The 118,955-nt window shown below is 36.8% G+C and overlaps 3 protein-coding genes and 1 pseudogene across 13 annotated transcripts; 1 reads left to right on the top strand and 3 right to left on the bottom strand.

Annotated features, from left to right (window-relative positions):
- Positions 1–31,180: 31,180 nt before the first annotated feature.
- On the bottom strand, positions 31,181–31,706 carry LOC124994233 (rho-related GTP-binding protein RhoG-like; annotated as a pseudogene).
- A 12,821-nt stretch (positions 31,707–44,527) lies between these two features.
- On the bottom strand, positions 44,528–93,194 carry Helq (helicase, POLQ like). Of its 8 annotated transcripts, XM_047567335.1 has the most exons (18): positions 92,830–93,194; positions 90,631–91,345; positions 87,651–87,829; positions 86,908–87,108; positions 86,400–86,472; positions 82,843–82,940; positions 81,234–81,332; positions 78,878–79,023; positions 77,615–77,854; positions 72,161–72,302; positions 71,695–71,799; positions 66,205–66,427; positions 63,631–63,788; positions 61,884–61,982; positions 58,119–58,292; positions 56,088–56,201; positions 54,800–54,934; positions 44,528–47,063 (listed from the first exon to the last, which is right to left on the bottom strand). In XM_047567335.1, exons 1-18 carry the CDS (start codon positions 93,013–93,015, stop codon positions 46,926–46,928), a joined length of 3,225 nt encoding a protein of 1,074 aa, XP_047423291.1. In that variant the 5' UTR covers positions 93,016–93,194; the 3' UTR covers positions 44,528–46,925. The 8 variants fall into 8 exon arrangements, with proteins under 8 accessions (XP_047423291.1, XP_047423294.1, XP_047423292.1 ...); XM_047567338.1 differs by lacking the exon at positions 58,119–58,292; XM_047567336.1 differs by lacking the exon at positions 81,234–81,332.
- A 178-nt stretch (positions 93,195–93,372) lies between these two features.
- Mrps18c (mitochondrial ribosomal protein S18C) lies at positions 93,373–98,455 on the top strand. Its single transcript, XM_047566923.1, has 6 exons — positions 93,373–93,516; positions 94,737–94,792; positions 96,137–96,220; positions 97,415–97,472; positions 98,026–98,085; positions 98,167–98,455. The coding sequence occupies exons 1-6, from the start codon at positions 93,411–93,413 to the stop codon at positions 98,241–98,243; spliced, it is 441 nt and encodes a 146-aa protein (XP_047422879.1). The 5' UTR covers positions 93,373–93,410; the 3' UTR covers positions 98,244–98,455.
- An 834-nt stretch (positions 98,456–99,289) lies between these two features.
- Abraxas1 (abraxas 1, BRCA1 A complex subunit) lies at positions 99,290–115,162 on the bottom strand. 4 transcript variants are annotated; one of them, XM_047566919.1, is made up of 9 exons: positions 115,025–115,156; positions 112,819–112,909; positions 109,827–109,863; positions 107,528–107,594; positions 105,677–105,870; positions 104,106–104,225; positions 103,802–103,886; positions 100,778–100,892; positions 99,325–100,395 (listed from the first exon to the last, which is right to left on the bottom strand). In XM_047566919.1, the coding sequence occupies exons 1-9, from the start codon at positions 115,109–115,111 to the stop codon at positions 99,944–99,946; spliced, it is 1,248 nt and encodes a 415-aa protein (XP_047422875.1). In that variant the 5' UTR covers positions 115,112–115,156; the 3' UTR covers positions 99,325–99,943. The 4 variants fall into 4 exon arrangements, with proteins under 4 accessions (XP_047422877.1, XP_047422875.1, XP_047422876.1 ...); XM_047566922.1 differs by lacking the exon at positions 107,528–107,594 and having other exon boundaries at positions 99,332–100,395; positions 115,025–115,039; XM_047566921.1 differs by lacking the exons at positions 105,677–105,870; positions 107,528–107,594 and having other exon boundaries at positions 99,290–100,395.
- Positions 115,163–118,955: the final 3,793 nt, after the last annotated feature.

Genomic DNA, 118,955 nt, shown 5'->3' with positions numbered 1-118,955 from the left:
CATTTATCTTTGGTTTTTATCCAAACTTTTCTTTAGTTTTCCTTTAATGTTTAGGCCGATGTATAATTATAACAAGCACCAAGCACTTAGTGCCTACTGTATGTCTGATTCTGGAGAGGTACTTTACCTGTGTTACCTCTCATTTTCACAACCTTGCTAAATACACATTTTCCACAAGGCCCCAAGCTCTGAGGCAGCAACTTGTCCAAATGTCAGAATTGAAATGTGAATGTAGTTAAACAATCTGGACAGACAGCAGCCTTGAAGCTCTCCTTGACCTCCAGGCTGCTGAAGTCCCCCATGACATATTCTCATAGCATCCTGAGTTTGTGAGAACTTAACCACATTTGTTAGTACTGGATGTTGCTCAGCATTGACCTCATCTACTGAAATGTAAACTTCTCGAAGGCAGAGTTAAGGTTTGTTTTGTCCACTGTGCTAGCCACAGCCTGCTTGGCACTTTGTAGGCATCCAATAAATATCTGTTGGAAAAAACCCTGAGCTTTTTCCTGCTTATATTAGCAATAAATAAAAATAGGCTGTTTTTTGAAGTGTACATCAAATTTTCATCAATCTATTAAGTAATTTTAAAGTTAAATGCATAATTTTGCAATTGGAATCAGGTTGACATCCTAGAATGACAGTATACATATGAAAAAAATTCATATATGATCACCACGCTGCTCAGAGAGTACAATCCTATGCCAGCAGATATGAAGTTAAAAAAGCAGTCTAGGTTCTTTTTCTACCTTTGTCATGATATTAATCATACATTCCACCCAATGTCCCTGTCTCATGGAGCACAAATCTTACCAATTTCCTTGGAATATTTGGGTGATTTGAAAAGTGGATCATTGCAAGTTTTCTAAGTTTTCAGTATTCACTTGTGACATTCTGAGATGTGGGTCATGATCCACATGCAAGTTACTGATTTGGTAACTGGGAATACATAAATGAGGAAGCAAAGAGAGGTAACATGTTCACGTGAAGATTCACTGGCTGAGATGAGAAGTTTCTGGCTCTTGACTCTGGGTTGTTGGCTTGATCCACTATGCTGGGAGGTAGGAGGGAAGAATATATGGAAATATTAATAGAAAATTGTCATTTCAGAGATACTTTATAATAAGACACCTGTTATGGTTTAGATATTTGGTGTCCTCTAAAAGTTCATATGTGAGACAATGCAAAAAGGTTTGGAGGAGAAATGATTGGGTTATAGCCTTAAACTAATCAGTGAATTAATCCCTGATGGATTAACTAAGCGGTGATTGGAGGCAGGTGGGGTGTGGCTGGAGGAAGTGGTTCATTGGGGGTGTGGCTTTGGGATACATACTTTGTATCCAAAGAGTGGAGTCTCTCTCTCTGTTTTCTGATCATCATGTGAGCTGCTTCCCTCAGCCATACTCTTCTGCCATGATGTTCCGCCTCACCCCAAGGAATGGAGCTGGCCTTCTATAGACTAAGACCTCTGAAACTGTGAGCCCTCAAATAAACTTTTTCTCCTCTACAATTGTTCTGGTCAAATCTTTTAGTCACAGCAGCGAGAAAGCTGACTAAAACAACACCTTATATTTTTTTGGCAAGTTATAGGTTACTAGCAGCCTAGCTAAAACCCTTTGACATGTGCTTTAGTCCTGGGTAAGGTATGGGGTCTTGGACCAGTTTTTCAACTTCCAAGGGCTTCACTTTCCTCATCTGTTAAATGGTAGTAATAATACATATTTCATGCTGGGCTCTGTGGCACCACACCAGGTGCTCAAAGTCTTTTATTAAAAATTAATTGACTTCCTACATGTAAAACACCTAGGTTCATATGCAGTATGAAGTATAAGTTCAATAGATGAGAGAATTTTTAAAAATATTATCAATTTTTTTTTCAAAATAAACTTGTAAACTAAATTTAGACCCAGCTTTCTGATTCCAAGCCCGGCTTTTCCACTATATCATCCAGATTTAGTGACTCACAAATTAAGTGATGATGATGATTTAGAAATAAAAATCTTCAAATAAACTAGGACAGTGCATATGAATCACTTAATAATTATAATATGGTATTATAATAGGGACTTAGACTCTTGACCTTTTTTTTTTTTTTTTTTTTTGGTACTGGGGATTGAACCCAGCGTCATTTTATCATTGAGTTACATCTCTATCCCTTTTTATTTTTTATTTTGAGATAGGGTCTTGCTAAGTTGCTGAGGGGCTCACTACATTGCTGAGGCTGGCCTTGAACTTGTGATCCTCCTGCCTCAGCCTCCTGAGTTGCTGGGATTATAGGCATGTGCCACTGCCCCTTCCCTTTTGCCTGCAAATACCTGATGGGTGACTGAAAGCAGGATTAAAACGTTATTCAACCTTCATTCTGCTTCTTTCTCCTTTGCTCTGAGTCACCTTGGACTTCAGGAACAAGGTCTGATACACATCTTGTGATAAGTGGAAGCTACTCCCCAGACAACATTAACTTTCTTTTGCTGACAAGGCTCTTCTGACCAGTCCTGAGATAATGATGAAGCAGACTACACCTGGTCCAGGTCACCTGCTTTGGCATCTGTGAAAAGCCTCCAGGTATGCAAATCCCCCAACCCTCACCCTCATTCTCCGTTATAAAATCTCAAAGTCATTGTGGGCCCTCCAAGGCAGAGCTAAGGACATGAGTCCCCTGGTCTTCCAGGTGTAGCTACATGGATCAAAGTTCTTTTCATGCTTTTCACTACCTTCTCTGTTTGGTTTTTGGGGCAAGTAGCTAGACCTGATTTGTTGGATCCCTAGAATCAGGCCTCTGTCCTAGGAGTCTGGTAACAATATCCTTTCCATGTGAACTTTGGGTTGATTTTCAGTAGTGTCATTTAGGGTTTTGGTTTGGGGATTTACCTGGTATACATATAAACACTTATAAGACAACAAATTGATTTCAGGGTGTTTCTAGAAAATAGCAATCTTTTCACTTGTCTGTCTAGAAAATTAAGGTTTTCTTAATGTAGAAATCTCTTTGTCGGCCAAACTTGTTTAGGCATTTGTGGTTACCTCCAAGTTCTGTAAATAGTTACATACTCTGAGTTATTGGTTTATGACTTACTGAAGTTAACTTTAAGTTTTAATTATTTGGTGATCAAACTATACTCTAAAACAAACTAAAAGAAAATCTTTGCTAGATACTGAAAGAAAGAAATTTAACAACTATTGAGTCCACCTTGTTCTTCAAAGTGCTTTCACATATTAATTTCTTTATCAGTTCATTCAAATATTTATTGGGTGTCTACCATGTACCAAGCACTGAGCTTGGTAAGCATCAGTAAGCACAAACAGGAATGCTTCCTGTGCTCTGGAAGGCTCAGACTTCCCCTTCTACTAGGGAAGTGGAAGGTATCTTTTAAAAAATCATACAAAAGTAAAATTTAAAGTGCAGTAGGTTCTCCAAAGATGGCGGTACTTTACATATGTGTGATGGAGGATTTGCATCTGGGTGGGGAAAGGGGTCCTGAGGAGGTAACACTTGAGTTGAGATCTGAAAGGTGAGTAGACAACTAGTCCAAGATGGGGGAACTCATTCAAGGCTAAGGAGAGGGCAAAGGTTCTGGAGTGTGAAGGAGCATGTAGAGTAAAGGGGACTGAGAGGGCTGGGGCATCTGGATTGGAGAGAGCAAGGGGTTGACTGGGGACACAGGGACAAACACCACAGAAACTTGCAGTGACCCTGGTGCAATGGGAAGCCATTGAAAGGTCTTCAAGCCTGGGGTAGGGGATGTCGTATGATTGGTTTACTATGTTTAAAAGGTAAACTATAGAGCCGGAGGTGTAACTCAGTGATTGAGTACTTGCCTAGCACATGTGAAACCCTAGGTTCCACCCCTAGGACTGCAAAAAAAAAAAAAAAGACAAACTGTAAATGTAAATGGTCTGTTTCTTCTTTTGGGTTGATGATTATTTATGGTACATGGATGTGCATTTTTCTATAGATACAGATAGATTTCTAGTTTGTAATATGAGTATATATATGAGTATATATATATGTATGTATATATATAATGTATGAGATCACTATAAATATGTATACCATGCTATGCAATATGAAATATGTGTTTCTGTGTCTGTAGCCAGCTAGGCACTGGCACTGTGAGCCAGCAGATGTCAGGAAAAGCAGGAAGTGTTCTTAGAATCATAAGAAGAAATAAGCTCCAGTGATCCTACGTGATAACCTGGTAGATAATTTACTGTAGTTTGGGAGTTTACTCAAAAGGCCCCTGAGAAAAGCTGGCTGCCTAAATTTGGTCACATGTCTCTGAAATGATAAAGGCCTTGGAGACCCCACTGATTATACTCATTCCAAAAGCATAATAAAGTAAATTGAGTGGTACATTAAGTGTCATTACCTTCATCAATAAACAGTAAACTGTAAACAGTATAAACAATGTAAATGCAAACAGTTCAAACAGTTCAAACATGGGGCGGAGAATGAAGGAGTCTAGCAAATGCTTTGGAAATAAGGAAGTGGTTGGGATGGGAGAAATTATCTGTTGTGGTAAAATAAGGACATAAGAAAATAGTTTTGGGCTGGGGATATAATTCCGTTTCTGGAGTGCTTGCCTAGCATGGACAAGGCCCTGGATTCAATTCCCAGCACCACCAAAAGAAACAAACAGAAAAAAAAAGAAAAGAAAATAGTTTACTAAGAGCCAAATATGAGTGAATCATGGCCCAGGAACATGAATTCAAGTTATCCTGAATATATTCTACCCTTGAAAAGATTACATGAACTTTTAAAAAAATTTGTTCTATTCAGTTATATATGACATGAACTTTTATAGTCACAGCAGAGAAGGAAGTCATAAAGCAATACATTTACCAGCGATATTGTTGTGAGCATCAGGTAGGCAGCTACAGCAAGGCAGGGAGGTCCCTTCTATAGGTTTCAGATGTTACAGCATTCTTAGTTTTAGGGTTGGTGGAGCCTAGACGTCTGCTAAGCTGAGTGATACCTTCTAAGAAGCTTATCTGTTAGTTATGAGAATGTTAGGTCAGATACAAAAGATAGACCAAGATAAACTTGGCTCTAGACCTACAACATTCCATCTCTCCACAAGTGCAATGTTCTAGTCATCAAGGTTCAGCAGTCTGTAGGATTTTAATACAGATGCTTCTTTTTCAGGGAACTTCATGTAGCCTATCCTAATAGTATATGTAGGCTAGACTCTCTACAGTGCACTTGATTTTGGGCCAGTGTCAGCATTATGGTTTGGATCTGGAATAGCTCCTAAAGGCTCACGTATGGGTCCCCAGGTGGTGGTGCTATTGAGGTGGTGGAAACTTTTGGAGGAAGTTAAGTCACTGGGGCATGACTTTGAAGGGTATATTGGGACCCTGGCCCCTTCCTTTCTCTCACTCTGTCTCTCTCTTTGCTTCCCAGCCACTTTAGGTGAGCAGTTTTGCAGTTCCACCGTGATATTCTGCCCTACCATGGGCCCAAAGCAATAGAGCCAATGGCCGTGGACTGAAACCTTGGGACAAAATACATCTTTCCTCTTTTCAAGTTGTTCATCATAGGTATCTTGTCACAGCATTAGGAAGCTGACTAATACAGTCAGTTAGTTTTATACTCTCTCAAGAATAAGTGGGGCTAAGTGGTATATGCGTGCCTACCATGTGTGAGACCCTATGTTCAATTCCCAGAAGTACAAAAAAAGAAAAGGAAAGAAAGCGTCTTGAAGATGGGCCAAAATTATTTCCTTCTTTGTTGACTCCAAATGAGGAGTTAAGAATGGAGGTGGCCTGTGTAGGAAACAGCTCTTACTATAGAACTAACACTACTGGAGACTGACGCCTTGTAATAGCTGTTGTTTACATCCAAATTTTTGGCGAAAGTGCATCCTGTAGCAGTCAACAAGCTGGTATGTAATTGCTTCTACAACTTTTATTGACTAGTTGGTTCAGTCATTGCTGTGATTTGAATGTGTACCCCCAAAAGCATATGTTGGAATTTAATTGCCTTTGTTAACAGTACTAAGAGGTGATTAATATCATTATTGGGGGAGAGTTCAATATTATGGGAATGGATTCCCTGTAAAAGGGTAAGTTCACCCTTCTCTTGTTTTCTCTCTTTCCCTCTCCTTCCACCTCTCACCATGGGATGACACAGTAAGAAGGCTTTCTCCATTTGCTGGACCTTCAATTTTTGCTTCCAGAATGGTGAGAAAGAAGTTTCTGTTCAGTATAAATTGTCCATTGATGGGTATTCTTATGGTATTATGAAACAGAATAATATAGACATGATTGTGCAATTATTTGAATTTTGTATTAAACTTTGTCATTATTGCATAAAATTAATAGAAAATGGAAAATGTTATTGATAAGGAACATCATTAGCTTACTTCATTTGTAGCCAGGTGCAAAATCATTAGTTATACTGAGAGAGACAAGTTTTTTTCTTAAATTGACACACATTAGTCAGCTTTCTGTAGCTGTGATAAATATCTGAGACAAATCAACTTAAAAAAAGGAAAACCTTATTTTGGCTCACAGTTTTGGAGGATTAAGTCCATGACTGATTTGTTCTGTTACTTTGGGCCTGTGGTGGCACAGTACATCATGATGGGAGCACATAAGGGTGGAGGCCTGTTCACCTCGTGGCCTGGTGTGAAAAAGAAGGTGGAAGAGACTGGGCTCCCACAATCCTCTTCTGAAATGCACCAGGTCACACCTCTTAAAGTTTCTACCACCTCAACAGCCTCATGAACTGGCAATCAAGCCTTGGAGACACGGGCCTTTGGAGGACATTTCATATCTAAACTATAACAACACATTAACATTGTATGTATTTACGGGGTAGAATGTGATGCTTCATACATGTGTACCTTGTGTAATGTTCAACTAAGGGAAAGCCTGTCTGAGATCATATTTGTCTGTGTGAGACAAGTATCTTCAATCTGATGCTCTTCAGATTTAAGTAAATCAAACATGCATTTACTTCTGAAGAAAAACTCACATTAAATAATCTATTTAAGAATGCTTATCTCAATCCCAACAAATAAACTTTATCAAAAAACATTTATTAGACCGGGTGTGGTGGTGTATGCCTGTAATCCCAGCAGCTTGGGAGGGTAAGGCAGGAGGATCATGAATCCAAAGCCAGCCTCAGCAAAAGCGAGGCACTAAGCAACTCAGTGAGACCCTGTTTCTAAATAAAATACAAAATAGGGCTGGGGATGTGGCTTAGTGGTCAAGTGCCCCTGAATCCAATCCCCAGTATCCCCCCCAAAAAGTAAAATTAAATTAAACATTTATGAGGCAATCAGGGAAACATGGACTAGATCTTGAATGATATCAAACAAATTAATATTAATGTTTTTAAGGGTTGATGTTGATTATGACTATTTTTCAAGGATCCTTATTTTTTAGAGATACCTGCTGAAGTGTTTATAGGTAAACTTATATGATGTTTAGGATTTAATTCAAAATAATCTAAGAGGAAAAATGGAGGTAGATAAGGGATAAATGAAACAAGATAGACCACGAGCAAATACTTATTGAAGCTAAGTAATTGACATATGATATCTGTGGCAGTCTTTGTTTTCTAAATGTAATAATATTTGTTTTCAACCAACAATTGTCCTATAATGTTCTGTCCTACCATAGAAAGGTGGGATTCTGCCAGGCATGGAGTTGCACAACTGTAATCCTAGCAACTTGGGAGACTGAGGCAGGAGGATCACCAATTTGAGGCCAGGAATTGAGCAAGACCCTAAGAAATTTAGTGTCTCAAATAAAAGGGCAGGGGGTGCTAGGGATGTGTCAGTGGGAAAGTGCCCCTGGGTTCAATCAACAGTAACAACAACAAGGTGGAGGTCTGTGCCCCTTCCTGTTGGGAATTAGTCAGGCTTAAACTACTTCAATCAAAGGCCAGGTCATAAAAGCCTACCTGGTTCTCTTGGTCTGCTTGCTCTTCAGGTGCTTCCCTCAGGATGGTCCCTCTGGGAACCCAACTGCCAGAGACTAGGTCACTGAAGCCTACTTGCTGAGTCAAAGGTCTGTGGCATTCACCTATCTTCTTTTTATCATCTTTTGCTTTTCATTTTAAAGTGAGTTCTTTGATATATGTTAATAGAATAATCTTAAAGTTTGAACCATTGGCCATTATTTTTTTCATCAGTTTATTATAAAAATTGCAAACATACAGAAAAATGGAAAGAATTGTACAATGGACACTTGTGATTGTTTTATTATATGTCTCTCCATCCAACCACCCCACTATCCATTCATCAATCCACCTTGTTTTTTTAATTGAGATGAAATTCTCATATCATAAATCTGCACTTTAAAAATGTACAATTCAGTAGTTCTTTTACTTATTCACAAGGTCATGCTATCATCACTACTATCGAAGATTAAAACGTCTTCATTGCCCTAAAAAAAAAAACTTGCTTCAGTTAATTAGTCATTCTCCATTGTCATCTACTTTCTGTCTCTATGGATTTGACTATTCTGGACATTTCATACAAAAGGAATCATAGACTGTGTGACTTTTTGTGCCTCATTTCTTTCACTTAGCACAATATTTGCAAGGTTCATCTGTTTGGTAGCATGAATAAGTACTTTATTCCTTTTTATGGCTGAATAATATTCCTTTATGGATGAAGCACTTGTATTTGTCCATTAATAAGTTGATGAACATTTGTGTTGTTTCCATTTAGCAACTATTATGTCTAATATTCCTATGAATATTTATATAAAAACTTTTATGTAGACATATATTTTCCAGTTTGGGGGTATATATCTAGGAGTGGAATTGGTGAGTCATATGATAACTCTATGTTTAACATTTTGAGGAAATGCCAAACTGTTTTCTGCAGTGACTGTACCACATTGCATTTTTCACCAGCTTTATGAGGGTTCTAGTTTCTCCACATCTTCACCAATATTTGTTAGTGTGTGTGTGTGTGTGTGTGTGTGTGTGTTTTGTCCAGAATTGGGCATTGAACCCAGGGCCTCATACATGGTAGGCAAGCACTCTACTACTGAGCTACATATCTAATCTTTAATTTTTTTTTTTTTTTAATTTTGAGACAGGGTATCACTAAATTGCCCAGACTGGCCTCAAACTTGTGATTCTCCTACCTCAGCCTCTTAGGAACTGGGATTATAGGCATATGCCACCACGTCGGCCTGTGTCTGTTTGATTATAGTCATTGTAAGGGAAGAAAAATTTCCCCCTACCCTGTTAGGCTCTGGGGCTGGGCCTAAGAATTAAACTGATATAAAACAGATCAATAGGAAAATCATACAAATTTATTCAATATTTTTACAAGTACATGGGAGCCTTCAGAAGAAAAATGAAGACCCAGAGGAGCCATTAGGCCTTAAAGCTTATGTACCCTTTTATACAAAGAATGACATGCTTGTGGGGCTGGGACAAGGCGAAGGGCAATGGCTGGGACACCCAGGCCCTAGAAATAAGCATGCTCTTCTCTTCCTGGTGCAGATAGGGCACACTTCTAAGGGAAAATTTTGTGACCTGCTTTTAGGTAGAAAGGGGACAGGCAGAGAGCCCTTCCTGCATCTGCTGCTTCTCAAGTGCCTTCAGCTCAAAATATTCAAAATGCAAAAGGGACATATTTGGGGGATGGTATGTCCTGAATCCTTCTGCTCTTCTAATCTGCGTGAAGTGACATCTCATTGTGGTTTTGTTTTGCATTTCTCTGTTGATAAATGCTGCTGAACATTTTTCTAGTGCTTACTGGCCATTTGCATATCTTCTGTGGAGAAATGTCTATTTAAATCCTTTGCTCATTATCTTATTATAAAAAATTTTCTAAAAAAATTTTTGGGGTTATTGGGGATTGAACTCAGGGGCACTTACCACTGAGCCACATCCCCAGTCCTATTTTGTATTTTTATTTAGAGTCAGGATCTCATAAGTTTCTTAGTGCTTCTCTAATTTGCTGGGGCAGGGTCTGAACTTGAGATACTCTTGCCTCAGCCTCTGGAGCCACTGGGATTACAGGCCTGTGCCACTGCACGTGGCTCATTATCTTACTTTTTGATACATTTCAATACAAGCTGCAGACAGTAATATACTTTACTCTTAAAAATTTCAACATTCATGTTACTAACAAGAGTTCAACTTTTTTTTTTGAGTCACTTAGCCCCTGAAGTGGAGCACTTAACCGCTGAACCACATCTCCAGCCCTTTTTATTTTTTTATTTTTGAGACAGGGTCTTGCTAAGTTGCTGAGGTTGGCTTTGAATTTGCAATCCTTCTGCCTCAGCCTCCCAAATTGCTGAGATTACAGGTATGCACCACCGTGTCCAGCTGTATTGGACAAGTTTTGACAAAGGCATAAAACCAAACCTCTATCACTCCAGAAATTTCCTTCAAGTCCTTTCCTAGTAAATCCCTTTCCCTGCCACAGAGGCAATAATTATTTTGACTTTATTCATTGTAAGTTAGTTCAACCTTGCTCTAGAACTTAAAAAAAAAAAAAGAACCACATGATACATAGTCTTTTATGTAAGACTCCTTTAACTCAGTTTAAAGTCTTTGAAATTAATTCAGGTTGTTGTATGTATCAGAGTTCATTCTTTTATTTTTCTAAGTAGTTTCTATTGTATGGCTATAAAATAGTCTGTTGATTCATTTTCCTATTACAGGGCATTTGAGGTTTGTTACAGTTTTCATATGAAGAATCTTTGAAAGCCTTGTGAGTCGAAGTCTTGGTCCCTATGCAATAATGCTCAGAGGTGGGGATTTTAGGAAGTGATTGGATCACAGGGCCCTTATCCATGGATTGATCCATTGAGGGATTCATAGCAGAATAGATTATTGGGAGGTTAGGGAAAATGTGGGAAGTGGAATCTACTTGAAGGGAGTGGGTTCTTTGGGGCATGCCCTCAGGGGCTAAATCTTGTCCCTAGCCCTTTTTTCTCTCTGTTTCCTGGTCTCTATGAGGTGAACAGCTTCGCTCCGTCACACCCTCCTGCCATGGTATTCTGCCTTGCCAAAGGCCCAGAAGCAATAGAATCAGCCAACCACGAACTCATACCTCTGAAACTGCGAGCCAAAATAAATCTTTCTTCCTTTTTAGTTGTTTATGTTAGGAATTTTGCCACTGTGATGAAAAGCTGAATAATACGTGGTTGCTGCCAATTTTTGAATAAAGTTGCTAAGGACATTTCTAATTCATTTCTCTAGGGTAAATAAAAAAGAATTGTTTGATCCTAGGGTTGATGTGAAACCACCAAAACATTTTCCAAAGTAGTTGTACCATTTTTAGTGTTGTCAGTTTAAGAATTTTAGCTGTTCTGGTGGGTATATAATCCTAGCTTGTTGTGGTTTTAGTTTTCATTTCTCTGATGACTAATGATGGTTTTTATGTGCTTACTTACCATTTGAATAGGTTGCTTTATAAAATGACTGTTCAAGTTTTTGCTCATTGGATAGTATTTTTATGTGTATAAGGGGTATATGTCCATTAAGATAGTAAAAAGAAAAGAATGGGGAATTCCATGAATTCAGATATGTAAAAATATAAAGAACTAAATAAATACAAAATACATTGACATAATTTGTCAGATGGGGCACCATCTGTAAGTTAACTTAAAAATTAGGCTCTGACAGGACTCACCCAGGAATATGGGCTAAGGTAACTAAGACCACATTGTAGCTTTTGGGGAAAAGTGTTAGGAATTATCTTACCAGTGTTTTGGTATATAAGTTAATATAATTGAAGCTGAATTTGATAGTATATGATCATTATTATTACATTAATTTTTTCTTCTGATTTTAGAAGAAATGAAAACATATTTATGGGCATCTAAAAGTATTGTGGGCTCTAGGCACTGAACCACTCTGCCTAAAGGTGAGAACCCTGAAGTGGCCATGCCATCCTTAAGTTATAGCATAAAGAGCTATTGTAATTGTAAAAGAAAGTCGAACCTGAGTCAAGATTGTGACAAAAACTGTCTTGGAGGTGTGTAGTCCAGGACTAATGCCCTGACTAAAATCTCTGGTTGTATTTAATGCAATTCTTATTGAAGTTCCAATGATGTTCTTCATAGAAATAGAAAAGGCAGTCATGAAATTCCTTTGGAAAAATAAGAGGCCCAGATTAGCCAAAGCAATCCTTAGCAAGAAAAGTGAAGCAGAACACATCACAATACCAGACCTTAAATTATACTACAGAGTTGTAGTAACAAAAACAGCATGGTATTGGCACCAAAACAGACATGAAGACCAACCGAACAGAATAGATGACACAGAGACTAACCCACATATTTACAATTATCTCATACTAGACAAAGGTGCCATAAACACATGTTGGAGAAAAGATAGCATCTTTCCACAAATGGTGCTGGGAAAACTGGAAATCCATGTGTAGTAGAATGAAATTTAACCCCTGTCTCCCACCCTGCATAAAACCCAAAGTGGATCAAGGAACTAGGCATTAGACCAGAGACCCTGAGCCTACTAGAAGAAATTGTAGGCCAAACTCTCCATCATGTCAGCTTAGGAACCAAATTCCTCAACAAGGCTCCTAAAGCTCAAGAAGTAAAATCAAGAATCAATAAATGGGATGGTATAAAACTAAAAAGCTTCTTCTCAGCAAAGGAAACAATCAAGAATGTGAACAGAGAGCCTACAGTGTGGAAGAAAATCTTTGCCACCTGCACCTCAGATAGAGCATTAATCTCCAGGATATACAAAGAACTCAAAAAATTTAACACCAAAAAACCAAATAACCCAATCAATAACTGGGCCAAGGAACTGAACAGGTACTTCACAGAATGGTCAACAAATATATAAAAAAATGTTTAACATCTCTAGCAATTAGAGAAATGCAAATTAATTCACTCCATCTCACTCCACTCAGAATGGCAGTTATAAATAATACAAGTAACCATAAGGTGAGGATGTTGGGGAAAAGATACATTCATACACTGCTGGTATGACTGCAAATTGATGCAACCACTCTGGAAGCAGTGTGGAGATTCCTCAAAAAAATTAAAATGGAACCACCATTTGACCCAGTTATCCCATTCCTTGACATATGCCCAAGGGACTTGAAATCAGCATACTACAGTGACACAGCCACATTCATGTTTATAGCAGCTCAATTCACAATAGTAAAGCTATGGAACCAACCTAGGTGCCCTTCAACAGATGAATGGATAAAGAAAATGTGGTACATATACACAATGGAATATTACTCAGTCATAAAGAAGAATGAAATTATGGCATTCACTGGTAAATGGATGGAACTGGAGACTCTCATACTAAGTAAGTCAGTCCCAAGAAAACAAAAGTGTGAATGTTCTCTCTGATATATTGGTGCTAACTCACATTTAGGGGGTGAGAGGAATAATAGAAGTTGATTGGATTAAACAAAGGGGAATGAAGGGAAGGGAGGGGGAATGGGAATAGGAAAGACAGTAGAATGAATTGGACAGAACTTTCCTATGTTCATATAAGAATACATGACGAGTGTAATTCCACAGCATGTTCAACCATAAGACTAGGATTCTAATTAGAATCGGTTATACTCCATGCATGTATAATGTGTCAAAATGGGCTCTGCTGTCGTGTATATCTAAAAAGAACACACACACAATATAAATACTTCTGGTTGCTGTGCAAACTACTCACATCTGAAAGGGCAATCCCCAGAGTGTGGGATGATGTCATCTTTTCCTTGGTAGGTCAGAGCCTCTTAGCCTACTGAAAGCATAAAGTATAGGAGAATCGTACTTTTACAGGAATATTTTGGGGCTAAAGGAACTGTACATATCTGATAAGGAAGCATTTAAAAGAATTTGGCCTATTAGAGTAATATATTAGTTTTATAATTCTGAAGTAAGTATGCAATTGAGCAATTGTCTTAGTTCAAGTTGAAAAATACATTTATTAGATTACAACTTGCTAAGAACATGTGAAGGTTTTGTTTGTTTAAGCAGTACTTGAAAATCAAATATGTTAAATGTATTACTATAGTTAGAACTATTTAAGGGAATTAATTAAATTAAAAATCTTTCTTTAAAGCAGGTGTGAAAATTGTCTCGATTTTTAAAGCAAGTTATATGTTTTTAGAACCGTGTCTTACTTCCTATAATGCTTACAGAATAATTAGATTTTGAATAATCTGAATGATAATTTTGAAAATGAAAATAACATTCTGTGCACAAAACCCACCCAGGAAGATATGGAAAAGCACCTGGCACTGACATATGTGCCACACTGGGGGAAATCTGCTTTGGATACGTGGTGGGGAGGGCAGGTGGTATAAAACGGGGTGCCAGGGAAGTAAGAGGAAAAACCTGCACCTTTTGATGAAATCTCATTTGTGTCATGTTTTGGTCTCAGTCTCAAGAGCAAACTCAGCTTGAGCTATGAATGAACCTGTGAATTCACATGGCAGGTGCGCCCTGGGCACTGATACCCCAATGTCAAAGCCCTCTATCAGTTCGCTATTATCAGCTTTCTGTAAAACACACTTTGAAATTTAGCATCAGTACCTGATCTCTCAAATATGGATTCCACCTTGGCCTAAACTCATTGCTTTTGCATTATTTATCTGGATATTTATTCCACTCAGATTTTTTTTTTTTTTTTGTACTCCCTAGGTGAAAATTAGAGCTTTCAGAAGCAGCTTCAAGTTTTTTAGTCACTAGGGTCCTATTTACCCTCATTTACCAGAACAAGAATTCGTTAAATCGTGCCCTAGTGGCCCGAATAAATGGATGCCCCTTTCAAATTGCCTAATTTGCATCCTGACCATGATTTAGCCACCCAGCAACATCTAGAATTTTTTTTTTATTTTTTTCTTATTAATTAACTTTCTAGCTGCTTTGATAACTGTTCTCACAGTACCCATATCATATTGCGTAGATGAGGGAAAGGAATACCACTGAGGGAATGGGAGCCAGTTCAAGTTACTATATAAGAATACATATTCATATGCAAAGAGTATCATTTTTTAAATGTGAAGAACATGATATTCCCACAGAGTTTAACAGTTGCATTAATTTCTCATGAAAGTTACAAAGTCTTTGTTGCCTGGGATATTGTCACCCTTATTCTACAATGTATTTGCCTTCTTCACCCACCTTCTAGAACTACACCTCCCACCTGTCCAGAGTTGATTCTTTGCAGGAAATTTGTACTACATGGTAGTCACTATTTCCTGGTCATCATTGATTGACCAAGATGGAAATCTAATTTAAGCTTGGCCATTCCTTTCTGGAAATTGTGACTTTAGAGAGTGGGAAAGTACCTGATAGTACACAAATGCCAGGCCCTATGATGGAGATTCTGCGGCTACTGTGCATTCCTGTACCAAATATTCTAAATATTAGTCATGGAATTTAAATCTTTAAAAAAACCACCCTTAATTTAAGAGAAAAATAATGCAATCTTAAATGAAAGAAAAATCATGGTCCACACAGATTTTTAGGTTCTGCAGTATTAGGGTTTCCATTCCCAGCTTACGGCAAATAACAGTATGTAGGAACTTCAATCTGAAAGACCAAACTGGTCAGGCACAGTGGCATTCTCCTGTAATCCCAGTGACTTGGGAGGCTGAGGCAGGAGAATCACAAGTTTGAGACCAGCCTCAGCAAATTAGCCAGTTCCTAAGCAACTTAGCAAGACCCTGTTTCAAAATGAAAAATGAAAAAAGGGCTGGGGATGTGGCTCAGTGGTAAAGTGTCCCTGGGTTCAATGCTCGGCACCCTCCCACCAAACCAAACCTATCTTTCTTTCTTTTTTTTTTTGAAGTGAAGTCATGTTTCAATCAGTTTTTTTTACTGCTGTGACTAAAAGATCTGACCAGAACAACTGTAGAGGAGGAAAGGTTTATTTAGGGGCTCACAGTTTCAGAGGTCTTAGTCTATAGAAGGCTCACTGTATTCCTTGGGGCTTGAGGTGAGGCAGGTCATCATGGTGGAAGAGTGTGGCAGAGGGAAGCAGCTCGCATGATGATTGGGAGGCAGAGAGATTCCACTCTCCAGGTACAAAATATATACCCCAAAGGCACGCCCCACAATGAACCACTTCTTCTAGCCACACCCCAACTGCCTCTAGTTACCACTCAGTTAATCCCATCAGGGATCAATTTAGTGATTATGTTAAGGCTATAACCCAATCATTTCTCCTCCAAACCTTCTTGCACTGCCTCACATGTGAACTTTTGGTGGACACCACATCTTAACCATAACAAGTTAGTCCTCAGTAAAAATGCACAACATGACTTTACTTGTTTGTTTTCTGTACTCAGGATTGAACTCAGGGCTTTGCACATGCTAGACAAGCACTCGACCACTGAGATACATCCTCAGTCCACAGAATTTTTACTTTCTTTAAAAAAAAAATTTTTTTGTAGTTGTAGATGGACAGCATGCCTTTATTTTGTTTGTTTTATGTGGTGCTAAGGATCGAACTCAATGTGTCACCACATGCTAGGCAAATGTTCTGCCACTGAACTATAGCCCCAGCCCTGAAAATATTTACTGTTCAGTGGAGTTTTTTTTTTTAGTACAAGGAATTAAAAACCCAGAGGTGCTTTACCACTGAGCCACATCCCAGGCCTTTTTATTTTGAGACAGGGTCTCACTAAGTTTCTTAGGGCCTCTGTAAGTTGCTGAGGTTGGTCTTGAACTTGCTCCAGCCTCCCAAGTTACTAGGATTACAGGCATGAGCCAGTGCTCCCAGTATCTAGTACAGACTTTTAAATTCTATATTATATACACACTGATCAACAGCTTAATTCAGATTTTTTCGTGGGGGTATCGGGATTGAACTCAGGGGCACTTGACCACTGAGCCACATCCCCAGCCCTATTTTGTATTTTTTTTTAGAGACAGGGTCTCACTGATTTGCTCAAGCACCTCACTTTTACTGAGGCTGGCTTTGAACTTGTGATCCTCCTGCCTTAGTCTCTCAAGCTGCTGGACTACAGGCATGCGCCACCATGCCCAGCTAATTCAGATTTTTAACAGATATTAAGTGAGTCTATAATTGATTGTGCCAATATTATTGGGGATACAAAATGATTAGGAGTGGTCTCTGACTTCTAAAGGTTGTGCCCAATAACAAATTGAGAAAGTCAATGCTATAGACTGAATGTCTGTGTCCCTCCAAAATTCATGTACTGAAGCCCTAATGCCCAAAGTGATTGATGGTTTTAGAAGGTGGCGCCTTTGCAGGTGATTAGGTCATGGGGGGGCAGGCCCTCATTAATTAGTGATCCTTATAAAAGGGACCTCTGAGAGCTTTCTCATTCCTTCCACCACATGAGAACAAAGAGAGAAGTCACCATCTGTGAACCAGGAAATGAGCCCCCACCAGATACTGAACCTGTGGGCACTTAGAGCCCAGATCCAGAGCCTTGATAAACAGTTGTTGTATATGAGCTGCCCAGTCTGTGGTACTTCATTATCACATCCTGAATGACCAAGAGAGTAAAAAAAATAAATATAAATTCCTTTCCTCCCATTTCTCTGCTGATGGGGTTCTATGGGGAGATGGAAGTAATTCCAGGACCAACTAGTAACAGCTAGTCCTGACAGGCCTTCCTTGAGTGTGATGGGCTGACAGAACTGGCTCCATGAGAATGTTACAGACCAGACTCTAAGGGAAATGACTAAACAGACTCCATTTTGCTCTGAGACTCCATGTTATGTAGGAAATAAGCTTTTCCCATGGGAACATCCCGCCTCTGTGCCCATCATCAGTTACTTGGTGTGACATGTTTAATAATATACAATGGCAACTCCTATGTAGTAAAGAATTGTTCTCTTTTGATTCCTATTGCTCCTAAACAATGTACCATGTGAATGGTGATTGTGTGGATGTTAGTAACCATTCTTTAGTTTGTATCTAGGTAGGGGACATTTTGACCCACTTCCCCCTCTGTCGATGATCTCATGATGTTAATATGTAATTTCGAATCATAGCAACAGACACTTATGATTAATGTGATTTTTGGTATAAGAACCCCTACAACCCTGTGGTCGGGGCTGTTCTCCCAATAGCCATTTTTTGGGGCATTGTGTGAGACAGTCAGCTGGCCGGCTTAATAAAGACTCTCAAATTTGGACTTCTCAGTGGTGATCGGTCTGTTCTTAAGTTGCGCCCCATAACACGAGCTGATGGAAGAGCCCTGAATAGGAGAATGGAGACCTGGGTTCCAGGCTGGGCTTTGCCAGCACTAACAGAGCTCTGTGGTTCCTGTATCTTGCTTGCAGAAACATCTCCCTACACTTGTTTTCCTGTTCTTTTTCACGACTGGAAATGGAGCACAGGGAAACTGAGAAAGGGGCTCACATTGATAGATCACTCAGGATTCACTTGTTGGAAAGGGACACTGCTCCACGTTTTAAGAAAAGGAATTTTTTAATGAAGGTATTTAGGCTAAAATAATTCTGAAAGAAAAAACTCCAGGTTGGGCCTCTGGGATGATTCTCAAGAACATATGGCAGAATTAGTTCCCCAGGGAATCAGAGACTGAAATAGGAGCAGGACGTATTGACCTCCATAACTCTGATCCAGGACTGATTACCTCTGGACACTGTGAAGCTAATAATGGACCCGAACCCTGCTGTAGAAAACTTCAGTGGATCCAGGGCAGCATTTGCCAGAGGAAGACAGCATAACAGGAAAGATGGCCTCCTCACATCTACTTCAGAACAGCAATTGTAACAACAATGATGACTATGCTAAAGCTACCACTTATTGACACCAATTTATATTATTACCAAAGCAATTTATATAATTAACCCACTCTCTTATAAAATGTCTATGAGAGAGATGCTGTTATCTTCATTTTAAAAACAAGGAAATGGAGATAATGAGAGATTAAGCATAAATTCACGCAGACGGAAAGTAGCAGTGGAGATGTGCGTGCATCTCCTTGATGTAAACTCTTTCATGTCTAGAATCTAGCTGCAAGGAATTCTGGGAAGCAAAGTGTGGTTCTGGTTTTTTCAAGTCTGCAACTCTTGAGGTCACTGGAAGGGAGATAGAGTGGCAACTCTGTGGTTGTCCTCCATATCTATCCGTGCGGGGCAGCTGCAGAGTCAGTGCTCATCACGGCAAAGAAGTCACAACAGCAGTCAGCTGTCATTCAAATCATCCAATCTGATCATCTGTTGCCCTAAGATTAGCCCACCACAAAACCCTATCAAAGCAATACAGATGGCGTCTAGATTACAGCTGACACACATTCCTGGTGAATGAAGCACAAATTAGTTTGTTGCCTGTGTTTATTTTATGAATTCAAAATTATAAACTTAATTTTAAGTTTGGTATTTCAAATGTATATATTTTGACAAATTTTGAAGGGTTTTCTTTAAAAACAAGCAAACCAACCCTGAATCATAATTAAAACCTCAATGAATAGAAATAGTTTTCCTTCATGTTTCAGGCCCAAACTCAACTGTCACCTGTTTTGTAAAGATTTTTCCCTCTTTCATTAAATACTTTATTGTGTTCTCTTCTGTAAAATATTCATGTCTATATTAATTTGCTAGAATGCCATAACTGGGTAGTTTAAATAACATAAAATTCTCAGTTCTAGAGTTTAGAAATTCATGGTCCAGTGTCAATAGAGTTGATTTCTTCTGAGGCCTGTCACCTTGGCTAGTGGATGACTGTCTTCTTCCTGCATCCGCACATGGTCTCACCTCTGTCAGTATCTGTGTCCTCCCCATCCTCCTTTTCCTCTTCTTCCTTTTTGGTACTTGGGTATTGAACCCAGGCATGCTTTCCTATAGAGCCACATCCCCAGCCCTTTTTATTTTTTTTTTTGAAACAGGGCCTCCATAAGTTGCTGAAGCTGGCCTTGAACTTTTGATGCTCCTGCCTCAGCCTCCCAAATTGCTGGGATTATAGGCATGTGCTACTGTGCCTCACCCAAACTCCTTTTCTGATAAAGACACCAGTCATATTGGTTTAGGTCCACTCTTTATTTTTTAATTTTTAGTTGAAGATGAACACAACACTTTTATTTATTTTTATGTGGTGCTAAGAATCCAACCCAGGGTCTCACACGTGCTAGGCAAGTGCTCTACCTCTGAGCTACAACTCCAGCCCTAGGGTCCACTCTCAGGACTTCACTTTAACTTATTTTTTAAAGACCTCCATCTCCAGTGTAGTCACAACTTTCTTAGGTACTGAAGGTTAGAACTTCAATATGAAGTTTTCTTTATTTGGGGGAGGGGGAGGGGATACCATTCAACTCACAACAGTGGTCCTTTGCCAACTAGACTTTCATACTCTTTTTTTGTCAATTTTTTTGTCTTTTTTTGTCAATTTTTTGTCTTTTTTTGGCAATTTTCTTACCAGTTTACAGAAGCAAATGGGGTAGGTGGGGCGTGCCTGTTATGTTGCCAAGAGTGATCTTGAACTCCTGAGCTCAACTGATCCCCCTTAACTTCCTGAATTCTGGGGCTGAAGATCCATGCCTCCATGCCCAGCTTACACAAGCAATTTTGATAAAAATACACTAACCCTATGACTGTCAAACTTGCTGCTGAGAGTGTAGAACATGCCATTCCAAAATATGCTGCTCTGGCACATTGACTATTTTGAGTTAAAGCTACATGAAACAGCAGCAGACACAAGATCACTCTGATCTTCATGCCGTTTCTTAAAAGCAGGAAATGGAATTCCCAAGTGAAACATACCAACCCTTTATCAGAAGGAAAACAGCATGCTTATCATCAAGAATGGAAAGCTGAGGACAATGACCTTGTCTTCTAGTCACTTTTTCATCCAATTAACTGAGGCCACGTTCCTTTGACTTGGCTCTTTTCATAATTTACTATTCTTTGTTCAAGTCAGCATACGTGTCCAACTCTAACCACATATTTGGTCTCATTTCCTTACCAGAGCTACACGAGAAGTTTTAATATTTAAACTCATATGCTTTTCTCCCATTAATTCATCTTAATGTCAGTTTAACTCTCAAACCCAGTCAAAAAACCCTAAGGGGGGAAGGTAAAGTTTAGCCTCCCCTCCACTGCAATTTTTAAAAAATCTAATTACGTATTTTACATATAGGTGTTAAAATCATTTTACATAGTTAAATATTCCCACCTTTCCTTTCATTTATACTTCTTAATCTTTGTAACTCTGGTTTCTTATTTTTTTGTTTGATTTATCTATTTTATCTATCTATCCTTAAAGTATCTTGAGCTTATGGATATTATTCAGGTAAGCATCTAATCAGTTTTTATTTTTCTCAGTTTTAATGATTTCAGCATCACCTTCTGAATGTACCTTGTTTACCTTCACCTGATGTGATGCCATGTTCTTTATAAAATGGTGTTATTATACAACTCTGTTGCTTTGTGCTCAAGATGAGGTGATAAAAAGATTAGCCTTGAGGCTGGGGTTGTGGCTCAGTGGTAGAGCACTTGCCTAGCATGTGTGAGGCACTGAGTGATTCTCTGCACCATATATAAATAAGTAAATAAAATAAAGGTCCATCAACAACTAATGAAAATATTTTTTTTTTTTAAAGATTAACCTTGGACATGAGAGAAACTCTCCATTGTCTGAGGAGGGAAGAAAGAAAAGGGAGGGTGTGTGTGTGTGTGTGAGTGTGTGTGTGTGTGTGTGTGTGTGTGTGTGTGCATGGGTGCATGTACATGCCTGTGTGTTAAGGAAGGACATGTGCAGAAACCGGAAGAGCCCCTGTCTGGCATGTCAAAGTGTCCTCCTATTGTGGAAGAAGAATTGGGAAGATACCTGTCTCCTATCCACTTATGGTCAAGGCCAGGTTGTATATTGCAGGCTCTGCACATCTGATACTCACTCATGATTTTTAATCTGGAAGAAATGACACAGTGATGCTCTATTGAGATGATAGCAGTGTCTGCTGTCACAGTGTCCTTCCCAACTGTCATAGCTAAAGGACCATATGTACTTCTTCCTCCTTTGTTCTCAGCAGTTGCCTTTGTTCTGGTTCATTTTCCAAGTGTGGCCGTCAGACCTCAGGCCAGTACTGCAAACCTCCACTCTCCTTCTGTTATAATGATCAGAGTTTCTGGCACCTGCATCCAAGAACCTTGACTGACACTTAGGGGTGAGGGGAGATTTGGAATTAACTACAGGTTTTTATCTCAGCCTTTTTATTAGCTTTTTGGCCTTGAACAAAATGCTTAAACATTCTAAACCCCAATTTTCTCATTTTATAAAATAATAATATATACCTTACAGGGGTGTTGTTAGAATTAATTAAAATAATAAGTGTAAAATAACTTCAATAATACCTGCATTTTGGCCAGATTTTGATAAAGAAGTTATTCTTTAACAAAATGTTTTCCTGCATATAATCATGAATCAGTATAGGGCATCGGTCCCTATTTTACAGATTTGGAGTGAACACACAAGGAGTGGACAAATCTGGGGTTTAGATCCACATTTTCTGATTCATGGTCCCATTCCTCTAGGGCCCTTGTTGAAAGAGTATAGATGGATATGAGTTTCATTGGGTGTTCACGGAAACCCCTAGGGAAAGGTTATTTGGGGGAAGGATTAGAAATCTATGACCAGATAGATGTCTTTTTGAATCCTATGATTGTAGTGAACAGGAGGAGAGGGTACACCTGGTATATGCCTGGGTCAGAAGGGAAAGAAGAAGAGAATAATTGGCTTTTTTTTTTTTTTTTGTACCAGTGATTGGACTCAGGGGCACTCAATCACTAAACCACATCCCCAGTCCTATTTTGTATTTTATTTAGATACAGGGTCTCACTGAATTGCTTAGGGCCTCGCTTTTGCTGAAGCTGGCTTTGAACTCACAATCCTCCTGCCTCAGCCTCCCAAGTCACTGGGATTACAGGCATGCACCACTGCACACAGCTAGAATAATTGACTTTTAAGCACCTGAAAATGAAGAAGAGTATGGGGTTGACTGACAGAATTAGGCATTTCAAAGAGATCATAGACAATAAGGGCTAAGGCTAAGCTGTTGGATGGAACTATGGAGATATTACCTATATTTAAAGATACCACACTGGTACCCAGTCTAGTTACTCAGACTTATCTCTATCATCAAATTGATGATGATTTTAAAGCACTTGCTTCATTCACAAAATTCAATGTAAATAAATAGAATACATTAATAATATATTTCATTAATATGCTGTATAATACTTTTCACTAATTGCTGTTAATTTTCTAAATGGTAATATTCCCAGAAATGGAAGACCATAATAATAACAATTTCTGAAATCACCCCATAAAGATAAAGGCAGTTCCTGATTTTTAGAACATTTTTCTATTGATCACTGAAAAAAATGAATAGCTTTTCTGACACATGTAAGTGCACAATTAAAGCAGTTAAAAAACCTAGCAATACAAGTAATGTAAAGCTATTTCCTACTGTATAAGAATAAGAAGCATATCTGAAGTGGTTCAGATTTTTTTTATTTCCAAGTTCAGAAGTATAAATGAGCTCTGCGCCTCATGGGTTCACTTAGCTCCAAAGTCACAAGTTAATGCTGCTGAGCACATTATTTGAAATTAACTTTGGAGGTCAATCAATGAAGACAAGGCCACAGGAGAAAAACTTCTGTGATGCTTTGCACAGTCTCTTCTGTATCTTCTTGGAATAATATGATGAAAATGAAAAAGAATTATTTGGAAAATATGTGATTTTTTTTCCTTTTGCTAATTTTTTGAAATTTTATTTTCCACATATTTTAATGAAAATTCATTAATACTGTGCCTGCATCATCAAAACATTATGATTTGATTTTCTTTTCTTCTTTTGTGTAAGGCCAAAAGAAAATTGACTACTTTGACAACCTTACATTGGACTCCAGGAACGTCAGCAATAACATGACCTTTGTGACCAAATTCGGTCACAAGAACTTCATCATTTCCTCAGTAAAGTCTGAGCAGCTGTCATTGCTTGATTGTGAAGTATGGCAGAATTTGGCTGTTTGACTTTTTCTAGCACAAAGGAAAAGTGCACAGGAAGTGCCTCCAAAAGAACTGGCCTTAAGGACTGTGCCCTGATGTGTTTTCTTGTACCATTTATCATGCCACCTCTGGACCCATTGGTGGCTAAAGAACTTGGTCCAAATCGTACAAAGTCCTCAATACTGTTTGACCTGTCAGCACTGCAGGCCTGTGCAAAAAGGCAAATCAGGACAAAGGGAGGTTTGATGTCTAAACATGATCTTAGTGAAGGTAGCAGCTGTCAATTTTTGTCACTTAACTCAACTTTACCCTTCAATGTCTGTTCTGTGAAAATGGGCAGGACCCTGTCAGCTTTTCTACTTTGCAGGTAGCACTTGATTAGGTTTTGCACTGGCAAGACACTGCATGAAGATCTCCTAGTCCGATTCTTCCGATCATCTGCCCACTCAAGCTGAAGCAGTGCTGGACTGTATGACAGTCCCTTGAGGTGGAGGTAAGAGGTCTCTGGGGACCACAACTTCTTTGCCAGTGGATGTATCCACCACAGCTGCTGGGTGTGGGCCGATGACGACCCTCCCAGTTGCCCCTTTGCTAAAGAATTGCCTTTGGTCACACAGGAGCTGCTGTGACCTGCCTGGTAGGCTCTGCCACATTCTCACTACCTGCCCTTGGGTCTTCCGATGACTGGCTCAGGGGGCAGGGACAAAAAAAGGCTGGTCCTGTCTCCTCAAGAGAACCGATTCTACTGTGATTTGTGCTCCAGAATATCTCCATGGGGTTAGCCTGAAGGTAGGTATTATGGTTTAGATGTGGTGTCTCCCAAAAACTCATGTGTAAAATAATGCAAGAGTGTTTAGAAGTGAAGTGACTGAGTTATGAGAGCCTTATCCTAATCAGTGTCTTAATCCCTGAGAGGGATTTACTGGGTGGAAACTGTAGGCAGGTAGGGTGTGGTTGGAGGAGGTGGGTCATTGAGGGCATACCTTTGGGGTATATTTTGTCCCTGGTGACCAAGCTCAGTTTTGCTCTGCTTTTTGGTTGTCATTTCCTGAGCCTCTTTTCTCCTCTACACCTTTCCACCATGATGGTCTGCCTTACCTCAGGCCCAAGGCAATGGAGTAGGTCATGTTTGGACTGAGACCTCTGAAACTGTGAGCCCCAGATAAACTTTTCCTCCTCTAATTGTTCTTGTCAGGTCTTTTCATCACAGCAGTGAAAAAGCTAAGATACCAGGCCTCAGCTGAGTCCTTTCTTGCTGAGCTTGATTGCCGACTCATTCTGCTTTCCTCACTTTGCTTCTCCTGTGAGCACTCCTCCAGCAAAGCTCAACAAGAATTTAACAAAGTTTAACAAGAAATCTCATCTCGTAGTGTGTGCCAGACCTGGGTTCCATCCCCAGCGGCCCTCCCTGCACCAAAAAGAATTCTCATCTCAGATTCTGCTTTCTTTGGGAACTTGATAATATGGATAGCATGTCAGAACCGACATAAGAGAAGCCCTCTGAAGGCAGGAGCACCCCAAGGAGGAAAGTGGGAGAAGACAGAACTGGAATGTGACCGTTGTTCCTGCTCCCAAACTCAGCAATCACAATCTACTCTTCCTTCACATACGCTAAGTACTCTACCCCTGAGCTACAGTCCCAAGTTCCACATTATATTACTATAAAAACATCAGAAGTGTTGGATTAGCAGCTCACCCTGTTCCAGTTTGAATCTTAACTAATTGCATCTGAAACTATTTCCAAATAAAGTTACATTCAGAGGTCCTGGGGGTGAGGACTCTAAGGTACCTTTTGGAGGACACAATTCAACCTATAACAACTCTATCAAACACGATGTCGCAGGTCCCCTTCCTGGAGAAAGCTATCACAGCTGGTGCAGTTGCTCCTCCTCTGCATTTCTACAGCACCTAACTCTGCGAGGACACCAGTCTCTATCCCAGCATCTGCCAGAACACCATAATCATCCTCCTGCTTCGATTTCCCCTTAGACTGCAATGTCTTCAGGGCAGCAGCAATTTATTTTTGTGTCCTCAGTGCCTGATTATAAAATCTGCCAGAGTCTACTCACTAAATGTTTGTCAAATAAAAGTTCTAGATTTCCAAACACCATCTAGGTTCAGATTGTTGGACCTTCAACGAAAACTCACTGAGCCTCTCCACCCACGTGGTTCTGTTGTGAGTGGAGGGCGGGCCCCAATGCTGTGGTTTGAAAAGCATTAGTTTCCATCCCTCTTGTTGCTTTTCCCTCTTTGAGGACATGGGGGCCCACCTGGATCCCCCAAATTTGTACAAAGTTTACTTTCAGCTGAAGGTACTTGAGATTCCACAGATGCAGAAAGAGCTTCTCTTATCTAACAGGAAACGCATTCAACAAACAAGGATGCCATTGATTTCTTCTTTGGGGCAGGTCAGCTCCCAGGAGAAAAACTAAAAGTGAACCCTCCTTAAGTCCCCTCTCCATGGGAGTTTTATGGACTAAGAAGATAGAAAGACCACTCACACCTGTAAAGATGCCCATTATCACAAACTTGCCAATCTGCCACTTTTTCTCCTGAAACTTCACTTTTCTTCCCTGAAGAAACCTATTTGTTCTTGCCATAGAAGCCTTTTCTTCCTTCTCCCTTTTGCTTATTAAGCTAGAGACATCGTAAACCTTTAATTTTCACTATTTAAGAAGTCAACTACTCACTGGGCAAGGTGGAGCACACCTGTAATCCCAGTGGCTTAGGAGGCTGAGGCAGGAGGATCTTGAGTTCAAAGTTAACCTCAGCAAAAGTGAAGTGCTAAGCAACTCAGTGAGACCCTGTATCTAAATAAAATACAAAATAGGGCTGGGGATGTGGCTTAGTGGTCAAGGGCCCCTGAGTTCAATCCCTGGTACCCCACCAAAAAGAAGCCAACTACTTTTTTTTTGTTGGCTCCTGTGTGCATAGTTTTCTCCTGGTAATATATCTTGTCAGTTTAATTCACAGGCCCCAGGGGCTGGGGAGATAGCTCAGTCGGTAGAGTGCTTGCCTTGTAAGGCCCTGGGTTCGATCCCCAGCACCCCCCCCCAAAAAAAAAAAAAAATTCACAGGCCCCAGCTACAGAATATAACATGTAGAGGAAAAAGTGTTTCCTTTCTTACAAAGCCTTTGGAAAAGAGCCCATTTTTAAAAATTTGTGACTTAACTATGTACAAATACAAATATCCTGGAATATTAACAAAGATTGATGATTCTGCCACAAAAAGTTGTATTCATTATTGCTGTCATCAACTTCTAGCAACTGCTTCAATATCTAAACCATGGATGTCCCCAATGACCCCTCTCTCCATACACAGGACTCACAGTACAAGCAGGTACATTGTTAAAATATATCTGTTTGCAAGGGTTGACAGAAAGAATGCATACTAAAATGTCAGCATGAGCTATTTCTGGATAGGGAAGCTTTAAAATTTCCTTTCTTGCAGCTGTCTTTATTTTGTAAGTTTTTGCCAGCAACCATTAATTTTATCATAATAAAACTTTGTCCTCCACAATAAATATTAACTTGAAAACAAAAGTAAGTGATTAAAATCTATAAGAGGTATACTCCCGATCACTTTCATTTGCTGGTATTTTTACCTTTTTTTTTTTTAACCTTCAATCCAGATTTAACATTGCTGTTTAAGCATTTATGCATATTCAGCATTCCTTGCTCTTTGGATGGTTATAAGTAGTAAAAGAGAAGTCTTTCCTTTGGGGTTTTGCAATCTCTGCAGGGGTTGAACCTTTGCCTCATAACCTGAAGTTAGAGCTCATTTTATTTTACTTTTTGCAATTGCACAGCTAATCACTACTTCTTACAGCCAGGGGAATTATTTTTATTAAGCAAAGTTCCTACTAATGAAGGATGAAAGAGCTTTAAAAAAAAAAAAAAAAGAAATGGGCTATATTAGTCAGTTTTCCATCACTGTTACAAATACCTGAGGCAATCAACTTATAAGAAGAAAATGTTTATTTTGACTTGCAATTTTGGAGGTTTGGGACCATGATTGATTTGTCCCATTGCTTTTGAGAAGGTGGCAAGGCACATGGTAGAACCAAGTTGCTCACCTCATGGCCAGGAAGTCAAAGAGGGAGAGAGAGGAAGGGACCAGGGTCCCACAATCCTCTTGGAAAGCATGCCCCAATGACCTAAAGTCCTCCTGAAGAATCCACCACCTCTCTAAAGTGCCGTTCTGGAGACTAAACCTGTAACACATGGGCCTTTAGTGGGTATTTAAGATCCAAACTATAGAACTAATAGAATGATATAAGAGAGGAAAGGAAGATCTTTTCCTCACTTGTCACAAGGTTCACAGCTGACACTCTAATAACAACAAAAAAAAACCGATTAACAAGAGAAAAGTGTAGCGAATTTGCTGTCTTGAATAAAGTTTTATGTGACAGGGAGTCTTCAGAAATGAACGCTGCATTCTTGTACTGCAGTTGGATGAAGAAAAGATAGTTGTGGAGAAGCCGACAAGGGGGTTAATCTAATGCTAGTAAATGGAGGTAACTTTAGTGGAGCCTGTTCGTTCAGATTCATCTTGGAATCTATGTCTTCACTCCTTCCTTCTGGGGGTGGAGTATGGGTGGGAATCAGGCTCTGTTGAGAAGCATTGGTCTAGACAAATTATCAAAGTAAGCAGACCAAACCTTGAGTTGGGCCTAGACAGGGACCAGGCTTCCAACACACCTTTGGCTCTCCCGTAGCTCCAAGCCCATCTGATGCGTGTGGCAGGAATGTTGGTGATGTGGGGCCTGGTCACTCCTCTTCACTTACAGTCCTCTTAGAGGACAATAGCTCTACTCCCTATGGACCTGCTTAGCGGCCAGTTCCTTTTCTTTTTTTGTAATGGCATCATGATTTTCTTTTCCAGTCCTTATGATGTGAGAAGGAAGGTTTGATTGTAGGGGTGAAGGGAAATTTCCCCTACACCCTCTAAAGATTCACTGAAATAAACTGACAAAGACAAATTGGAGAAAAGACATACACATTTACACAAATGCCTGGGGGCAATCCCAGGGGGTCATTACCTTTGAGTACAATGTGATTTACAAGATTATCTACCCCTTTCCAAAGGGAGGGGCAGAATGAGGAGTATAGATAATTTTAAGGGGGTCACGAATTATTTTTAGGGAATGAATGGTCCTCGGAGACAGAAATTAGCTTGAAAAATGATTCTCATTGGAACTTGATTGAACCCAAGCGACAGACGTCATCTTGAAAGGGAAGTCTGTCCAGTGTGCGTCCATCCCTCAGTCTTCTTTTCTTGATGGACAATGAGACTTCAGGGTAGGAGGGAATGCGGTTGTGTTTCCTTTTGCCATCTGATCTTAATGCAAATAAGGGGATTCCAGAGAGAGTCTCTCCCTGTGCTTATAAGGGAAAGGAGCAAGTTTTCTTTATATCAAATTGCTCAGCATACAAAAAAGTGCCATATTTTGGGGATACCATTCTTTGAGACTCATTGTGATCTAAACCTTTGTAGCTCTGGGGGTTGTCTTATATTCAAGACCTTGTCCATCACTGTAATTCACTGTTCTAGTCATCATGAAAAGGGTGAAAGAGATGTCCTTTTCATGTGGTTTTGCCTGTGAGGAATGAGCCTGTGGACTGCTATTTTGCCACCATCATGGAAGCAGTTCAGAGGAAAGCAGAATTATGATAAAGGAGATAGTATCCTGCAAACTAAATTTGAGCCCTAGATCTAGCCAAGCCTAAAGACATTGCTTCCAAATTATTAAAGCCATTGTTGGGAACTGACAAAGATTCTTGGCTTGACCAAACTTTAATCAGGCTCCTGAACCTTCTAGGATCATCAGTGCACTTTTTTGTAAAATTCTGTTTTAAGACTGGGCACAGTGGTACATGCCTGGTGTCCCAACTTCTTGGGTGGCTGAAACAGGAGTATCACAAGTCCAAGGCTAACCTCTTCCCTCCTATGTCAAATTAAAATAAAAAATCTAGGGATGTATCTCAGTTAGTCCCTGGGTTCAATCCCCAGTACCTAAAAATAAAATAAAATAAAATAAAAATTTAAAAAAATCCAATTTTAGCAAGAACTCAGTTTAAATTTCTCAGTTCAGCAAGAAATTTCATCTGTGATATCTGATCAACCTTGCTATCTGATCAGGAGCCTCATCCTCTGTCATCCCCAAGATAATGTCTGATGACCCTGTGCTGCTTTCAGCAAGTATCCTGTTAGGTTGACTTAGCCAGAATTCCCCCTTATCCTTATGTATCCTCTTAGTAATTTTCTAATCACTGACCCCCACCCAGATTCTTGTCTATAAATTCTTCCTTGCCCATGCTGTACTTGGAGTTGAGCCCAATCTCTCTTTCCCAGTGTAAAATCCCATTACTGTGGTCCCCATAACTATTGAGATGGGTCCTGCATAAAATCTACCTTTTGAAAGAGTTAGGCACACATCACCCCAACATACGCCATTCTGGCATATTTATTTTGAATTAATAGCCCTCAAAAAACAGCAGGTGCAAGATCATTCCGACCCTGGCAACCAAAGAGGATTGCAAGTTTGAGGTCAGCCGTGGCAATTTAGCAAGACCCTGACTCAAAATTGAAAAAAAAAAAAAAAAGGTGGTGGTAGTGGTGGCGGCCCTGGGGATATATCTCAGTACTAGAGGCCCTTGGGTTCAACCCCCAGTACTGGAAGAGGTAGGGAAATTACCCTGACTTTTCTCTGTTTCTTTTATTCCACTGGAGACAGGAGGTTTTGTTGATGATGTTGTGGGTAGGAAAGGCCCCCAGGAGCCCGGAGGCTGAGTCAGTCAGCAAATGCATTAAGACCTGGGCACATGGGGGCAGGTTAGGACACATTTATCTTCTCAGGATTCTGTGGCTCCTTCCCTGGGGAAGGGAGAAGGCACCTTGGGGGACAATTCTAAGAGCAGCAAGCGCAGGGGTTAGAGATGGCTAAGAGTCCCTAACCTGAGAGGAGGCACCACAATAGGTTACAAATTTGTGGAAAGCTAGATGACTGGTCAGTAGCAGAAAATGGGTGAGATGGGGACACTGGCTTGGCCTCTTAGGGTGGGTCAATCTTGGCTTGGGTGAACTCATGAGAATACCTGGTGTCCCCAAGCAGAGTGAGATAGGACCCAAAATCCATTTCCCATGGGCCTCCTTAAGGAAAAAAAGGCATTCAGGGAGCCCCCCAGTAAGCGTGCCAAAATTAGTCCTTAAGGCACAGCTGGTGGGGGGGTCTCAGGGGAAGCCTCCAAGCTGAGGGCCAGGGTCATGAGAGGACGCAGGACCCCCCACGCTTGACTGGCTTGGGGTTCAGCACAGCCCAGCGAACACCTCCTTGACCTCGTCCTGCTGTGGGGCCCAGCACTCGACGTAGCGCACAGCATAGATCTGCTTGGCCAGTGCCTGGCCCTGCTGAGGTGTGATGGGCGCTTGGCCCTGCCCATTGAGGTGCCCTAGGTTATCAGGCTGGGCTCTCAGGTCCTTCTTGGTGCCCACCAGGAGGACGGGCACTTCAGGACAGTGGTGGCACACCTCTGGATGCCACTTGTGCCTCAGGTTCTTGTAGGAGTGTGGACTGACCATGGAATACAGATGACAAAGACTGAGGGTAGGAGAGTGTGTGGAGGCGGTCGTGTTCCTCCTGGCCTGCAGTGTCCGCAGGTTCAGGTTCACTGTGCACCCATCATCTGCACTCTGGGCGCTGTAATTGTCCAACCCTGTGGGGACGCCGACTCCTTGGGGAAGGCATTGGTTGCGTAGCAGATGAGCAGGCACGTCTCGCCACAGCCCATCGCCCACCACACTTGATGCTCTGTATTGTGAGTAAAGCTACGGTAGCTGGGGCAGAGCTCCTGCCTCTTCCCTCCTCCTCTGGATGCAGTCACCTGGTGCCTTCCCTGCTGCCAGGGATCTGGGGGTAGCCACAGCTCCAGAAAGAAGTCTTGCTTGTGTTCCTCTCCCTCTCTCTCCCTCTTTCTCTTTCTTCTGTTTAAAAGCAGGAGATGAAGCTCCCATGTGAAAGAGGCTCTCCCCATACCTGAAGGAGAGTGTCATTCTTATTATGGAGGATGGTAAGTTGAAGCTCAGGGAAATATATGCATCTAACCTTATTAACCTTTATCTTTTTGGCCATTTCTCCACCTATTTAACTACCCTAGCCCAAGCCCATTTGCTTTATTACATGTTTGCAATTTACTATTCTTTTTTATTTATTTATTTTTTTTGTGGTGCTGTGCTGGGAATTGAACCCAGGGCCTTGTGCACATGAGGCAAGCACTTTACCAACTGAGTTTTATCTCCAGCCCTGCAATTTACTATTCTTTATAAATTCAGTGTATAAGTATTTGCCTCTAACTTCAACTTGGGGTCTTTATTTCCCGGTAATATCCCCTGTACCATGTAAAACTTGTATTGAGTATATTTGTAAGTCTTTCTCCTATTTAATCTGTCCTATGTGTAGGGAGGTTTTAAATTTTATTTTCTCCCTCTGACTGCTTGATAATTTTAGCTTACAAAATGAATAGACAATAGAGAGATTAATGGGAAAAAAAAAGTAAAAAAAGATTTATGCCTAAGTGTAGGGGTCATGCAAACAGTATGAGGCTCACAGAGGGGCGAGGTGGCTGACCCTTACACAACCAAACCCAGAGAGAGGGGCAGGGGCTTCTGGAGGAAGGGAGGTGGCACAGGCTGTGGATGGCCGAGGGGGGGGTGGGGTGGGGGAGAACTGCACAGCAAGGGGTGTCTGTTTTGCTCATGAGGTGTCTCAAGTAACTGCACCTGTGGTCACTTCTGTTTGGGCTAGGTGTCAGACTCCCAACTTCTCTTTCTGTGAGAAGAGCTCTCCAAGGAAGAAAGGGGGACATTGGAAAGCTTGTAGCTATCTGCTCTTTGCTTCACTAAAGGAGATTTCCTTATAGACATAGATTTCTTTTTACAAAAGGAGAAGTTTTCAGAACCTTTCTTGTGTTTACAGAAGTCTACAGTTTCTTTGAATAACCAACCTGACATGTGCCAAAGAAATCTATTTCATGATGGCACATCTTGGGGACCCACATATGCCAATTTAGTTCTCAGATAAAAACAAAATAAAATAAAACAAAAAGGAAAAAAAAAAAAACCAATCTTATAAGGATAGAGGTATATAATGTACCACTTTTCAGTTCTTAGCTTGGTCTCTGTAACAGAAAACGAATTAACAAGAGGGGAAAAAAAAAGTTGAAGCTTAATACCATGAACACTTCCTGTGTACATGGGAGGTAATCCAGAGAAGTGAGTAACTAGAGTAGACCACAAAGAGTTTAAACTTCAGGTTTAAATACCACTGGTTTTTGAAACAAGGAAAGCAGGGTGTGGGAAGCCTGGTGACGATGAGATGACCAGGGAAAGCACCAGAGACTCAGGCCAGGCTTGCCATGGAGATTGAGCCAGAGCCTTCTTTGAGAAGGGCCTCGTGTTGTAGTGTCCTCTTCCTGGTGCGGTGGGGGAGACATGCTTACAAGTGGAGATTTCCTTTATAGACGTCAACTTCTCCTACAAAAGGGCCATTTTCCAGAGCTTCAGGGACTGAAGTTTCTCAAAATGACTAGATCAAAATAATTGTTATCCCAAAGAGGCATATTTTGGGGTGGCATGTTCTGGGCTCCTGCACTCATATCTTAGGTGGCACACCTGAGCCCTTGTAGTAGCAAGGACTTAGACTCTTCACTTTGGTCTGCAAATGTTTGATGAGTGGCTAAAAGCAGGATTAAAGACTTGGTGTCTCAACCTTCATTTTGCATCTGCCTCCTATGCTCTGAGTCGCCTTGCATTCCAGGAACAACAGGTCTGATTAATAAACTTCTTGTGATGAGTTGAAGCCACCCCTCCATCCCAGGCAACAGCAACTTTTTTATGCTGACAAGGCTCTGCCTGACCCAGTCCTGAGATCATGGAGCAGACCAGATCTCAAGATCATTTTCTTAGGCAACTGTCGAAAGCCTCCTGCTAGGCACACCCAACCCCTGCCCTCATTCCCCTTTCTATAAAACCTCAAAGTTATCAGCTCCTTGAAGACAGGGCTAAGGACATAGGACCCCTTGTCTTCTTATTGTAACTACACTGACTAAAGTTCTTTTCATGTTTTGCACCATTACCTTTCCTGTTTGGTTTTTCGGGTGAGTGGTCAAACCTGATTTGTTGGACACCCAGAGTCAGGCCTCTGGCCCACTTACTGTGCTTTGACAAGCATCATTGAATAATATTTTCTGTAAAAGAATTTAGTGTGTAGCTGGCATGCAGTATTCATAGATCCTCCAGGCCTTCCCTTCTTCCAAGCATATCAGAGAGATGAAGGTGGAAGAATTAGATCTTTCACATCCTCTTCTAATCCCCCTCAGTTCTGTGCTGACCCGTCCTCTTAAATCCCTCTCCCTACCACTTTTGATGTAGTTATTTATGAGTTTGCTTTGTTTCTGCAGCTAAGCAGCATGTTTCCTAAGGACCACAAGTATTAGGCTCACCTTGATATCCTCTGCAGCACACAGAGAACCCGCAATAAAAAGCAGGGGCTACATGCAGCGACTTCCAATGAATATCAGCCATGGTCTACCTGTGTCTTAAATTGATGCCTTTCTGATTCCCACAGTAAGATTCAAGGAAAAATTTCAGCAGCATTCAGATTCTGGAAGCTGGGCCTGCTTCTTCTTTGCGTGCTGGACTCCATTTTTTTCTGCATTCCTTACTCATATTTATGAACACACACCATGGTCAAACAGCTCAATCATCCCTCCCTTGGCTAGCCAGTCCATGTTTCTTTCTTTCCTACGGTTTTCGAAAGCTACCAGAATATGCCATTCCAAAACATGACTTTTTGGTTTGTGGATTATTTTGAACTAAAGGCAACTAAGAACCGGCAAACGCAGGAAAAGCTTTTTACCTCCCCCTAATTACCTAAAAACAAAGGTCATATATATATATATATATGTAATTTCCATCTTTAAAGATGTCTTTGTACAGAGCTACTCAACTCTTATCACTGGACTCTTATCTGCATAACAAGATAGTGCTTATGTACCATACATTTCTTCCCCTCCTTTTCCATAACCCTCTTCCCTGCTCAGAAGTCCCAAACCTCTTTTCCTTTTAGACTCAGATTGTATATATTCATCAATCATCCAGTCACTTCCTGAGTCACAATTTTCTTGATGAACTTTTATATCTACAGCTGTAATTAAAACTGTTTTTTTTTTTAATTTCTTGTTAATCTGTCTTTCATCAGTTTGATTTGTGGGCTAGGGGGGTAGAAGGGAAAAGATTTCTCCTCTTCTACATTCTCAAAACACTATTCTCTGTCCTGTGAAAGAATTTAAGGATGACTGGCATTGGAAAAACCCTGATGGTGACGAGGAAGACCAAGTCATGCTATTTATTTTATCAGAGAGGATCTAGTATGGAAAACAGCTCATCTCTGATAATTTGAAGAAATTTGATGTAGGGAATCACTATGGTTTAGAACACAAAGGACCCTGTGTTAAAGGCTGGTGGCACTATTGAGAGGTGGTGGAACCTTTAGGAGGTAGGGCCTGGTGGAAGGAAGTTAGGTCATTGGGGGATAGGCCCTTGAGGGGCATATTGGCATCCAGGCCCTTCCTCTCTGTCTCTCTCTCTCTCTGTCTCTCTCTCTGTCTCTCTCTCTGCTTCCTGTCTGCCATGAGGTAAACAGACAATGCTTCCACCATGATGTACATGATGCTATAGGCCCAAAGCCAGGGAGCCAAGTGAATATGGACTGAAATCTCTGAAAACATGAGCCAAAACAAATCTTTCTTCCTTCTGAGTTTATTATCTCAGGTATTTTTGTCACAGCAACTGAAATCTGACAAACAGTGGGAGTAATTACCATAAAAAACACACAAAAGTGCTGAAAAAGTTGAAAAGCCAAGCAAAGGATGGGGGCAGGAGGCACAAGCCAGATGAGAGCAGCAGAAAGCTGCAGTTACCTGTAGGGCTAGAGAGAGCAAGGGAGAAGAGGGGATTAGGAGACCAGGAACCAGGCCCAGCACTATTGATGGCAACGAACCACAACCCTGCAGAGGGGATGAGCTCAATAAGGAGCTATCTCTCAGGAGCTGGAACCTTGCAAGACACATAGCCCCAGAGGCTGCTCAGTTTCCTGCAGTGCCTCCCATTGACCTGATGGGGAGGGGAAATTTTTCTTTTATCCTCTTAGGTCTAGTGGTCGGGTGCCTGTGAAATTAATTGAAATAAGACATGTAAAAGTAAAGTCAGTTTTTGTGTGCAACACACATACATGGAAGAGTGCTTAGTAACAAGCAATTCAAATTGGTGTTAGAATTTGGGGTTTACTATTCAGCTTCACTGGGGAAAGGGAGTGGGAAGAAAAGGCTCCCAAGAAAGAACAAATAGGTTTCCTTCACAAGGACAAGTGGAATTTCAGGAGATTGAATGAGAGATAAGAATGTTCATGCAGGTGTGAGTGGACTGTCTTCTTCCTTGCCTTTCGCTTCCCCAAAAGGGACTTTAAGGTAGGATCACTACTATTCTCTCTTTTAGCAGTAGACTCATCTCTAAAGAGGAGATTTATGACAATTTTATTTCTTAGAAGTTTCTGCTTTTTATCAGACAAGAGAAGCTCTGAGAAGGCTTTTTAAAATTTTTTCTGCATCTGTTGAATCTCAAATATCTTCAGCTTAAAACAATCTTTATACCAACTCTGATGTTCCAAGTGGGTCCCCATAGGCTAAAGGTAACTGAATACCAGTTGGGCAAGTGGGCTTGGAAATGCAGATGTCCAGACTCCAGTCTATGCGCCTCAGAGAAGACTGGAGCAGAAAATGGGTCTGAAAACAGACAACCATCCAGCCCATTTCTTCTTCTGTTGTCATCTGTGGTAGAGCTTTCCCATTTGCTTCTTCTAGAATCTTCCATTATGAAGGAAGCAATGCTTACCCCTCCAAGAGCAAGCACAATAGTTTACTCCTGGGTCTACTTAAATCGATAACTTGATGATACTGCCTAAATAACAAAAAGAGCTTTTTATTAGAGACCACCACTATCCCCAACAGTCACACACATGAAATTATTAACTTATTTGGGTTTATGAGATATGGAATAGAAAGAACTCTTTTCCTTCCAAGTCACTTTAATTACCTGTGGAACAATTTCCTTGAAATTCCTTGCAAAGATCAGTCAGGGAAAGTTACCAATGGTAGGATCCATGCTTCTCATTCAAGAGAGAGCACTGAAGTTTATTACGGATGAGTGGAAATATGGAATGGGTTTCTCTGATCTTAGCCTTCCTAGTGGCCCATATCAGATCTTGGAATTCCATAACCATTATTTGTGAATGAAACCACTAGTTATTAAGAATCAGTAGCATACCAATTATGCATTTGGAATAAAAAATCAGAAAGATTCTTATTGCTAAATTGACAAGAAAGGTAGTTTGATGGCAAGTTAGAATATTCTCATTTTGCAAGAAAAGACAACAACAAAGAACATATAAGCTTGTGGGAAAGTCAGCCTCCCCTGAAGTACAGGCTGCCCACAGCAGCAGAAGGGCAAACTCAGCAACTGCCAACTTAATTCTGCGTGTGGCATTATTTAATGGGACATACATCTGACCATTTTTACTTTTTTTCTATGTATGGACTTATGCCCTCTTTTTGTACTGTCCTCAAGGACATTCAGCTTCTCCTGAAATAACACATGTTCTTCCAGCCCAACATCTTGGCAAAGGCAAGTTGTTTTGGCAGCAGGGCCATTAATGATAGGTGTTGGTGTAAGACTTGGCAGCCAGTGCTCCAGGGAAGGCAGTGACCTGATTCCTGACAGCTGTTAGAGCCTTGCTTCTCTGTGTTTTAGTTTCCCCAGCAGAGTGGCATGGACACCACCATCATTAACATTTAATTTTTATTTAGTGTGTCTGCACAGGCTTGGACGACCGAAGTGCGGCCTGTTGCCTATAAAAGTTTAAGCCCTCTTGAAGTCATTCTGAACTGCACCTGCTCGAGGCCAAGTGATGGGCAGAGGGAACTTTTCAAGGTCATTCCAGTTTCTAAAGTTTTCCTTCTGCTACAGTTGTCTTGAAAGATGAACCAAAGAGCTATACCAAGAGCCAAAATAACAGCAAAACCCCCTTCCTACTCTTTGGTAATTATACTGATAAAAACAAAAACAAAAACAAGAACTAAAATTAAGTTAAATTAGAGATCAAGACCCAGGTTTATAACACAGATCGAAAGAAATCGAACATTGATATTAGTGGTGGCATGTTTCATTAAAGTGAGCTAAGTAGATAATTTCAACAAATATTGGAAGGTGACAAAGACTCTCTTCTCAACAGAACTTTAGACAGACTCTTTTCAACTAGGTCTCAATTTTGGCTTATAAAAATGACAAACTCTTTCCACAAATAATTTGTCCCCCTCTGCACTTAAAGACTTGAACAAACACTAAAATAGTTTTCTTCTTTCTTTCTTTCTTTCTTTCTTTCTTTCTTTCTTTCTTTCTTTCTTTCTTTCTTTCTTTCTTTCTTTTGTTTGGCAGTACTGGGAATTGGAAACATGGGCACTCTACCACTGAGCTATATGCCTATCTCCTTTTATTTTTTTATTTTGAGATAGATTCTCACTAAGTTGCTTACTCTGGACTTGAACTTGTGATCCTCCTGCCTCAGTCTCCCAAGTATCTGGAATTACAGGCGTGTGCCACCATGCCCAACAGAACAAATACTAACATAGTTTCTAAAAGCTCGAGTCTGCATGCCTAGAATGAACCTACCCCCCTGTTAAAATGTCTGCCTGAGGAAGGCACTACCAGAACTGTTTGTTCCAGCCAAAGCTGTCAATAGGCCCCTGAACTTCCCCACTGCCAGAGAGCAGTTTCTTTAGAAAGCTTGTAATCCTTTCTCCCTTTGAGATGTTGGTCATCAACCAGCCAGAACTGCAGCCAGAACTGTCTTCTCAAGGACCTGAGAGCATTTCTGAAATGTAAACGTTCAGAGAAATAACTCTCAGTGTGAGTGACTTGCTCTGACTTACCTAGTTCCCTCCTAGCATAACAATATGAGAAATCTGCTTCCTCCAGACAGGTACCAATTAGCAAACCCAGTTCTTGCTTAAACCTCTCCTTGTTCTCTACCCTAATCCCTCATTTTGCCTCTAAAACACCTGGTCACCTCTGCCCATATGGAAGTTAAGTTCACTTCACACAGGACCTCTTCCCCTTCACAATGGGGTTATCACAGAATATCCTTAGCACTTTAGTGTCCAGCTTTACTTTTGACAAAGATTAAATACACTTTCTGTCTGTCCTAGTTTAGACAGATCACAGAGCCAAGAAGGCCAAGGTTGTGAACTTATTCTCCATATGGCTCTGCCTGTACTGTGGTCACTTGTGTGCACCTCTGTCAGGTGTTTCATGAATGCCTTTCGCTGATCACAGGGGAGACCAGATGAGAATGCAGAGATGGCTCAGCACAAGCCACGTGTGATGTTTTTTGTGGTTTCTCATCACCTCTTCTAGAACTCAAATATACAGATGGTGTGGCTCACTGCCTCCTCTTTGTACACCTCAGCTGGAAGAGCACTTATGTCCTCCCTTCTGCGGATGCCCTTCTTCCTATGTCTCTGACCTTCCCAATTCTCCTTTTTAGCATCTAGTTCATGGTTCATCTCTGCCACCGTTCTTCCTGGAGGACTCTACCTCCCACTGTGCTCTGGTGCCTAGAGCATTTGTCCCTGTCTCATTGCCCGTGTCTCATTTCGTTCCCATCATTGGCACATAGTCATTTTATTTGTGCCTTACTACTCTTAAAAGAAAAAAGAACCTCTTTTGTTTTCCACCAGTGTCTAGCATCAGGCAGTATACTGAAATTATTCAGTAAGATGTGTTTAAATATTTTCATTGACCTTTCAAATGACCTTGACAAATTTCAGCAAAATGATGTTGAACTCCATTTATTGGGTGGACAATACTTTTATTACAACTCTCAAAGTGCTGTATACAAAATCAAACTAGTGTTACTGTATTTTGTACAGAATGAGGAGTCTATTGCCTGTGAAAATTTCCCCAATTTTATGTGCTACCATATACAGTAATATTGTATTTTGCCACAACGGAAAATCATTTAGCATGTTACATTTGAACAGCTAGTTATTTACACTTAAATTGCTGTTAGGTTACATTTTCATAGCTTTATGCATCTCTCTTTATTATGAAAATATACTTTATGCCCATTTTAAAGAACAAAACATTTATAAGATGTTCTAGACTAGATGGCTCATAAAACTCCTCAGAAGTTAAGGATTCAAATTTCCAGTTCTCTGCAGTAATTGGATCTTTTTTGTTGCTTTGCTTTAATCAATCAGGGATAGAACTTTTATATTTTACATAAGCAGATGTTAGGATAAGTAAAAAGAAACCATTTCACTAGAGAAAAGTGCAATTTATAAAAATGGTAGGAATCCATCACAGTTAACTTCCATAAAGAGAGTTTTTAGAAATACAAAATACCCTTTCATGGGCATAATTGCTCATGTGCTAACATCCAGAAAGAATCCCCCAGAATGATGATTTTCTAGTTGTGTTCCACAGAGATTCCAGAGAGCTATTTTCAGATGTATTAGTTCTTACTGCTGCTGTAACAAATTAGCACAAAATGCTGTGGTTTAAAACAATACAAATTTGTTATCTTACAATTCTGAATGTCAGAAATCTAAAAAGGTCTCACTAGGCTGACAACAGGTATCAGCAGGGCTGCATTTCTTTCTGTAGGTCCCAGTAGGGATTCAATTCCTTGCCTTTCCCAGCTTCCAGGCACTCTTTGTTCCTTGGCTCAAGGTCTCTTTCCATCTTCAAAGTCATCAGTGGCTGAGGAATCTTATGTCATATCATTCTGACTCTCCTGTCATCTCTTTCACTTACAAGGTCTTTGTGACTACATTGGGCCCACTCAGATAACTCAGGATAACCTTGCCATCACCATTCACCTAATTGGCAACCTTAATTCCATCTGCAACCTAAATCCCTCTAGCTACATAACAAATTTATAGCTTCAGGTATTGGGTGGAAACCTGTTTGGGCAGGTTATTCTTATGGCTATCACCCTAAGAATCACACACATTTGAGTTATATTCTTAAAACAGAAAAAAAAAAAAAACCAGGTTAATTATTCAGAATATTCAGAAGAAATGAAATAAATACTCAAATGTATAATGTTCTGAACTTTAAATACCAGACAAGCATACAATATACAAGCATATTGTGTTGCCAGGTTACTCATTGGTTTTGGTACAAACTTTAAAGTTTCTAATGCTATCTATGTACGTATGTGCACATAACTCATTTTGGGGAAGTTTCATATCTAATGTGTTTGGTTCAGAATCTACCATTTCCTCCAAAATATTTGGCATTCTTGGTTGTCTGTGAAACGTAGCACCTGAGAATCCCTGTTCTCTGCTTTTGCTACTACCAGACAGTGCTAACATGCTGAGGGCTTGTGTCAGTATCTTTTCTTGTTGGTAGGAGGAGGTCATTCATTTTTAACTCCTTTCTGGATCCCATAGAGCAACCCTCCTCAACATTGCATTAGCTTATGTAGAAAATACAACTTCTACAAAATGTACTATTCTGTATCAACAGGGGAAAGAGAAAGACCTACTAGCCTGTATGCTCCATTTGGCTTAAACTTTAATCATCACAACTGTGTGTTAGTGCCTGACTTCATTGTTTTTTTTTTTCTCTATTATATACTTTGGTTATAATTCTCATCTAATTAATTATAATTCTCATGTAATTATTTCATGGATGGAAGGGTAAATACATATGCTCAGACTGCCATCTTGATCTACTCCTTGCCAAACATTTGTTGGGTAGCTTGTGCTGCAATGCACACAATCAACAGAATCACCAATGTGATCAGGTGTGAGTCTAGGCTGTCACTTATTAACGGGGGAGTTCCAGACAAGCCACGTTTTCTTTGTAACATAGGGTAAAAAATAACATCACGGCTTCTCACTCTCTAGATAGCCTGCATTTCCCTTCCTAAAGAGACCTCTGCTATGCTTTGTCTAGTTTGTGCTGAAATTCTTTTCTATCACATATGCCAAGAACCCCACTGGTCCTGAGTTGAGTTCCGCCTCTCCTCTGGGAACTCCCTAGACCCTTCTCCGGACATTTTTCTTCTCCTGTGACATCTCTTGATGCCCAACATAGGGCTTCAAAGGCATCAACTTTGATTACAACAATTCCATGTTAAGGGGATGACAACGCAAGAATTTTAACCCATCTCTGCCACTGAGACCAGTGTTCTTTTCTTGAGAACAGTCAGGATGAGACTTGATCCCTGACTAGGCAGTCATCACCCCTTGCCAGCCCGTTGCTCCACAGAAAATGGATCTTTACCCATTACCAATCCTTAAGATTAAGTGATCAAAGTTTGGAGATGGGAGTGAGATAGGGATTTAGGATAAAGAGAGAAAGATACTAAATCTTAAAGGAAATACCCACAAACCATTGAGATGCAGAAAGCACAGTTGTCAATCTTGAGCAACATGCCCTTGTAAAAAGAGGGAAATACACAAGCAGGGAAAACTGCACAAACTGGATCCACCTCTAGTCAGGTCCCTAAATAATCCTTCTGTTAATATTGGACCCCCTGCCCAAGGTGGGACTTCTCACTCTTGAGATAGCCTGCATTCTTCCTTGAATCTATATCTACCTTCCTAAATAAACTTCTGTTTATGCCTTTTTAAAAAAGTAGCATCTTAGATATCAGTAAGAAATCATCTAAATAATGCTGTCCAAAGGGTTGAGCACATGGCAAGCCTTCAATAAATGGAAGTTTATTGTTTACTGTTTATTAGTGAGAGTACCATAAAAAATATACAATTGCAATTATGATAATGTAGTATTGGAAACTATCAAAGAAAATCAAGTATAACAATGCCTGTTTATAATGCTTGGTATTGGGATGGAGTTCAGAAGCTGCCATGATGAATGTGTGGGAAGGTTCTTGAAAATGGAAGCATAAAGCCAAAGAGGGCTTTCCATCAGTCCTTTCTGAAAAAAAAATATCAGTATGGAGATTTGTTGAGAGACTAGCTAGGTTTTATAATTGACCAAAACTTGGGTATACTCCACAGAAAAGCTTTGTTTGGATGGTGGTTGTTTAAGTTAATAGTGCAAAACAAAACAAGTATGGCCATTAGAAAGAGCTTGATGGAATTAGGCGTCCTAGAAATGGGCAGGTTTGGCTTACAACTTAAAAAAGTTGAAAAAGGAAAACTTGATACCATATTGGAATTCCCAAAATTTTACTGTTTTGAAGCCTAATATGAAGGAACTACAAGTACATTTCTTGATGCATCAATGCAGCCAGATGACAGCATCAAAAATTTCAAATCTGAATCTTTTAAAATTATTTATCTTTTAATTTTTTACAGACTGCATTTTGATCCATTGTACACAAATGGGGTGCATCATTTTGTTTCTATGGTTGTACACGACGTAGATTCATACCATTGGTGTAATCATACATGTACATAGGGTAATGATGTCTGTCTCATTCCATTATTTTCATACCCCCCCTTCTCATTTCCTTCTACATAATCTAAAGTTCCCCCATTCTTCTCTCACTCCCCACCCCTCCCCCACCCCCATTACATATCATTCTCTACTTATCAGGGAAAACATTTGGCCTTTGGGTTTTGGGGCTTGGCTTATTTCATTTAGCATGATATTCTCCAATTCCATCCATATATTTGCAAATGTCATAATATTATTCTTCTTTATGGCTGAATAGTATTCCATTGTGTATATATACGAGTTTTTTTATCCATTCATCTGTTGAAGGGCATCTAGGTTGGTTCCACAATCTAGCTATTGTGAACTGAGCTGCTATAAACATTGATGTGGCTGTGTTACTGTAATTTGCTGATTTTAAGTCCTGTGGGTATAAACCGAGGAGTGGGATAACTGGGTCAAAAGGTGGGTCCATTCCACATTTTCTGAGGATTCTCCATACTGCTTTCCAGAGTGGCTGCACCAATTTGCAACTACATCAGCAATGTAAAAGTGTGCCTTTTTCCCCACATCCACACCAACATCTATTATTGTTTGTGTTCTTGATAATAGCCATTCTAATTGGAGTAAGATTAAATCTTAGAGTTGTTTTAATTTGCATTTCTCTAATTACTAGAGATGTTGAACACTTTTTCATATATTTATTAATTGCCTATGTGTCTTCTTCTGTGAAGTGTCTGCCCAGTTCCTTGGCCTAATTATTGATTGGGTTCTTTTATTTTTGGTGTAAAGTTTTGTAAGTTCTTTATAAATTTTGGAGATAAGTGCTCTATCTGAAATGCGTGTGGATTTTCTCCCACTCTGTAGGCTCTCTCTTCACATTCTTGTCAAATCTGAATCTTGATATACATTCAAATTTAATGTATTTTAAATTTTATTTAATTTTCTTCCTGTCTTCTGAAAAAAAAAAAAAATCACCAAAATTCTATACTCTGGCCACAGGGGTGGGAGATGGACCCACAATGGACCACTAAGGACTTTTCCCAGGGATTTTTTTTTTTTTAACTGAAATCAGTAGCAGTGAAATTTTTATGCTTTGATCTTGAATCTATATGGAAGTCAGTCTAAATTTGCCTGACAGAAGACAGGTGGCAAGTACTGATGGTATTAAGCATCTCTAATTCTAATTGCCCTAAGGGAAGGTTTGTTGCTGCCCATAGTTTGAGACTATGGTGGCTAAATATTCCTTTTTTGCTTAAGCTAGATGTATTTGGGTTTTTATCACTCAAAAATGAAAACCATGTTTATTATAAATTCTTAAAAATATCTGAGTCTATTTATTCTCCATCTGTTCCCACTATCCTTTTTCTATCCTTTTCTAGAACTAAACTGCTTCAATGTCTTTATACTTGAATATCCTTTAGTGTTAATACCATGTTAGTCAACTTTCTATTACTGTGACAAATACCTGAGATAAATCAACTTAAAAATGAGGAAAGGGTTATTTTGGCTCATGGTTTCAGTCCATGGTTGTTTGGTCATTGTTTTGGGCCTGTGGCAGCACAGTATATCATTGTGGAGTGCATGGTAGAGGATCTTCTCAGCTCTTGGCAGCCAGAAAGCAGAGACAGGAGGAGTCAGGGCCCCAATATCCCCTTTGAGGGCATGCCCCCATGACCCAGCTTCCTTCCACTAGTTCCCATCTCCCAAAGGTTCCACAGCCTCCCAATAGCTCCCTGGGTTGGGACTAAGCCTTCAACACAGGGCTTTTGGGGGACATGCAAGATTCAAACTATGGCAGTCCCATGATTGCACTTGATATATCCTGGACAAACACTGAAGGGTATGTGTGTTGTCATGGACTGCCTGGCCTGCAGATACAGGTATTCTAGTTCTTATAAAGGAAACCTGCTTCTCCTCATACCCTCTAATCTAAAATCAATAAATGCTTTTTGGATTATAAATTGGTTTCTTATTAATTGGTGAGCAGAATCAGTCTTATTTACCTGGACAAACTAATAAAACTGGGATATATATATGTATATATATATATATAAATAAAATAGACTGTGGCCCAGTATGAGCACAACTCAGAGGCTGGTCCTTCAAACAAGCCAGCGGACTATCCAGCTGTTCTTTTACAATGTTTAACTGAAATAAACAGAACATGTGTGATGATACCCAAGATTCTACTAAGACATTAGAATGTCATACACTGATTTATATAAAGATATGTAGGGATGGGGCAAGAATAATGGGATGGAATACTAGGGAAAACACAGACAAACCAAGATATTATATTAGAGTTAATGGCACAAACTTTACACTGGGACTGCATGGGTTTGAATCCCTGTTCTGTAGTTATAGTATGTGGCTTTGGGCAAGTTACCTTCTGTTTCAATTTACTCATCTATAAAATAGGGATAAAAGTACCTGCATCACAGGATTGCTGTAAGGATGAAAAAAGTTAATTCACCAAAGTACTTATATCAGTACTTGGCACATAGAAAGTAAATGATTTTGATACTCTAGTGGTCTAAAATGCTAAGACACTAAGAACTTAGACTGTGGATCTATCTGCAAAGTTTCCAATGAATGTCTCTTAAACAGGCAGAACTTCAACCAAACTAGCTCAATATTTGTAAATATTGTTAGTTATCACCTTCTTTTATACCTCAGTCATTTATATTTGAGCTATAATTCTGAAGAAGGAGTGGGGGGATATCTAAGTTGTGATTGAATAGTTAATCTGGTAATATTTGTTCTTCATATAGATTCTAACTTTGTGGAGTGAACTGTGGAAGATGGTGTGGCATATACAGATGATTTAAAAAAAAGATCTCATGTCTTCAGATTATTTCAGGCTAGTAGCAAGAAAAAATGGAGGGCATAAATGAGGGTCTACAATGCTTATAGAAGGGAAACAACAGCCTGTAAAGGGACATGAGGATGAAGGTGGAATAATTTCAGAGAGACAGTATTTATACATTTTTAGTTAACACAAATTATATAGTAAATTTTCATGTGCTGATAATAACATAAAGCAGTTAGAAATTGAAGGGTTTGAAAAATCACAGGGAAAATTCTGTGAATTTCAACTAATCCAGTTTGAAGGAAGAAATGGATGAGAGGGCCGGGGGTGTAGTTCAGTGGTAGAGCATGTGTTCTGCATGCACAAGGTCCTGGGTTCAATCCACAGTAGAACAAATTAAAATAATAATAAAAAAGGTAAGAGAATAAAAGGTATGGTTACAAAGCTAGTCTGGGGATATGTTGAGGAAGTTTGAATTCATTTTGTGGTGGGCACTACAGGTTTTGAACAGAAAAATAATGTGTAAATATTGAAGAAAATGAATATTAGAAGATAACTATAAATATGAGTGTTATATTAAAATACTATCCATAGTTCTTAATGCATGATTTAAATATATTTTTTCACTTGTAAAGTATAGGGAATCTTTAATAAAACATATGTAATAAATAATTCAAATTTGAAAATGTGCATCGGATAGCTTCATGCCTTTTTCACTGGAAGATGCCTCAACATCAGGCAAATCAGAAGGCAATCTCAATAATTCTTCTACTTCTTCTTGTAAAGCCTCTGCTTTTTCATGCAACAGCATCTACGATAAAAAATCATTCAGGCCATTAGAAACCTGGATCCTTACACATCAATAATGTAGACATTAAAACTAAAATAACAAGATTGGAAAAATGGCCATTTAAGAACAAGTGATTATAGTAAATGAGGCTGAGGCATTTAGTTAAAACCATTTTAGCTGATCACTGCATAGTATTCCAAAAATAAAGGAGCTTTAATACTCTCCAAGATTTGTTTTATTGAAGACTTGGCTACTTAAAAATTAATTTTTAATCTATAAAATCTTAGACAATTTTGCAAAAACTTAATTAGCTCCTGGAAAAGTAATCCTTTATATATGCATTTTATTATTCCTCAAAATTTAGTATGCTTTTAAAATCCCATCAGTATTTTTAAGAAAAGTTTTTCTCAAGCTCCATTAGTGAACATGACTGATTTCAAAAGCAACAAAAAGAGGAAAAAATATTTCTAAACATGGCACATAGAAGATTTCAATAAATAATGATTTCCCTTTCTTCTAAAAATCAGAAACAATTTGCATATCATATATGTAGGGGTGAAGTATTAGTACCACTTGTTATAACATTTTTATAATAAAATGTTTAGCAAAATCAAATAAAGAGGAAAAATCATATAAAAGTGAAAATTTAAAAAACAAAAAATACTCTACCAATTTGATAAACATAGCACTACACAACATTATATAAAAATGATTAAATGTAATCAAGTAAACTTTCCAGTATCTGAGGTAATGAGGACCAAGTAAAATAAATCTCCCTTTAAAAACTATACAAGTCAACAAGTGAATGACACAAAAACCATATGCCAGCAATAGTAGAAAATGGAGAATAACATCAACCTCAAATAACTTGTAGTTTAAAAAAATATCCAATTCCCAGTAGAGTTATTTCTTGAGCTCCTACTTCAAACATTTGCAGAGATGGAGGTGAGGTTGAGAAAAAAACTACACAGACAAGAAAAGAGGGAACCAAGAGAGTCTAAGATTAAGTAAAATATCTCCAGAGAGAGAAAAGTTACCGTATTATAAAAATACTGGAACAAATCTTGGTAGGTTAAAACACTGTTTATAGGAAGGTATTCAAAGTATGTAGGGGACTGTGAGAGACAGTCTTGGAAAGTCTATGCTTTTTGGAAAAAGAATGGCTAAAAGGGGAGAGGTGACCTTTGGAAGCTGAGCCATGAAGGAAACAGGAAATGAAGGCAAAATTTAGGATGCTGTAGAACAAAAGGAATAAAAAAATCCCAAGGACTCAAACCTTGGTATACTCCTCCCCACCCTGAGCTATCCATGGAAGACCCCATACTTTACTCTTGAACTGGGAGTCTCATGAACCATTCCAAATGGCAACCCTGTCCAAGAAATGCAGCAACATAAGCAGTTCTCATCACTATTTGAGAAGAAAACAGAAATGAAAATCAAAACTCTTCAGTTCATAAAAATTTGCCTCCTTGCCAGGTGTGATGGTGCATGCCTGAAATCCCAGGGACTTAGGAGGCTAAGGCAGGAGGATTGCAAACACTCCTGGGTCCAATCCCAGGTACAACCAAACCAAACCAAACCAAAACAAACCCTCCCTGAGAGCAAAACATAATGCAGAAAAACTGTAAAGTATCACCCTGAACTAAACTCTTTTAGTTTAAAAATTTTTTTTAGTTTAACTAGTTTTAAATATTTTCTAACTAAAATATGGAGACATTAGGGGGGAACATACTCTGAATTCAAAACCTAATAACAGAAATGGACCGAACCTAGGAAGAAAAAGTTTTCTGAGCTCTCAAATAGCAAGAAAACGGCAGAATGTTCATAATAAAAATTAATAACTATAACTAAACAACTGAATGTTCAAGAAAGAATAGATATGAATAAAAAATCTAATTAGGGTCACTAAAATGTGAAAAGCAGGAAAACTATCAGGAGAATAGAAATGGAAAAAAATGTAAAAAAAGGATCAGAGATACTGAAATGGAAGACAGGCAAGGAAGAGCCAATACAAATACAATTAGAATTGATAAAGAAAATAATTCAAAACTATCAGAACTGATATTTAAAACATCAACCTGCAAAAATTTCTTGAAATAAAACAAAATAAAGACATGTTCTAGTGAAACTACTTGGATTTAAAGATAAAGAAAATAGGTTAATGTTACATATACAAAAAGGGAGTGGGGAACCAGGCATGGTGGTGCATGCCTGTAATCCCAGCAACATGGGAGGTGAAGCAGGAGGATTGCAAGTTCAAGGTCAGCCTCAGCAATTTAGTAAGACCCTAAGCAACTTAATGAGACCCTGTCTTAAAATAAAAAAATAAAAAAGGGCTGGGGATGCAGCTACTTGTAAAGTGTCCCTGAATTCAATCCCCAGTACCAAAAAACAAAAACAAAAACAAAAAAGGGAGGGGAGAGAAAAACTAAAATGGAATGCAAACAAAATCTGTGCTTCGAATAAATAAAAACTACACTAAAGCAGATTTTTTAAAAATTAAAAAAAGAAAAACCCAAGTAACGTTTCAACACATTATTTCTATTATATACTCTCAAACTAAAGAAAAAAAAAGAATTATAAATAAAATTGAATTCTGGTTAGCAAATTAGGCCCTCCCAGTGGTATAATTTAGCAATTCTGAAATTACTTTCAGTTTATTCTATTGAACAATATAGATAAATACATAATTAAAATAGGAACCAAGTTTCTCACTGTTGGAGAAAGGAGCTAATATACAAAAAGAGGGACTGTTGTAACAAGTCCTATAGTTTGGGATGAGTGTGGGAAGCGAAGGATGACTGGAAATTCTTTAACATCTCCATTAAGGGGTGGAATTAATTCTCTTCCTCTTGATTCTGGGCTGGCCTTGGTAATCTACTTATAACTAACAAAGTACGTTAGAAATGATGCTGCCTGATAGGGCTCAACTAAAAGAAGTCTTGTAGTTTTTGCTTTGGTTTCTTGGAATGAGAACACTGCAGGGTCATTCGAATGCTCCCTCTTAGATCACAGTACCCATGCTGGAAGAAAGCCAAGTCACATGGAAACTATAGAAAGATTAATAAGAAACCACCATGTTTTAAAAGAAATTATACTAGGTTAAATTAAAAAAAAAAAAAAAAAAAAAGACAGTACAAAGAGGTTTTGAATGCTTGAATTTCTCTCTCTCTCTCTCTCTCTCTCTCTCTCTCTCTCTCTCTCTCTCTCTCTCTCTCTCTCTCTCCCTCTCTCTCTCTTTTTGGTGTTAGGGATTGAATCCAGGGCCTCACATATGCTAAGCAGGCACTGTACCACCAACCCTGAACTGAACTTCTACGAGAGCAGACTTATGCAAACAAAGCCTATTACTTATGGAAAGGAAGAATGACTTGGATGAGGGAACCTAAAGTCAGGAATAATTTCCAGGGAGAAGTGGGTCCTAATGAAGGAACTGGTCACAAGTACCTGGATAGATTTTAGAATTGCTGCAATGTATTGGCTCATTTTCTCTCTTTTTGAACAGGAGTATACTGTAGTTATTCTATCTCTGATTTCACCATTGTATTCTGTGTCTCTTCAGTTCACAATTCCTCACCGTGAAGAGCTTGTGAAATTGTATTAAGGTACTTCACCCACGTGGTTTAGGACAAATAGTGTACCTTGAGCCTATGTCTGATGCCATATTGGAAAAGTCTTTTGGGGGTGAGTATATAATATATGTGAGAGAAATGAAGATATTCTATGACCAGAGGAAGGGCATTAGAGATGACTGTAAATTATCTGACATTCTTTCTATGTAGGAGTGGGATTCCTTTCAATCTGGATCTTAATGACTGGTAGCCAACTGTATGCAGCAGAAATGATACTGTATAACTTCTCAGGTTAGTTCAGAAGATTTCTTGCATTTTTTGCCTTGATCTCTTGGAAATGCTCACTCTTTGGATTTTCTCTCTCCTAATCTAGTTGCCTTGTCATGAGACCCAAGGCCATGTGCAGTTGCTCCAGTTGAAAGCCCCAGTAATAGCCAATTATTAACTGTCAGCCAGATGACTAAGCCATATCGAACATCTAGCCCAGTTAAGTCTTCAAGTGATCACAGCTCCAGTCAAAATCTGACACCAATTGCAGGAGACCACAGGTGAGAACCACCCATGTGAATGCTTCCAGAATTGCTAATCTATAAAAAAATATGAAAATAAAATGACTGTTTTAAGCCACCAGGTTTTTGAAGCAAAACATTGTTATGCTGCAATATGTACCTGGAAAAATTAGAGCTGGAATTATTACCATGAGTTCATGACCCTTAATAATTTACACATAATTATAGAAAAATATATAGACACATGTGGACCTTGTTTACTGAGAGAAGCTAGAAGCAATGGGCATAGTTAGTCCCTAAAACTTATTTCTAAATACCTTTCTTTACAAAAATAAACTAGTGATTTTTGGGAAGATGGCTGATTTCACAGCTAAGGCAGAGAAAATATAAGCTTAGCCTGGAATATCATGTGCCAGAGTACTAATTATTTTATTGCTTTACAGCTGCAAATCTACCCTTCGTTGTCCTGACAGAGATACTTGAAGCTGGATTCCATAAACATTTTCTCTGCCAAGTGGTACAATATTAAGCTTTGTCAATAGATGGCACTGGACTACAGAAGGAAGGTTTCTCTTCCTGTTTTTGCTGTGTGTCTTTTCTTCTTGCTTCTGCAGAGCTTGGTTGGTATGATGGATACAAAGTGGTGCTCATTCTAGTGGGTTTTAACAGCACATCAAGAGACAGCTTTCTAGCAAGTCCCGTGGGCACTCCAGCAGGTTTTCAAGTAAGTTCAACAGCAGTTTTGTCAGCACTCCAGCGGGCCATTTTTGCCTGCTGGCCTTGACTACAGCACAACACTGAGCTCATCTAGTGTGCAATGGGCCACAGCTCTCCAGTGAAGTCTGAATCCCACCTATAAGGTGTGGTGGGGGTAAGAGTGGACCCCCTCCCGAATGTGATCCCTTTCCTTTTTTTCTGCAGTACTGAGGATTGAACCCAAGGACTCACACATGCTAGCAGGTGCTCTACCAGTGAGGTTACACGCATCCCCAGCCCTTTTATTTTATCTTGACACAGGGTCTTACTACATTGCCCATGCTGGCCTCAAATCTGAGATTCTCCTGCCTCAGATTCCTGAGTAGCTGGGATTAGAGCATTAGGGCACGTGTCATCATGCCCAGGTCCTTCCCATATTCTTTAAAGCTCTGTTGAACTTTTAGAGGCAATCCCTGTTACTGGTTACTAATTCTTAATATTAACCTATATATATTACTGTATGGTTTCTGTTTCTTAATGATTAGACTCTGATAAATACAGCCAGAAAATAACTTTGAAAATACTCCAAGAATAATAAAGACAGACCAAAATCATAGGACCAAACTTGCAGGGGCTCCTATTGGTCAAATCTGAAGCCATCTAAGTCATATAATAATAAGTAATGATAGTAATGGATTATGTACCATTGGATAAGTATGAACTCATGAAGTCAACTAATATGAATAAAGAAAGATTTATCTTGTAGTAAAATATCAATAAATGTGGAAGGAATAATGAAATTAGACAATCAACACTAGATAAACTTCATAGAAATAACTGAGTAATGTAGAAAATCACTGGTGAATGCTAAAATGAGTATGTGAAAGTTTAATAAAGAATAGGCTATCTACTATAATCTCAAAAGTATCCATTCCCCAAATACTTACTAATCACAAAGGGGAAAATAATAGCTTTATAGTGAAAGAAATTGGCAAACATCACTTCCTTAAGCCAAATGATCAAAGTTAATGTCAACAATAACAAAAATGATATCACGTGGCTCCTGATATGATGTACTGTAAATGATACACATAATTTTGGTGTCATTCCTGCCGAAAAATGCATAACTTCATTATAATCTTAATTGGTTTCCTTATTTCCATTCCTGATCCCTTAGTTACATTTTTTTTTTTTTTTTTTTTTTTGGTACCAGGGATTGAACCCAGGGGCACTTTACCACTGAGCCACATCCCCAGCCCTTTTTGATCTTTTATTTAGAGATAGGGCCTTGCTAAGTTGCTGAGGCTGGCTTTGAATTTGGATCCTCTTGTCTTAGCCTCCAGAGCCACTGAAATTATACGCATGCACCACTGTGCCCGGCCTTATTTACAATTTAAAAACCCATTACTCTACTCAAAATCCTGCAGCAAATATCCATTTACTCTTTAATCTGGTTGGAAAGTAGAAGAGATATAGTGAAAATCAGAAAAAGTATCTTAGTCTATGAGATGGAAGCCTTGTAATGAGAATGAGAATGAGGAGTACTAGTCCCTGGATATACCACTCATTCCCATGTCAGCTCTGAACTACTATATTTGAACTTGTCTAATAAATTTTTCTAATTTAAAGTCACTAATTTTGTTCATTGTTACTACAGGCCCATTTATAATCTTAATAATATACAGTCAAACTCCACAGTTCTGGCTATATTATTAACTGTTTTTGGGTGTATATCACCTAATTTCCTTAGGTCTCACTTATTTATTTATTAAAATATTTGTTAAACACATACTATAAACTTAATGCTGTGCTAGGTGCTACAAAAATGGAACTGACTACAACTTCATTCTTCCCACCAACCAGAAGAACTTCTAATCTAATGGGACAAAGACCATCTAAAGCTAAGTGGTTTCATCTGTATACTGGGGTTAGCAGATTAATTAAGGTAATGTATGCAATGAGAGCCCCATTCAAAAATGTAAGATGGAAATTTATTTTCTATTTCTGTTTTATATATGGCAATTATGTAACAAAGAAGTCTGAAAGAAGCCAAGCAATTTCAGATTTAAAACTATAGTTGAGACTAAGGAAGAAATAACCCCAAATTGTTGAGTAATGGCTTTATCTATGTGGAACAGAAGGGCAATGGTGATCCAGATTGGATCCAGCAAAGGATACCTAGATAGTGAATGGCCTAAAACAACATTATTTAATATGGATGAGAGAAACAGAAACTCTTGTGGGCAATGAGAGCTGTTTTCAAAGACATGAAACACTACCAAAGAATGAAAGAATAGCTGGGCATGGTGGCACACACACCTGTTATCCCAGCAACTCAGGAAGCTGAGGCAAGAGGATCGCAAATTTAAGGCCAGCCTGAGCAACGTGGTGAGATGGTGTTTCAGAATTAAAAAAACCAAAAGGTCTGGCGACGTGGTTCAGTGGTAGAATGCCCTAGTACTTCAAAAAAAGAAAAAGAAAAAAAAAGAACAAAACAATAGAGTAGTTCCAGAGAGTAATAGTCCAATACAATGGTAGTAATTTTTTGCCTCAATACATTAGGATAATTTTTGTAACACTAAGAGCATACAAAAATAGAAGAACCCGAATTTTCAGGTTCTAGGCTCCTGTCAGTGATAGTGTTCATGGGTAGGAAGACCAGATGTCAGAGATGCTGAGGAAAGGACTTCTGTGAAAAGACTGAGGAGGCAGAACTCAACGACTTCTAGGGTTCCTGTACTTCAATGAACACTCAAAACTACCTTTACATTTTAGGAAGTCTTTTTCTTCTTTTTCGCAAGCCTCGTGTCATAACAGATGCAACATTTGAACTCACAAATTCTGAATACATATATTTGTTTCTATCAAAATAAACTGTTATGTGATGTTAAATACTTTGTTCTGATGACTAAAGTACTACAAGATATTATAATACTACAAAATATCAGAATAAAAGTTAGAAGATAGTTTGCTTGCTTACCTTTGCTGATGAAACAATTTGCTTGGCCTGGCGTCTTGATAAATGATCAATTGTCCTTATCAGCACTTCTGGGTTAGCATTAGCTAAATGTATTAGACTTTTGTAACCTGCATTGTATAACTGTTTTGCTCGACCCTGAAAAGTGTTAAAAAATCAGTAGTCTGAGAATTTGGGATCAGGAAAAAATTCACACACAAGAGATAGGAATAAACTAAGACAATAAAGTAGATATATATGAAGAGATAACACATCAGAATCCTGAAGAATTTAAAAATATGTATCTGAGTAGTTCTAATATGACTGCAGTAGTTTTTTATGTAGCTTAAGTCAGCTAATGTGTGCTAAAACCAGAAATGAAAAAGTCATTAGGGCATTTAGGTTAGTGGCACTAATAAAATTCTTTCAGCAAAATGTTCTGGCCTGATATCCTTAAAATGTTCTTATCATCTACTCAGGGGACCACTGGTGTACATGTTTTCTTAGTGGAACTAAGAACTAAATAATAAACTGAAGTTGATAGTTGATTAAAAATAGAAAGATGAGAAACCAGTTGAGGGCCCTTCCCTCTCACTCTCTTAGAAAACATAAATGACCCTTGCAGCCACCAAATCATAACTATCTTAAACAAGCCCTGAGTGCAAACTAACAGAAGGTAATTCTTCACTGGACTGGAGGAAGGAAGAGATGTGGTAGCATGTGCATTCTTGGGGAGAGTCACTCCCACCTCTACTGTTATTTTTTTTTCCATAACAGATTTTTCATTAGATCTGCTTCCCAATTAGCCGTGGATTTTTGGAAGGCCATGGCAGCAGCAACTAATACATGTGTGTGTGTGTGTGTGTATGTGTGTGTACATATATATGTGTGTGTATATATAAGTGATACATATTTTATTATATATGTCAGGTTTTATTGTTTTGTGAAGTCTTACTACAGTGTAAATGATAGAGCCTTGTTGCTCATTTGTCATGGGAGTCATACACACACACATAAAACATTTATATATATACATATGTGAATGTACATAGGTGTGTATATATATTTACATATATATGTGGAACATAAACATGTATATATGTATATATGCATATGTGTATATATGCACACACATATATATTTTACATACATATCAATATATATACACACATAGATACATGTATATATCACCATGACAAATGAGCAACAAGACTCTATCACTTGCCCCATAGTAAGACTTCAAAAAATAATGAAACCTGATTTTTATGTTAGTTGTAATAACCTTCAGTTGAGAAACTGAAAAGCTACTAACCTCTAAGACTCCAGTCACTTCCATGAGAGGGATTAGTTCTGCTTTCACACAGTAAGTCAGCTTCTTGGTAAGTTCTACCAAAAGGGCCCTATAAACCCAAAACTCTTCAAGTTCCTGTAGAACACAAGGAAATATATTGAATTTAACTTTTGTGAGCTATTTCCAAGTTTAATTTGTATGGTACAAGGCTCAGATAGGATATTATCTTATTAAATTTAGGAACACAGATTATTAAATTCAGGAACATCATTAAGAGATGAAAGATTATTCCAGGCCAAATTATTAACAGGAAACATGCTAGAAACCCCAAGGAACTGGAAAAAGGGGAGGTGGAAAAAGATTAAAAATTAAAAAACAAGTGAATAAAAAGAGCTCTACTCATTTTTATCAAAACATCAGGAAGTGAATGTTTTTTCTTTCTTAAGTGCCTCAAAGTAATTCCTACTTTGGGGAATTTATCCTGAAGACAAAATATTAAATATGGAAAGATTGAAATGCATTATGATGTTCAATGCAGCATTATTTAAACTAAAAAAAAATACTGGAAATCATGAATGGGATGGGTAAATGAGAGAGTTCATATAATTTTACTTTTTTTATATGTTTGAAATTTCTATAGTGGTTTATTTTATCAAAAGATTCTTTCTAGCCTTTGAGTATCATTGTGAGAGTTTGTGATGCATGCAATAGCACTATCTAGCCATATTGTGGCTACTAAGAAAGTTCTTGATAAAATAAAGATGGCAGAGTAAAGAAAGTAAAAAGACCTTAAACAGAAACACTGAATCAATCAACCCTGGAACTGCATTAGTTCTGACCTTTCTGTTACATAAAATAATCATTTTTTCCTTATCAGTTAAACTTCTTTTGAGTTGTTCTATTAGTTGTAGTTAAAATAATTTACTAAAATGATTGGTATACTATTTTATACCACTTATGTACTTTTTAAAAGGAAAAAACACTTTTAAATATTAAAAATACATTGAGAACATAAGTTATCAGATTTTTCTTAGGATCAGTCATCAAATTACAGTTGTTTTTCAAGTTCTACATATAGACTATTTTATTTGAATAATTCCATAAGGCTCAAGTCCTCACCCTAACGAGACAAAGGGAAATAATATCAGAGAGGGCATTTTTAAATATAGAGAACAACAAACAAAAAAAATTAAGAAAATACATTTTAAAGATTTGTTTCACCTTATAACATAATTTTTGCTGCTTATCAGGCATATGCTCAGATTATAAACTAACACTTAAAAACTGTCCTAAGTAAGTTATATTTAAAATGTAAATTTGCTAAAATAGTTATCATTCAATCCAAATAACATTTCTTTTTTTTTTTTTTTTTTTTTTGTGGTGCTGGGGATTGAACCCAGGGCCTTGTGCTTGTGAGGCGAGCACTCTACCAACTGAGCTAATCATTCAATCCAAAGCCAAGTATTTTTGGATGATTTATTCCCTTCATCAGCCATATGACAGAATTAATTGTCATGTAAATACACAGAATATGTAGGCTTAAGATTGGAAAAATGAAGTAAATTTAAATCTTAGAAAAACAGAATTCATGAGGAAAAAGTTTTAAAAACTTGAGTATGGACACAAACATGGAAAGGATTACTATGCCACCCAATAAAAAACTTAAATGTAGAAAAAAATGGTTTATGTTATAAATTCAACTAAAAATCATCTGTGTAGGAAAGTCTAGAATACTTTTTTGTATATATTTGAGGGAATACCTGGAAATATTAATGATGGCCCTAAAAGTAGGTTAACTTGGCACTTCTGACTTTCTATATACATTTTAGTTAATTCAGTAATTTTTATGTCTTTATCATATGTATATATACAGAACTCTTTTGTAGGAAGATAATAACAAAGATATATTTTAGATAAATTTTGAGAGCTTTGAAATAAATAATAAGGCAACAATGAGGAATACTGACATGCTGTCAGTATTCATTAGTAGGTTTAGTAACAGTTAAAACAAGAACATGCACAAAGTATACATTATATGTTTAGTGGAATTACCTCACAGAAATGTAACACACAGGATGAGAAGGAGGCAGCTCCTGTAAGTAGATTTTGTATATATCCTCGAGACATGTTAAATTTTTCAGACACACTCCAAATGTTGGTCTCTTTGAGCAAGGTATAAAGAACAAAAGACAGGTAGAGTCTGTTGACAATGTCCTTGTCCACCTTCTAGAAAGACACAGATAAATTTATGTACCCAGACAGACAACAGGTAAAGTGAATGAAGCTGTACTATAGGATAGCAAGAATAGGATGATTCCAAGGAAATAAAACAGATTTCTAACATAAGTGTTTCAAATTGATTATCACTTTTTCAACTATAAAAAAGAGATCTGGCAAACTGTTTCCAATTTAAGTTCAACTTCCTTTTAAAGGGAGCAAAGAGGGTTGAATTGTGCCCCTCCAAAAAAGTTTTCCAAGTTTGAAAACCTGGTACCTTATTTGGGAATAGGATCTTTATATATGTATTTAGTTAAAGATCTCTAAATGAAATCACCCAGGCTTTACAGTGGACCCTAAATTCAATGACTGGCATCCTTATAGGAAAAGAGATGGAGGGAAGCAATGTGAAGATGGAGACCGAGACTGGAGAGATGGATCTATAAACCAAGGAACACCAAGGACTGTTAGTAACCACCACACACTAGGAGAGCATTAGATGGTTTCCTTCTCAGAGCTTACTGAAGGATCCAGTGCTGCCAATACCTACATTTCAGATTTCTCACCTCTTGAATTGTAAGAGGATAGATTTCTGTTTCTTTTTGTTTGGTTTGGTGATATGCGTTGAACCCAGAACCTTGCACATGCAAAGCACAAGCTCAACCACTGAGCTACATGCCTAACCAATTTCTGTTGTTTTAGGCCCAGTTATGAATTTGTTATAGCAACGCTAGGAAACAAATAAAGGGAGAAAGTTGCAGAGAATTGTACATTTACTGTGGTATTTATAAATTGTACATATGTGTGACTGCTGTTATAAATTACATAAATGCAAGTTGATAATATGTTGATAAGCATGTCTATAATGTAAACTAAGCATGAATATTATGCTATGATTTCCACATGGCCATGATAAATTAACTGATATTCTGAAAGTTAAAACAGTAAGAGAGAAAAATGCTTCCTGTAGTTGAAGATTTCTGTTTTGGTGCATGCTTTTGCGTGTGGTGTCTAGTGATAGCTGTGGTGTCTAGTGACTATTTCTGAGGAAAGTATTTCCTTGCTAACATCAAGTTAACTTAGAAAATAACTTGTGCTCAAAATCAAAGGAAAAGAAGGATGGATCTGCAGGAGAAAAAGGAGGTATAGAGTATAAAATGATACCCTCTATTAAAACAGTGTTTGATAGGAGAATTCAGGGTGATATATTGGGGCATTTATGCTGGATACTCTCAGAAAATATTAAGCTAAAAACCTTAGTTAAAAAGCAAGTAGGACAAGATAGTTTTTTAAAAATTATTATATTTTTAGATGTTGATGGACCTTTATTTTTTTAAAATTTATTTGTATGTGGTGCTGAGAATTGAACCCAGCACCTCATACAAGCTAGGCAAGTACTCTACCCCTGAGCTACAACCCAGCCCCAAGCTAGCTTTTTAATTTCTCAATTTTAATGTACCTTTACTATTAACTATAAATTGAGGTTTTGCTTAGAATGTATTTCTTAAGGCAAGAAAAAAAATATAATATGGCAAGATGTTTTATACCAATTTCAAGATCTTTTGTGAGATATTAAAAGAGGGGACTCTTTTTCAATATGGAGAAATCAATTAGATTTTAAGCATATGTTATTTCAAATTCTAATGATGATAATTTCTAAGGTACTGAATTAGTAACTAATCCATTCATAATTAGGATAAATCCATACCCTACTGCTTTACACATTTAATTATCAATTTAATAAACATTTGTTGACTATATTCCATAAATTGTAAAAAAAATTAAATCTTGGATTCAAGTTTTAAAAGATGCCTTGTTCTAATATGATTTTATATATGTTTATTATTTGGGAATGAGTTCCAAATCAATATGATTTTGTTTTTACTTTGCATTTTAGAGTTGGATATAAAAGGGCTACTTTAAGAAAAACTTTTTTTCAACATTGGAAGTCTAAATAACATAGATATTTCTAAAGTAAAAGCCCTAATCTAAAAATTGTAAGAATATAGCTGGGTGTGGTGGCATATGCCTATAATCTCAGCAAATTGGGAGGCTGAGGCAGGAGCATTGCAAGTTCAAGTCCAGCTTCAGCAACTTAGGGAGACCCTGTCTCAAAATAAAAAAATAAAAAAAAAAGAACTGGGGCTATAGTGGTAAAGTGCCCCTGGATTTAATCCCCTGGATCCACTCCCCCCAAATTATAAGAATATGAATGCTTAAATACAGACAGATATGATATATATATTATATGATATAGTATATCTATATATCTATATATATATAATTGTACATTAATATCTATAAAATATCTATTTATAGATATAAATACATAAATGCTTTCAATTTTATGATACAGCAATGCACAGTACAGCCGCACCATTCAATTCAAAGTAAGTAAATACCATCTTCCATTTTTCAAAATGAAATTAGCACTGTCTACATAAATTTAAAAGATACAGGGGAAATGGTAGATAAGATAATTATTTCAGTGAAAGTTGGATTAAAAAAGAAAATTAAAAATGAAAAAGTATATTATGGGAGGGAAATGATATTAACTTAAGGAAGTTGAAGGTATGGTTACCAAGGAATTAGTTCTACTTCTCCTAAAGTTAGTGTATTCATTAAACAATTGCTTCATGGCTACTGACTGAATTGTGAAACATTAAAATATAAGACATCACACAAAAGAATATTAACTGATCTAACCTTCTAAATGTCTTATGTACTACAAAGATTAGACTTGAAGTTTTTTGAGGACAACAAATACTAAGAAAAACATCCAGACTTGTCATATGTTAGAATCCCTGATACCAAATAGGACATCTAACAAAATTTTTGGAAAATATATTCGATTGTTTGAATTGAACTTATTTTAGGAACATATGATATTGTGAAAATATTTTATAAATGTTTTAATATTTTTATTATATAAGCCACAAGTAGCCTAAGAAAAGTAGATTAACATTTTATTTCTCCTCCACCTGTCTTTAGTCTTCCTAGTGCCCAAAGTTGCATAGTTGAGGAAAAAGTGATTCTTTTCAAACGTGGGTCTTTTATCAATGTTGTTGTTAACATCTGTGTTAATTTCAGTAAGACTCTTCCAAAACTAATGAGAGCCAAGAGTCTCTTCAGACTTGCAACTCTGGCTGACATATTGCAGCATCCCACAGATTCACCTGAACTGTTGATTTCAGGACCTGTTTATTTTAATAGTATAACCAGCTCTGACAAGACCCTAGACTACTGTACCTGTCTGCTTTGCAGAATTAAAAATTGTGTTCTACTCCATTGTTATAAAAAGATTAATAAGGTTTGCCCTTTCTTTTGATAGCCTTACACATGTATGACAGAACATTTCAGAAACACAAAAATACCCAAAAAGAAAAAAAATGGCCATCACACCAACAAGAAATAAATATTGTCTTAAAAAATTCTTACATTTCTGGTATTCAGGTAGATATGTTTTAAATAGAAAAGTGGGAATTATATTAATTTAAAGAAAAAAAGTAAAATGAAAAGATTCGATCTCTAAAGGAGATGAACAGTATTGGTTTTATTGAATGAACTTCATTTTTAAGGAAAGGAAAATGATGATGGTACCTTCCTGACGGCTTGACCAGATGCTTTCTTCCCAATAAAGCTTTCAGAGACTCCAAGAAGAGCAGCTACGTTTTGTTCGGCTGGACTGAGTTGACTAAACTGTATAGAAAAAAGGATACATGCATGGAAAAACATCAGTGTAATTTAAAAAAGTGCCATGTGCCATTTGAAACAAATCTGGTATTTTTTTTGAGATCACATTTTCATGATTTTAAAAGATATGAAAAATGACAATTTTATTTATAAATATGCAAATTTTAAAAGATATAGCTTTAGAATATGACATATTTTAGTAGATTTACAGTCATATGTGGCAAAATCACATCTGAGTGAACAATGGACCACACATAAGATGGTGGTTCCATAAAGATTACATGGTCTAGTAATGTCATCGCCATCTGATGTTGATACAATGATAAAATTAAATAACTGTGTTTCTTAGAACACATCTGTCATTAGGTGATGCATAACTCTACTTAAAGACATGGTCACAAGTACTGGTTTCCTTGTGATTGTTTAATACCACAGATGGCTGGAGAGAAGGAGAAGATGGAAAGGTTTTGAAAGTAATTGCATTATACATAGCAACACTTTAAAAAAACTTAGAGTAATGATTTTAAAATGACTTAAAAGTAAAAGTTAATTTCCAAAAATTAAAAGCTATATACTCGCCTGTAAACCCAGCAGCTTGGGAGGCTGAGGCAGGAGGATCGAGAGTTCAAAGTCAGTCTTAGTAAAAGTGAGGTGCTAAGCAACTCACTGAGACCCTATCTCTAAATAAAATGAAAAATAGGGCTGGGATGTGGCTCAGTGGTTGAATGCCCCTGAATTCAATCCCCTATACCACGGGGAAAAAAAAAAAAAAAAAAAGAAGCTATATACTAGCTGGGTGTGGTAGTACACATATATAATCACAGTGATTTGGGAATCTGAGGCAGGTGGATCATAAATTTGGGGTCAGCCTTAGCAATATAGTGAGGCCCTAAGCAACTGAGTAAGATCCTGTCTCAAAAACAAAAAAAAGGCTGGGGATGTAGCTCAGAGGTAAAGTACTCCTGGGTTAAATCCTATTAACCCTCATCCCCCCAAAAAGTTATATATTGGAGGACTGGAGGTACAGTAGAGCACATTCTTAGTATGAATGAGGTCTTAGGTTCAAACCTTAGTACTAAAATAATAATAATAAAAGCTATATACTGTTTCTGCCTAATGTGTGTTCATACAGGTAGCCTGTTCACAAAAAAATCATAATGAAGTATATACTCTATCATTTGGGTTTGTCATAAGTGGGGCCTGTTCTACCTTGGTACTGGCAACAAAATAAACATTCCTTTGCACATATTAACATCACTGGGTTTGGTGTATCACCATGCTTGGCTCTGACAGAGCTTTCACATAACTGCATTCTCAATCATCAGTGATAGCTTTCACTGTTTTCTTTACACTCTAGGCATTATAAAATGCAGTAGTTGCCAAACTTTAGCAGAACTGTTTTTGGAGGAAATGACAGTGATAATCCTTTTTTCTTGTACCTTTACTTTTTTGATAATGAATATGTTTATATATAACAAAAATGTAATATTTAAATCAAACAAACCAAAAATGTCATATTTAAAAAAACTGGCAGTCAAAAAAGGCCCAATTCTAACTATATCTTAATAGAGTGAAAAAAAGTAAATATCACTTGATAAAAAACAAATATCACTGATAAACTAAGTAGCATAAATAGAAAATTCTGTATTCGCACCTGTCTGAAGTATATCATCCAATCAGGGTCACACTGAGAAACCAGATCATAGGGAGTTGTTAAGTAGATGAGATGCAAAAGACTTTCGAGCACAAGCCCTTCCAGACCTTTCTTCAAGTCTCTGTACAGAATGTCACAATAAGCCAAATCTATAGTTCCTAAAAGAAAGATACAAATACTTCATATTTCATAATTAATCAAGGGGAACAAGCTGATTTTTAAATAAAGACTTATTTAGAAGTTAACCAAATGTAGCAAAAAGTCTTCAAAATCTCTTACTATGTAATTTTCACTTATTTTGGAGGCCATTTTTATAGTATACATCAATATTTAATAAGTTCTAATACAATTACTCTATTTCTGGGAATCTAGACAAGAGAAACATTTCCATATATACATAACACAAAATACATAAATTGAGATGCCCATGTAGCCTTATTCATAAATCAGAAAAATTAGAAATAATGCAAATGTCCATCAAGAGAGAACAGTTAAACTGTTATATCTATACTATGGATGACTGGAGTATTAAAAGAAAAATGTGATAGATTAAGAGGAACAGACCTGTTAAGATGTTTATGATGTTTTATAAATGAGAATAGCAAATTGCAAAAAATCCCACTGATTCCATTAAAAAATACATATGTATACACACATATATATACACAAATATATGATTGTGAATGACAAGGAGACATTTCATCCTTGAAAGAACATCCAAGATGTCTAATGACACCATGGTGGTATGATCTTATGGGACTACCACTGTACATGTGGTCAGTTGTTGACTCAAGCATTGTTATATGGTGTATGACTATATAAGGTCATAAATTGAACTGTTGATGGTGGTAGCTCTTGAGAGAGTGAAAATGGGACTGGAGTATGGAACTTTCCTTAACATAATTCTGAATTCTTTGGATTTTTTTTTAACAACAGAAATGTATTGGTTTCCATTAAGTAAATAATGATGTAACCATTAAGAAAGAAACTTTATTTAAGTAGAGAATAGTATCTAAGATACTGTATTAAGTAAAAAAGTAAATTCCATAGCAATATAAATGATTTATTTGTTAAAAATAAAAACTTAAAACTATATGTGCATGTGTTATTAATTGAAATGAAAAGCACAGAAAAAGTCTGGGAAGGACTCCCATAGCACAAGAAATAAAAGCAAGAATCAATAACTGGGATAGATTCAAACTAAATAGCTTTCTCTCAGCAAAGGAAACTATCATCAATGCGGAGAGAGCCTACAGAGTGGGAGAATATCTTTGCCACTCAAACTTCAGATAGAGCACTAATCTCCAGAATATATAAAGAACTCAAAAAACTACACAAAGAATACAAATAACCCAATCAACAAATGGGCTAAGGATATGAACAGACGCTTCACAGAAGAAGATCTAAAAGCAATCAACAAACATATGAAAAAATGTTCACCATCTTTAGTAATAAGAGAAATGCTAATCAAAACTACACTAAGATTCCATCTCACCCCAATTAGAATGGCTATTATCAAGAATACAAGCAACAATAGGTGTTGGCGAGGATGTGGGGAAAAAGGTACACTCATACATTGCTGGTGGGGCTGCAAATTAGTGCAGCCACTCTGGAAAGCAGTGTGGAGATTCCTTAGAAAACTTGGAATGGATCCACCATTTGACCCAGCTATCCCACTCCCCGGCCTATACCCAAAGGACTTACAATCAGCATACTACAGAGATACACCACATCAATGTTCATAGCTGCTCAATTCACAATAGCCAGACTGTGGAACCAACCTAGATGTCGTTCAACTGAAGAATGGATAAAGAAACTGTGATATATATATATATATATATAGATAGATATAGATATATATAGATAGATATAGATATATACACAATGGAATATTACTCAGCTATAAAGAATAATAAAATTATGGCAGGCAAATGGATGAAATTGGAGAATATCATGCTAAGTGAGATAAACCAATCTCAAAAATCCAAAAGACGAATGATCTCACTGATAAGCAGATGATGACACAAAATAGGGGGTGGGAGGGGGGCAAGAATGGAGGAAGGAGGGACTGTACAGAGGGAAGAGAGGGGTGGGAGGGGTGGGGGGAAGGAAAAAAATAACAGAATGAATCAAACCTCATTACCCTATGTGAATGTATGATTACACAAATGGTATGCTTTTACTCCATGTACAAACCAAAACAACATGTATCCCATTTGTTTACAATAAAAATAAATTAAAAAAAAAAAAAGAAAAGAAAAGGTTTAGGAAGATATAAATCAACCTGCTGTTCTTGGTAGGATATTAATATCTGTGTAGTTAATGGTGAAGGGAGCATAAAAGGGGGATGACCATCTTTTCCCCTATATACACTTGCAGTATTTTAATTACTTATGATTCAAAACATTTCTCAACTTTTGAAAGCTGAAGTAGCTTATCAGCTTACGAAATGAATGTTTATAAATATGAAATCACAAATCCAATTTAAAGAAAGATAATAATTTAATTTCTGTTTTTTCTAATACATTGCCTCAGATTAATAATGAGGTATGAGTTTACCTAAATCTCTCTTACCCTTAAAAGAAGCTCGTCCTAATTTTGTAATATGAAAATTACATTGCGATTCTTCTTCAGACAGATAAACAGTGTCTTTTTGTAAGAGTCCTTTCTCTGTCAGATATCCAAGTGATTCAACAGTTATTTCCCAGAGACTTTTTTCTTTTAATAAAGTCTTTTGCTGTACACCAAAAAATGTACCATTCATAAAGTGATATATATCACCAAGATTTGTTGCAATCTGAAACAATTCAGGACACCATTAGAGCATTTTCCTTAAATTCAAGGCATCATTTTGTACATTAAGCAAGATGATTATTCATTTCTGTAATTCAAAGTTTTTTAAATTAAAAATTGGTATAAAATCTACATAGTTGCATATATAATTTTATAAATTCATCTAAAAATTAACAAGGAAAAATAATTAAAGAAAGAAGATATCATGTTCATGCTTTTTTGTGAAAGCACAAACATATTTTTCATTAAAAAACTCTTTAGGCTTTTAATTTTTTCACAGTATCTCCAAAGCTGTGCTGTTTAGTTTCCAACTCATTTTCACTAATTTCCACCAATCTCCTTCCAGAAACCTCTTTGCCCTTTTCAATTGAACTGTGAAAGTATCCTTTAATTCTAAAATTTGTATTAAAAATAAAGAAACATGGAAAACACAACTGAAAGAATCCACTAAAACAGGATGGACTAAAATGGCAAGGTTGCCCCAAAGGTTACCTAAAAAGAAATAGTATTTTTCTACCTCTTTTTGTCTCTCTTGCATTCCCATTGTCTTTTCCAGGTCTTTCACTGCCCTTTTCCCCTCCCCTCTTATTATTTACAACTTACAATGGAGACCATGAGTAACATTTAGCCCTCCACTTGGAATTCAGATGCACAATTGACTTTGAATTAGAATAATCTTTTAATAGCCAATTTCAATGAAATCAGCATGTTATACTAAAATATAGTGAATCAATAAGTATATTTCTTTCTCTTACAATTTTGATGACACTTCAACTGGAAAATTTTAGTAGTTATTTTATATTAAGTCAATATAAGGGATAACAAAAATTATAGGGCACATTTTCTATTGCTTCTCTCCTTCCTTCTAATAAAAATTATTCTTAATATCAATTAAACTAAAAATGCACTTTTAAGATATCCAAGAATTGATACTCAATTTGTGGATTATCGAAGTACTTAGTTTCTATATTGTTTCCTACTTGACTGATTACATTTAACCCTGTGGGAGGTCAGGTGGATGGGTGGATGAGGCATTTTACTTGATTCTTCTACTCACTTTCATGTTATCTTTTTATCCTTCCCCAAAAAATGTTTTGACAATAGTGACTTAACCCTACTGGGCTAGCCTCTGCCTCTCCAGAGCTTCTCGAACTTAGATTCTTCACCCATACCTAACTGCAAGTTTAATTTCATTAATTCAGGTATTAACTGAGTGTCATCCAAATATCCAACACTGTGCAAGGGACTGGGATTCAGTGATGGATGGGGGAAAAAAAAAAACAAAAAAAAACCAAAAAAAGTGAACCCTGCTTTCACAGGGCTTACATCCCAGTGGGGCAAGTCATTAGTCAAATAATTGCACTAAGAAGAATACAATTACAGCTGGTCATGATGGCATGCGCCTATAATCCCAGCTCCTCAGAAGATTGAGCAGGAAGGAGGATGGCAAGTTCAAGACCAGCCTGGGCAACTTAGCAGTACATTATCTCAAAATACAAAGGGTTGTGAGTATAGCTCAGTGGTAGAGTACTTGCCTAACAGATGTGAGGTCCTTGGTTTGATCCCCAGTGCCACAAAAATAAAGAAAAAAGAATAAGCAAGCACAGATACAAGGTCAAAGCAGCCTACACAACCTACTTTTCTTTGTCTCCAATTCTTTAAATATAATAACAAAATATCTGTTGACAATTTTATTGGGTTTGCATTGACTGTATGGATCAACTGGGGAAAAAGTAAAACTAAATGTTTCAACTCATGAATATGGCATCTCTCTCCATTTAAGTCTTTTAAAATTTTTCTTAGCAGTGTTTTAGTTTTCAACATATAGATCTGGCATGTATTTTTAAAATTTATCCCAAAGTACTTCATTTCATGTTTTTTGGATAGTATTGTAAATGCAATTTTCTAATTATTTACAGTGAGCATTTAGGAGTATACTTGAGTTTTGTTATGTTGGTCCTGTATCTTGTGACACTGTTAACTATACTCTCAATAGTTTTTTGCACACTCCTTTGGACTTTTCTTGAATTCACTGTCATCAGCAAATCAGATGACTACATCTTCCTTTCTAATCTGTATGGCTGGCTGCCTTTCTATACTGGCCATGACCTTTAATAACACGTTGAACAGCATGGTGAGAGCAAATGCTGTTGCTTTTTTCTAATCTTAGGAGGAAAAATATTTACTTTTTCTCCATTGTGATAAGATTTGTAGATTTTTAAATAAGCACTCTTTATTAGGTTGAAGTTCTCTTTCACTCATATTTACTGAGTTTTTTCATCATGAATGGGTATTGATTCTATCAATATGAAGAATTACATTGACTTTTTAAAAGTTGAAACAATTTTGCATTATTGGAATAAACCTCAATTGATCATGCGACAGTACTCTTATAAAGTATTGATGGATTGCTACTCTTCTGATAAGGATTTTTATATCTATGTTTACCAGAGATATTGGTCTGTAGTCTTCTTCTCTTGTTAACATCTTTGGTTTTGGTATCAATTAATGCTGGTCTTATAAGATGAGATGAGCAGTTCCCTTTTTCTCTACTTCCTGGAAGAATATGTGTATGATTGGCATTATTTATTCCTTAAATGTTTGATAGAATTCACCAGTGAAGTCAGTTAGCTATGGAGTTGTCTTTGTGAGAAAGTTCTTAATTACAATTCAATTTCTTTAATAGATATAGACAAGAGACTTGAAATTATATATTCATATTTTTAATTCCTTTTCAATTAATTATGGAAATTTATGTCTTTCAAAAAATTTTCCTATTTCATCCAAGTTGTTTAATTCATTTTACAATATTTAAGGATACATTTATTCAAGGATAAATGCTAGCTATCCTTTTAATGTCTCTAGGATCTTTACTGATGGTCTCCTCTCATTCCTGACATTAATAGTTTATATGTTCTCTATTAGTATTTTATACATTCTTTTCTCTTAACTAACCCAACTGATAACCTTACTGACCTTTTCAAAGAACTAGCTTACTAACTAGCTTCATTAATTTTTTTTCTATTATCTATTTTGTATTTCATTGACTTCTTGTATCTCTATTATTTACTTCCTTTTACTTACTTTGGATTTAATTTTTTTTGAAACTTTTTAAAGTGAAACTTAGATCACTGACTGTGGCTCTTTCTTAGTAAGCATGTAAAGCTATAAAATTTTCCCTGAAGCACTTATTTATTCCCATCTCACTAATTCTGCTTTATTGCTTTTCTTTCTCATTATATTGAAAATATTTTCTAATTTCTCTTGTGATTTCTTCTTTGACGATGGATCAAAGAGTGTTTTTAGTTTCCAAATATGTAGTATTTCCCTGATATCTATTTATTATTGATGTATACTCTAATAATTCTATTGTCATTCAATACCATATTCCATGTTTTCAATCCTTTTAAATTTATTGAGACTTACTTTATGGCCTGTAGAACTGCCTATCTTGGTGAATGTTTCATGTGTACTCAGCAAATGTTCCACATATACAGTGTACGCTAGAAAGAGCACAGGACAGCAAGGTAGACATCTGAGTTACAGTCCCATCTTAATCATAACTCACTGAATGACTGAACTGAGCATTAATTCTCTGGGTCTGTTACTGTATCTAATATGTATATGTATTAAGACCAAATGATCTTTATGATCTCTCTCCCTCCCTTATTAATTCCTTGGCAACCTCCTATTTATCATACATGGATTTGCTTCCAAACTAGTCTTGCAGTAGTGTCTACTATTACAGATGTTCCTCATGTTACAGTGAACATCCTAATGAAACCTATCATAAGTTGAAAATATTGTAAGTTAAAAATGCATTTGATACACCTAACCTATTGAACATCATAGCTTAGCAACATGGTACCCTATGTAGCATTGGTTGTTTATCCTCATGATTACGTGGCTGACTAGGAGCTGCAGCTCACTGTCAACTGCCCAGCACCCTGAGAACTATCTTACCACATAGTGCTAGCCTGGGAAAAGGTCAAAATTTGAACCATTATAAGTCATTGACCATCGGTCTTATCCTCGTTTTATAGAAAAGGTAACTCTGTGTGCTTTAAGAGAGAGTAACTTAGGGTAATAAGAGAAAGAACTAGAATAGGACTTAGGTATGTGCAATATCAGAGCCCTTACTCTGAATGACCACAAAACTAATTTTCCACAAGTGACCATATCAACTCTTCAAAATAGTATTTCATCCTCTCCAGTCTATAGCACACGGTTTTATGCCAATGTTTTCCACTGGCCTTTCACTCTCCACTGTCCTCAGCCCTCCTGTAGAGCTAGAGTATCTAGTCTATTGACTGTTACTCACATAACTTAAGCTTTCTTATCTTTTAGTCTACTCTAACCTGGAACAGCTTTTCTCTTTCCCCTGCTTATCTAATATCTGTTTCTTTTTCATACATAGCACTAATTCCTTTCTTCCTTTGCCTTTCTTTCACTCTTTTAAGTAGCCAGGTAATATTATAATGATTATACCATGCTTCTGCAAGGTAATCAAAATTTTTGTCTTGTGATATCTCTTATTTATCAGTTTTATTTTGCACTTTTACTTACACTGTTCATATTAATGAAGGCAAACTATATGATGGGTTAAGCACACTTACTTTATTATTATTATTTTTTTTTGCAGTGCTGGGGATTTGAACCCAGGGCCTTGTGCTTGCAAGAGCACACTTACTTTATAGTGAAAGACAAAGTCAAATTCAAACCCTGGCTTTGCTACTTTGTGGATGACTGATGTTAGGGACAAGGATAAAATATAATTAACAAGAATCACCCTAAATGAGAGATTTAACTGAAGAATAATTGTGAGAGAATTAAGTTTTAATCTCAGGAAAAATGATGTTTTCCTGCTGTACTTTTCTTCCCTGCCCCACCATCTGATAAAAACTCTACCAATCTCTCCAATGTTAACAATATTCTAGAAAGGTCATGAGCCCACCTGTACCTAACTCCTACTAAGGACAGAGGTGGTGGATCATCCCACACCAGAACCCATTGTTTTATAGTTCCTTTTATTTCCCATAGTATACACCAAAGTCTCTTACTTTTGATAGATGCCAGTTATATTTCAAATTTTCATTTCTTATAACTCAAGGATGAAAAATACACATAAATTAAGATTCAGATTTAGCGTGTCACAAACTTCTTCTCCGCATTAGATTAAATGTTAACATTTCTTTCATAATTTATAGTGTGCATAACTTTTAACCTCTATTCTCTCAGGTAATAGAATAGATTAAAAAAAATTTAAAATACCTTCAAACCAATCAAAGAGAGAAACAAAGTTTGGATTCCCTTGGTGAATTCCTGAACGAGATGGCTATAACAGTTTTCCAGTGGTCTACTTATTAGCTCCAAGACCTATAAAAGTTAAAGTAATATTGTTTTGTGTTAATATTAAACATAAATGATGTTCCATATAAAGATTTTATGCTTTGCATGAATCTTGTAGAGCCAGGGGGAAAAAAACGAAACAACAAAACTCAAAAGGACAAAGAACAAGAATTTAACAGGTATCTTTATAAAATTAAAGAAAGTTAAATAGAGAAAATACTTTTCCATTGTCTGAAATATAAAAATATTCAAACTAATTTTTAATCATGTAAGAGAAGGATACATCATTTAACAGAACATTAATAATTAATTTTTAAAAGATGATCACATTTAAGGGTTTGACCAAAGACCAAGAAAAAAAAAATTAACCAACCAGATGGAGTATTACCTGCTGCTTGTCTTTTTCTTGCAAAATAAGGATACTCTCTCCAGTAGAATCTATTCCAGCACGGCCAGCTCTGCCAATCATCTGTTTATATTGATTCCTCTTTAAAAATTCCTTAGCAACATAGGGAGCTCTTAAAATAACTCTATGGAATTGATAAAATTAATTAAAACTGAAACTGAATCTATAGCAATAGCATCTATTTTTAAACTCAATTTCATTATATCTATGTAATATTAAATTTAATGATAAAAATTATATTCATTAAGTATTCAAAAATATTATTCAATTTTCAAAAAAATTTAATGACATTAACAAAATAATACATAATTACTATTCACCAAGAACCTAGGATGTCTTAGGTTCTTTATGCATATTTTCAGTAATTCTTTAAAAAATTTTTTAGAATTTTTATTGTACATTGTAATTAAATATAATATTAATTAAACATAATAAGTGAGATTTACTGCTACATATTTGTATAGGCACGTACACAACAGAATAATAAAATCTGGTCAATTACTTTCCCTCTCCCTTGCTTCTTCCCTCCCCTGATGCCCTATTCTCATGAGTATCCACCCTCCACGTTTCTTTTCCTTTTTCCTCTCCAGCTTCTACATGAGAGAAAACATATGACTTTCCAAGTTTGGCTTATTTTGCTTAACATAATTCTTTCAAGGTCCATCCATTTTCCTGCAATTGACATAATTCCATTCTTCTTTGTGGCTGAATAAAACTGCATTTTGTATATACATTTTCTTTATCCATTCATCCACTGACAGACACATAGGTTGGTTCCATGATTTGGCTATTGTGAATTGTGCTGCTATAAACATGTGTATGCATGTATCACTATAGTATGCTGACTTAAATTATTATTATTATTATTTTTTGGTACTGGGGATTGAACTCAGGGGCACTCAACTACTAAACCACATCTCCAGTCCTATTTTGTATTTTATTTAGAGACAGGGTCTCACTGAATTGCTTAGTGCCTTGCTGTTGCTGAAGCTAGCTCTGAACTGGGGATCCTCCCGCCTCAGCTTCCTAAGCCACTGGAATTACACGCATATGCCACTGCATCCGGCCTGACTTTAATTCTTTAGATCAATACTGAGGAGTGGTACAAAGCTGGGTCATATGGTGGTTCTATTCCTACTCCTTTGAGGAACCTCCTTTCTAATTTCCATACCGGTTGTACTGATATTTACAATCCCACCAACAATGTAAAAGTATTCCCTTTCCCCTATATCTTCTTTGGCATTATTATTTATATTCTTGATGGCTGCCATTCTAACTGGAGTGAGATAAAATTTCAGTGTAGTTTTTATTTTTAGTTCCTATAATGTTATCAGCTATTTAAAAAAAAACTTAATAATACCCCTTTTTATTTTTCTACAAAGGAATTAGCCAAAGCTCTGTTAAGTGGCTAACTCTAAACCACAAAATTAGTAATTGCCAGAACCATCATTTGAACTCCAGTCTGCATAGTTTCAAGGCCTATGATCAATCTATAGGAGTAGTCTCCAAAGGTTTGTGTGTGTATGTGTGGTAATGGGGATCAAACCTGGGGCCTGGCACATATTAGCAAGTGCTCTACCACTGAGTTATATCCCCAACCCTTTTTATTTTGAGACAGAGTCTCGATAAGTTGCCCAGGCATGCCTCAAACTTTTGATCCTCTTGCCTCAGCCTCCCAAGTCACTAGGATTACAGGCATGTGCCACTACACCCAGCTCCAGAGTTTTTGTTTGTTTGTTTTTAGCTCCAAAGTTTCTTTGATTTTATATTCCATAAATGAAAAATCTGACATGCACCACCAATATATGCATATATATGAATTTCCTTTATTTTGAACTATTTGAAATTACAGATAACAACTTGTGTGTGAGTGTGTGTGTGTGTGTGTGTGTGTGTGTGTGTTGTTTTTGGTTTTTTTGGTAATACTGGGATTGAACCCAGAGGGTCTCTACCATTGATTGACACTCCCAGCCCACTGCATTTGATTTTGAGACAGGGTCTTGTTAAGCCACCATGGTTGGTCTCTAACTTGCCTCCCAAGTTGCTGCAATTGCAGGCATATGCCACCACTCCTGACTACCAACTATTTTTGACACACAAAAATAACAATCTGAGTTACGCTCAGGTACAGAGAAGTTGGTAGTCAGTTTTCCTGTTCCAAAGCAAGAGAAATACCTATGTCATTTACCTATACTAACCAACCTACTCATTTATTCATAAATCTCAACAGACTAATAAGATTACCAAACATTGAAGAAAATTAACAACACAGAAGAAAAGCAAGGACATATAGATTAAATGACTAAGATAAAATAGGAGAGTAGAGAATTTTTTATATTTCTAATTAGTATCCATAGAAAATTCCAGAGGGAATTATATAAACAATCAGAGTAGACTGATATAAGTAAGTGCCATAATAGAGAATTCTTGGAAATTAAAAATTCATCAAAAAATTCTACTGAGGCATTGAATAATGAATAAACAGAGTTAAAGAATACAACTAAAAATTGATTTTTTGTTGTTGCGGTGGTGGTGGTACTGAAGAATGAACCCAGGGGTGCTTTATCACTGATCTACATTCCTAGCCCTTTTTATTTTCTACTTAGAGACAAAGTCTAAGTTCCTTAGGTTCTTGCTAACTTGCTGGGACTGGCTGGAAATGTGTGATCCTCCTGCCTCATCCTCCTGTCACTGCAATTACAGGTGTGCATCACCACACCCAGCAAAATACTGATTTTTTATGTGGAAAGTAAAGTTGAAGAACCTGAATAGCTCAGATAGGCTGAAAATGTGTAACTAAAGAAAATAGGAAGCCATAACTCTGTCTAACTGAAGCTACCAAAGCAGAAAACAGAAATAATGGGAGGAAGAAACAGAAAAACAACTCCCCAAAGTTAGTCTATTGTTGAACAAAGGCATAAAACCCCAGACTGAAAACCACCCAAATGCCAAGCCCTGTGAATGAACAGCAGATGAGTTGGAACTGTTGAGAATCAGATTTCCTGGATGCAAATCTTGACTCTGAAATTCATTCATTGGGTGTGAAGTTGGGTAAATTATTTAATTTTTCTGTGTCCCAGTTTTCCCCTCTATAAAATATGGGTAACAGCTGGATGTGGTGGTACACACCTGTTATCCCAGTGACTTGGAAGGCTGAGGTAGGAAGATCTACAAATTTGAAGCCAGCCTTGACAATTTAGTGAAACCAGTATTAAAATTTTTAAAAAATTGAAATATTTTTAAAAAGATAGGGTGGGGGTGAGGGTACAGGTGGCTAGGGATGTAGCTCAGTGGTACAGCATCCCTGGGCTCAATCCTCAGTACCACAAAAAAATAAAAAGATATATATATAGGTAATGAGCTTTTTTACAGAGAAGCTGTGAAGACTGAATAACTATGGGCAGTTACTATATGGGGAGGGAGACTTGTAAGAACCTGCAGTTATTATTACACACCATGATGAAAATTTAAGGTTAAAAAGTCTAAAAGCTTCTAGAGAGGAGAAAGCTGCAAATCCATTAGAAACAAAAATGAGCAGCACCAGTTCCTAGAAGACATGGAACAATTTCTATAATACCCAAAGGGGCAAAAAAATTGAACACAGACTTCTTTTCCAGTGGAAATTATTTAAGTGTGAGGCCCAAGCAGACAGCTGACAACTTCAGCTATGCAAAGACTCAAAAATTTTAACCCTCAATGCAGTATTTTAAAAATAATTACTCAAGGATGATGAAATTAAAAAATGAATCACAGAAGGAAGATGTGGGGACACAAGAGGTAGTGGTAAGCAAAAAACAAGTAAAACAAGTATAATCTAAAGGTTGGTTTAAGTGATTATTGTTCATAAGACAAAAACATAGGTAAGATACATAGAGTAAAATAGAATATACAAATGCTAAGAATCTTGTTATGCTCAGAAGAAGATAGTTATTGATTCTAAAGTGATTAAAATATTTGATTACAATTGTTTGATTACAATTGTTAAAACTGTAAGAGTAACCACTAGAATAATGGAAATAGGATGTATTGCTTCCATTTTTTTTTCCTTCAATTTTCTGAAAAACTAAAAAAAAAAAAAAAAAATGGTGTCAGGGTTTGAAAAAAAAATGAACAAAGATAATTAGCAAAAGATGGGTCCTGGCATTCAAAGCAAAATCATTAAAAGAGTAAAACAAGGTCCTATTATACTGATAAAAGGTATAATTCAGTAATAATGTTTGAAGTAAACCTTGATATACCTGGATAGTTTTGAAATATTAAAAGCAAAAACTTCTAGAAATGCAAAAAAGGAGACAATGACAGTTACATAAGTGGGCGATGAACATACCTCTCTGAAATTAATAGACCAAGGAATCAAAACTAGTATGACGAGAAAGGAGCTGATAACAAACAATTATGATCTGATTGGGACATATAAACATGTATTCCCAACAGAAAATACATACATCTTTTAACGCTGATGGAAACTCAATCATTTAGCTGCGTGCAGTGGTCCAAGCCTATAATCCCAGTGGCTCAGGAGGCTGAGGCCGGAGGAACTCAAGTTCAAAGCCAGCCTCAGCAACTTAGCAAGGCCCTAAGCAACTCAGTGAGAACCTATCTCAAAAAAAAAAATACAAAAAAGGGCTGGGGATGTGACTCAGTGGTTAAGTGCCCTTGGGTTTCAATCCCTGGTATTTAAAAAAAAAAAATCATTTATTAAAAAAACAATACAAAACCATAGTCACAATTTACAGAGTAGAAACCAATTATACAAGCCTAAGGAAATGAATTATACAAGCCTACAGCTTTGGTAGTAACTGAAAAGGTAATCAAGGATCTGCTCTTAAAAGACATTTGAGTAGGATGCAGTGGAGCACACCTGTAATCCCAGTGTCTCAGGAGGCTGAAGCAGGAGGATCATGAGTTCAAAGTCAGCCTCAGCAATTTAGTGAGGCCCTGTGCAACTTAGTGAGACTCTGTTTCTAAATAAAATATAAAAAGGGACTGCAGATGTGACTCAGTGATTAAGCACTCCTGGGTGTTCAGTCCCTGGTACCAAAAACATAAAATAAATAAAAAATAATAATATAAAGATATTAGACTCAAATGGCTTTATGGATCATTTCCCCAAGGTTTTGAGGAAATCTCTATGTCAAACTCATTGAGATCGTTAAAAAAAAGAAAAAAAGGAAAAAACTTGCCAATTGTCTATATAATAGACCCTAACAGCAAAACCAGATAGGGAAAACATAAAAGCAGAAAATAATTTTAATACCAGGAAATCTACTAATGCTATTTTTCATTAAAATGTTGAAAAAAACCCAATTGATTCAGCAAATGCTAAAAAAAATTTGATAAATTCTTACCACTATTGCAAGAATAAAACAATACCAAAGCTCTTCTCAAGTCAGGAAATAAAAAGTTCTGAGCCTGTCCAACACTTGCTTATCTTACCTTCTTGCTGGTAGGTTGACCCCTGCTGCTAGAGTGGATGTGCAGGTCAAAAGGCAGAGAGTGCCTGTGGAATAGGCCTCCTCAAGGAGCCTCCTTTCATCGCTTGTTAAGCCGCTGTGGTGGTAGGCAACTCCGAATGGGATGGTGCGCTTTAAGACAGGACACAGGTTGCCACTGCTGATGTTCCTCAAGTTCTTAATCACCTCACATTTTTCTTTTTCCCTGTGTTTCAGATATTCCCTAAAATAAAGATCCATTAGAAATATGAGCTCTTGGGCTAGGGACATAGTTTGGTGGTAGAACAGTTGCCTTACTTCAATGGTAGTTTAACTTCCTTAGTTTTTTATAATTAAAATCATCATTATAAAGGCACACTATCAGTTACCCAAATGAGTAACTCATTAATCTTATTCCAAACATTTATATTCTTGTACTATTCGATAAAATCAATTCTATAGTAGACCAATCTCTATAGTAGAACGGGGGGAGGGGTAAGTGGGAAGGGTGATTAGATTAGAATTCAGGTTAATAGTCTATGACTAGTGATATACCACTGGCTAAGGGGCCAAAAAGAAGTCTGAAAAAAAAAAAATGATAAAACCACATGAGACAAACGTGTAGAAAAAAACTAAACAACTTGTAAAGTAATTTTATATTTATCTCTATGGGTAAAGCAGAGTGAATGTTAAAAAAAAAATCATAAAATTATAAACCAAGACTTAATTTCTTAATTACTTAGGAAATTAAATTCAAATGTCCAAACTACCTAAGTATGAAGATGACTAAGAAAACAAAGGCAGTGGTATGCAATTAAAGAGAAGGTTAAGCTGAAGATACAATTCATCCCATGATTGTAATGATTAGTTCTTTCACTATCTAAGTCGGTAGTTCTTGACCTTGACTGTATGTTGGACGTGCCTGGGTTCCACTCTCGGAATCTGATTTGTCTAAGAGGTAACCTGTACACTGGGATTTTTAAAATCTCCAAGATGATTTATAGGGTAGCCAATGTTTCCAATCACTGATCTCAGTCTTAAATTGTTAAGCATTAACTTACTTAATTACCCTTAGAATTTTTCCATTTCACATAGAATTTCACAGTTAAATTTTTTTTTTCTTTAAGGTCAATTCCCTCAAAATTTAGTATAACAACTTAATAGTGTTCTGCAAGAAATAGTCAGTGCTTACTCAATAAACATAACACAGCCTGTAATTCATGAAGAAAATAAAACAAAACAGGATGTTTTAAAAAGATTAACATACTTGCTTAAAAATTTGCATATCATTTCTGCTACATTTTCACAGTTCTTCTTACTGGGACAAAAAACTAAGCAGGAATAATTGGGAATAACTTCTGTCACCAACGCTACCAAATGATCAGGATCCATCTTTTTTAAGGTATCAGAATACTGCAAAACAATAAGATGGAGAAACCATGAAAGCTTGTTTTAACCCGTGTGTTTAAAACCTAAATAAATCATCCATAATTCTGAATTTCTCATTAATTAATCTGATCATTTCAGAGAAGATGAAATCTATGTAAGACATCAAAAATTCACTTTTAGGTTATCTGTTAAAGATTTGCTTATTGGGCATATTTAGTTCAAAAACCAGGATTTAAAGATATGAATTAAATCAAGAAGTGAAAATGATGAATGTTATTAATAATCCTACTACATACCTATCTCCACCAAAGCAGAACAAGAGTCCAGAAACAGAAACACAGATTGATCCTAATAACAGTTAAAGGACTGCATAAGATTTATCCTTTACAATTACAAATATTTTTTAAAAACACAGGTTCAATAACACTAAAGGACAGACTTTCAAAAATAAAAAAAATTAACACTGAATTAAGACTTTTGTAACATTAAACAGGCATGAGGAACTCAAAGGACATGAAAAGGTAAAGTTATGTAAGATCTCAGTTTATTTTACTTTACTAAAGATAAATGAAGATATAGGTTTAGATATCTTATAGAATTCTAAAACTGCTATAAAATTCCTTTTTCCTCTTTTCAATATTCCTCTTAAAAGTTATAAGACATTAACACAGTAGAAATTAACGTTTTTATACACCAATATCTGAACTACCTGGACCATGAATTATTTTTTTATTGTTACTGCTGAATGAATAAACATTTAGAGAATGAATAAACATTTGGTTCACAGAACTCCAAGGCAAAAAGAAAGACCTAACACTTTTATTAGATCCAAAGAACTTAATAAATACCTACTTGCTCACAACTTAGTAGCCACTTGAATTTAAAAAATATTTACAAGACATACAAGCTATCAACAGTTATATGAAAAAATGTCCAACATCTCTAGTAATAAGAAAAATGCAAATCAAAACTATTCTAAGATTTCATCTCACCCCAATTAGAATGGCTATTATCAAGAATACAAGCAACAAAAGGTGTTGGTGAGGATGTGGAGAAAAAGGTACACTCATACATTGCTGGTGGGGTTGCAAATTGGTGCAGTCACTCTGGAAAGCAGTATGGAGATTACTTAAGAAAACTTGGAATGGAACCACCATTTGACCCAGTTATCCCACACCTTGGCCTGTATCCAAAGGACTTAAAATCAGCATACTACAGCGATACAGGTACATCAATGTTTATGGCAACTCAATTCACAATAGCTAGATTGTGGAACAAAACTAGATGCCCTTCAATAGATGAATGGATAAAGAAACTGTGGTATATATACACAATGGAATATTACCATAAAGAAGAATAAAATTATGGCATTTGCAGGTAAATGAATGGAGTTGGAGAATGTCTAGCTAAGTGAAATAAGCCAAGCCCCAAAATCCAAAGGCCAAATGTTTTCACTGATAAGTGGATGATGATACATAAGGAGGGGGTTTAGGGGAGGAGGTAACAAAAGAATGGAGGAATGTTGGATTGTGTAAAGGGAAATGAGGGGTGGGGAGGGGGCAAGGGGAAGGAAAGATAACAGAATGAGACAAACATCATTACCCTATCCTATGTACATGGTATGATTACACAAACAGTGTGACTCTACATTATGTACAACCAGAGAAATGAAAAGTTGTATGCCATTTGTGTACAACGAATCAAAAAATAAAATTAAAAAAATTTAATTCTTAAATACACACAACTCAATAAAGGGATATGTACAAACTTGGTACTGTCTTTAAAACTTTGGAATGAGATTGGACACAGTCACCTTCTTCTGTTCCAGACTGATTTTCACATGGCATTGACTTACAGAGACTATAAAAACCCCAACTTTAGGGCCCAGGGTCTAGCTCAAGGGTGCAATAGTTGCCTAACATGTGTAAAGTCCTGGGTTGGATCCTCAGCACCACACACACACACACACACACACACACACACACACAGACACACAACCCACACAAACACAACTTCACAAATATGTGGTGTTGCAGAAAGGAATATGAGGTGATATTGTGTTAAAACTGGAACCTAGCTACACTAAATCAGTAGCATCTTGTCCAATATGTCAAATAGCAGTCATTTTTCTCAAAAATTTAAACTGTCTAATGGCATCCATGCAAATCTGTGATGCCCCAGGACACCTGGGCACAAAGTAAGGGAACCTGGGATTTAAAGGTTATCAACATTACCTTATAACTGAGGAGACGTGAAAAAGTCATGCCTTTCTCAGCTTTGCTGTCGACCTCATATATTGTATCATTTATTTTCAGATATTCTTTTAATTCAACCTTGAATTTTAAAAAATTGCAATTAATAACACATGAGTTATTAATTTTCAGAGTTTTAAATTTTGTGAAATATGATATGGAAAGGACAGCTATGCAAAGATTTAAGCTTTTTTAAGATAGCTAAAACATGCTTCAACTTAAAAGTTCTTGCTTTACCACATTTCTTTTTTTCCTCTTTAAATCAACACAGGGATTAATACCCTTGAAGAAAGATTTTAATTAAGTAGTCCAATGTCCAAAAGGAAAACACTTTGGTATTTGTTACAAGAAATACAAAAGAATCACAGTGCTTGCAATTCTTTATCTTCTGTTAAGGAGTTAACTTTTCCCTAATTTCCTGTGTTAGTCATCAGCTTTAATTCCAAATACCACCATATTTTTTTAATTTATTTTTTTTAATTAAAATCTTTTTTTATTTTTACAGACTGCATTTTGAGTCATTGTACACAAATGGGGTGCAATTTTTATTTCTATGATTGTACACAATATAGATTCACACCATTCATGTAATCATAATTTAAGCATTTGTAGACAAAAATAGCTTGTGAGCACATCTCACTTCATTTTTAAAAGAACAGTGTATAATGTGACACATAATACACACATTTCTTTCTTTCTTTTTCTCTCTTTCTTTGTTTCTTTTTTTCCCCTGTGCTGGGGATTGAACCCAGGGACACTTAAACACTGAGTCACATACCCAGCCCTTTTCATTTTGTAAAGTTGTGAGACGGGATCTCATTAAATTATTTAGGGCCTCACTAAGTTGCTGAGGCCGGCCTCGAACTTGTGATCTCCTGCCTCAATCTCTCAAATTGCTGGGATTACAGGCATGCACCACCACGCTCAGCTCAGAAAATAGTTCTAGAAAATATTCAAATTTGGAATGTAAAAATATTGTATTTCAAGTTAAGAACTGATGTTTTTCAAAAATTATTTTCTCAAAGCCTACTGAAGACACAGAACATAGTGCTGCAGACAGACAGAATATGTATAAGCTATTTTCAAATACATATGAAGTACATTTGTTTACTTTCAAAAATGTTGGGAATGCTGTTATTGAGGAGGTTAAATTTAGATGCATGTTAAGTCTTAACTTTTTAAACAAGTATTATAATTACCAAAGCATAGCTACTTGAAAATGTTTTAAGATAAAATTTTTAATGTGCCAATAATTCCAAGCACAACTCACTAAACTGTGGCTGGTTAAAACACTTACTTTAGTGAAATAAGAAGTGAAAAATAGTCTGAAAAAATTCACTCAATAAATGTTCACTCAGACACCATTGGCCAGGCATTATTCCAGGTGCTATGGATACATTAGGGACCCAAGCCAAGATCCCTGACCTCACAGAATTAATATTCTCTATACATAAACTATTAGCATTATACTATGGTGAGTGCAATTATGGCCCTTCACTACTCCACATAATTTTTAAATATACTATATTTACTTTTTTTTCTGATATGAATACATAACAAACCAATACAGTGCAAACCTTAGGGTACATACTGGTCTAAACTGACTGGTATAATATTCTGCTTGAAGGAAGTCTTGTAGGTCTTCTACATTGTTTAATGTTGCACTCATACCAATAATCTGAGTTGTCTCTAAAACAAAAACAAAAAAATCTTAAAGTATTAAGACAAGTACAGCATCTATTATATCATAAAACAATTTAGCAACATTTTATGCTTCAAATACTTTCTGAGTACTATGGGAAATAGGAAGTGAGGAGAAAGAGTAAGAAAACTACACACACAGGTTGAATACCCTTTATCTGAAATGCCTGGTACGAGAATTGTTTCAGATTTTGGATTTTTCAGATTTTGGTATATTTGTATATACATAAAGAAATATCTTGGGGAGGCAGACCAGATTCTAAACAAAAAATTCACTTGTTTCATAAGCATTTTATACATGTAGTTTGAAGGTAATTTTATACAATATTTTAGTGTACCTGCATTTTGACTGTGACCCATCATATGAGGTCTGAAATTTTCCACTTGTGGCATTGTTTTGGCACTCAAAAAGTTTCGGATTGTGAAGCATTTCAGATTTCTGATTTTCAAATTGGGGATGTTCAAACTGTATATGAACAGAGTAATATTTGGCAATCAAAGAATGAAATCTTTCAGGAATCCTGAAATTCTACTTTGAATTTTATAAAATTTCAAATGTGGCAAGTAGGATATTTATTAAGATTTCTAAACAAAAATAATGGTATAAATATATACATGGCCTTCAGTCTGAATCATCTTTATGAGAAGCTACAATATGCTTCTTAGGTAGGGCCATGGACACACGTAGGATACAGGGCTAAATACGTCTGAAACTCTTGCAGCTTGCAAAGTCCTTTAGGTAATCTTGCTATCAGGTTGCCACCCTTTTTCAAATTTTTTAAAAAATACAAATGGCATGAAACTCATGAAGTTCTGACTTCCTAGGAGTATAAAATTGTTGCTTTCTATAGACTTAGCTACTGAATTAAAAACCAAAGAAGCCTTTTTAGCAAATGTTTTTTCATTGCTGCTGTCTTGTTTTGAAGGGATCTTTTAGGATATTATCTGATAAAGGACTAAGTGCTGTTCTTTCCTACTGCATTAAGGTGAACTATGAAGCTGAAGAGGTGAGCAGAAGACCAAATCAAGAAAGGCTGTGCTATGAATTTTGGGATTTATGCAGAAAACAAAAAGAAGCTATTAAAGATGGTTAATAGTAAAATAAACTAATTGCATCTGGGAAAGATAATTGATTCTGCACTAGACAAGACAGGTTTGGTAAGGGAGGGACAGAAGTAGTAGACAACACAGAGAAGCTTGGTGTTTTCTGTAGCAATCTAGGTAAGAAAAGGAGGAAGGCCTGAACTAAAGAGGTAGTAGTAAAAAGGGGCAGAAAGAAGAGAATTTAAAATATATTCAAGAAGTAAACCAGATAGGATTTGGTTGCTCACAGAATATGTAAGAATGAAGATTAGAAGATTTTATTCAACTGAGGTAAGAGGATCACTTTAAGAGGGTCACTTGAGCCTAGGAGTTCAAGGTCACACTGGGCTACAAAGCAAGCCCTGGGTTTAAAAAAAAGAGTCTAAGTTGGCTGGGTAAGAATTCAGACTGAAAAATGAGTTTGAAGGAAAAGAGTTAGGTTCTGTCTAAGCTTTAGTTAGGCTTGATTGTTCACAGAACATTCAAGCAGGAGTGTCCACTAGGCAGCTGATATTACTCAGAAGAGAGGAGTAGTCTGGAAACACAGACTGGGAAATACAGAGTCACTGGCATATAGGCAGTTCTTGAAGTCAGGAACATGGATGACAGTTAGTAGGAACTGTAGGAAACAAGGGAAAAGCCTAAGATGAATTTATGGTAATGCCAGTGTACATAATGAATTAGTTTAGCTATGACACAGAAGAAAAGGAGACACTAAGGGGTTATTTTTATTCAAATATCTATTAAGTATAAGGCACTAGTGATAGACCAAATTATACAACTATAGCAAACATGTCAATCATGTGCCAGGTACTATGCTAGAGGCTTTACAAAGAATAACTTGTGTCATCTTTACAGCAATTCAGTGAGGATGGCTCTACTATTCTCACCCACATTTGATGTGTAAGGAAGCACAGGCACTGTTGATACAACTTGCCCAAGGTCATGTAGAAAAGTGAGCCAAGATTCAAAAAGTCTCTCTTTCTATAGACTTAGACAAAGGCTCATCTCCTGGGTGCTTGTGCTCTGCTATCTTTCAATGCTGAGACATGACCCCACTTACAAAGAGACAGCAGAAAAGTCAAAAGAAAAAGTTTCTGTGCACAAAGAAAAAAAAGAGACAAATGTTGAAATAAAATTAAGATGTTGATTAAATTTGACAATGGGGAATCATTTCCTCTCTTCCTCTACTTTAAGTCCTATAGGATCGGTCACCATTAACACATCATATCTTTTTTTTTTTTTTTAAACCAGGCAGGTTTTACCACTGAGCCCTTTTTATTTATTTGTTTATTTTTTTGAGACAGGATCTTGCTAAGTTGTCCAGGCTGACCTCAAACTTGTAATTCTCTTGTCTCAGCCTTTGAAGTAGTTAGAATTCCAGATATGTCACCACCACACCTGGCTACCATGTCTTTTTATTCACCTGCTCATCATCTGTTCATTTTCATTAAAATATAGGCTTGATGAAGGCATGGATTTGTTCTATTCACTACTGTATTTACAGTAAGTGTTCAATAAATATTTTTTAAAATGAATGATTATGAAGTGCTGCAATCTGCCTAAATACAGCTGCAGTCAAAATTAATTAGGGTGAGCTGAGGGTGTAGCTCAGTGGTGGAGTATGCACTTAGCAAGTGCAAGGCCCTGAGTTCAAACCCCAGCATCCCCATCCACAAAATCTTGAGATTTTATTTTATTTTTATTATTATTATTATTCCATATGTAAGCTAAGAATTACAACACCATATCAATAAATATAGAGATGACATTTAGAATAAATATTTGATGTACATTTAAATTCAATGTTGCAAAATAGTTTCTTAAAGTGACTACTCAAATATACCACTTTATTGAGATGATGATGATGATATTTGTGGTAGCAGCAAACCCTTCCTGAGTGCTATGGTTCATGCACTGAGGAATGCTTTACATGTATCGACTTACAGAATACTCACAATGCTCTCCTCAGGTTGGGGACATTACTATCTCCATTTTTATAGACAAAGAAACACAAAAGCTGAGTGATGTGACTATGCACACAGATTTAATGAGTGTATGGAATAAGAGGTCTTCCTTAATGCTAACTTATCTTCCGAATTCTACTCATTCAACAAAAATTTATATATTTACTTTAAAATAAAAAAAAAAAAAACTAAGGCAGGAAGCTTAAGTATCTTGCTATAGGTTACATAATCTACTGATAGAATTAAGTTATTTATTTATTTTTTTTGTGGTGCTGGGGATCGAACCCAGGGCCTTATGCTTGCAAGGGAAGCACTCTACCGACTGAGCTATCTCCCCAGCCCCAGAATTAAGTTATTTACAAATAGGTTTTTTGATTATAAATCAATAAATACTTACTGCTGGTATAGAGGATTTTTGCTAGGGTCATTTCCAGTGTAGCACCCCGGCTCCCTTCACCAATCATGTGCAACTTTGGGATGAAAAGAAAAGGGGCAGAGAAGTAAATCTTAATACAATGCCCATATAAACCATGAATATATTTGTATAGAATGAATACATAATCCTTGCTTTAAAACTTTTCAAAATTTTGAATATAACTATAGTATATACATATTACTTCACTGGTATTTTAAGTTAATGAGTTCTGGGGGAAACACTGACACATCTGGGATTCATAAATACTATTATAAAACTGTCTATAAACACATATTTGCACTTGAAGAAACACTTGACATAAAAACAAACTTAAGATTATCAAATATGGAATGTCTTCACCTGAATTGTATATATATTAAAATAAATTACTTTTTGTTATATAGGTACTAAGCAGATTCACATAATAATCAGATTAATACAGCATGTTAGTATAATAAAAATGTCAATAAATCAGAAAGTAGTAACCAACCTCATCTACAACCACCATACCCAGACTGTCAATCCTTCCAGTTTCAATCAAGGAGTTCACCAAGCTATGTCCTTTTTCAATGGTGGCAATATATAGTGATTTCTTTTCCCTTCTTTTAATTGGAGGAAAGCGTCCTTTGCTTCCAGCATATTCTTCAACAAAGAAACCTAGTTCTATACCAAAACTTGACAAACCTGAAATCTAGAATATTAGTTAAAATGAACAAAAACAAAACACAAAGAACTCTAATTATTTTGTGCTTGTGAGGATTTAAAAAGAAAAGCTAAAGTAGTATTCAATACCGATCAATGGGAATGGGTCAAATTAGACACACGTAGCTAAGAAACACCATAAAAATAAGGTGTTGATCTTTGCAAAATAAATGCAACATTTAAACCACATAATGAATGTGAAAATAAATTTCAACTGCCTCCTTTGATGTCAAAAAGCATCAGAATAACTCATTTATTTTGATACAATAACTGGTTAGTTTTTGCTTTAGAAATCAGTCTAAATATTAATAAAACACTTATGGTAGAATTCAATCCACAATTAAAAAAAAAAACTAGTACTTGAAGAGATTTAAGGTAAGTACTCTGTGGCTTTTGTATATCCTACAAGTATTACTTCTCCATAACTAAGAAGTACTGCTTTATAGTCTATAAAAGTCATTATATTTATGGTAGTATTTAGACCGTAATGTTACAATATTAGCAAATAACACTAACACTTTATAAACACACCTTTTCTTGGACAATTGCCACATATGGAAGGATCATCAAAACATCCTTCCGCCGGCAAAGCAGTTCTTGTAGCATTAAAATCTCGGCCACAAGGGTTTTTCCACCACTCGTTGGCAAGGAATATATTAAATTTTTTCTTTCTTGAACAGAACTCAGTGTTAAGCAAGTATGTTGCCATTCTGTGGAATTATAGAGGAAAAAAAACAGACATTATCTTCTTTTTTCATATTGTCAATCTAAGAAAGTTTTCCAAGAAGGTAAAAATTAACTTCTTCCACTTGTGGCAATTTTCTCCTAGAAGCAAATACACTTATAATCTATGTTAAACATCAAGAATCCCAAATGTGCAACGTGCACATCCAGTAAGAGTCTAGTTCAGGGCTAGTTAGCAGTGTAAACAACTACTCTACCTCATCACCAGCTGCAGACTTTGTTGTAAGATTCTAATAGGACAGACAGCAACCTGGTGGACAAGGATGTCATTTAGAACATCAGAGGAACAAAAGGGCAGTAAAAGGACCTGTGGGACTTCTAAGCTCTTCCTTTTGTGTTCTGTAAGCAGAGTATGTAAGCTTACCTTCCTCCTTCACCCAAAAGCCATTTTAAAGAGAAATAGAGGGAGGAGGAAAAACACAAAAACAAAAACAAAGCCCTTTGAAATTTTGCACAAACCAATAAAAGCTTCAACTAGTTTTCTTGGGAACCTGAACTTTGCATGGTCTGGAAACTATTTAAACTGACAGAAGTGTCTAAACATATGGAAGGTAAAGATGACTGGTAGTCAATTCCCACAATTTACAAAGACGGGATTTATGAAAACAGATCATATCCAAGATATGATGTGAACACTATTATAACTACTCTGGAATAATCTGACAAGGTAGAGCATTAAAAATCTTCAAAAATATGCATTAATATTTTATCACTAGAAAAACGAATGACACGACATTTCACAACAGGAAGAAATGTGGATGGCCAATAAATATATACAGTATGCTCAACTATAATCTATTAGGTTGACAATGTAACAAATTATCAAAAAGAAAAAAAGTCCCACGCTTGTAAAAATCTAGAGCTGACAGGTATTCTTCTGTATGGTTTGTGAGAGCATTAATGACTAGTCTTTTTGGAAAGTAATCTAGCAGGACAGAAATAAAAGTGCAAGCCAGGTGTGGAGGTGCACAACTATAATCCCAGCGACCTGGAAGCTGAGGAAGAAGAAAGGCAAGTTTGAGGTCAGCCTCAGCAACTTAATGAGGCTCTAAGCAAATTGGTGAGACTTTATCTCAAAATAGAAAAACAAAAAGGGCTGGGGATGTGGCTCAGTGGTGAAGTACCCCTGGGTTCAATTCCTAGTACTAAGGGGAAAAGAAAAGAAAAAATAAAACTTTACATTGCCTCTAATCTAGCAGTATTACTTTTAGGACTCTACATCTACAAAAATGAAAACAAGGGAATATACAGATTACATGCAAGATATTCATCACAGCACTTTTGTAGATAACAAAGTGCCATAGGGAGGGTAGGGCTGAGTGAATTATTCCACAATCATATGATGTAATTCTTTGTGGCTTAAAAATAGGGATCTATAGCCAGGTGTGGTGGTGCATACCTGTAATCCCAGCTACTTGGGAGGCTGAGGTAGGAAGAGCAAAAATTCAAGGCCAACCTGGAAATTTAGCAAGACTGTCTCAAAATAAAATTAAAAAGACTGTGGGTGTAGCTCAGTGATAAAGTGATCATGTGTGAGGTCTTGGTACCAAATAAATAAATAGATAAGTAAAAAAGAAAGGGAAATCCATATATAAACAATCTTTATATATTCAATATACAGTTAAAGGAGATCATAAATGTGTTGAATATGAACCAAAGCATGTATAAATATTTGAAAAGGATTATGCATAGAAGTTGGGCTTGGATATATTGTTTTTAAAAATTAAAAGAATGATTAATAGAATATTACAAAGCTACTAAAAATAGTTATGTCTGAATGACAGTGTTATTCTGGAAGAAGATGCAGATTAAACAAAGAACAAGGTGTTAACAGAAAATCAGAGGAAAAAAGTTAACATCTACTTCAAGGGTAACATAGACCATTAGCTCACAGATGACACAATTTAGAATTTATTACTCCTGTGAACTTTGTTTTCTATAGTCCTGCTTCTCCAACCTAATTGTCTTCTCCCTGAAAACCCACATTTTCACACAGCTTCTAGGATCCTAATAGGAGCTTTAGAAATACTTATAAGTGATGGGTTGATGGACTGATCTCTCGGTATGGCAGCAACTGTCCCTACTTTGTTTAAAATGATGCATCAGAAATAGGAAAGGACCCGGGATTTTTAAAAAACATAAAGAACATTATTATTACTATATTACAATGTTTCTTTTTCACTTAAATCTTAATGCTGCTGCCTTTTAATATGCTTAATTTTAACCAGTGGGATTACTGACTTCTTTCACTCAAGACATAGAAGCCTTCAAAGGAATTTCAACTAAATTTTGGTAGAGAAAACCGAGAACGCTAATGCCAGTTACGAAAACTGCGTACAGGTAGACAATCAAAGAAAAAACAGGAACAGGGTGTCAAAAAAGAATTTAAAGAACGATGTGGTTGATATCTGCGGGTGCTACCAAGAAGTCAGGTAAGATAAGTAAGTACTGGAATTACCACTGAATTCAGACACTGCAATCATCATATCTCAGGCAAGAGTACAGAACCCAGAATTGGAGTGGGCTAAAGAAATACTCAAAGTAAGGAAAAACAAAATAAGTATAAATAACTGGTTCGAGAAACATGAGTGTGAAGGGAAGAGGTTCAAAGTGACAGGAAAGGGATGGAAGGTTGAGACAAATGATACTTTGATTTTTCAAGATGAGAAATATGACCATGGAAGCATTTGCTTCTATTGATTTTCACTAATTTTATGACAATGGAAAATTTTGTTTTTATTCCAAAAAAAAAAAAAAAAAGCATTACCATATAATTTTTCAATTCCTTTGAACTGAACATAAAGGTCTCTCACTTTGCTGGGCAATGAATAAAATGGACCAAGATCATCTGATGAAGACTCAATTGTTTTCTTAGCAACATTAATTTCTTCAGATAGGAGAGTCTCCTTGAGTTGTTTACTCCTAGAAAATATTGGTGTTTGGGCCTTTGCATTTCCGGTCATAGTACTTTTTAGATGATCTTTAATACTTTTTCTCCTACTTGTATCTGAATTATTTCTGACTTTAGAAGAGGATTCATCATTTGGCTGGAGTTGCTTTACGCAATTATGGGGCAATTCTTCACTCACAGTATTGGGAAAGGATGAGCTCCCATTCCTTTCTTTAGTCAACTGATCACCCAAATCATTTGAAGAGTTCTGCAAATTTTCAAAGTATAAAACTTGAGAAGAAGGCAAATCATACAAAACATCAGTTCCAGGTTCAACAGGGACATCTTTATGCTCCCTCAGGTTCTCTGTATGCTCATCAGTTTTGTGTTCAGTAAAGTTGCTTACAGTAGTAACACTGAGTTTGTTTTTTATGCTTTCTGAACAAAAATCTTCAGTGGCAAAGTCCATAGCATGTTTCCTTTGTTCAGAAAGTAGTATGTATTTCTGTTCCAAATCATTGACTTGCGCTAAAAAGGAGTTTTCAGTAAAGCTATCATAGTCACCAAACATGTCCTCTTCGCTGTCATTATGCTGGAAAGAAAATAAAAATACTTACAGGCAATTCCAGATTCATGAATAACAGAAGTTTCACTAGAGGAAAAAAGAAAACAAGGTGGGGTGGGGGTGGGAGAATCTCATGAAAATCAAAGGGAGATTAATAGAGGAAAGGGACTAAGGTATGGGAAGTAAAGAGGGAAGGTGAAAGTGCTGGGAAGTGATATTGGACAAATCAGATTTGGCCAATACATTGTGTGCATGTACAAATATGCAACAACACAAATCCCATCTTATATACAACTAAAATGCACCAATAAAAAATGTGGAATGGAAAAAAATAAAATAATTACTGGAACTGCAGTTGTAGCTCAGTGGCAGAGTACTTGCCTGTGTGAAACACTGGATTCGATCCTCAGCACCACATAAAAATAAATAAAATAAAGATATTAAAAATATTTTTAAAAACACATTTCTAAAGCAAAGTAAATAATAAAAGCTTCAGTCTAGGGCTGTACCAAGCATATAATTATCTGTAGGTCCTGTAAGTCGCCCTAAGAATAGATATTATTATCACCTTTTACAGATGAAGTAATGGAGGCTCAGAGAGGTGAAGTGACTTGCCTATACAGTGCTCCTGGAGTGTTGTGGAAACAGTGTGCTGCTTCTTTTTTTTTTTTTTTTTTTTTGGTGCTGGGGATTGAACCCGTGGCCTGGCTCTAACACTGTAACATCCCTAACCCCCGGGATTCTAATGCTTAAACCTGTGCTAAATCCTTAAATGACAGCAAGATTGACAGACATCTATTGAGATAGTGGTTCACTAGAAGCGTCTGAGAATTGCATTTCTCCCTTCCTATCCCCTGCTCTGAGACAGTGACTGGCCTATAAAAAAAGTTGTACCGCTATATATTACAGAGGAATTCTGTTCAATTTGGAATTGAGACGGAGGGCGTGCACATTGACTTGGGGAGGTCTATTAAACAGAAGAGAAATAAACTTTGAGGCAGCAAGAGTGTAGTGACACAGAATTTGAAGTCAGAACGTAGTTTCTGAATTTCTCAGGGTTTGATTACTGTTGTAAAATCTAGATAATGTAGCTTGTTTAACAAAGCGTAAGGGTCTTCAATAAACAGATTTTATTAGTAAAGTAGGGGCAGTAGTAATTTCGAAGTATGGGTTTGCGTCTCAGTTATGTCACTTAGTTGCTGGATGTTAAATTTTTGTATCTACATTTCACATCCATATAGAAGCGGGGAAACAAGGCAATACCTCGTAAGTGACAGCAGCAGTAACAAAGATAGGTGAGAGAGGCAAATGAAGGCTCTTTCATCTGACTGGTTAATTGTTTGCACTTGGGAAGAAACTGCCACAATTTGGCAGTTTCACATCTTCTGTATCTGGTTTCCCACCCCTTTCGGTGGGCAAGCGAAGGAGGAAGCCCAGGTTTGTATGAGCGCCCCAAAGTTGGTTAGTAGGACAAGGCCCTTGGGGGAATTTGAGAGCGGATGGGGCTGTACCTCCACGGGTTGCAGGCCCACGGTTTTCCGCCGCCGGCTCCCAGCTTCCACCTCCTCCTCCTCTTCCTGCTCATCGCCAGTCTTGAGCGGCGCCACCGTGGGGAAGGCAAAAATGCTCCCTAGGCTAGGACGGTTCCTTTTGCGCACAGACACCCGCCGGCGGATGCGGGAACCACCTTCATCCATGACTGGGACCGAAAACGCTGCCCGACTTGGTCCCCAGTGACTCTGCCGCCAACTTCCGAAGGCGGGCTGGGCGGAGGTGGCAACAGGGAGAAAGTGCTCGAGTCTCCATCCACCTTTTGTAAAGACCTCAAGCTAATTCCCAGGGCTCCCGGACCGGAAGCTGTAGGACCAGCATAGGTGTTCGCTCTCTCCGTCCAATCACAAATGTCACTTGATTTTTGGCGCGGAGAGAGCGGGAATCAAAACCTGCTGCGCAGGCGCATTGAAAACCCCAACTGGGGCGTGTCTTCAGCGTTCGCCTGCGGAACCTTTGAATGAAGTCCTCGAGCCCACAGGGGAAGATTACCGGAAGGGACCTATTTGGGAGATTTGGAAAAAGGAAAGGAAGAGGAATAATGGGAACCATGGCAGCTGTGATTGCTTCTTGTGGTAGTTTAGGGAAGAAGTTGACACCCTGCATAACGGCTGCTGTCTGCCTCCCAAATCCCGGAAATCGCTCGGGTAAAGTCTCCATTGTAGAACTGCAGCCATTGCTTTGGCCCTGATGGTCGGTGGAGTCATTACTGTTAGCAAAAGGACGCTGATTTCTAGGTGATAAAGTTTCTCCAAAGTGGGTGGGAACGGCCACGACTGCTGTTTTAGAACTCACGGGGCCGTGAGATGTTAAATCAACGTCTTAAAAAATATTAAACGTAAAAGGAAAGTGATGGGTGGAATAATTTTGTAAGAAGGGTGCCGGGCTGGTGGTGCATCCTGTAATCACAGTTACTCAGGGAGCTGAGGCCATAAGATCACAAGTCCAAGGTCAGTCTCCGCAACTTAGAGAATTAAAAAAAAAAAAAAAAAAAAAAAAAAAAAAAAAAAAAAGCGGGAATCTTGGGGATCTAACTCAGTGTGGGAGAGGGCCCCTGGGTTCAATCCCCTGTACCGAGGGGAGGGGCGGGGGAAGTCAAGGGCCTGCCTAAGACTTTACGTATAAACTTGATGAGCAAGGAACTTTTCCACAGTCACCCAACAACGAAATTTAGATGTCTAAGGTCCAAGATCAGAGCGGAATTGTGACATAATCCCTTGAATCTATAATTTCTGCAATTTTACCTTTATTCGTCGCTATCATTACTGTCTGGAAAAAATCCATTACCCATTTTCCCTTTGGTATAATAGTGCCTTTCTGTTGCTTCTGCACGTATTAGTGTTAAAGACTATGGAATAAAAGAGTAAATGTCAGGAAGCAGTGAAAAGTTTTATTGTTGAGAAAATATATGCCCTATCCCCAAAGCCCTGGAAACCCTGGGAATCACGTTTTATGTCTTATTCTGTCCCAAATCTAAAGACTTAACTAGTCATTGTGAGTCTAAAGAATGTAAAATCTTTATTTTATGTTTGTTGATTAATCTTACCTCCTTGATTACCCCCTTGATTAATCTTACCTCCGTAAATATTTTTGTTTGTGTGTGTGGTGTACTGGGGATCAACCCTGGGCCTCCCTCAGGGGAGGCAAGCACCCTGCTACTGAAGTTCTTGTCCAGCCCCTTTTAAATTTTATTTTGCTACAGGGTCTAGGTTGCCTAGACTGGCCTTGAACTTTTGATTCTCCTGCCTCAGGTTCTGGAGTAACTGGAATTATAGGCATACATACTACACTGAGCTAAAACAAAAATCCTTATTAGCTACTTAGCAAACAAAAAGAACTGTTTATTACTGTTTCTGTTTAATTGCAGTGCTCTGGAGAAGGGGTTGTTCACAATACAAGCAGGTAACCGGCAATGAGGACCTGGTAAGAAATTTTTTTCTTTATATTAGTAAGGCATTTGCAAATATGACCAGATTTTTATAACTACTTGGAGTTCAGCTATAGGACATAATCAAATCATTATTACTTGAGTTTGTAACTTATAACTCATTGATTATAGTCACGCAGGTGAGTTTCAAAGTAAGAGAATTCCTAGACTCTATTAAGAAGCATAGCTTCTTGCCATATTTTCTTCCTAGATATTAATATAAGGTTATGTTATTTGGGAATTTCAAAAGGTAGGTTAGGTGAATAGAATAATTGTACATAATTGTCCTACCTTTGTTTCATTTGTCACTTTTGGTAGGCTGCCTTAATAAATGCGGGATCAAAATTAAAGTTTTACTCTAGGACATTAAATAGTTTCCTCTAACCTAGATTTTTATGGGTTTAAAGTACTAACATGGACTTGGGCAGCATAGGTTTTCTTACTACGTGCAAAGTTTATTTGTTTGACACTAATCATCCTATACTTAGCCCTTAGCCCAGTGTTGAGAAGGAACATTGCCTTTATGTGTGAGCTGATTGGATTAATAACATTTGAGAAATGGGGGGGATAAAAAGAAAAAAAAAAAAAAACATTTATCTGTTCTCTGTGTGCATCTATCTTAGTCATCTTATTCACACACCATACTTTAAGAGAATAAAGGAAGTTTACTCCCTTTTTAGGCCATAAACCCCACTGAGACTAATGAAAGATATGGATCCTCTCCACAGAAAAAGACACACTGTCATATTCATTTCAGATTTGGTATACAATTACAGGGAACTGTAACCATTTCTAAATTAAGTACCTCTACACTGAAGACATACATTCTAACTGTAGGAGGAAGGTGTAATGAAGCATCAGAGGCAGTAGTTAAGACAGAGAAGTCAAAAAGGCTAACACTGACTTATATAACAGTCTGGGGCTATAGATAAAGCAACTGACAAATAAGGGGATGAATAAACTATTCAGTGATTATACTAACATAAGAATAGCATGTCATCTATTTTAAGTTTTTCTTAGTTTAAAAAAGTTTACTGAATTTAAAATGTTTAATCATCTATAATTGGAACAAAGCATTTGAGCGTAAAATCACTGTTACCAGGCTTGCATTTTTTTCTCCCATACATTCTTTTCTAAAAAGTTTATACTTTATTCCAGAATTGTCATGAGTTAATTTCTCCTTAGCCAAACTGACACAAGATAAAGTACTTGTGTAAAATATGTACACAGGAAGGAAGGTACTATGTGCTTTTGGATAGATTTAAATATGGTGACTTTAAGATATATTTTTTCAAATTTAAATTACATTATATCATGAAATTTCTCTTTCTTTATCCTAGCCTGTGCCAATGGAAAATCCTTATAAGGAGCCTCTTAAGAAATGTATCTTGTGTGAGAAACGTGTAGATTATAAAAATGTACAGGTGAGATCTGGTTTTACTCTCCAATATGGTACTTGATTTTAGGTTTTTGCCCCTTTGTTATTAATCAATTTTATAGCAGGTTTTATGTAGAGGCAACTGTTTAGTAACTTCATGATTTCAAATCTGGTTATAATTCTGTATGTAAGATATCTTTATTCAATGAAGAGCCCTTGACTTACCCTTATTTACTATTGTTTTAGCTCAGAATTTCTTTTTCTGTGTTCCAAAGGTTTGAACAATATAGCTCACTCTCAGTAAATTAGTAGTGGCAAATTTAGGGGGAGTGAATGGTGCTGGAGTTAAGTGTACTGATGACAATATAAGTTAACTGTCTTTGAGGGAAAAAAAATTATTAGATTACAATATAATAGGAAGATTATGCAACAGTGCGTAAGAATAGTTCCTGGCACCTACAAAGTGTCAAAGTATTTAAATTAATAGAACATAAGTTGTAGAAATTGGCCCAATATGTATATCTCTTGAAGATCTCAGTGCAGTCTGATAATTTATACTCATGAGTATGTAATAGCTTATAATGATAGATGAAATGTTTGGGTAACTTGTTACAAGCAGCATTTTTTTTCTAAATTCATATTTATTGTAAACAAATGGGATATATCTTGTTTCTCTGTTTGTACATGAGGTAGAGGCATACTGTTTTTGTAATCATACATTTACCTAGGGTAATAGTTTTTGATTCATTCTGTTATTTTTTTTTCTTCCCTCCACCCCTCCCACCCCTTTTATCCCTCTATACAATCCCTCCTTCCTCCATACTTGCCCGCCTCCCCCCCCCCATTATGTGCCATCATCCACTTATCAGCGAGATCATTCGTCCTTTAGTTTTTTGAGATTGGCTTATCTCACTTAGCATGATATTCTCCAATTTCATCCATTTTACAAGCAGCATTTTTTTAGGATATCTGTGGTTTGTCAAAACACCTTTAGCATTGAAGGAATATTCTGATTAATCTGTTATTTAGCTGTTTAGACTTTTTGATACACTAGATATTTTCATTATTTAAAAAGATGACTTGTTAATATGACCTCATAATAAATTTGTCTGAAACTTATTAAATCTTTTCATTACTTCAAAGTCATGTATATGGATTTTTTCCTTGAAATTTACTGAAGGTTGAATAACAAATGTTTTAATATATTTTTTTTTCTCTTCACATAAAACTCAAAACACAGCTTCTGTCCCAATTTGTTTCTCCATTTACTGGATGCATTTATGGAAGGCATATAACAGGTATTTATTTTTTAATCGTAGCAATTTAAATGTAGATAGAATTATATCTCTATCTCTGTCACAAGAAAACTGGCAAATTTTCAGGTCCTGTTATAAATCACTATTAGACCAGAGTCTACATTGTTAAGACTAGATTGGATTTAGGTACTTTTTTAGGGAAAGCCTTCTTAGTCCTTTGTTGTCCTTAGGGTTAACTACCTGCTGACCACATAAAAAACTTGGGCATAAAAAAAGCTATTTGGTAGGTTGTGAATTATAGACATTCTACATTAAAACTTGATGATGGCAAACTTTCCAAAGATAGACCAGATTCAGTCTGCCACTTGTTTTTGTAGTTTTATTTACACAGTGCCACATGGTTGCTTTGGAGCTATAATAGCAGAGGAGAGTAGGAGAGTAGTTATGAATGAACACTCTGTGGCCCCAGAGCCTAAGATTATTTATTATTCTGGCCCTTTACAGAAAAAAAAAACTGACCTTTGACTTAAAAGTTGTTATAGTTTGAATACTGGCATTTTTATGAATAAAAAAAGCACTTTCAAAAACTTTATAGGTCTTTGTGGGAAGAAGCAGAAAGAAATTACAAAAGCGATTAAGAGAGCTCAAATAATGGGTAAGTGTGCCTTGAACAACTGAATTAGTCAAAAGTTTGCTCATTATTTTTTGTGAAAAACTTTATAATATCTTTTCACAGGGTTTATGCCAGTTACATACAAGGATCCTGCATATCTCAAAGACCCTAAAGTTTGTAACATCAAATATCGGGAATAAATGATATAAGGTTATCACCAATAAACTTGTTTTATAATAAATTGACCTCTACTGATTCAAACTAACCTTTGGGAGGAAAAGAGTTTCAAGAGTGAGATTAGGAGTGAAGTTTCCCCTCCATGACTGTTCACAGAACAGGTTGCTTATTTAAAATGTTAATATTCATTAAATTGTACGTACCTTGAATAAAAGTGGTCCTGTATTACATCTGGTCCCCAGTAGTTCATTCATATATTAATGAACCACTACTATAGGAATAGGAAATACGGAAGGGATGGCTTATGTTGGAATACTACTTTAGGTCAGATTCTATGTTACAGATGGGATATTAGAGAAATGAGTGCAGCAAACTGGAATACTTATGTAGTGTTTAGATCCCATGGAGTTATAAATGCTTGGAATCATTTTCTAATTAGCAAATTTAAGTGTGCCTGGTTGAGAGAGCAGGTCTTATCTTTGCAGAGATGTACACTGGGCTGTCACAGGACAAGGAATTTATTCCTAGATGAATCTATCCTTAAACTGATATCCTTTACATGAAGGGATGACAGATGCATACATCTATTTTCAGTCATTTTCTCTACTCCAGTGTTGCAAGTAGGGTTCAGACTAACAACCCTGGTTCTCCTCCTGCTGTGTATAGTGCCAGTTACTTAACAGTAAAATAACTCTAGCATTCTGTACAAGTCATCCTGATTTATGATGTGGATTCATAAACATCCTATAATAATTTATGCATGTTAACACAGAAGATTAAAGTTTCGTTACTAGATGTAATTTTCTGTATTTAGTAATGTCTCTAGAAAGTAATACAGGGAGTACAAAGGTGAAAGTATGTATTCAGTGTGGTGTCCAGTGAGTTAAACATGGTGAAACCTTCATGTGGTGGAAAAGACATAAATACAACTGCATTTATGGTAAACACTTTCTTTTTTTTTTGTACAGGGATTGAACCCAGGGGTGCTACCACTGAGCCACATCCCCAGCCCTTTTTATATTTTATTTAGAGACAGGATCTTGCTAAGTTGCTCAGGCTGGCTTTGAACTTGGGAGCTTCTTTAAGCTGCTAGGATTACAGGCATGCACAATTACCATAGCTGGCTTGACACTTTTTTTTTTTTTTTCTGGAGCGCTCACTATGTTGCCCAGGCCTACCCCAGCCTTTTGCATAGGAAGTAGCTAAGACTACACGTGTGTACCACCATGCCCAGCTTAATAATATACATTGTATCATCACTTGAGTAAAATTTTAATGACATAAAGTTTATATAAATTTTCATATAAACTTTATGCTTCTTCCCATGTTGTACACAGTCTCTCTCCCATTTCCAAGAGATGTACAAGTTTAAAAGAATGTCTTTTTAAAGCCATTCCCTCAACAGTTGTGAAAGCAAGGTGAAAGGTTTTGATTTTACAGTAAAATCATCTTGGGTTATGGGTGTAGCTCAGTGGTAGAGCACTTGCTTAGTATATGCAAAGCCCTAGGGTCAATCTCCAGGACCACAACATATAAATAAATAAAAGCATCTAATAATTTTGAAAGTACTTTATAAAATGAAATACAGAACTTATCTATGCAGTACTATAAAAAGATGAACATAGTAAAAACAAAGTACATTATCCATGTATTACTATGAATAGCTGAATATAATAAAAATAATAGAAACATTTGGCTTTACACTACAACCAAATCAAACGTCTTATTTTGGGTTAAAAGGATCAAATGTGGGAGACTGTGGATATTCACCAGAACCCTTCATTTTCTCAATCTCTTCATCTGTTTCTGGGCTGCTGGCTGTGGATACTTTTTCTTGGTTACTACTATCAGTACCTTTCTTAGATAGTTTGTGTTCTCTCTTTAGCAGCCGTGATTTCTTCATTTGCCATCTGTCCTCTATGTCTAAAGCTTTTCGCTTAGTCTTTGGTGGTGTACTAGCTGGACTAGCTTCAGGAGTATGGGTATACTCTACCATTAAGGTCAGGTTGTCTACCACATCCAGATGGTGGTTGGTGTTACATCTACTTTTAGAAATATGCCTATTTGTCAAGGAGATAACACAAGAATGAAGAAATTCACAATCTGGAAAAAAGGTCTGTAAAGCTTGACAAAGCAAAATGTTCTCCTGAGGGTCTTCTTGGACATTCTTCCCTCCTAAATAAAATAAAATAACAGGATCAACATTTTTTATTCCATAAAAATTCCATGTTCTTTTATAATTAGCTATTTGTTAGGAGAGTCAAAAAGATTTCAACAATTCTATCAAATTATCCAAAGTGAGAATAATGACATGTATAATTCCAAATTCCTACTTATATGCTGTAATATTCTAGGAGAAAATTAAATTTAATATCAACAAATACAGCACATCTACTATTGTACCAGTTCCTTTATTGGTGAAATTCAAGAGTATTAATAAAATGACTGCTTTTAATCCCAAAGTGGACAAATTTATGATTTAGAGCAGTTGGTTCATCCATAATTCCAATCAGTGAGAAATGCAAGGAAAGTAGTGATGTGTTGACTTTTTACTTACGTGCTGCCTCAATCTGTGCTTGTTGCCTTTTTTTAATTTCTTGTTTTAATCTGTTGACATCCTTTATTAGTTTCTCCACTTCTCCCTCACTTTGTTCCACTTTTTTGCATACACTCTGCAAAGTAAAATAATTTAACATAGGTAAAACTCCAGGTTATGAAATAACAGTCTAGATTCACAATTAATTAATATAAAATTCTCAATATTTTAGTTTGCTGTTTTCTGGAGGACTTTAACAACAAGGATTCTGTATGGTACTTTATAGGTTATAAAATGCTTTTCAGATATAACTTCCCATTTAGAGATGGATTTATCCTACAAATTATTTCCTTGGTAATAGAAATAAACTGGAATATTTAATTCACTTTGAAATAATTCTGAGATGCAAAGTTAGTGCATATATTTAACATAAGAAATTGACAAATGAAACAAGGATGACTATTTCAATGTTATGAAAGGAAACAAAGTTTTTCATTCCCATAAGATAAACTACTTTTGAAAAGCAAACTGGCTGTCATGAATTTTAAAATTATGAATATTTCAATAACAACAAATATTTATCAAATATCACATTCATATTATATCAAACATAACTAGCTTGTAATTGTAAGGTAAAAGTTAAGCCAGTTTTAGTGGACACTTTTAGGATATCTACCCAGCATGATTCAAATAGTCAGAATATTCAATCAATGTAAATGTCCATTAACTGATGAATGGACAAAGAAAATGTGGTTAATATATATGCAGTGGAACACTATTCATCCTTAAAAAAAGAATGAGTGGTACACACCTATATTCCAGCAACCCAGAAGGCTAAGGCAGGAGGACTGTAAGTTCGAAGCAAGCCTTGACAACTTGGTAAGACCCTGAGCAACTTAAGTGAAACCCTACCTCAAAATTAAAAAAAAAAAAAAAAAAAAAAAAAAAAGACTGGGGATGTAGCTCAGTGGTAGAGCACCCAGGGGTCCAATCCCTGGTACCACAAGGAAAATAAAAAGAAGTTAGCTTACTTATTTTACTTAATGTCCTCCAGGCTTACTCATATCACAAATGACAGAATTTCTTCTTTTTTTTTTCCACTCCCAGAACTTTTTGAGACAGGGTTTTGCTAAGTTGCTGTGGCTGGCCTAAACTTGTGATCCTCCTGCTTCAGCCTCCTGAGTTGCTGAAATTATAGGAATGTACTATCATGCCCAGATAGCAAGTTCATTTCATAGAACAGAGCAGAACTGTGGTTACCAAAGGCTGGAGGCTGGAGTGGTTGGAAGGGGGCAGAGAGATGTTGCAAAAGATATATTAGTTTAAGAAATCTATTGTACAGGGCTGGGAATGTGGCTTGATGGTAAGAGTAACTGTTTAGCATGCATGAGGCCCTGGATTCAATCCCCAGCACTGTTAAAAAAAAAAAAAAACTATTGTACATCTTTTAGACTATAGTTAATGACAGTATATTGTGTTCTTGAAAAATGTGAACACTGTTTTCATCATGAAAATAATAATTACATGAGGCAATGCATTTGTTAATTAGATCAATTTCACTGTTCCACAATATGTATAAAAACAATGTTTTACATGATAATGTAATTTAAAAAAATATTTAGTTGTAGATGGACGCAATATTTTTATTTTATTTATTTATTTGGTGCTGAGGATTGAACCCGGTGCCTCACACATGTGAGGCAAGTGCTCTACCACTGAGCTACAACCCCAGTCCATGATAATATGATTTTATCTGTCAATTTAAGTTTTTAAAAAGTATACATACTGCATTAAAAATAAAGGATATGTAGCAATATGAAAAATGTTTAATGACGCAGGAAATTTAAAAAACTTATGAAACTAATTTTTGTTGCCATGATTGTCAACTACAAAGTGTGTATATGTCAGGGGAGAAATGAGACTATGGCAAAGTGAAAACAGTTATGTTAAAATGAGATTCTGGGGCTGGGGCTGTAGCTCAGTGGCAGAATGCTTGCCTAGCCTATGTGAGGTACTGGGTTTGATCCTTAGCACAGCATAAAAATAAATAAAGGCATTCTGTCCATTTACAATTACAAAAAAAAATTTTTAAAATGTAAGATTCTGAGTATTTCTATTTTCTAAAATTCCTGTTATTCTTTATATTAAAAACTATGTAGTGGTATGTAAAGTGTACTAACCCTTTTTCTCTTAAGTGTGCTCTATCAACAAGTACAGTGGCCATGGATATATATTACGTAGATATCCAAGGGGAAGCACAGTTAAGGACGTCATCAGCTTTAGATTGGGCATAAGCCACACTTTCCAAGTGCTGTTTCTAGCTAGTGACTAAGCACAGTGGGAGAATAGTGCAAGTCCATACCTGCAGAACAAATTTGTTCAATAAAGGATCCATGAGTCTAGTTGAACTTTCTTAGAATGTTACTGCAATCTGAGGTTCCTCCTAACCAACTGTACTCCTATCCCTTTCTCCTTTCTCACATTTTTGTAAAATTGCAGTCTGAAGGCTATTCTTGGTCATTCTTGATCCTTCTGCTTTATCTTTCACAAGCTCAATGAATCTCTTGCACTTCTATTCCCATCTTGATGCTACTTCTCAAAGCACCTGACATAAAGAGATCAACTGTAATGCTATGGTAGTTCCCCGTTACCAAATATTTGCTTCCCTCTTCATCCTGTAAAAGGATTATGTATCGCTGGCCATTGCGATGGCATGGCAGTTTTGAGCTAAGTTTTAAGAACTGTTGTGAATTCCCAATATCTTTTGGGCTTTTTTCTTTTTGCTTCAAGAACATATCCCAAATGAGGGCTGCTGCTTTAGCCTAGATTCTGGAATGAAGGTAACATCTCAAAAACGAATGGCTACAGCCAAGATATAATGTGGGTAAGATTAGACTGTTGTTCACTACAAGATCACAATCTTTATGACTGGAGTAAAGGAATACAGTGTAAATCTAAAGTCAGGTTATCCCTAAAAAATTTCACTGATCATCTTGATATGAATTCTAGAAGTGGTCTTTAAGTTCTTGATGTTAGTTAACTTACCTTTAATTCTTCTTGTAATGAAGCATACATTTCATTTATCTTGTGTACCTCCTTTAAAGATCCATCTTCTTTAAAAAATTCAGAGCTGTGAAAAATTACAATTTCCTCTGGTAAATATACATAACTTGTAAACAGACAAGTGGTAAGAGGAAATATGGAGACTGTAAAACACTTGAGTTTTCTTGAGTATTATATTCATTTTATCAGTTTTTCTTTCATTTTTACTCTTCTGTTTGTGTAATAAAAATAATTTCAAAAAATAAGTAAGAGTAAGTTAAGTGGAAAAGCAGTTTAAGAATCTTACCTGTGTTTTTTTACTGCTCTTCTAAAACCAGTGGACATACAGGAACCTGATACAGTTTTATAACCCAGCTGTTCAGACATGCCCAGATTGGCAACCACTAATGGGACCCTATAAAAAAGTCTGATAAAATTTTTAAATGTTAATTTAAAATAAAGAGAAAGAATAGCAGGTACATACACAATAGACTACTTTACCTCCACAAGATTAAACGAACAAAACCCCCCATTCCTTACTACTTACAAAGACAGAATTTACTGATTTGAGCAACATGAAGCAACAAGTTTTTAAAAGTTATGAGATATACATGGTGCAAGAAATTTTTGTGAAAAAATAGTTTACCAGTCTCAGCCACTTAGTAATATCCTAGCACAGAAAAATCAACAGGAGCTGGACTTGGTGGCACAAGCTGGCCTGTAATCCCAGCAGTGTGGGAAGCTAAGGCAAGATGATCACAGGTTTGAAGCCAGCCTCAGCAACTTAGCAAGGTTCTAAGCAATCTAGTGAAACCTTGTCTCAAAATAAAAATAAAAGGGCTGGGAATGTGGCTTAGTGGTTAAGTGTCCTTGTCTTTAATCCCTGGTACCAAAACAAACAAACAAACAAAAGGGCTAGGGGGGATATAGTTTAGTGATAGAGTACCCCTAGATTCAATCCATTTATCCTAGTACCAATAAGGAAAAAAAAGAAAGAAAGAAAATTTGGCTGGGGATATAGCTCACTTGGTAGAGTGTTTGCTTAGCATGCATGAAGCCATGGGTTCAAACTGTAGCACAGCAATTTAAAAAAAAGGGCGGTATAAGTTGAGCATCCTTCATCCAAAATATGAAATCCCAAATATGAAACTTTCCACAGATGGGAAATTCCATACCTACCCTCATGTGACAGGTCCCAATCTACACATAGGGGCAATAAACATACTGTATAGAATCATCTTCAGTCTATATATAAGGTATAAATGAACTCTGTGTTTAGACTTGAGTCCCATTTCCTAGCTGTCTACAAGTATTTCAAAATCTGATACCTGTTGAGTCCCATTTGGTCCCAAGCATTTCAGATAACCTTAAGGTATTAAGTCTGAGATTTATCCTATCTTTCATGAACAATAAATTTTATCTTAACTGGTATTCTTTTAACCTAATTCTTACATGTTCAGTGAAAATATTTAGACAGTCAAGGGGAGTTCCTGTTAGACTCATTTTGGTAGACCATCAAAAACTACCTTGATTCTTTGCAGAGGTTACAGAAAAGCTGCACAAGTACCCAGGCTTAAGTTTTACATTATATCCTAATTAACCAATACCTACAACAATTATTTTTCTACCTTACATAGTAAATAATAGCAAATCTCAGTGCCAAAATACAAGTCATCATTCCACACTTGGTTTCTAATTTCCTGGTCTGACCTTCATTTTCTCATCTGTAATTAACAGATGGGTAAGATCATTTCAGAAAGTTGTTGTGACAATTTAATGCAACACTGTATGAAACTTGATAAATTGCCAAAGTACTATAAAAATATTAGATTTTTTTTCCTATTAGCTTAAAACAGCCAGTGACTGACTGACATTTACCCTTTTTGAGGTTTATATAAAGCATGTTCCAGCCGATGAGTAGAACAGCTTTCTGTTATTATACTTGGTGTTAACAGCAGAAAAACAAGTTCTTGGCTTGAAAGATGCTTCTGTAAGTTTTTGTGAAGCAGTCTCTCTCTAAATGTCATGATCTGATCTGAATGACGACGGAATTTGTACCAACCTACCACAGTCTGAAAAAAAATACAGAAAAAATTAAATGCATATCTTAATGGAATAGTTATTATTGTTATTGCATGTCTTAAAATAATTTAGCAATAAAATTGAGTCTTAAAATGGACTTCTTTTTTGCAGCGAAACTAGGCTTTTAACCCAGGGCTTCACACATGCTAGGCAAGTGTTCTACCACTGAGCTACATGTCCCCATTCCTTTGTGTTCTAAGACATGGTCTTGCTAAGTTGCCCAAATTGGCCTCAAACTTACCATCCTCCTGCCTCAGTCTCCCTAGTAACTGGGATTATAGGCATGTACCCCTTGCCAGGCTTAAAATGGCTTTCTTAATAGTTAGATTTGGGGCACAGATAAACAAAGAATTCACTTAGTTACATGCTTTACCTTTGCAAAGTATGCAAACTGACTTATAATTTACTTTCTATTCAGTTAAAAGGTCACAGTTTTGATCAACGTAGATTAAAGGGAGAAAAGAATTCTTTACTTCCTCTAGTCTATTAGTCTATTAGTGCTATATTGCAATCTTAATCTTCAGTAAAAAGACATGAAAAATATTAATGCCATTGTTTCACTTAATAAGCAGTCACTCCCCCAAAACAAGTTAGTTATCTATACTGATATTTAGTTTGTTAAATAAGCTTAGTTGGTCCCTTAACTGTTACCTAAATTTAAATGGGAATGAATATCACATAGCCCCAAAAGTTGGATTCAGGGTTTACTAAAATCATGGAAAGTTTTATAAACTGTAACGAGCTAAACAAATGTGCTATTAGTATCACTAAGTCATTTTTAATCAGAAAAATAATTCTCATTTACTGAAAACTTAGTAATTGGAACAAAGGGAAAAATAACCACCTTAATTCATAGAAATCTGTGAGTTTCAACAACTAAAATTTAATTTGTACTTTTAAGCTGAAATTAAAATTGCTTGTTTTTTAAACCTAAAACATTTTTACAGGAATATTTTTTTAAATAGTCAAATGTAATTGTGAAAAAATTCCAAGCATTTTCAACTAAGGATGTTTTTTGAATGAAACTTTTCATCACTTAATCTATTTTTCTTCTCAAGTCAAAGATACAAACTTTAAGGGGGAAAAATTGTTAACTTGAGGAAATTTTATATTTGGGAAAAATAATCAATCATGATTGTTCAGCAACTTTTAACTGAACATCAAGAAAGCCGTGGAGAGTTCAAATTAAGTGCTACACAAGAAACTGTCCCCGTGGTATAAAAAACAGTAACTGCAAAGCGGATGCACTGACAAGTGCCTGAACTCACAGCTACGTGCAAAGCTGAATTTGGAGAATCACTTGAGTCCAGGGATTTGAGGAAGACCTTGTCTCAAAAACAAGCTAAATAAAATAACAAATGGATTAAGTCCTAGAATAAATCATATTGGGATGGGTGTGGTGGAAATATAGAAGAGAAAAAGGTCAGTGTTAATTATAGTAATCAAGGGAAAGATGAGAACAAAATTAATACTTTTAACAACTAGTTTTGTATCCAAAGCAACTTCTCTGAATTTCTGGGAAGAATGAGCCTTTTCTTTTCTGGATACTATGAAGAAAAATATTGCTTAAAATTTCTGTCAAAGTTTTATGTTTTTAGGAGCTAAAAATAATGCAAATACCATAAAGAAAAGGTAAACCAGGAATACCTTTTTGACACTTGAAAATATTTTCTTCAGTGCATGCTCATTTACTTCACCTGAAGAATTATAAAAGCTGTAAAAGTCACAAAGACATTTCAAATGAGCTAGAAATTTGATACTTTTATTAACATTTTAAATTTTACTTACTCAAACTACCCAACCAAAATCCATACCTACTTGCCTGTCACATGGAAATCCTAAAGAAGGGAAAGTTCACAAATTAAGAGACTTAAAATTGAGTCCAGGGATTTATAGAAACATGAGGTACATAAGCAGTGAAAAGGAAAAGGAGTAGAGAAATCTCAAGAGGTAAGTCTGTACATCATATATTTTTTTAACCTAAAACAAACTATCCATTCAATACAAGTATTAGAAAGTAAGTTAAGCCAGATCATAATTAGTTTGGTTTTATTTATTAATTTTTTTACAGTATTGATATATATGAAAATGCACACTGAGTACTGAAGCACACTAACAAAAGGACAATTTATTACTGATTTTGAAAGTGTTTTAAGGGGGCTGGAGTTGTGGCTCAGTGGTAGAGCACTTGCTGGCATGTATGAGGCACTGGGTTCAATACTCAGCACCACATATAAATAAATAAAATAAAAGATCCATTGACAACTAAAAATATATTTTAAAAAAGATGTTTTAGGAGATGGTTGGGTTTTTGGGAGAGATGGGAGAAGGGAATAGCTTTTGGTTAAGTTCAGTCGTCTTTATTATGTAATTGAATGTCCAAGACAAAGGAAGAATCAGAGGATAATCTTAAAGGATTTAAAACATTTGCTTCTGACTTTCTTTTCCTTCCTATGAGATTGCAAATATTTCCTTCCTTTTAGCACTGAGATCAACAATATTCTTTTCTGTGATGGTAAAATGTTATACAAAATTCTATATAAATAATATTCATTATAGCAGGCTTTTACTGGGCAATTCCAAAGCATACACTGAAAATATTCAATATGTTTTTAACTTTCAAAAAGTTAAATTAAAAATTTCCCATTAAAAACATTTTAATAAGCCAAACAGTGTGACGCATGCCTGTAATCCCAGCTACTCAGGAAGTTGAAGCAGGAGGCTCAAAGTTCAAGGCCAGCCTGACATCTTAGTGTGACATGGTATCAAGAAATAAAAAGGGCTGGGGATGGAGCCCAGAGGTAGAGCACTTGTATAGCATGCATGACATCCTTGGTTTCATCCCCAGCAAAAAAAAAAAAAAAAAAAAAAAGAAGAAATCCTGATTCTTAGTTTTACCCAACAATTAACTAGTTCTTTGCCCATCATTAAATCTTGAACTATTTAAACCTCTTTGTTTTTAAATGAAAATGACATGTGTAAAACCTTCTGAGGAACATAAATTTCAAGTGGCTATCCTATGCCCCTTTCCCTTAATCTTGTTAGCTGCAAAAAGGCTCAGGCATTACTGGATTAGATGGTATCTTCAGCTTAGTTAGTTTGATTATTAATAGAGTTGCCAAAAGATACTGAATCACTTTTCACTCTCTTAAGTCCTTCGCTGATCCACAGCAATTAAGACCACACTTAGCCCTTTTTTCTGCCATCCTCCTGGCATAGATCTTTCTTACCTTAACCATGGACTCCCCTGTAAATTTTACACAGTCTTAGAGATATGTATGTAGACAGTATGACTGTAAGATAATAATGCTGCTTCTTGTGTGGTTTATGTAAATCATAAAGCTACTTCATTAAAATTATGGTTACTTGTGTTTTCTTTGGGAAAATTCATTTATTTTTGTACTTTTATTTGTGTATGTTATACTTCAATAAGTTCTTTTAAAAATACAGTATGTTACAGCTAATGGTCCTATTACTATCTGAAGGACTAAAAGCACAAGCTTTCAACCCTAAAAAAACAACAGGAAACAGGTTAGATAATATATATAACATTAAAAAAGATTAATGAGGAAACAGTTGCTAAAATAAAACTAGAATCAAAGGGTTAAAAAAAAGGGCTGCTAGGAGAACATGCCATTCAGTGAGCTTATAATATGCAATGAAATTGCAATAATGTGACTGGGTGTGAGATGGAAAAGCAATCATCAAGGTAAACTGGTACTTGCAACAGGCAGCAGAGACCAGCTAAGTCAGTAATGTAACAGAGAAAGAACTATGAACATGGTTGACAATGCACAATTGAATTTTCAGGTATTAAAACAACATCAAAACCTTCATAGTATAATTGGTAACTAAGATACTTCATTAGTTTTAAAAATTATTTCACTGCAGAGCATTAACTTTTGCAATGTATAGTTTGGTTGCTCTTACTAATACTATTACTCACCTAAAAAGCCGGTAGCATGGAATATATTTCTGAATGTCTAGGGGAAAAAAGGGATTAATAAATGGGTTGTATAATGAGGGAAATCCAAATTACATTAACACTTGGACTGAAACATACAGCAAGATATGATACTTTTAGCACAATTATACCAAATTTGTGGTTATGATTAGATTAATTAAATAATCATTTAAATAACATACCAGCATTTACTTTATGCCAGGAAGTACTTTAATATTATCTCATTTAATCTGCACAAGACAGATGCCATCATTCTTCCCTTTTCAAAGATAATGGAAAAGGCTGAGCATGGTGGTGCACACCTGTATTCCCAGCAACTTGGGAGGCTGAGGTAGGAAAATTGCGAATTTGAGACCTGCCTCAGCAACTTACTGAGATCCTGTTTCAAAATTAAAAAAAAAAAAAAAAAAAAAGGCTGGGTGGGGTATGGATACAGGGAGGTAAATAGTGATAAAACATCCCTGGGTTCAATCCCCAGTACGAGAGAGAGAGAGAGAGAGAGAGAGAGAGAGAGAGAGAGAGAGAGAGAGAGATATGAAGTGGTTCCTCCAGTCAGTGATAGAGCCAAAATTCAAACCTAGAGTTTCCCTGGGAACCACAATGCTATATTCCCTCAAATAATGGTTTAATAACTGCAGTACAAAAGATAAGTTCAAAGTTGCATTATTTTCATTGAGTACTAAAAAGGTTATGCTCTAAATTTACCCAATTGTTAGAAATATCTGTATAATAGAAATATCTTTTTAAAGTAGTTATTTCATAAAGGTTTTGTCCATGTTAGCTACAAACTAAAGAAAACATAAACAAATCCCAGTATCTTTTAAGAAGCAAATCTTATTGTTAATAGCAATGTTAAACCAAGAAGGAAAAGTAAATATTCTCTAGACATTTCTCTTCTAGCAAATTTATGTTACGTTTAGATAAATTCCTGTTTGCAAAAACACTAAACAGAACCAATCTGTAACTGATAACTGATAAAATGTGCTCTAGTGTACAGACAAGATAAAGTAAAAATGATGAGAGCTCAGGGACCAATGTAAGGTCAGTAATTTGTTCATCTTAGATTTTAATCGATTCTCCATCTGTGTTAAAATAAACTAACATTGTAAAATAATTTGACCAAATACCTTCAAGCTTAGCAAAATACCTATATGCACAGTGTAGTTGCTCAAGAAATGTTTGCTTAATTAAATTTTTCTAAATACATTAGATTCTTTGGTTGGCATTTTAATTCCAATTAGGGGAAAAATGCTTGAAGACCTTGCTTTTAAAGCTCCAAGTGTCTGAATAGAAAAACCAAACAAAACAAAACAACAAAAAAGTTAAATTACAAACTGCTTGGGCTGGTGGTGTAGCTCAGTGGGAAATGTATGCTTAGTATGCCTGAGGTTCAATCCCCAGCACCAAACAAAAAAACTACCTGTCTAAACATGTGTATAGCATATGACAAAAGGCCTTTTTTTAAAAAAAAAAAGTTATACAAATCAATTAAAATAACATAGTCCAATAGAAATACAGTCAAAGAATGGAACAGGTCTGTGCTTTTCAAAAGCCAAAAAAATAAGGAGTACAAAACAGGAATACTTAACCTCTTTTGTACTCTCCAGGTCTTGGGTTCCATCTCCAGCAACACACACACACACACACATACACACACACTAAAAAGGCAAAAGCAAACTTTTAAAAAAATTTATCAAATTGGCAAAGATTAAAAGATCTTATAATAGTTCATGTTGGCCTCAGTGTGGAGACATAAGCACTTTTATATACTGTGGAGGAATCTAAAATGTGGTAAAATTTCCCAAGTACTATTAGCTAGCCTACTCTACCTGTATGAATTTAGTTTTCAGAGAGGCAAGGGCACAAAGATATATATACTAAAATATTCACTGTAATATTGTTTGTATTAATAAAACAAACTTATTTATAGCTGGTTAAAAAGTTACGCTCCATCCACACAATGAGATAGTTATAGCCATTAGGAAGAATGAAGAGTTACACAAGGCAAATTATTTCAGCTTGCCAAGCAGTCCAGCTGAGGTAGGAAGATGACTGAAGTCTAGGAGTTTGAGGCCAGAGCAAAACCCTCATTTAATTAAAAAAAAAAAAAAAAAAAAAAAGTTTTTTTTTTTTTTTTGTTACCCTGTAACATCACAATAACATCTAGGGATTGATAATAAAAAGTCAAATGTTTATGTACAAGAATATTCACTGTAGTGTAATATATAATAAAAAAATAGAAACAGCTGATTATAATTTATTTAAAGGACTGCTTAAATCATAGGTCATGGTGGAATATACTGCAGTTATGAAAAATGATATAGAGATTATAACTTGGAAAAACAGTCATGACAAAATGTCAAAATGCCAAACTTCTTATAAAATACAACATTATTTTGTTTTAAAAAAGAAATATATATATATATATACATATATACTGCTGGGTGCAGTGGCACATGCCTATAATCCTAGCAGCTTGGAGGCTGAAACAGGAGGACTGCAAGTTCAAAGGCAGCCTAAGCAACTTAGTGAGGCCCTAAGTAACTTAGCAATATCCTATCTCAAAATAAAAAGGGCTGGAGACTTAGCTCAGTGATTAAGCACCCCTGGGTTCAATACCCAGTAACCTAACCAAAAAAAAAAGTGTGTGTATATGTGTGTGTGTGTATCCTTATTAAAAACTGTATATGTTAAGTAATCAGAAGACTTCCAAATATTTTAAAGCTCCCTTTTCTTTTTTTCCCAAAAGAACAGCTGACAACAGCTTTTTCTTCCTAGTTTCTCTGCAGCACATTTATCTTCTTCCTATATTTCACACTGTTTCAGTTAATGGCTATAATTTTAATTGAAAATAAGTGCTATGTATTTTTAAAATTCTGCTTTTAAAAAAGCAGTATATTTTTGAACAACTTAAAATTAACTTATGCTTATCCCTTTCAACATAAACTATCAAAAACAGAAATAAATAACTCACCAATTGTATAAACAACTTCAACATCATCCATTTGGGAGTCAGTAATGCTATTCTTGGCTTCACCTTTCACTTCCCCAAGGAGAAAACCTTCCTGTAAGAATAAAAAGAAGCAGTATATGGAATACCCTGATAGAATTACTGCCCAGTCTCTTAACTAATTCATATTTCCAAGTACTTTACAGTGTATATATGTGTGTACTACTAGCTGGGGGACACAAAGACCTAAGGTGGGGGGGCTGAGGTTGTAGCTCAGTGGTAAGACGCTTGCCTAGCACATGTGAAGCACTAGTTTTGAGCCTCAGCACCACTTAAAAATAAATAAAATTAAGGTATTGTGTTAAAAAAGAAAAAAAATCTAAGGTGCTTCCAATGTAATTGTAAAACATGAGCAGTTAAATAACTAGAAGAAAAAATGAGAAGAGATTATAAATAACATTTTATAAAGGGGAAAGAGATTAACAGCCTAAAATAAGTGTAGAAGGCCCTGTGGATAAGGTGAGAATGGAGTTGACTTTAAAGGACTCAGTGATAATTTGTGTAGACAGAGCTTGAAGCACTTAGCACACCTGAAAGCATAAAGGGTTTAAAGCCAGAAGTGAACACACAACATCTGAGGAACTAGTAGAACAGTTTGCCTTGGAACAGAAGAACATAGGGTAGAGCCAATAATAAAACATTCCATATGACTAGCCAGGAGTCTGGATTTAACAAGTGCTTCTAGGAGTCAGTGGAGGTTTCTAAACTATGACACAATGAACAGTGTTTTCAGGTGTAAATTGTGCAAAATGGGGAAAAAATGTACAAAACCTGAAAGATTAAAAATTTGGAATTCAATTTGAGTCTGCTTTCTAAAAGGGGTCCTGTAAGCCTGATGCAGTATATCACCACAGTAGTGGTCAATTTGTTGTAGTTCAGAGTATTCAATTATTCCTTGGTGCACTTAAAGACCAAGTGTGGCCAGGCAGGGTGGTAGACTCCTGTAATCCCAGCGGCTCTGGAAGTAAATAGGAGAATCTCAGATTCAGGCCAGACTGAACAATTTAGCGAGGCTGTAGGCAACTTAAGTGATATACCCTCTCAAAAAATAAAAAGGAGTGGGGATGTCACACAGTGGTAAAGCAGCCCTGAGTTCAAACCCCAGTACCAAAAATACAGACCCAGTGTGGTTGGCAATTAAATTTTATCTTTTTAAAAACTAGTTAATAATATGTAATAATGCCCACCCATTTTATCAAAGGAGAAAAAGCACTAAAGGAATGTTTCTACAATGTCTTTACTTGAATCAAGTTTAAGAAAAAAAAAAAAAAAAAAAAAAAAAAAAAACCCAGAACTCCAGGGTTCTTGACTTCAGTACGTCCAAAGACAAACCAAGAAATGTGCAGTAGGGACAACTCAAGTTCAACTATCTAAAAAACAAAAACAAAAACAAAAACCACCATTTAAAGAATTTAGTTAAAAGACCTGAAAAACCACTATCTGATAAGAAGGTATAGTAATTTACAAGAATTTTACTGTGAAATGTTTAATACGTTTTTAGAAAATAGGCACTGTACTTTTAAAAACGTCACTTCTTAATTTCATCCAGTGGTTTTGAAGCTAGGCAAAACGTTTAAATATTTAACATGTGGAGGCAAATTTATGGTTAAATTATAACCGATAGTATCAGAAAAGTAAATGCTGCCTTATAATTTTAAGAAACTTGATGGCAGTGCAAACAAATCAGGTATCTGATACATCAAACTAAGGTTTTTTTCATTCACTAGGATTTGCTGAAAAACAGCCACCGGATGCAACACCTATTTTCACTCCCTCTCCGTCCTACCATATCAACACACACGGGCTGGCCGGCGTGAAAAAGTCCACGGCTGTCCTGCAATCAACCATGGGTAGTCAGGGGAAACGGAAAGTTAACCCGCAGCCTCCCCGGCGGTAGCGGAGGGCACGAGATGAACTTTCTATCCGTTTGAGCCCAAGTTTGGCCAGGAAAAAAGGGAGACTGATGAACGAGATGGGGCGCGTGGGGCTCTCGGGCCGGGCAAGGGCAGCAGAGGTTAGGCCAGGGAGGGCTACTCTGGGGAAAGGCTCGTCGGGTAGGAGGCACCTCCTGGACCGCGAGGGAAGAGGCGGCCCGGCGGCGTCGGGAGAGCCGGCGGGCGGGGATCCAACCACAGCGCGGTGAGGGAGGGAGGCTGCGCGCCCGGCTCACCGTGTCCGAGTCGGTGTTGAGGTGCTGGAAGGAGAGCGCGCCAAGCACAAAGCCCGAGAGCACCGCCGAAGTGCTCTCACCCTCCATACTGCTGCCGCCGTCGCAGCGCTGCCGAGACGACCCGCGCGGGGGGCGGGGCGCGGACGCGGCGCGGCGGCGAGGGTGGGGGCGAGGGGGCGGGGCCGGGAGCCCGAGCGCGGGCCTACTTGTACTCCGCTGGGGGAGGCGCGCCCTCTATTGGTTAGGCGGCTGTTGCGGGGTGCCTCCTTGGTTTATGCTGGCAACTTCGCGCAGCTGTCTGCTACGTAGAGGCACCCCTGCAGAGGCCGCGAGCAGGTTTCAGTGGCCAGCTGCTGCACCGCGATACGTGGCATATATGCAAAACCATGAAAATGAACAATGTCGACAGGCTCAAGAGAAATATAGTTACAAGAATAAGAATTGCGTAGCAACATTATAATAGCACAATGTGATGTGCTAACCTCTGTAGTGTGAAAACCTCTATAGTTTTCAAACTACATTACACTGCACTTCGCCTGTTGAAACCTCTGTAGTTTTCAAATTACATTGCACTGTACTTCACCTATTGAAACTCCTAGAATAACTAATAACCATTTCTGGGATTGTTGATTCTAGAATGCTCCAATTATTTCATATGGAGCTGTCTTTATGTTTGGTGTGGTTCTTTGGTTTATTTGCTTGCTTACTTGATAAGTATGATCATACTGTGCTGTTTCATTTGATATAAATGGTAAAGAAGGTGGGAAAACCAGGGCTTGAAAAATATATTTTACACACCCATGTGTATATACATAGATATGAAAATTATAGTTTTTTAATGACTGCAAGCTGGCAAAATATCGGACTACCAGATTGAATTAGTATTGTACATTTCTAAGTTTTGTTGTGCTACAGCCTTGTTTAGCTGAGTAACTGAAAGATGATATATTCCATAAAATTAAATTTCTTGCCTCTGTTTCAGCAGAATCACAGTTGATAGAAAAAAGATTTTGACACATTTGTGTTTTGTGGGCACTAATGCCATAACGGATTAAAAGATAAAATAAAACCTATTACAAAATATGAAATAAGTCCCAGAAAATATGGTCAAATGATGTTTTTGTTTTTTCAGTATTGGGGATTGAATTCAAGGCCTTCCACATGCTAGGCAGTGCTCTACCACTGGTCTAGCTCCCAAGCCCTTTTAAAATTATTTTTAAATTTTGAGACAGGGTCTCACTAAGTTGCCTAGTTGACCTCAAACTTGTGACCCTCCTGTCTCAGCTGCCATACTGGCTGGAACTACTGGTGTACACAGTTGAAAGATCTTTGACAAGAGTACCAAGACCATTCAATGGGGAAAGTATAATCTTTTCAACACATGCAAAAAAATGAAGTTAGATCTTTACCCTACATCGTATACAATTAGCTCAAAGTAGATCAAAGGTCTAAATGCATGAGGTGAAATTATAAAGTTCTTAGAAGAAAAGACAGGTAAAAATCTACATGACATTGGATTTGGCAATGACTTCTTGGATATGATAGCAATGGCACAGATGACAAAAGAAGAAATAGACAAATAGTCTATTTCAAATTTCATCAAAATTGAAAACTTTTGTATATCAAGGGAATGAAACATTACACATACCTGTGGTCTCAGTGACTTGGGACGCTGAGGCAGGGGGATTGCAAGTTTTAGGCCAGCCTAGGCAATTTAGTGAAAACCTGTATCAAAATGAAAATAAAAAGGGCTGAAGGTGTAAATCAGTGGTAGAGTTCACCTGTCTTCAGTGTCCCCAGTAGAGAGTGGTTGTGGGGGGTGGGGGGAGAGAAAGAGAAAGTGAACCCATAGAATGGGATAAAATATTTGAAATCATATATCTGATAAGAGGTTAATATGCAAAATATACATAAAGAATTGTAACTAAACAAAAAACAACCAACCACCTGGGCATGGTGGTATACTCCTGTAATCCCAGCAACTCAGGGGATTGAGTTCAGGAGGATCACAAGTTTAAACCCGCCTCAGCAACTTAGCTGAGACCACAAGCAACTTACCTAGACACTATCTCAAAATAAAAAATAAAAAAGGACTGAGAATGTAGCTCAGTGGTAAGGCAACCCTGGGTTCAACCCCTAGTACCAACCAAAAACAAAAACAACCATGAAACTTGAAACAGAGGGTCACAAAATCAACCAAAGAACAAAATTGAGCAACAACCTGAGAAGTCTCATCAAATTGGCTGTCTCATCTTCCCTTCATGGGTCTTACATTGACTGATAAAAACACTAAATTAATTAGCATGAAAATGGGTAAAGGCAGAAAGGAGAATATGGAATTACCAGGAGGGTGAAAATGTTTATGTGGTTATTCAGAAATAATAGGCTGGAGGTGTAGCTCAGCAGCAGAGCACTTGCCTAATATGCACAAGGCCCTGGATTCAATCCCCAGCACTGCAATAAAGAAAGAATTGTTTAAAATTAGAAAAAAATAAGTGGGGTAAATAAAACAGACATCAATAAGGTTGAAACAAAGGGTTTCCAGAGTTAGTCTAAGAGAAAAGAGCCTTCTTGCATCTTCTCCTTGCATTCCCCAGGAAACATGTTTCTGAATAAGTCATTTCTATTTTATTATAGAACTATTCTGGGCCACCCTCTATTACAGTGATTCTCTCACACCACCCAAGACAGTGACAGAGACAGAAAACCAGGCTGAACTCATCAGGAACTGACAAGTGAGATAAGAGGAGTATTTTGGGTTTTGATATTTTGCCTCCTTCAGTTATTAGGGATAATTTAAATTAATATCTTATAGCAAGCTAATACTACTGTTACCAGAGTCCTCATTTTAGTTATCTTTTTTGCCACTGTGACCAAAAGACCTAACAAGAAAAACATAGAGGAGAATAAGTTCTTTGGGGCTCACAGTTTCAGAGGTCTCAGTCTATAGAAAACTGAGTCCATTTCTCTGGGCCCAACATGAGGCAGAACATTATGGCGGATGGGCAAGGAGGAGGAAAACAGTTCAGAACATGACAACCAGGAAGTAGAGAGAAGTCCACTCACTAGGAACAAAATATAAAGGTCAAAGGCACGCCCCCAGTGACCTGTCTCCTCCAGTCACACTCTACCTGCCTATAGTTAATTCATATCAGTGGATTAATGCTACTGATAAGGTTAGAACTCTCATAACCTAATCATTTTACCTCTGAACATTCTTGCATTGTCTCACACATATGATTTTGGAGGACACCTCACATCCAAACTGACAACAGTCCTAGAACTAAGTCCTTGGCTCTAGTGGTCCCAACAGACCTGTCTTACCCACACATCCCAATTTGCAATTCAAAGTTGACCAGTGGTGTAGGGTAGGAAGGAGTTTTAATCAGTGTGGCCACACCAGGAAGAGCATAGCAATACAGTGACCGAACTGTCTTCAAGGGACTGACAGAAACAGGTTTTATAGAAAAGTCATACAAAGGGCTTGTATGACTGGGAGGTTTACTTGGCTGGCAGAATAAATCATTCTGATCAGATTATAGTCTGGTTGATCAATATCTCTGGACTAAAGCTCTGGGCTGGTCATTATCACTCAAGGGGACAATTCAGTTCCTATCATGAGATGATTGCTGCTGCATAAGGGGCAACCTCAGTTGTGTCATGGGGAAATGCTCCCTCTTAGAGGGAAAATATCATCATGGGAGATCTGTTCTGTGAGGCTAAATGTTGTAGGGTAGACTCAGTCGCATGTCATGAATATGCTTATCAATCAGACCTGTGGTTGCTGGACTCCTAGTTAACAGCCGAAGAAAGTGACTCAGGAGAAAAACTCAGAGACAAATGGAGTCAGAGAGGGAGAAAATGGAGTTGGTTAGGTCAGTTGGGGATTTCCTTCTCTCAATTGGAAATTATCTAGTCCAAAATCCAAGTA

The sequence above is a fragment of the Sciurus carolinensis genome, chromosome 10, assembly GCF_902686445.1.
Source record: "Sciurus carolinensis chromosome 10, mSciCar1.2, whole genome shotgun sequence".
In the NCBI taxonomy this organism is placed as follows: Eukaryota; Metazoa; Chordata; class Mammalia; order Rodentia; family Sciuridae; genus Sciurus; species Sciurus carolinensis.
Note: the sequence above shows the minus strand (reverse complement) of the source record. Positions and strands in the feature narration are given on the sequence as shown.

Bases quoted from the DNA above. Each gene is read 5' to 3' on its own strand.
- Mrps18c (XM_047566923.1), top strand. From the start codon at position 93,411: ATGGGAACCATGGCAGCTGTGATTGCTTCTTGTGGTAGTTTAGGGAAG. The intron at 94,793-96,136 runs GTAAGAAATTTT...TCTTTATCCTAG, and splicing joins TAACCGGCAATGAGGACCTG to CCTGTGCCAATGGAAAATCC. The intron at 98,086-98,166 runs GTAAGTGTGCCT...ATCTTTTCACAG, and splicing joins TAAGAGAGCTCAAATAATGG to GGTTTATGCCAGTTACATAC.
- Abraxas1 (XM_047566919.1), bottom strand. From the start codon at position 115,111: ATGGAGGGTGAGAGCACTTCGGCGGTGCTCTCGGGCTTTGTGCTTGGC. The intron at 107,595-109,826 runs GTGAGTAATAGT...TGACTTTTACAG, and splicing joins CCATGCTACCGGCTTTTTAG to CTTTTATAATTCTTCAGGTG. The intron at 104,226-105,676 runs GTAAATGTCAGT...AAATTTTATCAG, and splicing joins TTATATAAACCTCAAAAAGG to ACTTTTTTATAGGGTCCCAT.
- Helq (XM_047567335.1), bottom strand. From the start codon at position 93,015: ATGGATGAAGGTGGTTCCCGCATCCGCCGGCGGGTGTCTGTGCGCAAA. The intron at 82,941-86,399 runs GTAAGTATTTAT...TTTTTGTTTTAG, and splicing joins AAAAATCCTCTATACCAGCA to AGACAACTCAGATTATTGGT. The intron at 63,789-66,204 runs GTAAGAGAGATT...TCTTTCTTTTAG, and splicing joins AGGACGAGCTTCTTTTAAGG to GAACTATAGATTTGGCTTAT.